General features: G+C 37.8%; 1 protein-coding gene across 6 annotated transcripts; it reads left to right on the top strand.

The window, feature by feature from the left end:
- The first annotated feature begins 22,691 nt into the window (after positions 1-22,691).
- Positions 22,692-126,213, top strand: HERC2 (HECT and RLD domain containing E3 ubiquitin protein ligase 2). Of its 6 annotated transcripts, XM_065741222.1 has the most exons (93): positions 22,692-22,695; positions 23,062-23,178; positions 31,957-32,071; positions 37,459-37,596; positions 48,312-48,531; positions 51,145-51,245; positions 51,936-52,092; positions 52,728-52,838; positions 53,145-53,316; positions 53,909-54,082; positions 54,671-54,859; positions 55,446-55,597; positions 56,826-56,983; positions 57,406-57,519; positions 58,854-59,105; positions 60,146-60,339; positions 60,882-61,082; positions 61,767-61,995; positions 62,074-62,198; positions 63,529-63,707; positions 64,430-64,614; positions 64,726-64,881; positions 65,137-65,322; positions 66,220-66,390; positions 66,497-66,600; positions 66,705-66,855; positions 67,449-67,663; positions 68,572-68,704; positions 68,816-68,943; positions 69,067-69,262; positions 69,829-69,965; positions 70,565-70,738; positions 70,816-70,952; positions 71,042-71,193; positions 71,588-71,779; positions 72,342-72,529; positions 73,008-73,200; positions 73,881-74,063; positions 75,023-75,207; positions 75,600-75,747; positions 75,840-76,036; positions 76,278-76,508; positions 77,049-77,184; positions 77,786-77,929; positions 79,683-79,825; positions 80,013-80,280; positions 80,425-80,567; positions 81,900-81,998; positions 82,093-82,261; positions 82,375-82,500; positions 83,290-83,398; positions 83,535-83,674; positions 83,886-84,076; positions 84,904-85,009; positions 85,174-85,265; positions 85,816-85,991; positions 86,480-86,591; positions 88,145-88,226; positions 88,336-88,479; positions 88,818-88,908; positions 89,950-90,127; positions 90,526-90,607; positions 90,690-90,861; positions 92,442-92,586; positions 93,204-93,429; positions 94,445-94,616; positions 95,159-95,345; positions 96,115-96,255; positions 96,638-96,829; positions 98,105-98,258; positions 98,988-99,095; positions 100,193-100,324; positions 100,983-101,141; positions 101,236-101,354; positions 101,764-101,889; positions 102,889-103,044; positions 103,193-103,308; positions 103,417-103,615; positions 105,468-105,682; positions 106,391-106,568; positions 107,742-107,903; positions 108,916-109,007; positions 109,835-109,974; positions 110,947-111,134; positions 111,615-111,812; positions 113,924-114,007; positions 119,152-119,293; positions 120,113-120,307; positions 120,414-120,526; positions 121,367-121,557; positions 123,160-123,265; positions 123,888-124,100; positions 125,201-126,213. In XM_065741222.1, exons 2-93 carry the CDS (start codon positions 23,107-23,109, stop codon positions 125,471-125,473), a joined length of 14,520 nt encoding a protein of 4,839 aa, XP_065597294.1. In that variant the 5' UTR covers positions 22,692-22,695; positions 23,062-23,106; the 3' UTR covers positions 125,474-126,213. The 6 variants fall into 6 exon arrangements, with proteins under 6 accessions (XP_065597294.1, XP_065597299.1, XP_065597296.1 ...); XM_065741224.1 differs by lacking the exon at positions 22,692-22,695 and having other exon boundaries at positions 22,959-23,178; positions 51,936-52,077; XM_065741223.1 differs by lacking the exon at positions 22,692-22,695 and having other exon boundaries at positions 22,959-23,178; positions 94,457-94,616.
- The last annotated feature ends 2,399 nt before the right edge of the window (positions 126,214-128,612 follow it).

Raw genomic sequence — 128,612 nt, 5'->3', positions numbered from 1 at the left:
CTAGTAGATGAGGGACCAGGGATACAGAGCAACTATTACAGCCACTCAATGAGGTTCTTATTTATTTCAGCTATTCCTCTTATGCACTGTACATGCAGCTGTCTTACAGACTTCTTTGATATTGTTTGCTCTTTAAATACTTGCTCCAAAGGGTTCAGTCCTTTTTACAGTTCTGCTACTTAGTTGGCTACTAGTTGTTGGCAGTGCTATGCTTATACTGGATATATGAGGATCTATAACAGCAACTGATCTGCACACAGAAGCTACTGCTGTTGCTGAACTGTCAGCATGAGGACTGAGAATGGGAATACATGTGTTTGGCTGTCACTAATTTGAAAGTACCTAAAAATGTTTTCTGGCTATGAGATACCCAGCAAATATTGTAGGTAACATCAACCTTCAAGACAAGTCTTCCTGTGTGTAGACTGTAGACCGATACAACAGTCTTTGATGTACATCATGCTATCTCTATCTTTAATGACAAAATCCATTTTAATTATGAATTTAGAGATAGCCACTGCTGAAATCATATTGTGTGGCTCAGTCATGGATGTCTGTAACAAATAATAGCGTCTCTGGTCTAATGAGCTAATCTCAAACTCAATGAAATGATGAGGTTTCTTTGTCAAATAATATGACTTAAAAAAGAAACAGAATGAAGCAACACTTTTAAAAAAGGATGCTGTGAACAGAAGAGTATTTTTAAATCTTTTGTCTCAGGACGTCTTTCCTTCAAATGAAGCTGACTGCATAATAGCACTTTGCAAGGCAGATAGATTGCTACTTCAGCATGTCTAGCAATAGAACAGCAAGAATGTCTGAAATCTCTTCCTCTCTTTGATTTGGCAAGCAGCTGAAACAGAATAATCCTCTGCCTTAATGTTTCTTTTGGACTCTGTTTGGCTGACTTCGATATTGCCAACCCCCAAAATTAATATTTGGGAGACTTCTCTCCTTTGTCCATTAAGTAAATCATTCTTTTATCTATTTGTTTCCTCTTAACTTCTTCTGCTTCACTCTTAGCTCAGTGACAATGACAGCTGTCTAACACCTGACAGGGCTAGTGCAGGAAAGGCTTTAAACCACTGTGATCAGTGTTCCCTTTCCCAAAATGAAAAAAGTCATCAGGGATCCCAAAAATAAAAGCCAACTGATTTGGAGATGTACCTTGTTCATGTGTGTATGGAGAAGATCATCTCTCTGTACTTGGAACTGGTGAGGCCACAATTCAGTACTGAGTTCAGTTTTTTGCCCCTTGCTGTAAGAAAGTCATGGAGGTCCTGGAGTGTGTTCAGAGAAGGGCAACAAAGCTGTGAGGGGTCTGGAGCACAAGTCTTAAGGGGAGTGGCTGCGTGAACCGGGGTTGTTCAGCCTGAAGAAGAGAAGGTTCAGGGAAGACCTTATCACTCTCTACAGTTACCTGAAAGGATGCTGTGGTGAGGTGAGGATCAGCCTCTTCTCCCACGTAACTAGCAACAGGATGATAGGGATTGACCTCAAGTTGCACCAGGTTCCAGTTGGTCGTTAGGAAAATTTCGTCTCTATAATATAAAATAAATCTCTTAAAATAAATAAAATAAAATAAATCTCTATAAAATAAATCTCTTCCAACCTCAATGATTCTATGATTCCATAAATATGCCAAATGTAGCATCATGTAGGAAGATAAACAGCTTAGGAACCAGAAGTAACATTGCACTGCACCCAGAACTACTGCTTGGTTTAGGAGGAAGGCACAGTGGGGCCATGCCAGCCTTTCTGCAGGTCCCTACACCCATGGCAATTCTTCCTGCAGTAGGAGTAGCTGAGGAGTATTGCGTATACATGCCCTGCACAACTGATGCAGGGGAACCAGGCATTAGTCGTTTTTCCCTCTGCCTTTGCAATGGGAGTGACTGAGTGGTTGTTGACAGTAGAGTGGGATATAAAAGTGCTCTTCTCTGCAGAGCCTGGGCACCTGCGTTGTAAAAACACAAACTTACCAAATGATCTAAGACTGAGTAGCAGAAGTACTACTAGCTGCTAGAAGGCAGGCCACAGCTGCGCAGGAGTGTGAGGAAATGGCTGCCGCGCTGTGCTTCAGGGATAAAATTGATGGGAAATATTTTTCTTCTGTCAAGAAAGAAAACAGCCTAGTATTTGCATTAGTTCTTAAATAGATGCAAACTCTTGCTCATCTGAATGGTGAGATGCATGTATTGATGCTTTTCTCAGTTTTTTGGTTGGGTAGGTGGATCTACTAACATCGGTGCATGCAACAGGGAGTGGAACGCCTACATGTGACCTGAGCGTCCAAGCTGCAATCCTTTCCCTCTGGCTCACTATTATTGGGATGCAGGACAACATGCTTTCGTTGGCCACACAACTGTTGGTCACACGAAAAACCAGCAGCCTTTGTTGCTCATGGGAGAAGGCTAATCCTCTGCCCTGCTGAGCTACTGCCTTCAAACTCCCTTTTTTATTTTTTAATTATTTTTTCAGCTTTAAAACTTTCACATTAGTGTTTTTCCCTCGAGTCCTTGAGTTAATAACTAGTATGAGTCAACAATTTTCACTTTTTTGTTTGTTTGTTTGTGTGTGATTATATGCACACTTTTTTTTTAATCTTACCTATCTCTCACACTGCTCTAAAACAATTTTCTTCAATAAAGTCACATATCTTAATTAATTAACTGGACCTTGGGCTTTGGGCTATAGTTTATGACCTTTGGAGAGGACATGGCATTTTAGTACAGATATTCTCAAAATGACAATGGTTGCTGCACTGGGGACCTGGGGACTGCATGTGCTGATGTGTGAAGGTGGCTTGTCTCCAGGGAGGTGGTTTGTCCCCAGGAGCTGCTAAGAGATGAAGAGGAGAGGGAGGAGGGAGAGACAGAAAAAAATGGCGTGGGAACGGAGCCAGGAGATGAAGACATACTTCTAAGAGTCCCACTGGATGGGAAAGCGTAGCCCCAAAAGTGTGGCTGAGGCCACGCTGGGCAGAGCTTGAAGCTACCTGTTTTTAATTTTGGGTGGTGCTGTGTGGAGCCAGGAGTTGAACTCAGTGGTCCTTGTGGGTCCCTTCTAACTCAGGGCATTCTATAACACACCAAAGCAATCTGTCCGTGGATTTTGATAACTATTGGAAAAAGTCATCTTCTTCTGTTACCTTAGGTTCTGGTGTCCTTGCTGAGGGGCACTGTTTTGGCCCCATGGCTTGTAGTAGTCACAGATTTCTGTTTCCTTTCCCAACATAGTGCAGAATGGGTACCCTTTGCTTCTCATCCTGGAGCAGTGTGAATATCTGTAAGAGACTTAAATGGTTCACAAAGCTGGAGCTGAGAGAAGCGTATAGTTTGCTCTAAATCTGGCAGGGGAGCAAGTAGAAAAAAGCACTCTCTGCACTACATGCAGCCATTGAAAACATCTTGTGATGCCATTTGATCTCTATAATGCTCCAACCGCCTTCCAGGATTTTGTAGAAGACACCTTGAATTATTTGATAACTGTGTTGAAGAATACATACAATGCATTTTTATAATCTCCACCTTTCAAGGCACATACAGGCCATTCCTGGGAGGTCTTCAATCACTAGCAGCAAGAACAGATATGCCAAAGTCAAGAGATAAATCTTTTCACAGGGTGGAAGCATGGAGTGAAGGTCCTGCAGTCTCTGGCAAGCTTTTGTAGGGACTCCAAGGGAGACTGAAACCATTGTGATGGTGGGGTGGAATGTTTTTCAGTATTTGCAAACATCATTGATGATTCATTAAAGGCTTTTCCTGGACTGTGGCTCCCATAATGGGTCTCACTTTCCACAGATAACTAAAGCACAAGCAGTTTCTCAGGAGCTGATATTGGCAGTCAGTGCAGCTCCTATCCTAGTCTACTCAAAACCCAGCCAGACTTTGATTACGGAAGCAAATGGCTCAGGTCAAGCCATAGGGCCTATACTCCAGCAGAAGAGTAACCCCTTCTATTTGTGTCTGAAAAAATTGGAATTGTAAGACAGATGTCTTACTGTGGAAGGACAACTCAAATTTGGACACACCCCTTGTGCATGGTCCCCTGTGCTCTTTTCCTCAGCACCTGATTCTCAAGCAAATGATGAACTTAACTGCAGAAGTTTGCCAGGCCACTGCCAATGACCATTCTTGGCATGGCATCACTCTGGCCCAACCTGTCCCAGCCTATGAGAACAGGATGATGAACATATGAGAACAGCACTGTGGCAAGCCGCTCTACATCCCATAAGGCCCACGGTGAGTGCAGGCCTTTCACCAGCATCATGAAGCACCTACAGCTGGACATGGAGCATCTGATTCCTGTGGTACAGGCATATGTTGCTGGCTATAACCACTCCTGTCAACTTTAAGAGAATGAAGGGATTGTGAGCAAGTAAGAGGTCACTAAATGGGCAACTGCAAAGAAGTGAAAGTCAAAACCCAAGAGATAATGTATAGCTTAGCACAATGTGATGAGAAGGGATGGTTATGCGACTAAATAGTGTGTGCCACTCGTGGCCAGCAGAATCTGTCCTTGAGACAAAAGTTGTCACAGAGAATAAGCTGACCGCTAACAGGGTAGAAGAAACTAGGTGGCTTTTTTTTTAATTATTATGTTATATTATTTTATTTTTGTCAAGTACTAAATTGCCACAATAAAATGCCACCCAAACACTGCACACAAACAAATACCATGATACTAAGCCATTTCATTTTTAAAGATTATGGCACCCTGATTCTCATATCCTGCATTCCAGTTACCTAATAGAGAGCGTCTTGTTTGTTACCTTTAATTAAAAATAATGCTGGTAAGCATGTCTCTTAGAATGCAGTAGTTGAGATCTTGATGTCTAAAATGGATAGAGGAACTACACTTATGAAAATGATGGCTCAGAAAATTCTAGTGCTAGCACTTTCTAAATAAAACATCACTTCAGTGAGATGCAAAATATTTTCTAGCTTCAGATTGGTTTCAATGTTGACCTGTACCTATCATTCAAAAGGTCTAACCTTACCACCAGCTTGTGCTAGGTATATATTGAAATACTTGGCTGAGCTGAGATCTCTGAATCATTCTTCCCTCACTTCTGTGCAGTGTCCTTCCTTACATACTGGCAGGAGCAGAGTAAAGCAGTGCTTTTGTTATAAGTCCATCCCCTTTGAATGAGAGAGGTTGGAGTTTTGTCAGACACTCACCACTGAAAAGTGATCAGTGAAATTATGAGAGTAAACTGGATGCACTAATTTCTCTTTTCAGCATCCCTTGTCTTGTTTCTCATGGTGCATGTTCCTCCCACAATGTGGAGCTCTCTCACCAGTGAAATGGAAGGACATGCTATCAAATCCTAAACTAGCACTGGAGAGCAGCGCTTTGCTAAAATCTTAGGCAACAGGCCATCAGTTTTAAAGGGGGGATGGTTAGTAACACGGAGAGCATCAGTGCTAAATCTAATGCCTTTTTCTAATGCTTTAAACGATTTTCAGGAAATCTGCTGTTTAAGGTAAGCAATCAGCTGCAAGTCACTGGGTGAATATGTACAGCTTTAAGTTATTTGCAGTCCTTTGTCCCTGCGGTCCCCTTCCCTTCCTACATAGCACCAAGTCCTGAGACTTCATCATTTACAGGACATTTGCAACACACAGAGTTTGCATGGAAGCTGTTTGGCATGTTTACTTTGGGAGAAAGGGAGGAAGGAGTGAAATCTGGGGCTGCTGTTGGCTGACTCATGGTCCCCTGAGCCATTCAGAAAGATGCAGACTCCAAATGGATGGGTGCTGCTCATGGTGTAGTCTGTGCTGAAAACAAATGGACTATACAATCATTCATACAATTGCTAAGATGTATGCTAGGTAAATAATTCTGTCATTCAGTAAGGAATTGGAAGGAATTCAGGAGGAACTGGAAACTGTGGTGTGCTTGGAAAGATATTATCTGGTTGCTATCACAGAAATGTGGTAGATTGCATCTCATGACTGGCACACTGCAATTGAGGGCTACAGGCTCTTCAGAAGGGACCGACAGGGTAGGAGGGGAAGGGGAGTTGCCCTCTAAGTTAGGAATTGGATAGAGTGTGAAGAGCTGCGTCTGATTAACAACCATGACCAGGTTGAGAGCTTATGAGTTGAAGTGGTGGAGTGACCACATGGGTGCCAGGGTTCAGTCAAGGAGTCAGAGAGATAGTTTTCTTATGAGCAAGATTCCTTCTTATACCCTTGTGCTCACATACAGTACTTTACAACTCATTAGTTAACTGTTCTGCTAAACAACAGCAACTGCACTATAACAAAACAATTCCTGACTGCGAGGCCCCAAGGATCTTTTCACTACATTACTTATTTTCACTTCTCCCGGGTCTTCACGATGTTTTCACCAGCTACAGAATTTCTGAGTCACAAGGCAATATTCCCACAGGTTAAAATCAGGGGTCGGTTCAGTAAAGGACATCTATTGGTTGGGGTCTACTACAGGCCACCTGAGCAGGGAGAGCCTGTTGATGAGGCCTTCCTGCTTCACCTGCAGGAGGTGTCATGATCACAGGATCTTGTCCTGATGGGGGATTTCAACCACCTGGATGTCTGCTGGGATAGTGGCATGGCGGGTGGCAGACAATCCAGGAGATTCCTGGAGTCTGTTGAGGAGAACTTCCTGGTCCAGGTACTAGATGGACTGACCTGAGGTGAAGCCCTACTGGACCTGGTGCTCACGAAAGCAGAGGGGAGCATTAGAGAGGTTAAGATTGGAGGCAGCCTGGGCTGTAGTGCCCTGGTAGGGTTTGTGATCTGGAGGAATGCAGGCCTGGCCAAAAGTAGAGTCAAGAACTTCAAGAGAGCAAAACTGAACTTCAAGAGAGCAAAATTCCAGCTGCTCAAGGAACTGCTGAGTGGGATCTCCTGGGAAACTGTCCTTATGGGTGTAGGAACAGAACAGAACTGGCAGCCCTTTAAGGACATCCTTCTGCAAGCACAAGAGCTCTCCATCCCCTGGAAGATGTTGAGAAGAGGAGGCAGACAAAGGGTGTGGCTGAGCAAGGACCTGCAACTTAAACTGAGGGAAAAGAGAGAAATGTACAGGAAGCAGAAGCAGGGTTGTGTAGCCTGGGAAGAATGCAAGGATGTCATCTGCATGTGCAGAGATAAGGCCAGGAAAGCCAAGGCACAGATGAAGCCGAATTTGGCAAGGGATATGAAAAATAACAAGAAGGAGTTCTACAGGTACATAGGCAAGAAGAGACAGACCAAGGAGAGTGTTCAATGGATTAGGAACTGGTTGACTGGTTGCAGCCAAAGCACTGTGATCAACGGTTCTGTGTCTGGGTGGAAGTGATCACATGTGGTGTCCCCAAGGGGCAGTCTTTGGGACAGTGCTCTTCAACATCTTCATCAATGACATGGTCCTACTTAACAGAAGATCTATAGCATTACAGAATTAAATCTCAAAATATTAATGCATCAGACAGATAGAAGAAAATACGTATGTTTTCTTATGGTACAAACCTATATGCAAACACATATACTACTCTTAAGCCTGACAGAAAGTATTAAGGAAAGGAAACTTCAGATCAGAATTCCCATTACTCCAGTCAAAATCCTTTCAAATCCTTCAAATCCTGTCAACTCCCTTCAAATCCTTTCCTGAAGCCTACGCTATCAGCAGCAAGGAGATTGCAGGCCAAAGGAACCCACATGTTATTAGATTATAATTAATTGTGCTTCTGCTGCTCAAGAATTCTTTGCTGCCACTAATTGTATGATCTGATTTATTTTCTGGAGCACTTACCTGCTTGTTGAGGAGAAAAGTTTGCAGGTTTACTTTTAGTAAGCCAGTGGATGTGGCTGAAGAAATTGTACATGCTTTTGGGAGGATGAGTCTATAGCTGCAGCTAAAGCCAGTGCCAGCAGGTGAGTCCCCAACAGCAATGCATCAGGCGTGCAGCCAGCTCCAGCCCTCGCCTTTGCTACAGGGAAGGAGCAGTCAGAAAGCACATGTCCCTAACAGCCCTGACTTCTTCAGCATCCTTGGGGAAACAAACAAATAATCAAACAAACAAAGCTTGAGGATTATCCCTGCTAGCAAAGGCCCTTTCCCTCACATGTGGTCTTTTCTCCCCAAAATGCAGTAGCTCTAGAATTACTGTGTGAGTAGAGGTATTGGAAATGAAACCCTGAAGTGAGAAGTAACAAGGGAGAATTTTAGTTAAGGCTTGATGATAGAGGCACTGAAACATTTGTTTTCCTGATCACAGTGGTGTATCCTGTGTATAAATCAATAACTGTAATTCTTGGCTTGGTCTCTGGTGTGATGAAGCAGGAATATCTGATGCTGATGAAAATGCGTTGCGTTAAAGCAGCAGCTGTAAAGTCAAAGAGCACCGACTGCGTATGGGAGGCGCCAGGGGACAGCCGGGGGAACAAATGCCATGTGCTGCCCTCTGCTGTGCCCCATCGAAAAAGAGGACGAGGCATCTTCCCCTTCGAGAAAAAAGGGTTGCAAAGTATCCCTGCAAAACAGCTGCAATTAAGAGAAAATTAAAAAAAAAAGAAAAGCAGAAGGACAAGATAAGATGGAATACGACTTAAGTTTACTTCCTTAGTGAGACAGCTAATGCTGGCATTGGTCCAGAAATGTAGTTTAAAGAGGTGGAAAGAAAATATTGAGAAATAAGTCAGACTGAAGTATAAATGCATTAGTGTCTTGAGAAAGTGTAAAGGATTCTGTAAGGATGATGGATAGGGGAATTAGACTGAGCTTTTAACATTACAAAGGAAAAATCAAACCCATTCTTCAGCTTTTGTGATTAAGAGAACAAATTTAAGCCATACTGGGAAACAGGTGCAGATAAATCCATTAGTCTCATTTCTGTCCACTAGGTGACTTTCCTGGTATGCTGTGGATGAGGGTCTACTGCAGCTGCTGCATTTCCATATTTTCTGACATGGAATAATAAAAGCTCTTACAAGTGACACTCAGATATCTTCACCACACTATATAAGCTGTTCATCCCTATTTAAGAAATAAGTTCATAACATATGCAGGAGAGAGGGTATTTTTTGGAGACTCCCATGTATAGTTGTTGGAGGCTGCTCAAACCATGTGGTATAAGTCCATCAGCGGCGTAGCCAAGGTGCTTAGTGAGTGTCTGAACTCACTGTCTTACAGGCTTCCTGTGTCCAGCACTTTGAGACTGACAACTCAATTTCTAACAGCTCTAGGCAGCACCAGTATGTTGTCAGCTCTCTCCAGTACTCCTCTGGCCTCATGGCATCATTAAAATATCCATTCTCCCATTTAAGGAGCAAAAGGATGTGGAATTGGGCCTTCTTCAACATCATCTTTCTGTGCCTGCTTTGGAATCAGCTACTCTAAATGATTTATTGTGCAGTTATTTGAGATTGCATTAATTAAGCTAATAAATATGGAAATTTGTGAAAATTAAAGGAAATAGGGGTTAGTGTTCATCCAGCCATAGAACACTTCACTGTCCTTTACTTGGATAATTAGATATGTTGGATTGACATTGATTCTGGGCAAAATAACAGGGGAAAAATTGCTGAAGCATTAAGTTTCAGAATTGTTCAAAGGGAAGGGATCAATGTAAGGAGATTCTGAAAGCTTCCTTGTTAAGCAAAACAGATCTTTGTCTTTGCTGAGCTGACAAATCTGCTAATATAAATTCTTTATTTTTAATAAACTTAGCTTTGTGAAGATGTTTGGTTTTTTTTTTGACCAGAGGATGTTTTTGAATAGCATTAGGTAAGTGCATACCAGATGAAATAACAAGGATCACTAATGCCAATTAAGGTGTCCATGTGGAGTATAGACATGTTGCTGATGGGGTTCTGCACTATTCCCACAGTGCAGATAGTGAAACTTGGAGAAGGAAGAACACTCTGCTCTCATCATTCAGAGAAACTTGCACTGTCAATTAGTTTGGGTTTTGTGAAATTCAGCCAAAGAGCAAGTATGGTGAATTACCACTTTTAGAATGGGAACAGAAGCAAAGTAAAAAGAGAAACGGGAACTAAAACCTCAGAAGCAGTTTGCTGTGAATCAGATTAGGTGCCTTAATTGACAAGCACATAAATATGTGATTTTGATAAACCAAAGCAAAAAGGGTTTATGGAAATAGGTAATGGGAGACAAAAGATCATCTCTGTATGAAGCATTGTATACAGTGTACTGAAATGGGATATGTAGTTCTGCTCATAATGTTTTTAAAAACACATTGAAAAGCTAGTGATGTATCTTGCAAATTATCTGAGAGATAAAAGAAAATGTCTGCTAGTGAACAACATCTCAGCAGGCAATCAGAGGGTGATCTGATTGTGAATCTGAGCTGCAGATCTCTCAGGGTGAACATCACCAGGTTCATCCAACGGACCACTGGACAAATCCATAGTGGTGAGTCAGTTCTGAGACCAAACCTGAAGTTAAGACAACAAGTTAGTGTCTCAACCACTGGGCTATCTGCCACGCATGAGGGTTAGGCAGCAACCCAGACCAGAAGTGTCATCCAAAAATCTGTTTCTCTGAGGTGCTTCTTATAGGCTGGACAGCTGCAGTACAGATTAGCCTGGAGCCCATGCAGCACAGTCCACAGGAGCTGCAGGAAGATACACTTTGACCCTCTTCACATCTAGAACAGGTGTGTATTTTATAACATTCATGTTTGATCTCAAAGGCATAAAATTTTACAGCCAATGCTATATTGGAAAACATACTGGATGACACAGTAATTTCAGAAATTAAGGCCTATAACCATGTGCGTATAAGCAACTTGCAGAAGTTACATTTGTTGAAGCTGTTGTAGGTGTATTTAAAATGCAGCTCTGTGGGAGATGCTCAGAAAACATTTATTGAAGAACCCTTATGCCTGGCCAGCTTTTCTTGCTTACCTGTGCACTATGAGGCTGTTTTGATTCAAGAACACAAAGTCTGTTTTTGTTCTTGGGGTCACAGGATTCCATTCTCCTCTACTGTTTTTAATAGTTTTGTTTTCATGGATTACAGCACCTGAATTTCTCCATCACACTTCCTTGTGTTCTGGCCACCAATCTGCTGCCCTGGGATGCTGGCAGGCATCCTTCAGTGACCCTTCCCAGTGTGTGAATGGATCCTTAGAGCCTGACAAAGTGTTTGTTCAGCTGCTGGTCCTGCTGCAGGCTGGTGGGCATTGCTCTAGGCAGGCTAAGCTGCATCATGCAATGTGGTCTCCAAGCCAGGGCTCGAGTTCATTCAGTATCCCTTAAATTGCATAAACAAACCTTGGGCAGAGAGGCAAATGTGAATTCCAGGAAACCTATGGCCATGGCCCTTTCTACTAAAAATATAGAAGGTATTTCAGCTGTTGTTTTTTTATTATTATTATTATTTTTATTTTTTGGCATAGAAAGGCAGAAGAACTCTTATATAAGAAGGACATTGAATCAACCACTGAAATAGGTCCCCAGACCTCTTACATACTTTGAAGTTAAGGAAGGCTTTTTGTGACTATAGTGGAAATATCCTACTTTCATCACCATGGGAAGCCTTCTTGTGTCCTAGAAATGAACAGATTTTTTTTTTTTTTTGCAATTTATATTTATCTAATGTATTTATTTATTTTTAACTGCTGCAGTGTAATTCCACTTCTAAATATGCAGTTAAAGTACTGGAAATATAAATCTAATTACCTGTAGGGCATCCAGCCAATACTGTGGCTTCTAAAATCTTTCTTCTGTCCAGTTGTAGTAGGGCTAGTCATAATCTCCTGCCCTTGATCTCTTGATTGAGAAAAGTGGACGAGTTCCAAAATACTCAAAGCTGTTAACCCTCACTGTTGATCAGTTTCAATCGCAGTGGTTGCATAAATCTCTGGCACCTCTCCCAGTCATCGATCCCTTTACACTGATAAGCCCATTTTAGAACTGAAGAGGATTTTTTCAAGTTTATTGGATCATCTGGGATTTTTCTTGTAATATTTTTGGACACTGAGATAACGCGGTTTGCTTAAAATTTCTGGCTGTCCAGATGTGGTCTCAGACTTGGCCATCTGGCTGCTGCAGCTCAGAAATCTTTAATTGATTCTCCTCAAAGTGTTCTGGAGGTCGTACATCTGCTTACATAGTACACTGTAAATGCCAGAGAATATTTTTAGGAATATAAGTAATTTATGAGAGTTTCTGTTCAGAAAAGTGCAGTGGTAAAAACTGTTCCAGATTTAGCCATGACACAGCGGTACCTGAAGGATGGAAAGTGAAAGATGTGATTTGTGCAGGTCAAGCCTAGAATCATTTCCTCCAAATGGGCAGTGGGCAGACAGATGGCTATCATCCTTCAGAAATTTGAGCTGTTCTGTTTAGTTCTAGTTTTCAGTTTTCCTTTAATGCCATTCCGGTGGTCATTGCACTGGAACTGCCGTACTTTTCTTAACCTTGCTGGTGTTCCCTAGTAATACATTGGCTTCTGAACATACTTCAGAAAAATGCTTACATTAATGTTCATAACACAAAATAGAGGAAATCATGTTTGCTTCTGATCTGCATCAAATTAAAAAAAAAACATACAGAAATCTACTGACAGATTACTGATTAAGTACATAGCAAAGTGCTATACATTACAGTGATGACAATAGTGAAGTTTGTGTGGTCAATGTGGCATTCTAAAAGACTTAAATGAAGAACAGAAGATCAGGACTGCTCAAAAGCTGTGACCTTTAACTTACAGGGAAATTCTGTCTTGAACTTAAGATGGCCATGCAAGGAGCTTTCACGTTCAACGATGCAGATTGGTAGAAAAATGGGCCATTTACTGCTTTGTTTACTGGCTGACTTGTTAGTCTACAGACTAACTGTAGATCATTTGTCATTTGTTTTCATGTGTGATGTGGATATGTCAAGGAAATACATGGGAGCTGACTCTGAACATAATATTTGCATAACATAGGCAAAAATGTCTTAGAATGCAAAATCGTATTTACTCTGTATCACCAGAATGGTTCTGAAAGGAGACTTTGAAAACTTAAACAGGAAAGCCAAATTAATATGTGCAAAATAATTTTCATTAGCAGAGCTATTTGTTTTGTACTCTTCCCATTATTATTCTTTATTTTGCTGGTGTAATTTTTTAGACACATTAAAACTAGTAAGTTTAGCCTTTATTTTAGATACAGGATGGACATTTAATGCTTAAAAGATGAACTGACTTAATTCAGCCTAGCAGCAATCCTTACTAGATAAACTAATCTAAAAAGACTCTCATTTAGATTTAATATCAGGAGCTATTTGCTAGCGAAGTGAGGCAAAACAACCCTTAGAGTCTGTCCAGATTTTCTGTCTTCATGATCACTGTAACCTAAAATACATCAAAAGAACTAGAGAATAGTTTAGTAGTACAAAAGCAGCTGTAGAAGAACTGAGAAAACATTCTTCTTTTGTTTGTTTTAGAACGGTGAAATTTTAAAGCTAAATCAACACCCTCTTTTCTACTAAAATACCATTTGAACAGGGTGTAACATCAACAAATCTTTCCTATATGCAAAGGCATCAGAGGTGTGTTAGCTGCTGGAACAGTAGTTGCTAGTATAAATGTAAGTCTGCGAAACTTCTGCCCTTATGCAGTTTTGACCACTTAAAGTATCTGTGAGGCTACTTAAGCCACTTACGCTAGTTGAAGGTCACTGAAAACTATTCTGATACTTCAGGGAATTTTTAGAAACCATTCTGAATTACCATTTTCTGACCAGAGAATTCTACAGTCAAAAAACGCACAAAACATGAACTACATCCATGTATGGCAACTGCTGAGTCACAGTCTGAACCTCTGATTGAGCACCTGGAGAAAAGACCTGGTCAGCCTTGGGAGAACAGGTGAAGGCAATTCACCTCTGTGACCAGAAAGGGTTGAAGCCAAGTTCAACCCCTCTTAGACCTCATTTAAGGGTTGACTGCTGCTGAGGGAAGTTCTTTTATTGGAGATCCCTCCTTTGTGGAGTTCCTTTGTTGAGCGCATAGCTTGTTAGAGATTGGCGAGCCTTCTGTTTTCTTCTTATTTGTAACATCTTGTTATACTGGTTCTGTTGGCATTATACCACTACAATCCAGCTTGTAATTTGTGGAGGGCCAGGTCTAGCACAACATAACAGGACTAATATAGGTGGAGTGAGTAGAATTAATTTATTATCAGAACTGACTGTAGCAATAAGACTTGAGTGACCTTTCTCTTAAAAAAAAAAAAGCATTGCATATTTTTCTTAACAATTACTGAGAGAACCAAGACGGTCCAAAGGGTTAGTAGAGAATCGCTATTAACCAAAATGAGTCCTCTCTGTGTTTTTCAAGGTATGAGTGGATAGCTGCAAGTCACTGGTTGTAATAAAAAAAAAAAGTTTGTTCTAGAATTTCTGATAGTTTTTTGTTTTAGCTGTTTAATTCTGGTGACTCCTCTGTAATTATATGTATTATGTACCACTGTAAATCAGTTATGTCTGATTTAACTGATATCAAATTTCAATTGTATTACCCAGATGAGAAATAAATGCAACCCTGGGTTTCACGTGGAAATGCAGCTGCCTGTCCTTAAAACAGGAAGAAGCTTCCATGACTAATTCATGAAATTTATAGGATCTTGTCACCTACAAAAAGGTATTTATTAATAACATATTAATAAATGACTTAATTAGTGCCAGCCTCAGAACTAGTTAGCTGTAAATGTGCTAGTCCGTAAACTAGATTTACTTCTTGACTATCATTTCAAATGTAGTGCATTAGATTTAGGGCCAACTCAAATTTTCTCCGGTCATCTTCAGGCTATATGAATAAATAATGTAATTGAAGAGAAAAGTGAATCTAGGAGAGGTGAAATGAGTGTACTGTCAGTTATTGAGAAGAGTTGATGTGGCAACAGCTTTATAAAACAGTGATGTCTCAGATGTATTATGTCAGAAGCCAGAGGCCATCTTGGATGGATGCAGGAACAGAGATCCCAGTCTTTGGATGGTGGTGGTGGGAACATATGTACATTCAGTGTTTCAAAATGTACGTATACACAGAGTCAAAACTATACACAAATACTAGGGGCTATTGTGAAAGGGGCAGAGATCCTGCAGAAGGTGCCTAAACTTCTTGGTGGTAAGGCTGGAGTCTTACTGTCACAACTTATCATAGCATCCAGTCAACCTTATAGAAAAGGCTTAGTAGATGTTTATTGAAATCTAATGTAATTTCTGTAAGTGGACTAGAAATTCATCATTAGTAGGGAAGACTTATAACAGCCTGCTTCCCAGTGTTGCAGGTTCCCAGGCTGTAATATTCTTCAAAACATCATGAATAAGAGAAGACAAAAGATACTTTCATGGTCTTTTTTTTTTTTTTCCAAACTGATCAGTGAAATGTTGAAATAATGCGACAGAGAAACAAATCAGTGATCTGGTGACAAAACTACCATGCTGAAGAATGCCTTAGGAGATAGGTACGAGAACTACCTAGGGCTTAGTGGTGTTAATGCTCTTGTCCTGAAGTGGAAGAACATCAGGTGTGAATGCTCATTTGGAATATTTGATTGTGCTTGCTTAGAACAGTCCACAAAGCCAACAGAGACTAGCATAGAAGCAAGCTGAACCACACAATGTCTGGGTGAGCTGTTTTCCTTCCTATCTGAATGAGTTACCTTATTTTAGATCACGCATCCTGTTGGCATCCCCTCTCTCGATTTTTAGGGTGCAAAACACATTAACATGGCTGAAATATCATGTGATTCTGCCTTCAGAATAAAATGCTTTCCACAATTGTAATAAATGCGGTGAGAGTTGGCAAAACAAAGGAGAAGGAGCAAAAATATCCCTTTATAAATTGGTACATTGGAGAAACACTCCAGAGATTGTCTACAACTGTTCTTACACATACGTGGAAGGGGAGCTGTGTTCAGATTCCTGATTCATAAGCCAAGAAGATAGAGGCTGTTTTGTGATTGTATACATTGTACATGTTAGGGACAGACCCAACAGATTGTCTTGATTCACTTTCCTTCTGTCACCCCATGTACATCCCTGGGCTTATGCTTTGACCAACCTGTCCTTGACCTTTCTATTTGGCTGCTAATACCTCTCCTAGCACCAGGCAGCAAGGACAAAATGTGGCATAAGTCCAAATATTCAAACATTTAAGTTTTTCCTTATGAAGCACTTTTGTATGGAAGGATACCATGTGGCGCTAGGTTAACGAACTCTTTATAGAAACACTGCTTCCTTTCCTGCTTAAACGAGTAAAGATTCCCATCAGTGTTTGTAAAGAGTTTCCCTGTATAAAAGCTATAATGTTTTTGGCCTTCTTCCAGGCATTAGAAGAAACTCAATACTTGGTAGCTTCTAAATGGAAAGAATTAAAATTAGCATCATACCTTCTTATATTGTTGGAGATTTTTCTCATGCTTTGGTTATTGGCTAAAGGATATTGTTCCTATCTCTGTTGAAATTCCATCCTGCATCCACCTACACTACCTAAAGGGCATAGATTCAAAGAAGTCTAGATCTTATAGTGATCTCATGCTTTTCTCATTTTACCAAACCATTTCAATTTTGTTCCTGAGCTTTCTGCAGTGCAAGTTGCAGGATGTTTCTTTTCATTCTAAATTGGGGGGAAATAAACATTTTTGTTCATCTGCTTAAACTCAAAGTTCAAAATGTACTCGCTGCCCTAACTGGATAATGATTGCGAAGCACATTGTGGTGTCTGTGATAGGTTACCTTCTAAACGTTAACCAGGCACCTAGCCTTCTGTCAGTCAAAACACATTCATGTACTGATAACCTATTTGCACAGTATTATGATAATAAGACTCATTCTGTCCTCACTATATAGGTCAATGTAATAGTGAAATATTTCAATTTCTAATGCAGAATGAAGTGAATTTTTATTAATTGTAGTATTGCCTTGATGTTTTGGTGGGTTTTCAATGTTATCTTGATGATTTTGGAACTCTAATGTTTGTAGATGAACAGCTATATGAAATTCTGCATGCCCTTTACTGTGTAACAAATTCTTTTTCATTTCCCTAGGTCTGTATTGGATCTCTGAATGTTTATGCGGCATTTACTTCCACAGTCTCTTGAAGATCTGCCTACTGAACATACTCAAGCTGGCATTTCCAAAGCTAATTCATGAGTCAGAGAGCAACATCCATCTCAAATACTTCATGAAATTATTATTTTGATTTGATAGTTTAAAGAACGTACACAGAAACAGAATTAATTCCTTATTCTTATTTTCAGAGTTGCAAATCAGATCGGACTGGCTTGGGCTGCAAAGCAAGAACGTTTCTGGAGAGAAAAACTGAGGCTGGCCTAGGGGAGGCAATAAACCTTTCTTTTCTATAATGGGGGATGTTGCTTGAAGAGTAAACTGTTGGGATAACATTCTTCTGGGGAAACAAAAACAAGTGTACATAAGACTGAATTTTGAGCTAAGAAAAGCTGATGAAAACTTTACTGCTTGTTTTAATGAGGACAGGATTCACCTTCATTTTAAAAATAATTAACTATTCACAATGTAATTAACAATGGAGTCCAATTAGCTACCTTTGGAAACTGTGGTTTTATTGTGGCAATTTTTAATTGCGCTAGCCTTTTTTTTTTTTTTAATACCACAAATTGCTTTCCCAACATCACCTTTACAATTGAGCCATGTGAACTGAACAGTGCTCTGCGATTTTTAGGAAGAAGACTTAACAAAGAAAAAATGTTACAAGAGGCAGGTGTGTTGAAGTTCTGTTTGTGAGTAGTATTTGTCATTAAGATACAGGTAAAGCAAAAAGGAAGGGCTGATTTACCCTAATTCTGTTACAGTGGAACAGCACATTTTCCAAACTCAAGTGGGCACGTGTCACTGTCCAGTAATGGTGGAGTGAGATCATCCTGGATGTGTGGATAAATGCGAAGCCTATGGCTTGGAACAGAGAAAAAGGTGAGAGGTAGCAGCACTGTGACCACTGCAGGTGAGAAAGGATCAGGAAGTCATGTGGAGGCAGACAATATGCTGTTGTCCTGAGGATGCAAAGAGGATGAGGGTACTGATGGTGAGGGGCTTTGGGTTTTGAACACGGAAGCTGCTTCCTTTGTTTGATTGTTCTGCTTCTGTAAATCTTGTTTTTTTCCAGTTGTAAAAGTGACTAGAAGTGTCATGATGACTACATGAAAATACTAGTGTGTGAGGGAAGGAGCAGAATCCTTTTATGTTCTTAACCAAATTCTATTTTCCCTCAGTAGGAAGCACTGGTGTGGAATAATATGCACTGACTGATTTGAACTGACAGCATTCTTTACAAAGAATAAAATAAAGAAATAATGGTCCCCATCGTGAGTTTTTAGTTGTGTAAAACTGGAATTCTGGCCAACAGTTCAGTTCAGGGTCTTAAAATAATAAAGGCTAATTTAGGAGTTTCTTACTTTCTTTGGGAAAACCATCACCGCGAATGAGTCAGGAAATTTTGTGACCTGTTTTAAGCTCAGAATGGACTGGATTTTGTATTTTTGTGGATAATAATACACAAAGACTTCCAAGCTCAGTGGGAGAGCTCAGCGCAAATAGCTCTTGAAAAAATTACAAACAAAAAAAGCATTGTCCTGCAGTGAACTGTTGAGCCCTGCTCTTACAGAGATGGTTTTGTGTCTCTTCCCCATGCATAAAAATTGTTGAGATCAAATGAGAAAAAAGGAATGCCCCATATTTTGTTGCTGTTAAAATGAAGGATTCCCTAGAGCTCACACGTTTGAAATATTTATTAGTAAAAATTTAGCAGTTATAATTACAGTGTCTGCAGGTAGGACAGGATACTGATTTTATATAAATGTATAAAATCTTTGCTTTTGTTGCTGATGATTAAAAAGATATCATTCTTATCATTGTTCATCAGTTCTTCTTTTGCAGAAGCTACTGTCTCCTCCACCACTCTGACAGTGAAAGAGAGGTCTATTGCACAAAGCCATTTTTAGAGCACACTGTATTGCTTGTGAGTGCTCTAAGAAGAGCACTGGATAATGAGGTCCTCTTAGAAAGCATTCTGATATATTTACTTTTTACTTTAATCTGTATTAACAGTGATTTGACAATATGCCTAGAAGCAGATACATGAAATGACTGACTGTATCTGTCCAAAGATATTAGAGTTTTCAACATTTGTCCATTTCTCTGGAGGAAGCAAGAAAATACTGCAAAGGTTTTGCCAGACTTTTGCAAGTGGAAGTTGAGAGCCTTCTTCAACATTGCTAGCTGCCTGCCTTGCAGCTTCTAAGGATGTTGGTATTTCTAAGGCTGGGATGTCAGATCTACTTAATGATTTTCTTGGGTGTGACATAGGTTACTTTAGCAAGCTAGAACACAGAATGATGCCTGCAGAAGTGCTTGAAAATATCAGATAATCCTGATTTAAGATGGAAATATGCATCAGAAGAGTGGACTGCTTGGGCGGAGTGGCCAACAGCGCTTCAGCTGTTTGCCTTCAGAAGTCTGTTAGACATGCATTACCACCTCCACTGCCTTGGTCATTCAGAAGCATTGTGAAGTTGTTTAAATAACAATACCATAGCTACTGGTGGAATTAAGAAAATACTGTGTATGCAGACAAATTGCAGGCATCAGAGCCTTTGCTTTTTCTGATTACTTGTTAAAATAAAATGATTTTAATAATATCAAAGTAATTATTGAAACTGTTTTACTGAACATACTTTTCTCTGTGGAAAAATTGGTGGGTACATAGTATTTCTGTAAATAAGAATTCTGTTTGAGATTGTACCATGCCATTACAGTGCGTTTCAAATGCAAATTAAAAATTACTCATCAAAAGTGAAATCTAAATCTGGAAATACAGAATGATCCACAAATTCTTCAGAAGTATTTCCATCTGTTGAATTTCCATAGTTACTACACCCAAATATGTTTTGTTATTTGTTGATCCCTGTGACTACCTGCTAATTAGGCTAGAGTTTCAAGTCTAACAAGTTACCTAGTTCTGTACTCTTCAAACTGTTTTCAGTAGGAGCACCAGAAGATTATTGCTGCTTGCTATTTAACAGAAGAAATATTTGAAACGTATGCAAATGACATTCTTGGAAAGCCAAACATACAAATAATGAAGTAGCTCATGTAAAGTACCTCCATGATATTTGACTTGCAAATCATTTAAACAAGCAGTAGGCACAATCAGTGGGCATTATTGTTTCAACAAAGTTGTATTAATTCCTTCTAGTTTGGCCTCTATGCATTGCAAAGTGTTTTTTAAACTTGTTTCAATATGAAAATATAACTATTTTGTTATATATCCAGTCTACTAGCGAAGAGGATACTAAAATGTTTCCCATCCTGGTGTGCTAGTCCATAGCTATGGACTAGCCAGAGTAAAAATGACATGAAATACATGACATGAACTACCTGACAGATCTTTCAGTCCCCTCATATCTAACGTAAAGCTTTTGCTGTGCTCAGATTTGGGCCAATTTTTCAAGGGAAACTACCTTTGTTTTTTAAGGTTCATATTTTAAAATTTCAGTGATTAATGTGAAATAAGAACTTTCTATATTCTATATAAAATTTCAGGCAGTTCAGAAATGTTGTACAGCGTTTCACTTAAGGAGAGGTCCATGGTGATAGATAAGCTGAGCAAATAGGTCATTGCAGCATCTTTACTGTTACTTTGAAAATGAACACCAGATAATCAAGTTCATTATGCTTTAATAGTAATAATTATTACAATGCTTCTTAGAATCACAGAATGGTTTAGGTTGGAAGGGACCTTAAAGCCCATCTAGTTCCAATCCCATGGATGTGTGTAGGATTGCCTTTCACTAGATCAGACTGCTCAGGGCCCCATGCGATCTGTCTTGAACACCTCTGAGAATGGAGCATCATCTTGGTTTCAACTCAAACAGCATTAATAGCTCATCAAAGTCTTGGTTGTTGCTGACAGCAACTGAGAGATGAGATGAAGTTTAAGAAGACCAAGTGCCAGGTCTTTCACTTTGGCCACAGCAATGCCAGGCAACACTACTGGCTTGGGGCAGAGTGGCTGAAAGACTGTGTGGAAGAAATGGACTTGGGGGTGTTGGTTGACGTTCAGCTGAACATGAGGAAGCAGTGTGCACAGGTAGTTGAAAAGGCCGTATGACAACATATGGAGAGCCACAAAGCTGTGGGTGGTTGACCACTGGCTGCTGCTCTGGGGTTGAGGGGTGTCAGTTGGGGAGGGGTGAGACCTTGCATTGCTAGCAGGGCAGTGGTTGGTAAGTCTGTTGCAACTATACATATATTTGTGCATGTGTATATATATATATATATATATTTATTTATTTATAATTGCACATTTCCATATACGTCTTCTGTCTTAGTCAATAGTTTTTATCTCAACACACAAGTTTTGTTTTGTTTCCAGTTCTCTCCCTCATGCCAAGTTGGGGCAGAAGGGGAGTAGCAACCAAATGGCTGCATAGTGCTGAGCTACTCCTGGGTTAAACCACAACAGACGTCCACAACTTCTCTGGATAGACTGTTCCAGTGTCTTACTGCCCTTGTTTTGAAGAATTTCTTCCTAATGTCTGATTTAAACCTGTTTAAACTTCCACAGTTTTATTTTAAAGCTGTTACCCCTTGTTCTGTTGCTACACTCCTGGACAAAGGACATCTTTTTTGTAGGCCCCTTTAGGTACTAGAAGGTCATATTGAGGTCTCCCTGGAACCTTCTCTGAGCTGGACAAGCCTAGCTCCCTCAGCCCATCTTCATAGGAGTGGTGTTCCAGCCTCTGATTATCTTTGCGGCCCTCCTCTGGACCCCCTCCAACAACTGCATGTCTTATTTATTAAATAGTAATAAAGATAGTAAAATATTATGCATCTTTGTCTAAATGCTACTTTGGGTCCCAGTTATGTCAGAACTCCATGGATATGCAGCCTGTGTTTTCACATGCTAGAGCTGTCCAAAGCCAGTTGTCATCCGACTTGCCAAGCCCGGCTCTCATCTTCGTACTCCTTGGCTGCTGGGCAAGTAGAAACCAAGCACCGTGAGAGACTTTCATTCTGATTAATCTCAACTTCATACTACTGATACATTTTGTCATGAGCCTGAGTGCTTGCTTCAGCATGGATTTTCACTCTGGCAAACGGCAAGCTGCATTTTGATTCGAATCCTTTTTCGCTCTGCAAATTCCTCCTCAGAAGGAATGGTGAGGCAGTGGCACAGGCTGCCCAGGGAGGGGGCGCAGTCACCATCCCTGGCGGTGTCCAAGAAGCGCATGGATGTGGCACTGAGGGACGTGGTCAGTGGGCATGGTGGGGTGGGCTGGGCTAGGTGATCTTAGTGGCCCCGAGGTTTGCCCTCATCCATCACCACGACCTGTGACAGGTCTACCGACGCCCAGATCCAGGAGGCCGAGGGTCGCCCCTCCCTCTCCGGGTGACCCGTCTATCTCCATTGCGCCGCTACTCTCTATGGTTAGGACCGGATGTCCTGCCTCCCTCCTTTCCTGATTTGTCCATAGCCTCTCTGACGCATGGGGGGCTGCGCTTCCCCAGTTTCCAGTGTCGAGGGAGGGAGGGTGTGAGAAGGGGAAGGATTGAGCGCCGCCGTCGGCGGAGGGGGGGTGGGGGGACGGGCGGGAGCGGGAAGGAGGGGCGAGGATAATCCGGGGCCGAGCGGGCGGTGACAGAGCGGGCCGGACTGCCGCCACCGCCACCGCGATCACGGGCGGTCGGTGAGTGCGGGTCGTGCCCTGAAGTCTCCGTCCGCTGCCGCGAGGTGGGGGTGAGCAGCGGGATGGAGCCCGCCTGTCCCCGCCAGGCTCAGCGCCGCGGACATGGCCGCAGTGTGGGGGTGGGGCGGCCGTGCGGGGGAGGGGCTGAGCCCCGGGGAGGGAGCGGCGGGGGGCGGCCCCGCTGTCCGCTGCCCCGTGCCTTGCGTAATCCGCCATCGATCCGCTGTGCTGGGGGTGCCGGGCAGCGGTACGCGGGGGGGGGGGAGGTGGCTCGGGCACGGGCGGAGGCCGTCGAAGCTCGGACAAAAATAACCTTGCGTGGCTTATTTCACGTGCTGCGTGGCTGTCTCTGTCGTTGTGTGGCAGGTGGGGCTGCTCGGCCTGCCTGGAGAGGAGGTCGGAGAAGGGAAGATGTCCTCGGAATCTTTCTGTCTGGCTGCTCAGGCCAGGTTTGACTCCAAATGGCTGAAGACAGACCTACAGGTAAGGCACCAGACTGCTGTATCGCACCTTTCAGTTGTGGGCTAGGGATGCACGGCATCCAGACCACTGACAGGCATCTGCAATAGTGCTCTGGAGCCAGATGCATATCCATCAGTCTTAGCTTGAAGGAGCACAAACTCATTTTGAGCTGTATTGTTGCTCCAGTCTCCCTTCAGAAAGGCAAGTTGGGTTACATGCGTGTTATTTTTGCAGAGAGCCAAAGCACACATCTGTTTGAACTCATAAGTCCTCCATTTAGGCTGTCACTAAACTTATCTGCCTAGAAGCTAGCAGCTCTAATGCACAAGAGAACTGCTGTGAAAGATAGTAAGAATCTAATTTATATTTGAAAGGGTTCAGATAAACTTTTAGTGTCACTTTTTGGGTTGCAGGTGTAGGCTTCCTTCAAATGCTCTCTTTTTTTCCAAGGGAGTAGGTTTTATGTTGAGTATCAAAGAGGTGTGGTCCAAATGGAGCTGGTCTTTGTTGAGAAGATGGTCTGTTTATTTATTTAGATTGTGTGATGTAAAAATGAGCATATCATCCTGTTTCCCAATACAAATGTCAAAGCTATGAGAAAAATTGAGTGATATAGCTCAGTTTTGGATGAAATGGTAGAGTGCTTGTGTTGTGTGCCACCTTCTTTCCTCCAGATGTTGCATATAGATGCCTTACTTTGAATAACCCTCCAACTTCCGTCTCAAATCTTTGAAGTTCCTGTTGGGATAGGCAAGCTGATGTTAATGTTCTGATACAGATAAAGAATTCTAAGAAATAATTTGCATCCTGAGTGACTTTACCCAAAATTATATCCTGGGCGGTCTGAATGGTAGACTTTGGCTGTTGTGTTTAGGCAAGGGTCTGTTACTGTGCAGCTGTGATCCAGAAGCAACCTTGCTAAATCAGATTCTGTAATAACAGAGCCTTGAAGGTTACATTGTACAATAAGTTTTGTATGTAAATGCTATAAAATGGCAGGGGTTGCTCTTGATTTGACTAGGTTAGTTTCAACTTTCCTCTTTTATTCTTTCCAGATTTAGAAGTTTCCGTCCATAGTTAAGTGTTTTGGCATAGGAGGTAAATAAACTTGAAACAAAACAATTTGAAGATGAATGTGTTAAGAAATATAAAAATACTATTCTGTGCCCTGAACGCTGAGTTGTAGTATTGCTTTGGCTAGTGCAGAGTAGAAGAAAATTGTAGCTGATAAATGACCATTATTATACAGGGTGAAAAATCTGACCGTTTGTGTGATTTGTCATAATTTTCCTTTTATTTATAATTCTGTTTTTCTATGTGCCCTCTTCTTTCTTTTTTTTTTTTTCTGCTTACATGCACTTTTGATATCAGAATTTCAATTGCCATCTATACCTTAAGGATTATTTTTGATTAAGTATATATAAATGTAGTGACATACTTGTCTTTTATGGAATTTTTGTGCAGTTGTAACTATTCCACTGAACAATAAGAAGTCTTAATTTATGACAAATTTCTAAGAATGAGTTCCTTGCAAGTAATGAGTTAAACTTGTTATTTACTTACGTTGTAATTGCCAGGGTGCTCCCTTTGCTTTCTTCCAATCATACTCCAGCAAAAATAATGAGATTAATGAACAGTAATCGTTTGTGATCTCTTGGACACAAACATCTCTTCTCTGGAATGTGAAGAGACCACCAAGGTATGATATGATTTTTCTTATGAGGTTAACAGATTTTTGGTATTACACAGGTCCAACCAAAATAAATAAACAAAGAAAACAGTAGTACATATAGGTCGTGTTTCACTCCTTTCAGTGTATTGAATGGCAGATATGTTCTGTCAAGTAAAGGGGTTTTAGGCTCTGGGGAATTTCTTTATTGCATGATTGACTATTTTAGCTACAGATTGACTAGCATGACCTAGCTACTTGTGAAATCTCTTTATAGGTGTAAATCCTATACCCCTCAATGTTCTGAACATGCAGATTTCCTGCTACATGTATTTTTACCTGCTGACTGCAGAAAGGCCTTGTCAGTTTTCAAGAGACGGTCAACAGAAATTGAAATTATGATTGTAATTCTTAGGAGAGATTTGAAGAAAGGCACACTGATTTAAGTGAACGAATCAAAATGACTGCAGATGATTTCTTAGAATTTGACTCTGAAACTCTGTAGCTGGCTTTATATTTTCTTTTGCTGTACAACAGTCAGAGTGTGTTGGTGGGATTCTTTGGAGAAAGTTATATTGGGGAGTCTTTACCCTAAGAAGGCATGCAGAAATTACTTGCTCTTTAAAATTAGCTTTTTTTTTTTTGTTTTTTGTTTTTTTTTTTGCTATTGAAGCTCTTATTGTTGCTGAACACAAGGAGTATAATTAGAATTGGAAGATAATATTTCTGTGAGTTGACTGGTGGTGGTTTCCAAAGACTCTTTTGCCCCTGCTACCACATGTCTGTAGAAGCTATTGTAGTTTAAAGGCACTGGAATCTTACAGAAGATTGTTAGATTCCTTTTCACTTGTATTAATACAACATAGTATTATTTATTACATTAGTTCAAGACAATAGCATTTTGTGCATCACTAACACTGGGTAATATAGTGGTATTAATGTAATAAGAATAGAATGATTCGTGGATTTGAATCTGTTCTTACTAATTTACTAACCAAAACTAGGCTCAGTGTTGTCTGGATGAACACAAACTGCTGTAATAGCTGAAAAATTCAGATAGTTCAGCTCACTATGAGATTACATCAGTTTTCTTAAATGCATATATCAATATAACTCTATAATCTTATAGCTTATGAAATAATTAAATATGACATTGCTAATAACGCAGGACCACCTGTTACATTCCTAATACTTTCTTAGGTTTGAATTAATGCATTTTAAAACACCTACCTGTATCTGTTTCTAGAGGGAACTATCTTATTCATAACAAAAGCTGCTTATAACGGGAGGTGGTGTTTTAATGGCTGCTCTAATAAAGGCATTCATTTCTGAAAGGGAAACATTAAAAAAGAAAAAAAGGAAGCTAGATTAGAATTGCTTACTTAATCGTAGATATCCACTTTGCCAAGTCAAATTGTGCTCAGAATAGTTCCAATTAGGTGAGTGTACTGTGCTACCCTTTTAGAACCTTATGCAGAGAACTTTAATTAGTGATGGTTGAATAATGAAAAAGTAGAATCAGTCGGCTAATGGGATGCTTGCATGTGTTTGATGTTTATTGGTCTGCTTATTCTGTATCCTGTGGAGGCCTATTGTGCTTAATAGCAGGGGACAGAGGAGAAAAGCTTTCATTTTGCTGTAGAATGGAAAAATACTTTAAGCAGCAAGTGAAGGTACAAGAGCCATCTACATAAAGAATAGGGTGCATTTTCATCGTTTCTCATTCAGCTCATGGCTGGGAGGCTCTTTGTCATTTTATTTTTGCCCAGATCTGAGAAGAAATCTTAAGATGAAACAGCCATATGTAAGAGTTGCATTTGTCCCAAACCTTTTCACCTTCTTTCTAAAGTTAAATTTGGCATCCTGATTTTTGTGGAAGGTTAACTGTTCTAACTTCTGGATTGGCTTTTCTCCTAGTGAGATGATGCAAATAAATGATGTCTTGACTGTTACAAGCAAGAAGTTAGTGAAAGTTGCTTTTTCTGTTTTGTGGATTTCCTGTTCATTTTCTCCTTAGATTCAGTATTCTGATTAAAAAAAAAAGTGTAAACTGCAAATGAAAAATACTACATTTTTAAAGGTAGCAAAGTTTGCAATATAGAATTTTTAGTTGTTTAAAAATTGAAGTAATACTGTCTCTTCAGAACAGCTGATTTCCAGAGGAGATGTGAGGACTATAATGTATGTGAAATGAAAGGCTGAGGAAATTAAATGCAATGTGCAAGTGTTTGGGCTTAGTCAGAGCTACTGCTCTGCACATGGGGGAAGTTAGAGAACTTCTCCAAGTTTAAGGGTAAGACTTGTTTTTTCTTGGCACATCACAGAATTGTGGGGGTTGGAAGGGAACTCTAGAGATCATTGAGTCCAACCCTCTGCCAAAGCAGGCCATCAGCTGTTAATAAACTTTTGTACTGGCAGCTTGGTAGCCTGTTGGCAGGGGGACATTTCTAGTTTAAACCCAAATCTGTTAAAGCCGTTACAGGGCTGCTGAACTTTATTGTCTTTGTTATCAGAGCTTTAGAGCAATATATTAAATTTAATAATGTTTCACTGTACTTTTTGTAAGTATGATAAGCAGTTGGGGTTTCAAGGCATGCTTTTAGCAGGAAAGGAAGGAAGCTAGATGGAATGTTGAAAAGGAGGACAACAGAATAAGGAAACAAATTTAAAAGAATTGAGAGTGAAAACAGTGGAGAGATTTGGGAAAGGATTTGCTGTTTCTCCTGTCCTTTTCTTTGCTGTTCTTGTGTTGAAAATATTTTTAATCTGTATCTAAAGAATGTTTTACCAATGGCTAATGCAGAAGTAGCTGAGTGGAGGAACAGATTCCTGTCCACCCCACCCCCTTAACTGCTGACAGTTCTGAGGTGAAGATTATTAAGTAGCTTATATTTTAAATCCGTAATGATGTCTATGATTATCTTCTGTTTCCAATGCAGTTACGTAAACAGCAATCCCACCTGGATAAGTCCTTCTGATGTGGTTTCTTTAATTTCTTCTTTCCTTATACTATTTTTTTTTTTTGAGCTCTGTTTAAGTTTTATGGAGGCTTCTATGCTTGTTGCAAGAAAGTTCATGAAACCACATCAAGAGCTTATCTGCGGACCACATGGAATAAACTTTGTCTGATTTAAAGCAGTTGACTTTAGAACCAAGTCACAGCTTCTGACTGATCTTAAAATAACCTATTGAAAGCAAATCTTGCTTTGAGAATTCTCAGAAGCTTATCCAGTTGCTGTTGTGATGCTTTCTGTTCTTGAAATTTAAGGAAACACAAACACTAGTGCCTTCTTCTGTAGAGCTGGTAGTGGGAAAGGGATGTGAAGAGGCAGAATTTCACTGCTAGGCTCTCTGGATGATAGCAGCAGTGCATGTCAGCAAACTAGATATGTTTTTGACTTTAATTAAATCTTGTACCAGACAGAGTAAATTACAGTTTAACTGTAGAGGCAAGATTAGCAAAAGATTAGAGAGGGGGCTGTTTAGTTTACAGTACAATAGAAGTTCACTTTGAAGTCTCTTGGGGCCCTTTTTTGACTTAGGGGAAGTGGTTAGGTCTGGGGTCTAGGTCTATGAGGAAAGCATGAATTTGTTGAGATCTGTACTTTGGAATGCAAAGATAAGAACACATGGTCTGGTTATGAGAATGTGTGATGGTAGCAGGTTGGGATTTGCAAAGATGAGGTGTGTAGGAGATGAGATTGCTATGATCTTTCCTGAAAGTAAGTCAGGAGGTGTCGTGGGAAAACTAAAGAAGATTTTGGGCATGGGGAATGACACTTAATGTGATGGAATGAGTAGGAGAGTTAAGAACATGTGCTGAGGCTGTAGGGTACTGTTTAGTGGGGTGGAGTATGGTATTGATGTTGACTCGGACTTGGGAAGAAAGTGCATGTGTGATAGGGCAAACAGACTTGGGGTCCTTGTGGTAAATTTACAGGATACATTTCTGGAAATGTTGCTAGTTGAAAACATTCAGCGAAAACTTACTGAGTTTGTCAAATTAATCTCTTCAAACATTCACAAGTGAAGTTACTAAATTATTAGAGGGAACTATGGGACAGAGGGACTATGTTGTAGAGCTGACTTACTGTTATCTTTAGTGGCTTGTTTTGCAGAATCACAGGTTAGCAGGAACCTCAGGGCCCACCTGCTCCCCCTCCTGCTCTAGCAGGGCCACCCAGAGCAGGGTGCCCAGGCCCACATCCAGGTGGCTGCTGGAGATCCCAAGGAGGAGACCCCGCAGCCTCTGGGCAGCCTGTGCCACTGCTCCATCACCTGCTCAGCACAGGAGTGCTTCTGGTGTTTAGACGGAACCTCTTTTGTTCTTGGTTATTTCATATTAACTTCTGGAGCATGTTTAGCTATGTTTCGGAAGGAAATGAAATGGTAGTGCTTGCATTTTTGTCTTTAACTTTTGACTAGACTGGGTTGTGGGTTCAGTTTGTGCCCACAGCATCTTGTCCTGACACTGGGCATCACAGAAGAAGAGCCTGGCTGAGTGGACATTCCCAGCCTTTTTCTTATAGGAGAGGTGCTCCAGTCCCTTCATCATCTCTGTGGCCCTATGCTGGATTCTCTCCAGTGTGTCCATATCTTTTGTACTGGGGCACCAGTATTGAGTATTGCCTCCTGGCTGGTGATAGTTTGCCTAATGCAGCCCACAGTGCCATTAGCCTGCAGTACTGTGCACGTTGCTGGCTCATGGTCAGCTTGGTGTCCAAGAGGACCAGTTCAGCTGAGCTGCTTCCCAGCTGTGTGCCCGCCCCATTCCTTGAAAACTGGAACTTTGCTTGAACTGTTGGCTACTGTAGCGGCAGTTCTCTGTTTAATGTGTCTGCTGGACATTGAATAGATTAATGGTGAACTTGTTACCGTTGGAGTTGAGTTGCCTTTGTTTGGCTATGACACAAGAATTAGTTGTTTGCTACAAGAGAAGTCCAATGTTTCTTTACCTTCAAACTTGTCTCCCTTCCTTCCCCTCCCCCCCCCCCCCCCCCTCCAGTGCTTGTACTGCTGAGGAAATGTTAACCACAGTGTGAATGAAAGCAAGGTTGTTTTTCTGGAGGGTGTTTAAAGTGTAAGCTTCCTTGCAGTGTATTTGGAGAAGGAGAGGTAGCTGTGTCTGTTCTATAATCTTGGTGGTTACTTTATCTATCTGAAGCACACCAATAAAATGACTTGGATAAGAGTTCAAACATGAAACCCAAGGCAGCAGAAATGTTGTTTACTTTTTCAGTTTTTAGTTGCTTAAAAACCTTGTGTGAGTTTTGTGCCATGTGAAAAGATTATTGGTTGAAATGGACAGAATTCTTTTAATTCTACTTTCCAGCAGTGCTTACAAAGGTAGTAAGTTTTATCACTGAAATACTTTTGCATTGTGAAGAACCTTGAATCCAAAGCTTTTAGGCCTTTGAGTATATGTAAGCTAAAGGGCAGTGACAATTATTTTCCATACCAGGGTGATTTGAGAATGTGAAGTAAAATGTATGAGAATACGGTTTGAAGTCTTTGTGTAAATCCTTCAGTGATATAGGAGCCAAAAAAAACTGAAATAGTTGTTAGGTATTTTTTCATCAAAACCTATCATTAAGAACTGGGAAAAATAAATTATTTTGGTACCCCACTAAAGAATATGCCCACGTCTTATGAAAGAGTGCATGTCTCTCTCTCTCTTTTTTATTGTTGAAATGTTTATGGATCTAGAACAATGCAAGAAACACAGCAATAGAAAAGGGTTCATCTTGTATCCTTGTATCTTATGCTGAAAAAAAAATGGAATTGGTAGTACTTGTTGAAGGGAATTTCTGGAGTATGCAGTAGGAAGTCAAAAAGAGAAAAGCTAATATGGGAAGATAGTTTGCTACAGTGGTGCACCTTACCTTTGTTTGATCTTGTCTTAACTTACTTAGATCAGCAAATGATTTCCCTGCTATTGGTTGTGACTCATATAAGCTGTAACCTTTAATAAAATGTCTTTAGGAAACTGGTTAGTTAATTGATCAATTAAAACATTTTGTGTTTGAATGTTAGTTACAGTTATGTTACAAAGAAGCTTCTAAATTAGCTTTTAGGATTTTCTTTGCATGCCTTCACTGCACCACTCCGGAGTACTTGACTGCATTTTGTTTTCTAGTTTCACTTACTCCTCCTCTTCCTTAGGCTGTGTGGTTGCAAATTGTAGCCTAGTTAATAAGAGTTTCACTTGATGAAGGCACCTGTTTTACAGCATTCTGGAAAGTAGAGAGAATTATCAGAAGAGTATTAGGTTATCTTGCTTGATAGGGTTCTTCAAGGGAGGTACGAATTGGTAAATCCTTGGGAGGCCAGTGTTATAGCTGGTAGTTTTGTGAGCAGTTCATGCTGGCAGGGTTCTGCCATGTGACTCATTGTGTTTGTCCCATTACACACTTAGTTTACTGGGAACTGACCTGTGCTGAGGCTCAGTCAGCCCCCTCTCCTGAGCACAGCTTGCTTTAGTCTTCATCAGTCTGATAATCTGGTTCAGCAGATGTTCACACAAATGCTTTAGTCTGCACATGAGAGGAAGCGTGTTAGCAGCAGGAAGGAAGAGGGAGGGTTGTGACCAGGGCTCTGCACAGCAGGGCTGTTTGAACTGTCTGAATGTGTCTATGAATGCATGGCCTGGTTGTCATATGTTCTGCTTCAGTGCCCTGCTCCTCAGTTGCTGGAGAGGAGGCTGTGCTGACTTCCTTCATGCTTCCCTGTTTTTTGTCTTTATGTGGCATGGCTTTTCCTGAAGGGAGAATAGGATCTCCCTCACATGTTTACCTGAATGACTGCATGTTGTCGTCTTGAATGTGTGTGTAGTTTTGAGGTGACCAAATCATGCTTTTGACATGAATTATTCAACAAAAGAAAAATAATCTTGCTGTTTTTGAGTCTACTTAAAGATGACTGCTTTGATCTTTTATTCTGAAAATAGCACAGCTAGAGAATCAGAAGATGATGCAAGTTTCTATTGAGCACACACAAAGAATTTACTAGTGAGATGGTACATGGTGGGTTTTTGGTTTTTTGGTTTTTTTTTTTTGCTTTTTAATTTGTTCTCAGTTGATTTTAGGGAAAAATGCAATTGCATGTAACCGTATATCATTTATTTTTATCAGCTTGCTTTTACACGAGACGGACTCTGCGGTTTGTGGAATGAAATGGTAAAAGATGGAGAGATCGTATATCCTGGAACAGAATTTACACAGAATGGTGAACTACCTCCAAGAAAAGGTATGACTTTTCTTAAATGTTTGTTTCTTTTTTTTCTTTTTTTGTGATGCTGAAGGTGGAATTCAGAGTTTGTTCTATACCAAAACTTTGGTTTCTTTTTACCTGCTTCTAAAATTTGCTAGCGTTTGTATTTTTGAATGAAATAGCCTTGAAAGTGGTTTCCTAAAAGTCTACAAGAAGTTAATTTCTAAGTCTTCAAATGAAGGCTTGAATCTGTTTCGGTCTTTGGAAACTGAAGATCATAACCAGGCATGTTATGATGAGCGAGGCTTGGCGGTGCCCTCTTGGTTACTTTGCTTGGTGTGTTTACGCCGCTGTATAAAGGAGGAAGGGGTAAAGGCAATAGTGCTATTTCTGATTTTCTTTACTGTCTTCATAAAGTGACTAAGAGATCATCTGAAAAATGTTCACAATCTGATTGAACACGTGGTGCTTTTTGTTTTTGTCTCCTAGTTTACTTTAGGGGAGGTCAAACACTGCTAACACTACAGATGTCAGAATAATATACATGTTTAGATGAACAATCACGTTCTTTTATGAGAGATTTTATGAGCTCAATATTTTACAGATGGAATAGTTTTATTAATAACTGCTGTTGGATATCCCATAATTTTAAGCTTTCCCAAATAGCTTGGTTTGGCATACCCTTTAGTTCTGCCTTTATCAGTAGTGTAGTTTGCAGGTTATTGCTAGTTGAAGTGTTCCTTCAGAACCCTTCATACACAGAACATATTCCACCATGTGGAAGTGATTCTCTGCCATTGTTTGGCCTGAGCTGAAGATGTGAAAAGATAGAAAAGATAATGCACAGAATCCTATGTATCTCTGATTTTGTTTTTCTGTTCTTAAATGTAAAACTGGCTTTAGGTAGACTGGTTTTCTGAGACATTCTGAAGCAAGCAAAGATTTTCTCTAAATCTTTAGCTAGGTTTAAATAGCACAAGTAGTCTGCTTTATTTGTTCCTTTGAAAGGGGTGAAGTGAAGCTACAGTAGTTTAGATATTTGAGTACTGCCTTCTCAGGCTCTTAGAATTATTGTGTGATCACTCTCCCAGTGAAGCTAACCTGCTTAAATGCCATTTTGCTGTGCAGCAAGATTTGTGAAATGTAACCATCTTATTTACTAGACTTGAACTTTACAGTTGTTAATTAAGGCTCTTTCTGGAAAGCGTTGGTCAGATTGCATGTTTGGTTCCAGTAGGTAGTAGTGAGTCATGAAACCAGAAAAATTGGTGGTCAGTTTGCCCCTCTGAATTTGCAGCTTCGTTAAGATGAAATTTGGAGTATTTCAGTCTGTTTAGTTGGTAGTTAGTTTTTTGCACAAATGATGTACAAATCTAAATCAAGTGCAAAGGTACAAGGTAGATATATGCAATGCAATCATTTTTATATTTAAAGCAGTATATTTTAATCTCAATATTGAGATTCTGCTGTTATATTGACTACTGTGGAGATAAGAGATGTTACTGTAAGTAGTCCATTTTGTTGGGTTTTGTTTGAGAAGGATTATATTCATGTGCTGCAACTCCTTTCTCTTTACTACTGCTACAGCTCTGTTATTGCAGGCTGGGCTGCTCCGAAAAGTCATTCTTCATTCTTGCAGTGGATAATCAGCAGAAGGAACAGACTGGAAGAATATGCTACTGACAGTGAAGCATTAATTTTCCCTCTAGGAAGAAAGTGCAATTATTGTGATGGCTTTTTTCCCCCCTATTAATGAAAACATTTGGTTAGGAATAGCCCTGTTGTTTTTTCTTCATGGTGCTTTCAGAAAAATGTGTGCTTCCAAGGAACGTGTTATGACACAGACGTGATAGCAGTGATGTCCAAATACAGGTGCACTTGTAACATGATGTGCTTAAAAGCCAGTGAGGCTGCCATTGGGAAACTGGAATTGAGTGAATGCCTTATACTGGAAGCTGTGTACTGAAAAGACTAAGAAGCATTAGATAAGTTAGGAAGCTATTACTGGACATTTTGATGATGTCAGTCAACAACATGAGTCTAATTTTTTGTTGTTGTTTCTGCAGACTTTTGAATAGATGGAAATCCTGTTTCTATTAACTGCTTTAAGTTCTAATACAGAAGTAGAAAATAATCAACTTCACGCCTCTGTCCTGTTATTGGGTTTCCTCTTCTATTTCCCTCCAAACTGTGAGGTGAACCTTTGTCAGCTTGATGCTGATTAAGCTGCTGGTCCTCTGAGGTTCTGGGAAAAGGAACTGTAAGAGGTGGTCTTGAGAGAACTTCATGCTGATGCTGTTATATCCCTGTCTGATCTTTGGCAGAGAGAAAAGTTTTGTTTTTTTGTTGTTGTTTTGGAGTTGAAATATTTCCAGGATCTTGGATTGCCAAATACTATTGTGGAGTAGTTGTAAAATACAGCCCTTGCTTAAAGCATGCTGTGTAACTATTGCCTCATGATTGTCATGAAGGTATTCATAGAGCTGTCTGCTGGGAAACGGTTGCAGGGTTTTTAGTTCTGCGTAGGATTTCTGACTGGATGGGTTTGCTGGAATTCAGGAGCAGCGCAAGATCTTCCTACAGTAGTTGCCTGAGGCAATTACAGAGCATCAGTTATTTTCTTCACTGAACATGAAGTGTAAGTTCCACCTTCAGTTGCTTCCTTTTTGTTACCTGCTCGTGGAAGGCAAGGCTATTATTGGCCGCACGTGGTGACTTCTTGTGCTTTGGTTTGGGAGCTGACTTAATTGAGGGAAGCTGGTTTCTTCAGTTCCTCAGCTTTTGCTGTCTGAGCGTGTAGGTTTAGGGTTATAACCCAAAGTGTAGTTCAGAGGAAGTTATTCCAGAGAACTGTAACACAGTTGCTTTCGCCCCCTTCAGCATTCACACTTCATTCTGAGAATAATGCCTTTAAAACAGGCTGTCAGCTGCTGCCTGTTTAGGTGTGCGTTGTTTTGCAGACTGCCTTGTTATTTATCATTTTGGCCTATGCCGGCTTTGCTCAAGATTTTCTCCTTCCAGCCTCCTTCCTTTCTTTCTAAAAAGTTCCCTTTTAATAAGGGAGTTTCCTCTTAAAGCTGTCTTTCTTTAACGTAACTGTGCTTCCATCACTGTGAGGTCTGTGCTGCTCCTTTCAATTTAGACTGACACCAGCTTTGTCCCTATAGAGAATGTGTTTATGTGCAAGAACAGTGACAAGTCTGTGTGGAACAATTTGTCATGGGCTCTGAATGAGATTTTTAGCTCAGCTCCTTCCCCTCTTATTCCCCCTCCCCCACCTTCCTTTTCTGCTCACACAGAAAACTAAAGAAACTCTTCCTTGTGGATTTGCTTGTGCTTAAAGTCACGGTTATTTTTATACAACACAGAGATGAAGTTCCAGCCTGGATTGGATCCTCTTCTGTTTGCAGCGAGGAGCTAAGTTCATAGCCCTTTGCTGTCAACCTTTGCCAAGGATCTGCTATAAAGCATAACAAGTTCTCTTAGAGCTCTTTGCAAAACATAGTGTCTTGGCACAGCACCCTTCTTCCCACTAACTGAGATCCCAGCTGCTGTAGAATGTGTCTGTAGATGTGTGGGTGAGTGGAGAAACACTGAGATTGTGGCGTTATTGTGGGAATATTCTAAACTACTCGGGCTCAACAGGTTGCTAGGTTTAACTGTATAGTGGATTTTGTGCCCTTTAATATTATTTGTTTGTGCTTTGAAATTAAACCAGCTCTATTCAGTCGTGTTTTGGGCATCTTTTATCATGTTAATGATTTCTGGACTATTGGCTGCTCCTTGGTATTTGAGAGAAAGGGTCATATTCAGTTTCTACTTGAAAGTGGAATATGCAGACGTTTTCTTGCTTTGAGGTGACCTTTACTATCCTTTCCTTATCACATAGCCTCAACCTCAGCATGCATTGTGCTGTTGTCTCTATTTTTTTAATCTTTTTTCCTGTTTGCCTTGTCTTTGTGTGCCACCTCCTGAGTGCTGCTATGCGTTAGAGATTATGAAGTCAAAATTTGTATAAATAAAACAGCTTTAAAAAGTTTATTGTGGTTGGTGCTATTGTCTCTAGCCAAAGAATTTTTAACAAATAGACAATCACAGATCTGGTTACAATCAGATGAGAAATTATTATTATTATTATTATTATTATTATTATTATTATTATTATTATTATTATTATTATTATTATTATTATTATTATTATTATTATTATTATTATTATTATTTTCTTCCAGGACAGATGGAAAGAATAGCTGAATGTTTTGGATATTATGTTAGGTTCTGTTTGTATGCTCTGAAGTAATGAGAGCCTTTGATATCCAAGTGGGATACAGGGAGAGTGTGGGGCATGTGCAGTGGATGTGCCCTGCAGCTGCAGGGGTCTTGCTTATTATCTTCATCTGAAATATGTTTCTGCAAGTGTGTGCATTTTGGTGGGTGAGGGAAGAGGTGAGGTAGGAAAAAAGTCCAAATTCTAATGCTTGTTTGGATTGTTGTGGCTTGGCCATCTGGGAAGGAGTCTGTGTAGTCCAGGCTGGCAGATAGGAGTGGAGCATCAGTGGTTTTTAAGAGCCTGGTAAAAATGACTGGGACTGATCTCTTCAGGGCTTGGCTCTGTATACTGGTCTTGAGAAATTCTGAGGGTTGTTTTTAGGAGTGAGGGTCGTAATCATATACAATTGCTTACGAGGCCCTGAATTGCAAAGCAATTGTGTTGAACTGATTGAAGGTGAGGGCATGGGAATCCATATCCTTGATACGAGTGAGGAGAGGCTTTCAGCTGTCTGCATCTACTGTATTTAGCTAATTGGGCCTTTCGTGCAGTCTTTGATTACAGAGATAAGTGACTAATGTCTGTTTTCTGTCTTCATGAAAGTAATCCTTAAAAAGGGTTGCAAATGCTTTTCTATTGCTTAGGGAAAAAGTGGTAGTATTATTTTCATTGCTTGCTGGTAATGACTAAGATGATAGATACACTACAGATGTTGAAATGCTGCTGCATAAAAGCAGTGTAAATGCCAATATATAGGCTTCTTCAGTTTTGAAATGAAGACAATTTATTGTATTTTCTGTGCTGAAATGTGAAAGCAAGTGCAGCAGAAAGGCAGGTAGTTGGGAGCCAAGTCTGACCTAGAGTGCACTCATTGCAATACTGACCTTATGTGTTGGTGTGGATTTAAATTAAGTTCCCTAGGAGGTTACAGCAGTGATTTCTGGATTTTAAGGTCACTGTCTTATGGAATGTAACATAAGACATACCACCTGTGGCAGTTAACATGGTACATACCACATCCCCCCCTTCTTTTTGCTCTTAATAATAGACAATTGTGTTGTAAAAATTGGGCTCAGTTTCACCTTTTACCATTCTAATCTAGAACTGATTTAAGGAGAAGGTAGCTTAACTGAACGTTTTTTCTCTCCTTTAGATGATAGCACTGAATGCCAAACTGCATCAAAGAAAGAAGAGCAAAATGACAAAGAAAAGAAAGATGAAGAAGAGGCTCCACCACCCACTTACAGAGCCAAAGCGATTGTTGAGAGTTGGGTATGGGGCAGACAACCAGGTACTGCAGTTGTTTTGGTGATTCTCTCTGAAGCAGTGTTCTGTATTGATCACTGCTTTTGTAGCATTGCAGAGGAATTGGATCAAATGTACTTGTTGACAGATGCACCTGTTAAGCTAGTGGAAGAAGTTTGGTAAGTGCTTAACTGTGAATCAGGCTAAACATTTACTGTAATTGCTTTCAGATTTAATTAGACTCATGACTTAGAGAGTCAGTTTACACCTCTCATGCTACTTGAAGCAGTGATAAACTGACTTGGAATGAATACAGTTATACAGATAAATGTTAAGATATCTTTAGAATATTTCTTTTCAGATACAAACACTAAAAAGAAATTGCTTAGGTTCTGAAGCCTGAATTTTCTGCAGGCTATAAAGATTTAATAGGTGATTTTTCATTTTGATTTCATGGTCTGGTGGAGGAGATTGAGTGAATCATGGGAGAAATGTTGGAAAAGTCTATTAAATTAACTGTCTGTTCTGACCTTTGCTGACACTGGTCTCACCTGTGATTGCAGAGGAAAAATGGCTTGAGTGTTCACATCTTTGTCTGTGACTGTACAAAACTGACTTTTATATTGAAGCCATTCGAAGTTCATAGCTTTTTATTACTGTAGAGCAAACCCATAGACTGAAATGGTCAAAGCTTGAAAACAGCAGTACAGAAGCTTCATTTTAGTGGTTTCTTTTATAGTTCTGGTTATTGATATTGCCCAATTCAGATGCTGGCATGTACAAACTTTGGAAATACCTGTTATGCTCTTGTTCTTTTCCCCTCACTCAGAAGCACTTGCGGGTCTCTGGCAAGAGGGTTCTCTCTTTAGTGCGAGAATCCTGATCTGCATAGCCCTGTTTTCTGGGGAAGCTATTTCACTTGTTTCTGTTGAGCCACAGGTCAGCTGTCAGTCTGATGCCCTCTGCTCTGTGCCAGCCAGCTTGTTCCCTTTTCTTAAGGACAGAGAGGCAGATGGAATTGCTGTCACTCTAGAAGTGGGACAGAATTTTGCAGTGCAGGAGGAATGAGAAGAATTGAAATTACAGTGGGAGAGGGAGGGAGTGCTGAAGAAGGGGGAATGTGTTGAATAGGTGTAATCTAAAAGTCACATTGTTTATATATTATATTTGTATTTGATATTTGTTGAAGGAGAGTAAAATTAAATGATTGTAAAAATTGGTAATCTAAATATGAAATACCTTACTAAATTTCTCCCAACAGACCAAGTTGATTGAGATGATCCTTTAAGCTCATCTTCCAATTATTTCTTAGGAAATATTTAAAAAATAAATGAGTAAAATGGGGAATATGTGTGTATGGAGCTTGCAGAAATAATTTAGTAGCTTTATATACTAAATTTGTATTCCTTGGTATCTGTTACTTTTTGTGTATTGCTCTGATCTGAGTTAATGTCTGTGACAGACAGATCCTTAAAAAAATACTGTAAACTTGTGTTTTATTAATGAGAAGTGCGACAGAGGACTTTGCTCATGATTGTAGGTAACTTTTTGTTTTTCATTTGTCAAAAAGAGAGCTAACAATTACCTTTTGCATCATCCAAGTTTCTGTGGCTTGGCAATAGATTTTTGGAAAAGAAAATACAGAAAATTATTTCAGTCTTGCTAGTTTTTTCTTGTTTTATAAAACACATACAACTTTTGTAAGCTTTTCTTCTGTCATCTTTCTGAAAAATAAAATGAACCCTTGAATATTTGTCTGTCAAAAGCATGTAGGAGCTTTTCAGAAGAATTTTTTTTAAATGCTGCTGGTCTTTTTTAATAATCCATGACAAATAGGGCATAATTTAGAGATGTGAGCTCGGAGTTCTTTTATTAAGGGAATCAAAGAGGCACTGGAAGTCTGTGTTTCATGTTCACACCCTGAGCTGTATCTATTGAGTCTAATGTTTTAAAGTCTTGTACTGTCTAGTTACGGCTTTTATAATGTACAGTGTATATCCATGTTTTAAAATTGGTGTAATACAATCTTATTTTGCAAATAAGTGTGGAGGATCATGGTATTGAACTTCAACAGGCAGATGCAAGTCACAAGGCCTTGTGACATCCCTCCTAGCTGAGGGATTTTGAGAAAGCCACTGAAAACTGCTAAAAAAAAAGTGTTGAGAAGCAGTGCTTTTTGTCTTCTCTTCTGCATTTTGTGATCCTGGCACAAGTTCAGAGAAGAAAAATATTTTCCACAGTTGTAATTTATGCTGACATGACTGTGCTGCCAGAACCAGGGCAAAGATGTCACAGTCGTGTTTTTCTTTTTCATTTTTTTTCCTCTGTGATCTTACTATGTTGAGTTCTTTTCAAATGCATAAGATAGCAATAAAAGATAGTAATAAAAGCATGGGGAAGTCATTTGACTTTGTTTTTTTCTTCTCTACATTCTTAGTGTCCATCCATTTCATATTTAGTTCAGTGTTGAACTATTCTGGCCTTGTTCTGCCATGAGTGCTCCTTTAGAACAAATTCCCTTTGTCCTGTTCCTTCAAGGTTGTGTGTTCATCATTTCCCAAGTACTTCTAATTCTTCTTAAGTCTTGTTTTACTGCTATCATCATTTTTTTCCAAAATAGACCTGATTTATTTCAGTAGTGAGTTAAACTGTTTTGCCAGTAAATCACTGTCATGACATCAAACTCGTGGGGATCTCCTTGTGTACAAGTGAGAGCTTGTTTTATAAACCATGTCTTGTTTCCTTGTACCAGCATAGCTAATGGCACTGAGAAATGCTTCAGAGGCATTACCTAAGAGAGAGGGGGGTAAAAACTAACTGTGATTTCAGTGAGCTGTTGTTGAGAAACATGTCACTAGCAACAGCAATGGGATATTTCTGCCTTTCTTATGTAAGAAAGGGGAAAATGTGCTGAAGTTTCATCCCATAAGGGATTTTAGCTAACTAAATAAGTCTAAATTTATACTGTGTTCAGAAATAATTAAAAGAATTCACAGCATTGAAATTTCTGTAGTTCTTTAATCTTTAAAATCAGTGATATCTTTTTTCTTTGATTTGAAAAAAAGAAGATAATTCTTGATCAAGTTCAGATTCAAAAATGCTGATGGGAGTGGAGTGGTTCAGTGAATGAAACCAGGGCCTAGCTCCTGTGTTGTTCTGTGTTTTTCTTCTCAAAACTCTTACCTTCCTTTTTTTTCTGTCACTTTTTTTTTATCACCTTAAACAGATTTAAGTCCCCCCTGCATCTAACTTGGAAGTTACTCTCTGTCTCCAAACATCCTTTTGTTTGCTGTTTATACTTTTTAGAGAATGTCCCTGAAAACATTCCCCTGAGGAGCATAAAAAAACACATGAAGGCATAGATGAGGCGCACTTCTTGCCATTCTCTTGTGTGTGCAAGTATTTGAACATCAATTTAAAGTTTGCTCACACTAAAACTTTGAAAATCAAGCATTCAGCCAGATAATGAGAAGCATTGTGATTGTGCTTGCAAATACTCACTGTTGTCTTTTCTGAATATGAATAAGATGACATGTGCCAATGGGCATCTTTTGCGTAGGGGTGCATAAAAAAGGGAAGGTAAAGGCTAACCACACATTAGAAACATAATTCTTTCTCAGGATGGCTGAGGTTAGCAGGAACCTGTGGACCCATCTGCTCCAGCCCCTCCTCCAGCAGATCCATACAGGAGATCCCCAAGGAGGAGAGCACACAGCCTCTGGGCAGCCTGTGTTAGTTACTGCTCTGTCACCTGCACAGCAGGAGTGGTTCCTGATATTTAAACAGAACCTCTTCTGTTCTTGGTTAATACAGCCTCCAGCACAAGAAAGATGCAGAGCTCTGGAAGGACCGCTAAAATAATCAGAGGACTGGAGCATTTCTTCTATGAGGAAAGGTTGAGGGAGCTAGGCTTGTTTAGCGTAGAGAAGGCCCTCGGGAGACCTCATTCTGGCCTTCTAATGCTTGGAGGGAATGTATCAGCAGGAGAGGGAGCAACTGTTCACGTGGATCGATAGTGACAGGACAAGGGGGAATTGTTTTGAACTAAGACAGGAGATTTAGGTTAGATGTGAGGAGGAAGTTGTGCTTTTTTTTTTCTTGAAGTGAGAAGGGTGGTGACGCCCTATAACAGGCTGTCCAGAGAGGTTGTGGATCCCCCATCCCTGGAGGCATTCAAGGCAAGGCTGGATGGCTCTGGGCAGCCTGCTCTAGTGATTGACAACCCTGCCCACAGCAGTGGGTTTGAAACTAGATGATCTTTGAGGTCCTTTTCAACGCAGGCCATTCTATGAAATAACTTCTGGAGCATGTTTACCCATATTTTTGAAGGAACTGAGGTGGTTGTGCTTTCATTTTTGTCTTTAACTTTTGACTAGGCTGGGTTCTGTGGCAATGACTATTGGCCCACTACATGTGCAATAAGTTGAGCTGGCTGTATCCTCTTTCTGCTCTTTATCCCTTGCTTTTGTAGTGGAAGGAGAAAGAGGAGATGAAATTTGAAAAGCTCTAGGAAATTAGAGCACATTAGTTCTGCTGCTGTCAGGAAATGTGAGCTCATTATAGCGGTGTATTCTTGCCAAACTGTTTGAATTTTTTAGGTCTGAAATCCCTCTGTGTCATACTGTCTGTATTTGCCTTTACTAAGATTTGTGGCCCAGTGGAAGTCTCTGAGACTTTTCAGTTTGATACAGGCACTTTTGCTGGTCATCAGTTTACCTTTTAGAAGCCTACAGGATTATCGGGAAGAACTACTGCCATAAATGTTAAGAAGCCATTTATTATGTTAACTCTGTTGAAGTGCTAGGAAAAGGAGCAGATATGACTTTCTAGGCAACCTGTCTTAGACTTATATCAGGTTAGTGTTCTGTCTGTGGCTGAGAAAGAGTGTGGCCAGCAGTTCAAAGGAGGTGATCCTCCCCATCTACTCTGCCCTGGTGAGGCCTCACCTGGAGTACTGTGTCCAGTTCTGGGCTCCCTGTTACAAAAAAAGACTGGGATCTCCTCGAAAAAGTCCAGCAGAGGGCTACAAAGATGATAAAGGATGTGAAGCACCTCCCTTATGAGGAGAGGCTGAGAGATCTGGGTTTGTTCAGCCTTGAAAAAAGAAGACTCAGAGGGGATCTGATCCACATCTATGAATATCTAAGGAGCAGGAGGCAATGGGATGAGGCTGAGCTCTTCTCAGCAGTGTGTGGTGATAGGATGAAGGGAAATGGTCACAGACTCGCATAATAAGGGTGATGGAGCACTGGCACAGGCTACCCAGAGAGATTGTGGAGTCTCCTTCTCTGGAGGTCTAGGGAGTTGCTTTGGCAGGGGGATTGGACTTGATGATCTCCAGGGGTCCCTTCCAGCCTCTACAGTTCTGTGATTCTGAGATGATTTAAGAAGTTACAGTCTTCAGCTGCCTGGTTTGCCCCCTTAAGTTTCCTCACATAACAGAATTATGTGTCACTCCTGAACTCTGTTCTGTCAAATGATCTAGGTTAAACACTGCTGGTATTTTTCCTTCTAATGCAGGGAAGTTCTGTCAGGGTGAATTAAGAAGTGACGACATGTAGTTATGTTAGCTGCTGTGGGAAGGGAGGGATGTGATGAATTTTAACAGGAGATGGTAAAACCCTTATCTCTCCAAGGCAGCTTGAAACGTATCTGATTGTAGTTATCACTTAACAAGTATTTTGCTAATGTTAACTTGAGAATTTAAACTTGTATGTTATGCCTTCAGCTCTTACATTATGCATATGGCTTAAGTAAATAATGTGTGTCCACCCTTCACAAAATATGGCTTAAGTAAATAATGTGTGTCCACCCTTCACAAAATAACTGACAGAGAAGAGTGTGGCAAGGGGTATTTAGCATCAGGGACTCACATAAACAGTTCTGGTTAAAGAGTTCCCCGTAACCTTCTTAGGTGAAATTTGAATCGTTACTATTAATAGGCTATTACCTCATTAGTCTGTTTAGTTCCTTGGTAATATATGTTGTTCAAATCAGTCCAACTTCACTTGATCCATTCCTTGATGTATTTAAATCTTTCTGAAGAGGAAATTATTTAAAAATATAAATTTGCTTATGTAATAAGGGAAGATTCAAAGAGAAAGTGTGTGGATATAGCTCTCTTAGAACAAAACTGAGGAACTTCCCCTAAAACTTACTGCTGCTAATAAAGTAAGGCAGTCCTTGGTTCAGCTTTGAGACAACTGAGATGTATGATTACTGTTGCAGACATTATGTCTGAAATAGCTGTTCCAGACTTTATTTACACTTATGTAATTTATTTTGAAATATCGAAATACCAAATAAATATATATATAATGTATAATGTTTAATGTTTAATGGAATTATTTAATTTTGGGAGAATGCCCTCACAGTCTGAAATGGCTACAGTTTTAGGGGCCAAGACAGAAAAGGAGAACAGTTTTGCACCTAATGTCAGTGAAGTTAATCACTCAGTTCTTTAATGATTTGGATGTTGGTGAGGCTGAATAATATTTTCCACGTAAATAAATTAATTTTGCATGTAGTCTTGAAGTATTTAAAGGTAGTATGTTGTAACTGATTGTTTAGAAGGCTAAATGCTTGAAAATTAGATTTCTTCCAGCTGTTCTTTTTGTGCATGAAAAATGATGAAATAATTGTGATTGGTTCCTTTTACTAACTGTTGTATTGTCTTAATTTGATTTCCTTTGTTGACTTTGTTGACAGGAAAACAGCTTGCTTCTGAAGCATTAGTAAGTGATATTGTGAAATTTTGCTTTCAAAACTTTTGTAGTCTATCTTAGTTGCAGTTATCTTGAAGTATTATGTAGATCTGTATTAAAACAGACTTGAACCTTTTGAAGTATTTAAAAAGCTACAGCAGTGTTCATTTTTTTTCTCAAGTAAATTGGTTGTCGGATTGCTGAGTGTGATGTTGGGTATCGTACAGGTTATCATCAGTATGTATTGCTGAACTGCCAGGAATGAGTTTTCTGAGCGCTACCATGAATATCATATAATCACAGAATCCCTTAGATTGGAACGGACCTTAAAGCTTATCCAGTTCCAACCTCCTGCTGTGGGCAGAGCTGCCACCTACCAGATCAGGCTGCCCAGGACCTCATCCAACCTGACCTTGAATGCCTCCGGGGATGGGCCATCCATAACCTCTCTGGGCAGCCTGTGCCAAGGACTCACTGCCCTCTGAGTAAAGAGTTTATTTCTAACATCTGACCTGAATCTCCCCTCTTTACGTTTAGAGATGTTCTTCCTTGTCCTGTCACTATCAGACCATGTAAAAAAATTGGTCTCCCTCCTGTTTGTAAACTTTCTTGAAGTACTAGAAGGCCACAATGAGGTCTCCATCGTTCCTAGTCTCTTTTGCAAGCTGAACAAGCCCAACTCCCTCAGTCTGTCTTCATAGGAGAGGTGCTCCAGTCCTCTGATCATCTTCATGGACCTCCTCTGAACCCTCTCTGACAGCTCCGTGCCCTTCTTGTGCTGGAAGTGGCAGGTCTGGGCATGATACTCCAAATGGAGACTCACATGGGCAGAGTAGAGGGACAATCCCCCGTCTCTCCCTGCTAGCCACCCCTCTGTTGATACAGCACAGGATGCGGTTGACCTTCTGGGCTGCAGGTGCACACTGTTGGCTCATGTCCATCAAGACCCCCAAGTCCTTCTCTGCAGGACTGCTCTTGGTGGGTTCTTCTCCCAGTCTGTACGCATATCTGGAGTTTTCCTGACCTAGGTGCAACAGCTTGCACTTGGCCTTGTTGAATGCCATGAGATTCATGTGGGCCCACTTCTCAAGCTTATCCAAATTTCTTTGGGTAGCATCCCTTCCTTCTGTTGTGTCAACTGCACCACAGAGCTTGGTGTTGTCAGCAAAATTGCCTAGGGTACACTTGATCCCTCTGTCTGTGTCGTTGATAAAGATGTTGAAGAGCACCGGTCTCAAGACAAACACCTTGAGGACATTGCTTGTCACCATCCTTCACATGGACATAGATCTGTTGACTGCAATCCTCTTGCTGTGACTATCCAAGCAGTTCCTTATTCACTGAATAATCTAGCCTTCAAACCTATATCTTAACAATTTAGAGAAGAACTTGATGTGGGGCCATATCAAAGGCCTTGTGTGTGTATAATATATATATGTATATTTGTAGGTGCACAGACACAGTATTGTGTGTATGCAACAGCCAGCATGAAAGCTGGTACTGCTCAATTTGCATACATGCTATATACTTTTGTAGGTTTCTGTTTTTTATGCATTCAGAGTTTGTATTGTAGTAGTTTGTGACACCTGTTGCAACAGAATGGCTGGGATCTTGGGAACAGAAGTGGTTGATTGGAACCAATTCTAGAATCAGGCAGTTGTAGTATTTCATGGAAACTTCCTTGTAAGGAATTGCGATTGGAATGTAGGTAGTCTCTGCCTGTTCTGTTTCTTTCCAGCTATGCCCGTGACATATGTTTAGTAAGCATGTTATTTTGAAATGAAGGGCTTTGTCACAGGAGAACATGCCATTCTTAACTCTTGGGAATAATTTCAGGCACTGTTCACCTTTAGATAACTTGTTTGCTAGGAGGGGGTTATGAATACTATAGCTCTGTTTATAGACTGCTGAATCAGGGGTCTACTTGATTTCTATAGCATCAAGCATAGGCTTTGTCTTTCCCAGGCATAATCAGTAATGGAAGTGCCATTTTTTTCATTGACTACTTCTTTAATGTTCCTGTGGATATTGACAAATAAAATATGGAGAATGAGCCTGCAGAATGAAACAGGTTGCCAAGAAGAATAATATGAAAAAGAAAAAAGTCTAGCTAAAGCAAAGCACTGGTTGTTTCCTATTTCACTGTTGTGTTCCAGAGGTATTAAGAGATTGCTAGGGTGTATTTAGGAAGGGGAGAAAGGCAATATTTGTCTTTTCTTTTGGTATATGTAGAGGGATCGTGATACTGGTATGTCAGCACTGCCCGTGTTCTGTTACAAGGTGAACGCTGAGGCACACATTAAGTAACAGCATTAGCCTCAGAGCACGTGGCAGAAATTTTTATTTTGCTGTTTTGAGTAGTACTAATGCTTCACAACTGAGACTTTTCCTTCAAAGTTATGGTTATTGACCCTGAAGTATGCTGGAGCTTCAGGCTGCAAACTAGTATGTTAATCCATTAAAGCTTGCCAATAGGCTTCTATTTGGTCATAGTGTTAAAAAGACGAAAGCTAAACCACACCAAATATGCTTCTAGCAGGCTTTTGCTTTATGTTTTATTTTACATAGGGATCTGAAGTAGTTGTGTGCAGTCTCTTGACAGTCAGCCATGACATAGCCTTCATCAGGAAATTTTGTCGGGTAAATTTTAAGGACAGTGTGGCTTTTTTGTCATATTCTTGTTTGCATCAAAGTATGGATGCGCATGATAGCTGCCATTGCTTGTCTAATTTTTTAAAGTCTAGATTACAAGGAACACTTTTTCATCTGTTCTTATATAAAAAAACTAAGTTGTTCCTCATAGATGGAAAAATGCAAATTGACTCAGGGAAAAGAATCTAACACATGGAATACTGAAATGTGAGTAGCTGTGTTGAAAGCAGGCTGGAGTGATGGCTGACAACAAGCTGTATGCAACTGTGCAATGTGATATGGTGGCAGAGGAGGCCACTTGAATTCTCTCCTGGGTATACAGAAGTGCATTACAGAGTGGGGACAAAATTTTGATGTACTTTGTAGAGTTATGTATGCAGAAAAAGCCTCATGCCTCACTAGATACTGTTTTCAACTCCAAAGGCTACTGTAAGTGAATTTCTGCAGCTTGGAGATTACTATTCCAAAAGGTGTATTTTCTTTCTCTTTGAGGATGTTGCCATCTTTTCACAAACACTGTTACATATGCGTATACATGCTTTTTTTTTTGGATGGCCCAGTGATCAGACTGTTATTAGAAGGAGAAAAAAAAAACCAAACCCACTCTTAAGAAGGAACTTAGTTGATCTTCATCCTAGGAATTAAATCTGTAAAGGCAGCTAACCAACCAAAACACAGCTAAGTAAGTCAACCAAACAACAACAAAACAAAATGCTATTCCCAAATTCTGATTTTCCAGTGTTTTGAGACTGTCCTTGTTATCGTCTGTCAATAGACTGTTAGGACTGTAGACTATTGAATGTTTTTTCTGGTTACCAAATTATCTGTTGTCAGTGCTTAGGCCACATATTCAATTTGCTGATGATACTTGTGTCTTTCAAATTTCTCACATAATTTGTTTCAGAATCTAACCAGCTCTTGGCAGTGACCCTAGAGCTTCTGAGAGTTGCTCTGTAATTTCTGAGAAACATAAGATAATGTATATCATTTCAAAATGAAAGTATGTCCTCCTGTGTACTTGCAGTGTTGTTGCTTGTACTTAGAAGTCTAGCTCTGAGGCCTGCTGCTGATAAGAGTTTGCTGTATAACTTGTTTGTTTGGAACACTTGCATAAATATTTTCTATGACATTTTAATTTCAGACATGAATACATCTGAATGTTTATATTTCACACAATACCAGTTTTGATGATAACATTAGTCTTTGTCTAAATACCTGTTAAATAAGACCTGTAAGTAAGTGTAATTAAGTAATACATACTGTTATTTAATGTGCATATGCTAATTACAGAAGCAGTGAATTTCACTGGGTTTTGCATTTCAGACTTCTGATCAATTAATGACTTTTAATTTGACTTGATAATTTACGTAACAAAGATGAATGCTGATCTTTCTCTGATTTCTAGATGTGAATGAATTGAAAGAATGCCTACATGTTCTAGTGAAGGAACAGCAAACTCTGGCCACACAAACTGCCACAACAGCTCTTTCAGCTATGCGGCTAAAGCAGAGGCTCGTTATTCTGGAACGGTATTTTATTGCATTGAACAGAACAGTTCTTCAGGAGAATGTCAAAGTCAAATGGAAAAGCAATAGTATCCCTCTGCCTCCCGTGGACAAGAAAAGGTAACAAGTTATACTGATGCATGGACAAGTTCATATTTATTAAGATACCAGGTGCTATCTACCATACAGTTTTCCTCCTTGGCAGTTGTTTACTTATGATGTCCCTTTTCAAGTTGATGGGCTTTTATTATAATTCATGCAATGGCTTGGATTGGAAGGGACCTTTAAGATCATCTAGTTCCAACTTCCCTACTAGAACACTTCCCACTAGACCAGCTCTAGGGTAGGGGCATCCACAACCTCTCTGGGCTGTTCCAGTGTCTTACCACTGTCACAGTAAAGAATTTCTTCCAAATGTCTGGTCTAAATCTACCCCCTTCCAGTTTAAAGCCATTTCCCCTTGGATTGACTCTACATGCCATTATAAAAAAAAAATTCCCTCCCCATTTTTCCTGTAGGCCCCTTCAGGTACTGGAAAGCCACTGTAAGGTCCCTTGGAGCCTCTTTCAGCCTGTCCTCATAGGGGAGGTGCTCCAGCCCTCTTTTTGGTCCTCTGGACCTGTTCTGACAGCTCTATGTCCTTCTAGTGTTTGGGGGCCCCAGAATTGGACACAGAATTCCAGGTGGGATCTCATGTGAGCAGAGTAGAGGGACAGAATCACCTCCCTTGAGCTGCTGGTCCCGCTTCTCTTAATGCAGCCCAGGATATGGTTGGCCTTCTGGGCTGCAGGTGTGCACTGCTGGCTCATGTTGAGTCTTTCATCAACTGACACTCCCAAATCCTTCTCCTCCGGGCTGCTATCAAGCCATTCTCCACCCAACCTGTATTTGTGCTTGAGATTGCCCTAGCCCAGGTGTGGGACTTTGCACTTGGCCTTGTTGAATTTCATGATGTTAGTGTGGGCCCACCTTTCAAACCTGTACAGGTTCCTCTGGATAGCATCCCTTCTCTCTAGTGTGTTACCTGCATCACTCAGCTGGTGTCATTTGTAAACTTGCTGAGGGCACACTTGATCCCACTGTCTATATCACCTCCAAAGATGTTAAACAGCACCAGGCCCAGCAGTGATCTGTGAGGGGTGCCACTTGTCACTGGTCTCTGCTTGAACATTGAGCTGTTGACTGCAACTCTCTGTGTGCGACCATCCAGCCAATTCTTTATTCAGCGAGTGCTCCATCCATCAAATCTATTTTTCTTCAGTTTTCTTATCGGGGTGTTGTGCAGTGTAAGTTCATACTGTAGGTGTTACTCTTTGAGCTATAATCATACTTTGATTGATGTACTCTTTTTCTTCTACTCAGCCAGAATGTGTGGAGAAGCTATTTCATGAATGATACTGTTGGAGGTTACATAGCTCCAGTCATATTATTTATTTGTCATTAACATACATTCCTCATTAATTTTTGCTCAGTTATGTGCATAAGAAATTTAAAAATGCAAATACATTAAAAATGAGCATAGTTTTAGTTATCTTGAATAAGAAATGTTATAATCGGACATTTTTACCTAAAAATGTTTTCAGAGAACAAACTGAATAATAAATTCTCTGGTTGCCTTCCATGTCAAGATAGTTTTTTGACCTAAAAATAGAAAAATTCTGTCAAGTGTGGTGTTAAAGAAGCTTGTCAATTGTTGAGTTAGTCTGCTGTCTGACTGAACAATCACTTCAACCAAGAAAATGTTTATTAGCTTATCTCTAGCTTCAAAAATTGAAGGAGACAGTAAGTAGGATTGTGGAGTAGTTATTATGGGATTGTTCTGACAGTGATGTCTTTCACTGAATAGTCTGTTCTCTGAAGAATTCTTTTTTCAGTTCTGATTCAAAAGAACACTGGTATATTTAAGTTACCAGACCGCTGAGAGTGCTAATCTAAAATTTCTCTCTCTTGGCGTAAGTCCTAAGCAGTTCACTGCCATTGTCATGCGAGATAAAAATGGAAGGGTTGTCTTCCTGGGAGAAAACAGTAGAGAACGAAAAGCTTACTTGATTAATGTGATAATTTGATTAAAAATGTGAGGTTGATAGAAATGTTTTCAAGTTCGTTGGGTATTAATAATAGTTGATGCTCTCTGTCTTCTGTACACAAACCAATACAGGGGCTTCAAAGTGAGATATGTGAGTTAAGTGAGATATAGGACACTTGAGTGGAAAGATGGACAATGACAAAATTGATGAAATTATCTATAATTGAAAGTTTGGGTAAAAAAAGTCTACAGGGGTGGTTTATACAGCTCAAATCGGCTAGCAATATAAACAGCCTGGATAAATAATGAGTATCTTACACCTGTGTATTTTTTAGTAAACTGTCATAAGTTCCGACCCCTACCATTCTGTGATTCTGTGATAAGCTCACTCTAAGTACCTTCAGAAACTTCTCTTATGGCAATTATGTCAGTCTGGTTTGTTTATTCTATATGAAGCTTTTTGTTGTCAGGGATTTAGTTAGTTGGGTTTTGGAACAGATGAGGTTAAATTTTGGTTGTTGACATTTTGATGTTGGTCACCTTAATTCTCAAGAGGCAGTTACAATTATTTATAAAAAAGGTGTGATCATATTTGCATGTATACGTATAAATTTGTCATGTGTGTACATTGTTTAATTATTATAAATATTTGTAGTTGTTATATAAACTGTATAGACACAATGTGTTATGTATTTTTTTCCCTTTAGCCCAAGACCTGTAGGCAAAGGTGTTGAAGGACTTGCACGAGTTGGATCCCGAGCAGCACTTTCATTTGCATTTGCGTTCCTCCGTAGAGCATGGAGGTCAGGTAGGTCTACCCTGTAGCATGTTGTATGTATTTTCAATTAGAAGACAGGTGATTCATTGAATCATGTGTCTGTGTTAAAGGTATAGCTCTGTACAAACGTTTATGTATGTTAACCCTTCCATAATTGTATTTTATGTTTATAAGGTATTGTAAAACAAGCAGCAGTGTTGATCAGAGACACCTGAGCCAGTCTTTGCCATCCAGGCCAATATGGCTGCTGTACTGGACTGGGATACTTTTAGACTTAGTAATACAAATTCGGTTTTTGTGTGTTTGTGTACTTGCCAACAACAGTCAAATTACAGGTTTGGCACTCAGAAGTTTGACATATTAGAATTGTCATCTGTGCCACATGAACTTATCTATCTGTCTCAGTCTGTGCTGCTTGTTCAGATTGGAAACTGGCTGTTTGACTAGGCTAGTTCTTTTCCTGAATTACCTCAGCAGGTACACAGTGGGACAAGCTGTTTTAAGACTTGTCACCTTTCTGAGTGCATTTTTTGTGAAGCAGGTTGTTTTTCAGAAATCTTGCAGTCAAAGTGAAAATTGAGAGCTTATATCAACATATTAAGAAATTTATCACTTGAGACCAAGAACCACCCCCTCCCCACACACACGCACCAAATTCTTTATTAAATTTTTTTTTTTTACCTTCTGTGAAGTTGTAGCTAGTATTCCTGTGATCCTTAGGTGAAGATGCAGACCTGTGCAGTGAATTGTTACAAGAATCACTTGATGCACTACGAGCTCTCCCAGAGGCATCCCTTTTTGATGAAGGGACAGTATCTTCTGTATGGTTGGAAGTTGTGGAAAGAGCCACTAAATTCCTAAGGTCTGTTGTGACTGGGTAAGTTTTTTTTTTTTTTCCTGAGTATTGTTGAAGTATCTGTTTAATGGCAAGCTTGCATCTCCTACCAAATGAAGATGGAAACAGAATATTTTATGGAAAAATTAAAAAGATAAGTTTTCTAATTTTACACCAAGCAAGTAAATGGTACGTAAACTGTTGAAATGATGCTCTTTAAACATGATTTAATTCTTTTAACATTTTAAGAAAAATTTAAATTTGAGTATTCTGTATCACTCTATGTAGACCCACCCTAAAAGTATTACATCGTTAATTTAAGCTGAATCCAGAGAAATAAAGCTTTTGGTAATACAGTATTTGTGTACACCTAATTGTGGCTTTCCAGTATAGTAATATAATGCAGACTTATGTGCGTAGAGGAGGAAATAAAGATACTCACTTTAGACTTGGAACACTCCCCTACTTTTACCTATCGTGTGATGTCTCTTAAATATACTCTTACAATTGTTAAAAAAATTGTCTTTTGAGTACTGCAACTGCATGTATTTTCATCACCAATTTTAAATTATTCTGTGTTTAGTGGTTTTTGATGCTTAGTAGATGCTTTTGTTTAAGAAATAGCTATTGTTTCTTGTTATTTCTTAGCTAATGTACATTGTTTGTTTTTTAAATAGAGATGTGCATGGAGCTCCCAGTACCAAAGGACCAGGGAACATTCCGTTGCAAGACCAGCACTTGGCACTTGCTATATTGCTAGAACTGGCAGTGCAGAGGGGCACGCTAAGGTGAGAAGCATGAGCACTCTGATTTTTTTTAACCATAAGTGTTTGTGGAATGCCTTGAACAGTGCCTGTCTTCAGTTTTCCTTGGTTTTATGTAATCATGACTCAAAGCACATGAACATTTTCTGTAATGCAGTAAAGTTAGCTAGATTGCAAAATCCTTTTTTGATATTTTCATCTCTCTTTCAAATGGAAAGATGTGGCTTCTGGTATTACTAAACTAAAAATGTAGGAAGTAACTTGTTAGCCTAAAATGTTTTCCTGAGAAATGTTTACTAATGGAAGTTGTATACTTACTTTCTCTTTCAGCCAAATGTTGTCTGCAGTTATGTTGTTGCTTCAGCTTTGGGATAATGGAACAAGGGAAACCGATAATGAGCGATCTGCGCAGGGAACAAGTGCACCCCTTCTACCTTTGTTACAAAGATTTCAGAGTATAGTGTGTAATAAAGACGTGCCCAATTCCGAGGAAGAGATTCAGGTAACTTACCCTAGGTTTATTTGTAAGGGATAAATTTTATTGACTGACTACATTAACTACAAACAAAACTATCCAAGCAAAATTTGGATTTGCTTTAGCAATAGTACTTCAGGTGACCTATGTGTGAGTGAATATGTGTATGCATATATATACGTATACGTATGCCAGTGTTTGGTTTTCTTTGTACTTCTGAGTTTCTTGAGATAGGTGGAGGAACTCCATAGTACAATTATAGGTAAATAGGTAAATGTGTTGCAGAGCTAATGCTTTTGTAATAAGTAATTACAGACATAGCCTGTTACCTTTTCAGTGTATTTGGATTGTTTTTATTTAGTTCTGTTTGAAGTTAGTTGAACTACATCTTTCAGTGGATTTTACTGAGATCGTAAGTGTAATAAAACTATTTACTACATTTTATCTACTTCCTGTTGGGTTCAGTCATCACTGTTTTCTCAACGTGTATACTTGAGATTTCAACAAAGTGTATGAGTTGAATCAGTTTATCTTGTGCAAATACTGAAGTATGTACTTTATGTGTAGTGTCATGGAAATACTCAAATGTTCTTCCAACTGCTCTTTTTTTCTTTTTTAGCTGCTTACTTATCCTCTGAGCCCAAATGAAAGTTTTCTTAGGTATCTGACTTTACCACAGGACAATGAACTAGCAATTGATCTGAGACAAACAGCTGTTGTGATCATGGCCCACTTGGATCGTCTTGCTACTCCATGTATGCCTCCACAGTGTAGCTCTCCTACATCTCATAAGGTAACTGTTTGCAGCATCAAATTTAATGTTTCCTGAAATTGTAACTAGTTTTCAGTTTTGAAGTTAGTGACTCTAAAGATCGCTCAATTTTACTTTTTATTTTTCACAAGGTAACTTTGAGTTGCCTAAGTTTGTCTTGCTGTCTGTAGTGAACTCTTTGAGTCAGCCCAAGAATGTAATTCTGTGGCTTGGGAACCATTCTTTCTTATCAAAACATTAGGGCTAATTCAGCTGTATTTTCAGCTGTTCCCATTGTTTATCAGAGAAAATTCTCAAGATTAGACTAATTGTATGTTGAGTGTTTGACAAAACCAGCAAGAAAAAGAACCAACAAATCTAACTACCCTGAACGCCATTTAATGTTAAGCTTCCCGTCTTGAAAATCTCTGTACACTTGCTTCAGATATTTATAGCATATTCTGTTACAGATTAAACTGAATAAGATGCATGCAAGTCTTTATTTTTGGTACTCTGTTAATCGTTAAGCTTCACTGTCTACTGGTAGTAAACGATAATAATAATCTACATGCTTTTTTAATTAAGTTGCATGTTTCAAAATGAATGCTTACAGAATTCCTTATTTTCTAGGGTTCTCTGCAGGAGGTCATTGCTTGGGGTTTAATAGGTTGGAAATACTATGCTAATGTGAGTGGCCCTATTCAGTGTGAAGGACTTGCCAATCTTGGCGTTGTGCAGATTGCCTGTGCAGAGAAACGTTTTCTAATACTATCCAGGAATGGGCGAGTTTACACACAAGCATACAACAGCGATACACTGGTGAGTTTTATCTGCCTGGTTTTCAAAATGCGTTCTCTTAGACATTATCACATACCATAGGTCTGCTCTTAAAATATCTTGGAAGAGTAGGTGAAGTCATGCTGATTTTTGTGAGCTTTCGTTGCTGTTTTTGGATTTGCAGAAGTAGTGGCTTTGGTCTCTTGCACTGGTTTAATTAAATGTATCCAATCTGTCAAGCTAGAGGATTAGAGTACAGTGATAATTGCTTTCAGTGATATACTGGGCTTGAAAACTGTAGAAGTTGGCAGATATTAAACGTATTTTAGTTCAGTAGTGTAACACCATGCCTAAACTGTGTAGTTTCTCAAACAAATATTTGTCACTAAGGCTGCCTCTAATATAAACGCGAATTCATATATGAATTCATACTTAAGACTTTGTAAGTATGGGAACAAAATAACAGAGCATAATTTTTATCATATTTGAATAGTAATTTGACCCATTTTTTTGGCTTAAGCTTACATTAATTTGTTAGATTTGACAAGTTTGATAAAGTCTTAGGAAAAATGTTCCTTGGAAAACAGAAGAAATAGTTAAAAGTTAATTACTTTTGTTTGGCTCACAGGGTCCACAGCTGGTACAGAGTCTAGCTTCCAGAAATATTGTGAAGATTGCAGCACATTCTGATGGGCATCACTATCTTGCTTTGTCAGCAAATGGTGAAGTTTTCTCTTGGGGTTGTGGAGATGGTGGAAGACTAGGCCATGGGGATACAGTGTATGTAATAAAAATCATAATTTGTTTTTGTCCGTGGTCTGAATTCACAGTATAAACTGTTTAGTTGTGGATACAAGTGTCCATAAGAAGTATTGCTGAAATATAGCACCCGTGTTTTGACCAACCATGTTTCAGATGCTCCTCCAGTTGTATAGTTGTGACCATTTCAACAAGAAAATTAGCTGTTAATTTTGGCATAGTAACTGACCATTCCTGTGTGTATGAGATCTTACATGTTTTGTCGCTTCTGGCAAGCAGTTATGGATAAACAAGTTTTCAGAGAGGTATTTGCTTTGGAATTCAATATATTTCTATAAAGTACTAGTGTATTATCTCCATACTTCAGACATTCCCATTAGATAAGCAAATGAAGATTCATAGCCTCTAAGACTTTGTTACTATACAAAACAAGATAAAAATATAACTGTTAATCGAATTTTGTTTTTATTATTTGGTTTGATAATCTACTATATATTTCACATTTACATTAAGCATTTTACTTACGGATGTGTTATTAAAGGAATTTTCTCTGTGTATTTTTAATTCTAATATTCCTAGTTCTGTATTTGTGCTACTTTCTGAAGTCCTTGCAGGTAGAGGGTGTAGTAGTGGATATACTATTCTCAGGCCTTTTATTCATGGTTTTATAAATCCACAGTGCGTTTTCTCTAGGAACATTTATTTATTCAGATGTCGGAGTATTGGCATCTTTACAAATGCAGTCATGTAACATGCACCATTCCTCTGCTTACCCCCCTCCTTCCCTCCCTATATTGAATAATAATGTTACTGTCCTCCTTTTGTGTAGGAGCTCTCTTTGAAAAGGAGTGTTCTGTAAGAGTGTACATTGATATATTGTAATGGTTGTGTCTTCCCCTAGTGTTGAATGGTCTGTAAAACAACACTAGGATTAGAAATATCATAAAATTATTTGTTTAGAAATAGCATTTAAAGGTAATATTCTTACAGTAGGCTAAATTTATTTTGAGAAACATGTCATTAACATAATTGGAAGTAAATATCTTAGTTGTCAAACATCCCTTCAGTGGTTTGGATTCTGTTGAGCAATCTGAACTTTATTTTTGGCTTATAACTCTATTTTGATACCTTAGACTGCTCATAAGACTTGTAGGTAGAATTACATCAGTTATTTTCTAACAAATATGGCCCACCTTTATCTACTCATCAGATTACTGTTTGTGAAATATGTTTCCTTCTCTTTCAATAGCCCTCTGGAAGAGCCAAAATTAATATCTGCTTTATCTGGAAAGCAAGCTGGAAAACATGTTGTTCACATAGCCTGTGGAAGCACTTACAGTGCAGCCATTACTGCTGAAGGAGAGCTGTATACATGGGGACGAGGAAACTATGGCAGGCTTGGTCATGGTATGTTAAGATCAGTTGTTTGTCAAATAATTGTTTGTTAGTTCTTCTCTCAAGAAGTCTTTTATCCAACCTACCTATGGCTGATTTTAGAAGCCTGTGTAGTTTCTTACCTTATGAGAAGGATTATGTCAAAACCACTAAATCTCTGAATTCTGGATGAAGAAGAAAAATATACCTTGTTCTCCATTCCCTTCCTTATGAAGGCAAAACTACCTTGTGGGTGAGATCTGTCTTGGATACCTGAGAAACCATACGGGAGCTCAGTTACGATACTCAAATCTGAAAAGAAAATATAACCCTTCACCCCCATCTCCTCATTGTCCCAAACAACTCAGCATTCAAAGCCGACCAAACAGAAGCAAGCAGAAGAGCCCACTGAACCTTTCTGGTTTTGCTGATCACTGAACTATTTTGTTCTGAAGGGTCCAGTGAAGACCAGACCATCCCAATGCTGGTCACAGGGCTGAAAGGACTCAAAGTTATTGATGTATCGTGTGGAAGCGGAGATGCTCAGACTCTTGCAGTTACTGAAAATGGTTAGTAGCGAAATAAAACACTTAAGCTTAATTTTTTCTTTCACTCTAAATATACTTTATTTCATTGTAAGCAGATAGTGTACTTATTTATAGTGGCTTAAATTTTTTGAAAATTTAAAGCTGAATTTTTTTGGGAGAAATACATGTATGTGCATTTATCTATTTTAAATATAATGTGTGCAAATTTATATGCAGATGTATATATTCATTTAGAATATGCAAAATTATATTTAAATTTACTTTATATACATTCTGGATAGCTATGTAAATATATAATGATAAACAAAATATTTAGTATATATAATCTACATTTTATGCATTGTCTACTTAAATAACACATGTTGTCACAACAACAAGGGTTTTTTGATTGCATTGTCCACATTAACCCACGGAAATGCCAGAGGGAGGTTCTATTGGAATCCAAATTCCCAGCATCCTGGAACTATGTGCATAATTTGAGACAGGTTCAGAATCTGAATTTCAGTGTGTGTGAGGTTAGGCAACCATGTCATCCTTTAGAAAGGAGATAACTCTTGGAGGCTGGTTGTTCTGTTAAAATATAACTGGTTATAGTGATGTGCACAATTTAAAAGCTGAGATTTGCTCATCCAGAATTGGAAACCCCAAATTTGTATTTTTTAATTGGTTCCTGTCTTGCATGCTTCCATTGCTTTTTAGAGTACCTTACAGGCTAACTTATGCAAGGAAGAAAGGTAAAAAAACAAACAAAAAAAGTGTAAAATGAAGCTTTCTTTTGGACATAAATGGGTTTACTGTTCTTGAAATGTGATTTTGTGCAAATGCAGAATGACTTAATGATTTCTAAATGTCCTACTTAAGGCTTGGATTTAGTAGTGCATTTCAAAAGATGATGATAATAGGCAGTGGCACTTTTCATTTCATTTTATGAAATGATTGAGTGACAAGAACTGAAAATTAAATCAACTTTGGAAGACAATTTGAGCCTTCACTGTGGAAAAAAAAATATTTTGCAAAGTTCTCTGTAGTGATTTGATTTGCAACAGATTCTCTACTGTGTATGCTTTTCAGAAGGACTTTTTTGCATATTGATGAACTTTAAGTGAGTTATGCTTTCATGCCTAGTTTTGTCTACACGAGAACTTCTCAGGTCAGGAATCACTGCAAATCTTTCTCATCGTTCTTATTTTCATGAACTATTAGAAATGAACTCATAACTGAAACTCCTAAGTATAATTTGAAAATTGTGCTAATCATAGAATCTTAGGTTTTTAAGGACTTGTTGTCAGAACAGATAATACTATTAAATGAAAAAGCAGTGCGGTATTTCTGATTTTTTTTCTATTGTTTTAAAGGCCAGGTGTGGTCTTGGGGTGATGGAGATTATGGAAAATTAGGAAGAGGTGGCAGTGATGGCTGCAAGACTCCCAAGTTGATAGAAAAACTCCAAGACCTGGACATAGTGAAAGTACGCTGTGGAAGTCAGTTTTCTATTGCTTTAACCAAAGATGGCCAGGTTTACACCTGGGGAAAAGGTGACAATCAGAGACTTGGGCATGGATCAGAAGAACATGTTCGATATCCCAAACTACTGGAAGGCTTGAAAGGTAATTATCAGAGGTGGAAAGTGTAGTGTTGTCCAGTTGAAGATTCCATCAACACTAATGATCTCAGCTGTAAGAGTGACAGTAACATATGTTATGCTGTCATACTTTATGCTGGGCTAGTGGCATTGAAAATGGTAATAATGCGTAATTCCCATCACTTCTGCCTTTTATACCGTTAAAATTTCAGCAGACTCAGGGCCACTATGTTAAGACTACTTTAAATTCTGCTTTATGTTGTACTTGTTTGTTTTTTTATTGTTTTTTTTTTTGTTTGTTTGTTTCTTGTTAGTTTCACAGAAAAAAATCTTGTATAAAACATGTATTTTTTGCATCGACATACAGGTATTTTTCACTGATTTGTAACAGGGAAAGTTATTTCTTAAATTTGGTAGAATCCTGTATGGGAAGATGTGAAGGAAACCTCTTTAATTGCACTATCTTTCCTAAAACTTCTGTTCATATGTAGCGTATGGTCTAAAACTAATGAGTACAATATAACTGCAGTGTCAGTTTATAGATGGGGGAGGTCTTTTAATAAACCTTTCCTGAAAAAGTATCCTTGTAGAAGGGGTACAAAATTGAAGCAGTTTCAGTTGTTTCTGAAGAAACTTTAACCTCAGTTTTCTTTTGCTGTACTTTTCCAATGCACTATTACTGGCATCCATAATATATTAGCAGGAATGGTTTCAAGCTGCACCAGGGGAGGTTCAGGCTGGATGTTAGGAAATAGTACTTCTCTGAAAGAGTGGTCAGGCACTGGAATGGGCTGCCCAGGGAGGTGGTGGAGTCACCGACACTGGAGGTGTTCAAAGAACGTTTTTGACGTTGTGTTGAGGGACATGGTTTAGTGAGGATTCTTGGTGATAGGTGGATGGTTGGACTGGGTGATCCTGTGGGTCTTTTCCAACCTTGTTGGTTGGATTCTATGATTCTATGTTGATATTCTAGTATAGCTATAATTAGCACAGTTCTCCTTAGCTCCGGTATTTTTCTGTTAATGATTGTAATCTAAATTAGGCTTTCATTATTTGACTTATCAGGAAAAAAAGTGATAGATGTGGCAGCTGGATCTACGCATTGTTTAGCACTGACTGAAGATTGTGAAGTGCACAGCTGGGGGAGCAATGATCAGTGTCAACACTTTGACACTTTACGGATCACTAAACCAGAGCCTGCAGCTCTCCCAGGATTAGACACAAAGCATATTGTTGGAATTGCTTGTGGGCCTGCTCAGGTAAGTTTTATTTTTGAACTGTTAAACGTGATTTGTCTTTGTCTGTCCCTGGGACTAGTCTTGTATGCTAGTCTCAATCCCTCTTTCAGTGCTTGCATGGCTTCTTTTATTCTTATTTTTTATTCTGAATAGATGAAAGCTTGGGTAAAAAATAAATCGTGTGCAATTGCTTTGCCAAAAAGAGCTGACTAGCTTTCCCTCTGGGTATTCTGAGAACTAGTGATATTCTTCCACCCCATCCCAATACAGCAGTTGAAAAACTGCATAGCTGAATGTTTCCTCCAGCAAAGGTAGTGAGATATTTGGATTGCTGTAACAGCACTTTGTGGGAAATGTGATAGTAATGGGATTAGTAAGGTTTTGTGTGTGTGTGTAGAGGTGCAAGCAGAGGGTTGTTCTTGTCATCAGACGTGCCAGTGTAATTTCTTTGTCTTCTGTTACTGTTCAAAAGCAGGAGTGTGAAACTAACGTCTGTCTTTAATCAGTGTCATATTGTATTTGAGAATGAACAGTTGAATATTGCATTTATTTTCAATTTATAGAGTTTTGCTTGGTCGTCGTGTTCAGAATGGTCAATAGGCTTGCGGGTTCCTTTTGTGGTGGATGTTTGCCCCATGACATTTGAGCAGTTAGATCTTTTACTGAGGCAAGTGACAGAGGGAATGGATGGCTCTTCTGACTGGCCTCCCCCTCAGGAAAAGGAGTGTATGGCTGTGGCGACATTAAACCTTCTAAGGCTTCAGGTACCTTCAGTTTCTTATGTGTTGAGCATTCAGTGTAATAAATATTACAGTAATTTTCATGGATAAATAATGTGCTTTAAAGTGTTTTTATTGAGAAATAAAATAAATACAGTATCATCTTCTACTCCCTGAAATTTTGCAACTAGTGGTTGTTTTTAACTGTGACTTTCATAACTTCCCAGAACAGAAATATCTCTATCACCTCCCTTTCTCCAAAAAGCTTTTCTTCTCTTCTCAGTGTTTGGGTCTCATTGAATATGAGCTATAGAAAATAAAATGTAAATGGCTTTGGCTTTGTATACTCTTTGGGATTTTGAGCATTTCTATTATTTTTAAATAGCATTTCCAAAAATTTGTATCCTTTTTAGAAGGTACCTGACACTTGCTGAAGATGTGCTACTTTTTCTTGCATAATGTAGTGATGTAGAAAATGGTTACGTTACTCTTTAGGTTATTAGAATTCAGAATGTTAGGGGTATAGTTCAGTCTCTAGGTATTTGTTCAAATGTAATACGTGTTTATGCAAACCAGCATTTCCCCATTAAATTTTACAGATTTGCAGATGAAAAGTATTCTATCTAGGTCACTGAGCTTACTCACTTGCTCTAGGACTAACTTGTTTTTTCTATTCCATGTCTTTTCTTTGTTAAAGTTTGCCCTTATTTTTCTTTCTTTTTTTTCCAGCTTCATGCTGCCATTAGTCACCAGGTGGATCCAGAATGTCTTGGCTTAGGTTTGGGCGGTATACTGCTCAATAGCCTTAAACAGACAGTGGTAACACTAGCGAGCAATGCTGGTGTTCTTAACACTGTGCAATCCGCCGCTCAGGCAGTGCTGCAGAGTGGATGGTCCGTGTTACTGCCAACAGCAGAAGAGAGAGCTCGGGCTCTCTCAGCACTTTTACCCAGTGCAGGTTGGTCTTAAGATGAAAAGCTCTCCGGTGCTTGCCTTTCTAGGTCATTAATAGGTTGTTTTTTTTTCCCGTTCTTAGTTTCAGGGAATGAAATGAATGTAAGTCCAGGCCGTAGATTTATGATTGACCTCTTGGTGGGCAGCTTGATGGCTGATGGAGGCTTAGAGTCTGCACTAAATGCTGCTATTACTGCAGAAATTCAGGTATGCTTTAACAGCTTGACAGTTATGTATAAATAGAGTAAGAAGATATATTGAGAGGAATTACCTCTCTTGACCTGAAACTTGAAATGTGAGCCAGTGTTTGTATGAAGGTATGAATCGTGTTCTCCTTTTTAGAAGAGTGTTTCTTATTGTTGCCTGGAGTGATGATTTTAGCAACTGTAACAAATGTTTTCATAAAGCTTTGTGAAGGAAGCATAATTTCACAAAGTGCTTTAGAACTTCCTGTGGATTTCTTGAATTCTGTGCTTTCTTGATTCCCACCATACTTTACCAGCAGAAACTTCATCGGCTTTACTTAAGAACTCAAGATGAGTGAATTCTTTGCAACATTTCAAATTTCTGTAGGCTCAGTTTGATTGGTTCTAGTGTTCAACACACCTTGACTAGTTGTACAGTGAATGAAAGAAATATTTTGCATATGTAGCTTTCTCCACTATGCTGTCAGAAGTGGGACATCCTTTCTACAGACTGCTTTAAATTGCTTTATTTATGTATGGCTGTGAAGGTGTGCTAATACATCTGGATGTATTTCCTTTTTGGTTCCTCTCCACTGTTGGTAAATGAAGAAGTTTTTGATACAGAATATGTGCGTTAAGTTTTGATTTGTGCATTAGTATATCTAATAAGTACTAGCATTATTATTTATTTATTTTACATTTAAAGATGTGAATGACCTTTTAATTCTTAACCACATTTACTAGAACATGTCTGCATTGTAGAGTAGGTCAGAGATACCTGAGCTAGCTTTAGATACTTGCTGAAATTGACCTAAGTGATAGCATATGGCACTGCACATGGTCATTTTGATTCTTTGAAACTTGGATAAATTTGTCTCCACAGAGTTCTGTATGTCTGTTTCAGTAGCAGATCTAACCCAGGTTCTGCAGTGGGCTGGATTTGTTACATTTATATGTAGAGAGTAAACATGCCTTCATGTTTAAACTGTGCAGCAGCTTCTGTCATGTCAAAACATTCATGGAATAGAAATAAATTGTTAACTTGGTTTGGTGTAAGCAGAATTCTGAGTTTGTCCAGCCTTGTTTCCCACTCTGCTTTTATTTTTTATTTTATTTTTTTAATATTATGCTCATTTTAACAACCAACGAAGCAAACAAAAACCCCATTCTGCCTCATCCTTACAGGAAACAAAGTACACATTTGTCTGGTAGGAATTGTTTTATTTCTGGCATAGGTAAAAGTAATTTTATCTTATTTTCATGAATACTAACTTTACTTTAGTAAAATGTTTCATAATCACAATTGCATTTTTTTCCTCTTGCGTTTTCTTACACTTGTTTTACATTTTTAGGATATAGAAGCAAAAAAAGAGGCACAAAAGGAAAAAGAAATTGATGAACAAGAAGCAAATGCATCTACACTTCATAGGAGTAGAACTCCATTGGACAAAGACCTTATTAATACTGGAATCTATGAATCTGCAGGAAAGCAAAGTTTACCATTAGTTCAGTTAATTCAGCAGTTACTAAGGTAATTGTTTTCAATTTCTTGTATTTCTATACAGGACATTTTTTTAGAGAGGCGTTTTATAAGCTCGTCGACTTAAGGACAAGTAGTGAGCAAATAAATGGAGTCTCCTAGAGTTTTAGCTCCACAGAATTGAAGATATTGAGCATTCTTCTAGCTTGTATGTACCTTTGCCATTGTATGTGAGAGAGAAGTACAGTACTACAGTTAATTACCTGATTTTTAGTAAGAAACTGCTTTGCTTGTAAGAGTAACAAGATCAGCATGAGTGTATTCAGAACTGAATGGTTTGCATCAGAGAGTCCAGCTGGGGCTTTAGGTGTGGAAGAAATGAGTTTTAAATTCTTGACAGTGAGAAAGAATTGTTGAATGCATGACATTTAGGATGCTGAGTTTTTAACACATAGTAGAATGTAATTCTTCATTAAGTGTGGTGGTAGCCATGTAATTTAATCAGTGCTGAGACTCTTCGAACTAGATACTGTCAAAGCAGACAGCTGTTTTTGTAGTGTGTAATGACAAAGACTGATGTAATTTAAATACATCCACAAAAAAAGCTTAAGTTCTGGTGTACTGTAGTGCAAGTAAAGGGACACCATCCTACTGAAAAAACTTCAAGTTTTTTGTATGTTGGTTAGAAATTCCAGCAAAAGCTTAGTGTGGATTTCTGTGACCTGTCTTGGCTATCAACTCTAAGTACTTTACAACACTTGTGTACCAATCAGGAACATCGCTTCACAGACGATAGCCAAATTGAAAGATGTTGCTCGTCGCATTTCTTCCTGTATGGACCATGAACATTTTAGCAAAGAGAGATCTGCTTCTCTGGACCTGTTGCTCCGTTTTCAGCGTCTACTTGTTAGTAAACTTTATCCAGGAGATTGTGTTGGGCAAGTCCCTAATACATACAGTAAGTTACCTTTAAAGTTACCTTTAAATTTCAGAATAGTCTCACAGCTTTTGAAATCTTTCTTAAACAAGACTATGATGGTTTTCTGTGCTTTTCCTGCTTTTTATACAGGTCCTGACCAATTAGGGGTTGGCTCTTTACTGAAGAAATACACCGCTCTTTTGTGCACGCACATCAGTGATATACTTCCTGTGGCAACCAGCATTGCTTCTACTAGTCATAGGCATTTTGCAGAAGTATCTTATGTTGTGGATGGAGATTTGACAGGTAGGTTGTTATTAGCTGTACCCCCTTCTCTCTCATAAGATAAGAAAATTATGTCGTAAATGTGTTAAAATAATTAAAAATTTAAAATGGAGTTAATTAATATTTAGATTGGTAAGAGAAAAGGAGAGCAAATTTGATGGGGGTGAAAAAATACCATTGTATTAAAGCAGTAATAGAAAGTAGTGTGTGTTGCCTGGTGATTTACTTCCATGCAAGTCTTTAATTTGAACATTGGCTGTGTTTTCCATGCTTTAGGCATCCTTCTTCCAGAACTGGTAGTGTCTATAGTGCTGCTTCTCAGTAAAAATGCTGGATTAATGCAGGAAGCTGGTGCTATCCCTCTGTTGGCTGGTTTGCTTGAACATCTAGACAGATTTAACCATTTAGCCCCTGGGAAGGAAAGAGATGACAATGAGGATTTAGCGTGGCCAGGAATAATGGGTATGTACAAGTACTACCTGGACTATTTATTTCTGATTTCATGAGGTATCTATTGGTGACTATTCACACACAACTCTTCGGAAGGGAATTTTACTTTACAGTACAGATTTTTATTAACCAATTCATTTGGCAGTATTTCTGCCAGTAAACTCTTAATGTATTTTTAGGTATAGGTTTAAGCAGGTTAAATGCAGCTTTTTAGAAAAGTAGTTCACAGAATTTAGCATCCTGCATAATTTACAACATCCCATTTCATTTTTGCATTTTGAGCATTAAAAGTTGAAATGACAACACAAGTAGTACTTCTGTGCATTTTGTTATTAATTCTGTCACTGTTTCAGACTGCCTAGGGTGAAAAGAGAAGCAGAAAACATGCATCTCTTACTGAGCTCTTTACTGGTGATATTTCTTGCCTGGATGAAGTTACCTGTAGTTTGAAATAGAGTTTACTGATACATAGATTGAAAGGATAATGTGTGTATGTAACTTTGCCTTTTTATTTAAAAAAAATGTGAATTTAGACTGAAACTAGAGGCATATACAGTGTCTTGCAGGCAAACATGTACTAAAGTGAAGTAATTCTCAGGAAAATCAATAAGGGCAGTAGTTTGTCCAAACAGTGGTTTACTGCTCTTTCTCCAAACAAAAACAGCTGTGTAGCTGTGCAACACCTGATCTGTCTTAGTTTGACATTGGTCATTACTGCATAAAATAAGGTATAGGCACAACTTAATCACATACTATACAGACAGGAACATGTTAATAGTTAGACTTTTGAGCGTGTCAAAAGACAAGCAACCTTTGAATAAAAGTAAAGAGTTTGGTATTAAGTGACTTTTTAAAAGTCCAGAAAAGCGTTTCTGTTGATAAATTCTCTGTTCTGTTTTGTACCCATAGGTTCATTTTTTACTGGCCAGAGTTGCAGAAATAATGAGGAGGTAACACTTATACGTAAAGCTGATCTAGAGAACCACAACAAAGATGGAGGATTTTGGACAGTAATTGATGGAAAAGTGTATGATATAAAGGACTTTCAAACCCAGTCTTTAACTGGCAATAGTATACTTGGTGAGAATCAGCATCTGAATTCGAGGCACAAATTGCTTCTGCTTCAAAACTAGATGGCATAAACAGACTTTTAGATACTATACTCACTACTTCATTCTCTCATTAGCTCAGTTTGCAGGTGAGGACCCAGTTGTTGCTTTGGAGGCTGCTTTGCAGTTTGAGGACACACGAGAGTCAATGCATGCCTTCTGTGTTGGCCAGTATATGGAGGTAAAAATATTATAATAGATGTACAGTTCCTAAAGTATTACGCTGCTTTCAATATCTTTGTAGGAACTCTGTACTAGCTTTCAACTTATCTTTCTTTCAACCAGCCTGACCAGGAAGTGATTTCAACACCAGATCTCAGTACCCTGTCATCACCTTTAATAGACACGGAAAGAAATTTGGGTCTCCTCCTTGGACTACATGCGTCTTACCTAGCAATGAGCACACCACTTTCTCCTCTGGAAGTTGAATGTGCTAGTAAGCGAAACTATATTTTGATTTGTCAAAGCATGCAAAAAAATAAAGCTAAATTAACATACTGTCTTGTGTTCTTCAGAGAACAGCAAAATTAAAGTTTTTATTCTTAGTATTAGTTACTGCTATGCTTATCAAGGTCCAAGCATTAAGCAAGCTCTAGATAAGAGTTACATGATAATTTTGAACAATTAAACATCAAGAATTTAGTAATATGCAAAAGACAGAGAATATTGAAAGAACAAGCTGTGTAACTGCTGGCCTTACAGTAATGTTCACTCTATACTATAGAGTGCCTGCAGCATCTGGTGTTGGACTATATTGTTTTGAATACCTTAATTTTAGTGACTAGAATGTATACTTCCATATTAATCACAGAAAAATAGCTAAGGCCATATTACCTCTAAACAGGTGATGGCAGCTTTTGTTACTTGGTTGTTTCTTAGTTAGAGAATCCTATTTTAGTCTGAAAAAGCTTCAGGGAGTAGAAAAATGCCTCCTGTATTGAGCTGTTTGTGCTTTCATTTTCAGGATTTGTTGAATCTTGAGAGTTAAGCTTTCATCAGAATTTACATTTTCATTTTTAAAATTTTTAGAATGGCTGAAGTCATCTATATTTTCTGGAGGCTTGCAGACTAGTCAAATTCATTACAGTTACAATGAGGAAAAGGATGAAGACCACTGCAGTTCACCTGGGAACACAACCCCAAACAAATCGAAACTATATTCACACCGATTAACTCTGAGCGATCATTCACAACCCTTTCTCCAAGCTATTGCAGATAACAATATTCAGGATCACACTGTGAAGGTAAGCCCTTGATTATAAAGTGGTGCTGAAAGCTGACAGCAGTGTCACAAAGCATTCTTGTTGATAAAAATTCTCTGAAATTTATAGCAGATGTTAGAAGTTGTTACTTCAGAATTACACTCTGTGAAAGGATTGACCAAATACAAGTAATAGATAAAACTTGCTTTAGTACACTATATTTCAGCAGTATTGTTTTTTCTTCTGATTTTTTTTTTTTTTTGTGTGGAAGAACTAAAAATCAGAAATGTATTCTTATGGGGAAAAAATAATATATTACTTGTATTGTCAGGCTTTAGTATTATCAACAGAGAATGCTCATCTCTTTTTGAACTAAGATGTGTTTCTCTTAGTCGAAGTGTGAATGCATTTTGGCTGTTAAGTGTATGTATACCATAAAGTTCCTCTACATCTGGGGGCTCAGGTCCTACCTAGTAGGAATCATGGATATTAAGACTTTAAGATTTTTAATAATAACTGTCTTCTCTAACAACTTCAGAATTTCTAACTCTTTGATTTCAGCTTCTTTACATAAAAAAAGAAACTAAAAAAAAGCAAACGTGACACAAAGTCCCTGGGGAGGACAGGATAGCAATAACAGTGCATCAGGAAAAGGCAACTAAAAATTGTGTTGAGTGTCCTGGCTATCTTAAGAAGAAATGAAATCAAAGATACGCCAGTGTTACTGTAGTCATGTTGGTCTTCATGCAAGAAGAAAGTTACTGGATATTTGTAATATTGGGCTGTAATGACTGTTTATTAAATAGTACAAATTGTGTGGTATCTCTTGACTTTTGTGTGTTAGTTCAGGCTGTGGATGTTATTTAAATGCTGGCTGGTGTATTTTGGGTCCTTTTATTGTGCTTAAAACGTAAGTTAAATAGTGGCTTTTGTGTGGGTTTTTTTTGCAGGACTTCTTATGTCAAATAGAGAGATACTGTAAACAGTGTCACTTAACAACACCAATCACTTTCCCTCCTGAGCACCCTGTGGAAGAAGTAGGACGTTTGTTACTGTGTTGCCTTTTGAAACATGAAGATCTGGGTAGGTAGACTCACGTCAAAGCTGTTCCAGACTTAAGATTTGGACCAGTTTAAATTCTGTACTTCATAATTTTTGGAAATGGATATTCAGAAGTTGTCTTTTCCCATGAAGGTCATGTGGCATTGTCTCTTGTGCATCCTGGTACCCTTGGAGTCGACCAGGTGAAACACAAAACCTTACCAAAATCTGTAGTGGATGTGTGTCGTGTTGTCTACCAAGCGAAATGCTCACTGATTAAGGTAAGCCACTTACCTACTGAAGTTTAGGTTATTTTTCATTAAGTGGTTTCATTTAAAAGGTTACTTACACTTTTTTATTGTTGTATATTAAAAAGTAATTAAATTTGTAATGATTTTTTACAGACTCATCAAGAACAAGGGCGTTCTTACAAGGAAGTTTGTGCTCCTGTCATTGAACGTTTACGATTCTTATTCAATGAGCTACGTCCTGCAGTGTGCAATGATCTCTCCATAATGTCTAAGTTTAAACTTCTGAGTTCTTTGCCCCGATGGCGGAGGGTAGTTCAGAAAATAATTAGAGAAAAGAGAAAAAAAAGAGGTAAGGCAATGTTAATACCATATTTTCTTTGAAATTGTAAAAATCAAGCTAATTCCAAAGTTTGCCGTTCTTTTTGACACATTCTTTCAATTGCATTTTCATGTTGTCAAAATCAGTGGTTACATGTCTGTTCTTAGAGGAAAATCAGGCAGAGGAGAGGAGGTTTACGTGAGGCAAGCTGCTTTGCATTCCAGCCTGTTAAAAGTGATCCATCACTATTGGTCCTTCTGTACTGGTTTTAGTGCAGTTTAACTAAAAGTAGTATCTTACTTTAAAATCATGTTGTATTAAAGCACTGTAGTCAGAGAACTATTCAACTGGTAGTCAGTGTGAAGAAACAACACTCAAGTGCTGTCAAATTGGCCTTTATATATATAAGCTTACTGCAGTTATTTCCAAATCTAATTTTATAATAGTTAGAACTAGAATTTAGGTAGAGTACCTTTCCAGTTTATCACAGGCGGATCTTACACATTCTGTATTCCCAGTTGATCACATAAACCTAGAAATACGATGCTGCAAATACTATCAAGATTGTAAAAAGGAGTATTTTTTTTTATTTTTAGTGCCAAAAAAATCTGAATCTGCTGATGTGGAAGAATCCAAAATTGGAAATGAAGAGAGCGACTTAGAGGAATCCTGTGTTGTTCCTCACAGTCCTGTACCTATAGATAAAAGGCCCATGCCAATCAAATCACCCAAGGTAGGATATCAGGTTTTAAGTCAACCTTATCAATGAGAATTACAAGATGAAAAAAATATTAGCTGAAGTGGTGATTGGTACAAATTGACATTTAATGTTTATGATGTTTGGGATATATAACTAAGTATGGCGCACAGTTTTAGTGAAGCTTAAAATAATTCTTAACAGTAAACTTAAGTACTGCATAGATATTTAGAATATGTAAATAGAAAATATTCAGGAGTGTTCAAATAAAGCTTCATGTCAGCATTACCTGGGAGGTGATGGAGTCACTGTCCCTGGAGATGTTTGAGAGGGACATGGTTTAGTGGGTGGTAGTGTTGGTAGGTGGATGGTTGGCCTAGATGATCTTAGAGGTCTTTTCCAACTTTAATGATAAAAGCAGCGATGAGTTGCTTCCTCTTTTCTGAATGATAATGAATTTAAAATCTTATGTAGTGCTTTTAAAGAAGTAGATAATGAGTTAGAATTTACTTATTTATTTATTTATTTATTTATTTTAATAGTATTGTATTTTAAATTCAGACATGATTTTATGTGAAATAGTTTGTTTTCAGTAATTTAAAATTTGTTTGATTTGTTACTTTCCTGTTTTTCAGGATAAGTGGCAGCCAATATTGAGTACAGTTACAGGTGTCCACAAGTACAAATGGCTGAAACAAAATGTCCAAGGCTTGTATCCACAGTCTGCACTCCTTAACACAATTGTTGAATTTGCACTTAAAGAAGAGCCAGTAGATGTAGAAAAAATGAGAAAGTGTTTATTAAAACAGGTAAAGTGAATGAAAATAGGCATTAATATGTCAGCAGTTTACAGAAGTACAATTTCTTTTCTTTTTCGGTTTTGCAGCTGGAAAGAGCAGAAGTTCGTCTGGAGGGAATAGATACTATTCTCAGATTGGCAGCAAAAAATTTTTTGCTTCCATCTGTACAATATGCTATGTTCTGTGGATGGCAGAGGCTTATTCCAGAAGGAGCCAATATAGGGTAAAACTTCTTGTTTGATTTTGCTTTCACAGTTTAATGAAGGGAAAAAAATACTTAACTTCTTTTGTTGTTTTTTTTCTAATGTGAAGGGAACCTCTTACTGACTGCTTGAAGGATGTTGATCTGATTCCACCATTTAACAGAATGCTCTTGGAAGTAACTTTTGGAAAATTGTATGCGTGGGCTGTTCAGAATGTCCGAAACATCTTGCTAGATGCCACTGCAAAATTTAAAGAGCTAGGTGAATCTCTTTTTGTTGTTGCTGTTGACTGGGGATAAAACTGTTTTAAACTAACACAGTTACGTTTTTTGAAGTTCTCAGTAATTAGAATTCTAAAATTAACTCCCTTGTTTTATGCTGAGAAATATTATGGCTTCCTGTCTGTGTTTTATCTGTCCTCCACCCACCCTCAATTTGCTTTTCCATATGTATGGGAATGTTGCTTATATCACTCATTAGTGATATCGTACCATTAAAATCTAAGTTGTTACAATGAGTTCCACGGAAGTTCAGTTTGCAAGTAAGTTCTTAAAGCCAAGTGTGAAATCAAGGCGTACTTTAAGCCACCAATGAAACAAATTTATCTGTTTTACTGTAGCTTCCAAATGTCAAATGATTTTTATTTGTGTATTAGGTGTGCAACCTGTTCCTCTGCAAACAATTACTAATGAGAATCCAGCAGGACCGAGTCTTGGAACTATTCCACAAGCACGTTTCCTGCTGGTCATGCTCAACATGTTGACATTGCAGCATGGTGCTAACACCTTGAGCCTTCTTCTTAACTCTGGCATGCTAGCACTGACGCAAACGACGCTACGGCTGATAGGTATGAGATCTTCTGTTTTCCTGTTGTAAACATGAGTTCTTCCAAACATGTTTGTCTACCCAAACTACAGAATTTACTATTTAAAGATAGTATTCACCTTTATCCCTGCTGTAAAAAAACCAAACAAACAAAACACAACCCAGTTATGTAAATGTGAATTAACAGGAATTTGAGAACGACAGTGTAATTTTTATGGAAACATTAAAAACTGCATACAGTCAGACTAGGAATAGGTAGAACAGATGAAACTGAATATTTAAGCAGGAAGCTTCCTTTATTAAATCTGTTGGCTCATGGTGTAGTTAACTGGTTTTTTTAGACAGAAGGAAAATGTTTCTGTACTTATCTGGATTTTTCATGTGAAAAACCACTTATCTACTGCCTATTAATGTTATCTGTTCATCATAATTAAGTATTTAGCACCCCTTGCATTCAAAATCAATATATCCCTATATTTCTAAAATTTATTACTACTTTCCTATCACAAACTTCATTCACTGCACAATTGAAGTGTGACAAATACCATTATAAAAATTCGGAACTTTTTTTGTTTGTTTTCTAGGCCCTAGTTCTGACAACATTGAAGAAGATATGATTGCTTCTTCTCATGGAGCTTCTGCCACAGTCCTAGAAGAATCAAGAAAGGAAACTACACCAGTTCAGCTCCCTGTTTCTGGACCAGAGCTGGCAGCCATGATGAAAATTGGTACCAGAGTGGTGAGAGGGGTGGACTGGAAATGGGGTGATCAGGTACAACCTCTTCCATACAGATTTGTGTGTATTAAAGTATAAAGTCCATATGTATTTTAAATTTTATGTTCTAATGTTTTTGCATTACAAAGCTTTGGAGGCTAAACATGAAATAGATTATTTGTTCAATTTCATTTTTGGGGAAGAAAATGTGGGGTTTTTTTGTTTTTTTTTAAGTGAGGAAGTTCTGAGTCATGGTTTGAAATGAAATAGAACCACGTGCTTACTGCATAATATCGAGTTTGAACTGTCTGGTACTTACGTTGTACATTGCAAAATAGATTAAGTAATAAATATTGCTGCGGTTCACTGGAATAATTTCCCTAAGAGATTCTGAAATGTTTTCCTACTATACGCCATATTTTAGAATGTTATTGAATGTTTACTACCTAATCTTTAGGTTAGCAGCAAAAAGAGCAGTAAAGCTTAGATAATGAAATATTATTGATGTGTAACCTGAAGTGTTCTGTTCTGTCAGGATGGGCCCCCTCCAGGTTTGGGTCGTGTAATTGGAGAACTGGGAGAAGATGGCTGGATTAGAGTGCAGTGGGACACTGGAAGCACAAATTCTTACAGAATGGGGAAGGAGGGAAAATATGATCTCAAACTAGCAGAGCCACCACCAGCAGCTCAGCCCACAACAGAGGATTCAGACACTGAGGATGACTCTGGTAAGGAAAAGCAAACAAACCAAAGAAACCAACCCAAAAGCCACTGAAAAACAACCAAACCAAGGTGGTTCTTTTTTGTTTGCTTTTTTTTTTTTTAATTTAATATAACTGGAGGCAAGGTTTCAGTTGATTTCCAAAACTGACATTTTACAATATGAAAAAAGCTTCTCTTAAAGGAGAAATTGATGCATCTAATAAGAGTAATTGAATAGGTGTAGATTTCTGACCAGAATCTTTCATAAAATATCTTTACCACGAGAAAAGAGGATGGAAAGGTTAGTGCTATGTTTGTTGCTAATTCATGGGGTCAAATTAAACATGATTATCCAATTGAATTAGTTGGTTACTGGTATGAGGAGATACCTGTTTGGTCATATATTAATGCCATTCTGAAGTGTGGATTTTACATGGCTTAACTATACGGCCTATACAGACTTCCTGCCTGTTCTTGACATTGCATTCTGAATTTCTTCTAAGTAGTTTACTGCTAAAGCAAAAATTGGAAATATTTGCCCAAAATGCCGCTTTATATTTTGCCCTTGTCATTGGAAATAAGTGCTTTTCTTCGTGTTAAAAAATATTTGTTCGGAGTTTCTCATATCTTATTTGTTTCAGAATGTTTTGGGAAATAGATTAACTTGATACTATTATATTTTTTTGCCTTTTGTGTCTTCCTTCAGAAGGAGAACAAGTTGAAAGGAATCTTCACCCTACATCCATGATGTTGACAAGTACTGTAAACCTCTTGCAGACATTGTGTCTCTCTGCTGGTGTCCATGCTGAAGTCATGCAAAGTGATGCTACTAGGACTTTGTGTGGTCTACTCCGTATGCTTGTGGAAAGTGGAACAGTAGATAAATCAGGTATATTATATAGACAGTCTGATTCAGCAATGTCTGCTTTGTTTCATTGCATTATAAACTTTGTAAATCTTTTGGTGCTAGTTTTTAATCTTTTAAGGCTAAAAAGTGTGGTTTTGGACCTTATGATCCTTACTTGTTAGCAAAACTGACAAATGAGCTAAGCAGTAGTTGCAGCAGAAATGTATGAGATAGTGAGAATTAGGATGTATGCAGTTTGCTGAGATGAATTTCATTCAGTCTCACATACAGTTAATATACCCCACCTCGACTACTGTGTTCAGTTCTGTGCACCTCAATAGAAAAAGTACATAGAGGTGCTGTAGCAGGTCCCAAGAAGGGCAACAAGGCTGGTGAATGGCTTGGAGAATGTACCCTATGAGGAGTGACTGAAGGAAGTGGGGCTATTTAGTCTGGGGAAGAGGAGGCTCAGGGGGAGACCTCGTTGCTCTCTTCAAATACCTGAAAATGATTGCAGTGACAGCGGGGTTGGTCTCTTCTCACTGGTGACAGGTGACAGGATGAGGGGAAATAGCCTCAAGTTGTGCCAGAGGTTCAGGTTGGGTATCAGTAAAAACTTCTTTACAGAAAGGGTTGTTAGGCACTGGAATAATCTCTTCAGGGAGGTGGTTGAGTCACCATCCCTGAATGTGTTTAAGAACCATCTGGATGTGGTGCCCAGGGACATGATTTAGCAGTGAGTTGTTAGAGTTAGGGTAGTAGGGTTAGGTTGAGATTGGACTTGATGATCTTTAAGGTCTTTTCCAACCTGAGTGATTCTGTGTTTAAATTAACTAGTTACAGGTTCTGAAATTGAAGTTAATAGTTAGGAGAACACTTTTATATATTCTATGTTATAATTTGAAAAAAAAAGTGAAGTCAAATTTAAACCCTGTAGTATATATAAAATTGCATAGCTGATGGAAAAATCAACTGTTACGTATTTATCTTTCTATTTTTAGCTTCCTTGCCAAATAAATTGGTTTATAAAGAACAGCACAGGAGCTGGTGCACATTGGGTTTCATTCGAAGTATAGCACTCATGCCTCAGATGTGCAGCACTCTTAGTACATCTCAGTGGATAACTTTGCTAATGAAAATTGTTGAGGGGCATGAATCTTTCACTGCTGCTTCACTACAAAGACAGGTAATGTGTGCATTTCGGAATTACTTTGAGTTGTCTTTGAAAAATGAAAACAGAAATCTAAAACCAGTGAGAGGGGAAATGTGCTTATGTGTTTTAGGCTAATATCACTTATGTTTTTCCCACTGTGTGCTTCTGTAATGTCCTAGATATTGTAGAGGTGTTCGGTTCACTTAAAATGTGGCAATAAAACATATTTTTAACTTATTACTTAGCAAACCAAACAGAAACCACAGAGTTACTGATTTTCTATAGCCAGAAAGAAATCAGCATAATAGAAAATACTACAGAGGAAGGTTAACTTGTTAAATATTTTTCTTCTGTACTTAATGTTTGAGAATTTCCATAATATTTGGTGACTGCCTGGAATAATGCTAATTTTCTTCTCTTCTTAGATTCTTGCTGTGCATTTATTGAAAGCAGTACTTCCATCCTGGGATAAAAATGAAAGGTCTAGAGACATGAAATTTCTTGTGGAAAAACTTTTTGGTTTTTTGGGAAGCCTGCTTAGTACTTGTTCTTCAGATATCCCACTCCTCAGAGGTAGAAGGATTTTTTCTCAACGGCTTATTGTTGTGTATGGAAAATGTGTATGTTCAACTGATAACTGTTGTCTGATTACTTTTTCTTTTCAGAATCTACTCTGAGAAGGAGAAAGGCTAGACCCCAAGCATCTCTAACTGCAACTCACAGTAGTACTTTAGCAGAAGAGATAGTGGCACTGCTGAGGACACTCCATTCGCTAAGCCAGTGGAATGGACTCATAAACAAGTACATCAACTCTCAGCTAACCTCCATCACCCACATCTTTGCAGGAAAACAGTCAGAAGGGGTAGTTTCCACGTTTTAAAATAAGCTCATTTTTATAGCAATATTTATATTGAAACGATAAATATTAAATGTAAACAATATTAAGCTTAATTTTGAAACCATTTTTTTTGTGTGTTTATAAATGTATATTTCTTTGTGTTGTAATTTTAAAATTGAAGTATGTCTAATTAACTTGCTTATTTTAAAGCAGATCGAAGTATATATGTTTTCTCCCTACAGTTAATTTTATTGTTCTTTGTTAGGCTGTTTTGGATGACTACTTCCCTGACACTGAGAATCCCGAGGTGGGAGGCCTAATGGCAGTGCTAGCTGTAATTGGTGGCATAGACAGTCGCTTGAGACTGGGTGGTCAGGTGGTTCATGATGAATTTGGAGAAGGCACAGTGACACGTATCACGCCAAAGGGGAAAATCACCGTACAGTTCTATGACATGCGAACATGTAGAGTGTGCCCTCTGAATCAACTAAAACCTGTGAGTTTGTTTTATTGAGACTTGATTATAGGGAAGAGTATGTTTTTGTGCGATTAAAAATGCTGTTATGGTGCAAAGAAAATATTAGTTCTTCATTGACTAAATACTTTGACATTCAAGACCTGAAGTGCTCTGAATGCTAATCTAAGATAGTTTGCTGGGGAGGTGAGGAAAAGGGATTTAATTTGAAGTTAGTGTGGTATGTAACACTTGTGTGAGAAAAGCTTATTTATTTGTCTTTATTTGCTAACTAGTGTAGAAACTTGAATCTTAATCTCAAATTCGTTAATGTGGATTTAGTGAGTGCATTACCAAAGTAATTGTGTAGTGTACTTCAGAGACTGCTGTTCTTCCTTGCCCTGTGAGTGCCTGTGAGTTTGGTAGGGAATATAAATCCTCTCCAGTTCTTCCTGGTGTAGAACAATAATACAGATGCTGCTACTTCTTTTTCCTTAGTTAATAACAATTCAAACTTGTGGATGATTTTGTAAAATACTTACTAGTTCTTTGTTTTTGCCTGGTTCTTCCCCTGTTGTCCAGCTTCCAGTTGTGGCTTTTAACGTAAACAACTTGCCTTTCACTGAACCCATGTTATCCATTTGGGCTCAACTAGTAAATCTGGCTGGGAGTAAAATAGAAAAACACAGAATGAAGTCTCCCAATCAAGGTCTTTCAGGTACAGTTATTTTTGTTGTTGATGTTTTAAAGGGCTAGATATTCTCTGGGAAAAATACTGTTAACAGCTAACATATGTAAGAAAAAGGATTTTCTGAAACTTTACCTTGTTTCCTAGTTAATGTTGAATAATATGCACTTAGGAGACAGATTTAGCTGGAAAAGAACTGTCCTTTAGCATGAGTGGAATACTGTTTTAACTTTGAGAAAATGTAAATGTGGTTTAGGGCTGAGCTTGTTGTGTGGAATTGTTATAAATACTATATATATATATAAATATAGTATTTATATAATATATATATATATATATATATAAATAAATATAAATACATAAATGTATGTATATGGCATCTTAACTACTGTACTGTACCATATATGAGCTGCATGGTTTTCTGAGGTGTGAAAAACAGGAATGGTATTTTTATGACAAGCCACAGAATGTATACAGATTTTTAGGTGCAGTTCAAACTAACATGTATTTGATAGCATTTTATAAGCTTTCACAAAAGGTGCAAACTTTGCATTCAGATTGTATGAATATTGCCTTGCATCTATAATATAAAAGATTCATAGTGCTAATGACTGCTTAATGTTTCGTGTAGGTCAAGTGGATTTGGATCTACTGAGATGCCAGCAATTAAAGCTGTACATACTGAAAGCAGGCCGTGCTTTACTCTCTCACCAGGATACATTAAGGCAGATCTTATCTCAGCCAGCTGTTCAAGAGAGTGCATTAAATCCTGGAGGTATTTTGAAATGCAACCTAAGTGTGTCACACTGTTTGTTTAGGAATTAGAACTTGCTAATTGCAGTTGGAGGCTAGAAATTAGGTTTGCCCTCTAAGATTAAAAATTAAAAGTTAAAATTCAGGAATGCTTTTATTTTGTTTTTTAAAAGCTGTTGCAGAAGATATTCAACACTTACATGGTTCTAGTGATATGAGAGTGATTTGATTTATTATCATTAATGGATTGATACCATTAATCCTTTATGATGATAAGAGTCACAGTGGTTAGTCTACCACTTAAGTTGCTTAATTCTAATGTAAATCAAGTTTTAATTCATGAGCAAACATAGTTGGAGAGGTTTTCTCAATCTTGAGAAGCAACATTTAGAGGCATCCCTGCCCACAGGGAGATCATTGCTGTGCAGCCTTCTGCTTCATCAAGGACAGCTCAAATTAAGCTTTCTTTGATATCTCTGAGATTACATCGTGACCTGCTGTAGTTCATAAGCCTGTATAAGACTTTCCAGTGCACGAATTGAGCATATCTGTCACAAAGCACTTTAAATTTTTAGCTTAACTTTTGAAGACTAAATGGGTCAAGTTTTTGAAACTGAAAGATTGGAGTTAGCAAGATTTGTAGGTCTTTTATAATTACAAAGCTTAAAGTATGAGACTCCATTTAGCTATTCCTTGGAATTCAGTTATTCTATAGTTTCCAGTGCAACAAGTACCATGATATAATATGTTCAGCAGAACCTCAGAAGAACATTAAGGAAATGTAGTTTTAATTTATATTCATTTTCTAAGTACATTAATTCTACACCTGAAAGTAAAGTGAGTGCTGCATGCTTTCGGTATTGCTGTTGATACCCTTGTAGCTTATATTAATTCTTTGGGCGTTTTTGAAACGTGTCATATCTTTAAATATATGAATATGTGTTAAGTTTAGTTATATATTTCTGATTTTATTTTCAATCGTCAAATTTTAAATCAGTAAGAATAGCCTTTTTTTGGGGGAGAAGGGGGAAGGGGGGAGGGGGAGAAAATATCACTTCTACCATCATTTTTCTAGGAAGGAGAAAAAACTTGCAACAGTATTAAGTGCATGAAGTCTATAACTGCTCTATTATTGTTCCAAATATTAAATCATCCTTTTATTGGAATTAAATGTCATTTTCTATGATATCTTCAGCAAAGATCTAGGAAACATGAATGTTTATGCCAAGAAGAAAATAATATCGAATATTAAAGTTGGAGAATTGTAGACTTGTGAGCCAGTTGATTAAAAAAAGATACATTCTTTTGGAGGAACAATGAATACTTATTGGGATTGTTTCACACTAGGTGTAATAGAGACTGAAATGACTCAGTCCCAAAAGTAGATACCGTGGTTTTTGGATCAGTTTGAGAAGGAGATTGTTAAGGAGATTGTTAGTTTTTGACAAAGTAGTTCATTGTGGACTTCTGTATAATAAACTTATTGTAACAAGGTCAGCTCTTAGATTACTTGTACACTTTTACTACCTAGTGAGCAGTTTCTGCTAGGCATGTTCTGGTGAATTTTTGTAAACTTATTCATTATCTATCAACAGATGTCTAATTTGCTTTTTGTATGAAAGCTGTGGTACATGTTTTAATCTTAAATACATCTTTCCTATGGAGAACTGTGGGAGAAGTAACAATATGTTTTATCAGTTGATAGGCCCCCAAGTTAGTCCCCTGGTTATCTTGTGTTGCATGCTTATTGGTTAAAATAATATTTTTATTTCAAGAGGATGGAGCAGTTGCCTCTCCTGACATAGGAGATATGTCTCCTGAAGGACCTCAGCCTCCCATGATTCTTTTACAACAACTTTTGACAGCTGCTACGCAACCGTCACCTGTGAAAGCAATATTTGACAAACAAGAGCTTGAGGTAGAGTCTCCATTTTCTGCTAAAAATTGATTTAATAACTTTATAATTCACATTCCATTTGAAACTTGCTAAGCTATGGGTTTTAAAAATCAAGAAGAGAAACCAAACCTTTAATTTCAGGTTTGCACACATATCCTGTACTGAATATGCTTGTTTAATTTGAACTGATTTATTTGTTCTTATTTAGGCTGCTGCTTTGGCAGTATGCCAGTATCTGGCAGTAGAGTCTACTCATCCCTCAACTCCGGTGTTTGAAGACTGTAGCTCTAGTGAGGCTACAACACCCGTCACTGTACAGCATATCCGACCCACAAAAGTGAAAAAACGCAAACAGTCTCCAATTCCACCTCTCCCCATTGTAGTTCAACTTATGGAAATGGGATTTCCTAGGAAGAACATTGAATTTGCACTAAAATCTCTGTCTGGAACCTCTGGAAGTGCTTCTGGGTTACCAGGTATTTTGTTTTGATGACATTGTAGAGAGAGGGAAATTTTGCAGATTAAAGCTGTGTAAAAGAGAGCAACTATTATGTATTTGGATGCTATTCTAAGAATACCAGAGAATCCCTCAGTAAGAAAGTGCTTGTTTTTTGTGTTAGGAGTGGAGGCTCTTGTTGGCTGGCTGTTGGATCACCCTGATGTTCAGATCACTGATCTCTCTGATGCTGATACTGTCTCTGATGAGTATTCAGATGAAGAAATAACAGAGGAAGTGGAAGAGGCTGAAGCTGCTTGTCCTGTGGTAAGTACAGTTTTCATAAATGCTAAGTCACACTAGCTGACTTTGCAAATTTTGTAATTCTTTTCTCTTGTGAACTTGGTCAGAGTTTGGGAATGTTGTGCTGCTCCAGGCTTACAAGATCATGTTGGCTGTATTTCTCTAGGAGATAGCATAAAATAATTCAAGAATAATCTGTAAATATTTATGTAAAAGAAGGGCACAGATGGGGAAGTGGAATGCAGATATTTCTTTCACTATGGGTAGCTGTACATGCCCCTGATAGTTCAGTCTCAGTTTTATGTAAACTGGTCAGTGCTATAGACTAATATTTGTAAAGGACTCCTTTTATTTATTTTTTTTAAATTTCCTTTGGCTGAAAAATAAAAAGTAAAACTTGTTAGCTTCAAAACTTGACTAAGGAATTAATGAAAGAATGGCAAAAAAATACCAGTAAAATTATCCACTTTTTTTTTCATAAAAACATTTTTGAGATATAAAATAGCCTTCATGATGGCTGTTGACCTTGAGATGGCTTTAATGTGAATTTACACTAATTTTCTGTTGACTTTCAGGAAGTGTTCCTGGACAGATTTAACAGTAAAATGAAATGAGGACATTTCTATTTTTCTTTGAGTGTTATGCTGAGATTTCTGGCACTTAGAGATTTTGATTGAAGGAAATACATTTTACATTTTAGGAAATGAACAGTACGTTAATTTCTGGCATCAGTATTGCAGTAAGAAACTTTGTGTTCAATGCTGCCTTTAATTAAAAAAAAAAACAAAAAAACCCACAACTGAATGCTTAAAACACAACTCAGTTTTCTAAAATTTCCTGCTACATCTGGAATCCAGTAATTCTTAATTTAAAAAAAAATATATATATATTGGATAACTTCTGGTAATTACAGTTCTCTTTTGATAGCTTACTTTCCTAAAGGAATGCTTGAAATTCTGTTCTATTATATAACAACAAAAAAATTAGTAGTGAAGTTGGAGATGTCTGTTCTTTTTTTTCTTATGCAAACACACAGCCTAAGAAATGGAATATGAGTGTATGTACACAAGGCTAAGTAGCTTACTCCCAAATCCTCTTTGCACTAGTTTCCTTCATCAAAAAGTTCTCACACAAGCAACGTATAGATTGATTCATGCATTTTGAAAGTTGTGGGGCTATGTAGAGCACAAATGCTAGCCCTATAGTGGGTTGACTTGAAGATCTTTCCTGTTCTGGCGTATCGCTTGGATATTATATTGTTTTTTTGTTGGTTTGACTTCATTTTCTGCTATTAATTTGAACTGAAAGCTGATTTTTTTTTACTGTTACATGTTTCTGTTGGATTTTTTTTTTCAGTCAAGTGGTGCTGTTGTAACAGAGAGCCAGACATATAAGAAACGAGCTGATTTCTTAAGTAATGATGATTATGCTGTGTATGTGAGAGAGAATATTCAGGTAAGCATGGAGATGAATGCTATATGGAAAATTTTTTTGCTCTTTTGCAAACATCTCTGCAGAGCTGAGGTATTTTGTTGTTCTTTTTCTGTAGGTGGGGATGATGGTTAGGTGCTGTAGAACCTATGAGGAAGTTTGTGAGGGAGATGTAGGCAAAGTTATTAAACTGGATCGAGATGGATTGCATGACCTCAATGTTCAGTGTGATTGGCAACAAAAGGGTGGTACTTACTGGGTCAGATATATCCACGTTGAGCTTTTAGGTAAGTTCACTGTTCACTTCTTTTTATCAAAAAACTGGCATGATTTACAAAGGAAAATTAGTTTTGGAGGGTGGAATGGACATTTACCATGTATTTATTCTTGCATCTGCTAGGTTTCCCACCACAGAGTTCTGCCACTCATATCAAGATAGGTGACAAAGTGCGAGTGAAAACCTCTGTTACTACACCCAAATACAAATGGGGATCAGTTACTCACCGAAGTGTGGGAGTTGTCAAAGGTAATATATGTGCAAAATGGGTCATGGGTAATAAAACTGGAAACCACGTGTGTTTTCTGCAGTGTGTAGGGAGATAACTTTTTAGACATGCACTATTCTGTGGGATGTTGCTTGATGATGAGAGAATAGAATGTTACTGACTAGTTCAGAGACACATACTCTGTGAATGCCTGTTTGGAGCACTATAAGAATCTGCAGCTTCCTGCATGTACCTAATACTCATTTATATTTTGTCTGGATGAACTACAAATGTAATTAGTCTCTAAGAAGTATATTGGACCTGAAGACTTGGTATGATAGTGCAGTACACTAATGGCAACCTGTAAGTGGTGCAGAAGTTATCCATGGGGCCTCAGTTATTTTTAAGAGATTTTGGTCATTCTATTTGTGCATAGAAATTCTTTGGAATTCAGTTAAGAAATTTAAATACATTTTTCTGTATTCTGTTTAAGAGTACGAATTCTATGTGTATATATAAAAATAATATATGTTATATAAAAATCATTAGATAAATATAACATATTATATGTATCCATTTTTATATAATATTATATATATTAAATTAAAGATTTTTCTTGTCTCTTTTCTTTCCCTTTGCCCATTTCCAGGGTGTCTGATTAGGTCAATATATAGCTCTTTTAAAATAAAATATTCCTTATGAAAGTTACTTTTTTTTTTTTTTTTTTGGGGGGGGGGGGAGTGGGTCTGTTGACAGTGGCAGTGGACAGTTTCTGTCTGATCTCATAGTGATCTGTAACACATAGTATTTTCCGTATGTTTTTGCAACAGCTTTTAGTGCCAATGGAAAAGATGTCATTGTAGACTTTCCTCAGCAATCTCATTGGACTGGCTTACTGTCAGAAATGGAACTGGTCCCCAGCATTCATCCTGGAGTCACGTGAGTGATAAATTGTTCTGTATAGGTTATCCTTACCTTACTATTTTGATTCCATTGTCTTGACTGATGGTACAGTTAACTTCTACAATGAAAACTGCTGAAAGTGTATATACTTTTTGTTCTTTTGTAAAATCAGGTGTGATGGCTGTCAGATGTTTCCTATCAATGGGCCTAGATTCAAATGCAGAAACTGTGATGATTTTGACTTCTGTGAAACCTGTTTTAAAACCAGGAAACATAACACCCGTCATACTTTTGGCAGAATAAATGAACCGGGTAAGATTCAGAATCTGTGTTTCTTAGATACATTCAAAATGCAATTAATATATTTTAAAATAGCAGTTTTGAATTACAGCTTTGCATCATAATGTAATTTTTTGGACTTATCCTCAAGACAACAGAATGTTTTTAAGTCTTTGTTTTCTTTATTTCCTTTCACGTTCTTATGGGTTTAATAAGAGCAATTTTCTTTCATTTAACAATGCAGGTCAGTCTCCAGTGTTTTGTGGACGTTCTGGAAAACAACTGAAAAGACGGCATAGTAGCCAGAGGGGAATGTTACTCGATGATTGGTCAAGAATAGTGAAGAATTTGAATGTCTCTTCCTCTGTGAATCAGGCTTCACGCCTTATTGATGGCAGTGAGCAGTGCTGGCAGTCTTCTGGCTCCCAAGGAAAGGTAACCTGAAGTTGTAACTCATTTATTTTGGCATACTTTCTCTTAGAGGGCGTAACTACTTACCTTACTTTATCAATGTGTTTGTTACTTCTTCTAAGATAGTAAGTAAAAAAACAGACATCTGAAGTACAACTCTGTATTATTTCGTAATAAATGTGCCTATTTTTAAAACTGTGCATCATTCTTATAAGTATTTCTTGTGAATTTGTGACTTTTTGAAACACAGGGTAATTATTTTATTCTGTGGTTGGTCATAGGCAATTACAACAACCTGTTCAGTGTAGTAACTAATGACAGTTCTTAACCATCATTGATTATGTTTTCTCAAGTGAGTTTGTTGTTCTTATTAAGTAAAGCTGTTTCTGACTACTTCTCACTTGCCCTCCTTTATTGTTCTTTGCCCTCCAGTCTGTTCTTATTGGCCCACAACACTGCTTTGTGGCCAGTGTAGGCACTGGAATATGCAGCTAGACTTCTCTCCAGTGTGCTTTGGTGCCGTCTTTGTGGCTGTCCCCAAGTATTCTTCTTTCAGGTTGTGGTTGCACACGAACCAGTCTAAGATTTACGTTGTGTTTCATTTTTTGACCACCAAGGGCAGTGTGCTTTCTCAGTCTTCTCAGTGGAGTTGCTCTTGAATGAAATCAATTACTGCTAATGTTTCTCTTGTACTGAGGATGGGACTGGCCAGATTATACCCTTGTAGGTGTTTTTTATACTTCCCAAGAATGTTTTTCACTCCTTATTTGAAAACCGTGTACATGTACTCTTCTTCATCATAAAATGGTCCGAAGAATACAATCTGAAAATGAATTTATTTCTTTCCCTAGCACTGGATTCGCTTGGAGATTTTTCCAGATGTTCTTGTTCACAGACTAAAGATGGTAGTGGATCCTGCAGACAGCAGTTACATGCCTTCTTTAGTAGTAGTTTCAGGTACGTGAATGTACTCTGAGAGGCTTGAAAAATACTTTCGTTTTAATGTCCAGCAGTATGTATTTACCTGCTTTTGTTTAGTATCTATTTAATATGTGTAGTGTCTGTTCATGACACAAACTCTGTATTTTACTGTGTCTTTATTTCATTGCTTTATTTTCTAGGGGGGAATTCCTTAAATAACCTTATAGAGCTGAAGACAATCAACATAAATCCTACAGACACCACAGTGCCTCTTCTCAGTGATTGTACAGAAGTAAGTGAAGTTTGTGTAAGGAGAATTATTCTTGCATGCAACTAAAAAATGCTTTGTTTCAAGAGATGAATCAAAAGCACTGTTGTTATTATTAAAGCATGGTATCTTGCTTTTCCTCTCAGAAGCATTTCTGGCAGTTGTAAAGTCAGTTAACCTGATAAGTTTTATTGTAATCACAGTGCAACTCTGTAATAGCTTTAGCAGTCAATATATTTTAATAGTTCAGGACACCTTTGAGCCAAGGTAGCATCCCAATGATCTTAAATCCAGGGTTCATTTTAGTAGGTGATAAAGCTTATTTCAGATAATAATTCGGAATGTTTTCAGTAACAGGAAGGAATGTGTACTGAATTTTCAGAAGATTTAGTGAAATCATTCTTACATGTATGAGGCCACATGTTTATCTTAGAGCATACAGTGCTGAAAAAACAAATGTTTAAAGTTAGATTTATTTTATCTTGACAAAGTCAAGCAAAAGTTCGAGATCTTTCCTTATATTGTGAGCATGTAGAGAACCCAAAAGATGGTAATCTATTTTTTTTCTTCTTAGTATCACAGATATATTGAGATTGCAATCAAGCAGTGCAGAAGCTCTGGCATTGATTGCAAAATACATGGCCTCAGCATACTGGGACGTATACGTGCAGAGGATGAGGATTTGGCAGCAGTCCCTTTCCTTGCCTCTGATAATGAGGAAGAGGATGATGACAAAGCTAATAGTGGGAGGTAGGCAACTGCATGTGGAAAAAAGTTGACAAAGAGACTTAGTTTCTATATATCCTATTCAAAAGATCAGTAATGGGAAGTGCAACTTAATTCGATTGAATGAAAGGAGAAATATATTTGTCAGAAGTGCAGGTAGGTCATTTGTTGATAAATTCTTTAAAATTATCACACTGATAAGTTGGTAGCATTTTGTACAGTTCTTTTTGCTTCCTGAGATTGAAAGCATAGCTGAAAGTTGGTTGTGTTCATACTTGATATGTAGCACATACTTATATTTACCACTGCTCAGGACAATAGAGATTCTTGTTTCTAGTTTTGTTATGTTTTACATTCTTAGTTTTCATAGGTACCACTCAACTGTGATCATTCAGTTTGGATATTGAAACCATTCAAAAGTGTAAAATAAGTAGATAAAACAAAAATACGGTTATGCTACCGTATAAAGGTTACTAAATTGACTTTTTTTTTTTCCCCCTAAATATACTCAGTCTTGTTAGAAAGAAGGCAGCTGGGCTGGAATCAGCAGCTACAATAAGAACCAAAGTTTTTGTCTGGGGACTGAATGACAAAGATCAGCTGGGAGGACTAAAAGGTTCCAAGGTATGTTTGTGGTTTTAAGATGGAAGCAGCTGAAAACAAAATGTACAAGCCTCACACAAATTTAATTGAAATTTAATTGAATTTTAAAGTTTATTTTGTCTTTTTGATCTTAGGATACATCTGCTGGATGGAAATCCTGGGACAAATTTACATTTTGGTTGTTTCCCTGAAATGTAGTGTTTTTTTTAACAGCCACTCATCATTTATTTCAGATGATAGCAAACTAATTATATTGAAAATCTGTATCTCTCTCTACATTTTGTTCCTTTTGAGTTTTTTGCATGTGCAAAATATAGATAGCAGTGATTGAGCTAGTTCAGTGATCAGAAAAAGAATTTAAATCAATATATTTTCCTTAGTATAACTTGATTACATTTCAGTGCAATTTGTGAGGAATTTCAGGCCAGTATGCAACTTGCCTATACATAATTTTTGGTATGATACAAGATGGGGAAGATGCTAAAAGCTTTTATTTATGCTGTAAATAATGTGGATTGTCAGTTGGAGTGCTTTTCAGGAGAAAAAAAGGTTAAGCTAGTGTATTGATGTATAAAGTAATGTATTGATGCATAAAGTGAGGCCTAAATTTCTGAAGTGCTCCAAACAAACTGAAGGCAGTTTGTCTTTCTTTGACTGGTGTGGTTGTCTCCCTATAGAGAAGGGGAGGACTATAAGGCAGTTAAATGGGAGATGTGAGAGAAGAAGAAAATAAATATACGTATAAATATGAGCTAATCTATTAAGATTATACTTCCTTATGTGGAAAAATCATGCTTTACATACTTTATCTTTGTGGTCTTTGCAAGTATTAATATTATAAATTGCATAAATTGATTAATTAGGATAGTTATTTCACTGCTAGTTGTCCTACAAACATTTTTCCTCCTATAATGCAGTGAAACAGTCTATTGTAAATGTTTTAGCTGCTTACAAATAACTGAATATTTACCTCTCATTAAAACCTGGCTTGTTCTTTTTTATGTGTTGATTTAAAATGCTTGTAAAGGATATATTGGTGTATTTTTTATATATATGTAAAATCAACTTGATCATTACTTTGTAGTAATGAGGAAAATAGATAGCATGTGTTTTTGTCTTTTTTCCCTTCTTGAATTGATCTTTAATCCAGATTGCTAAAGCATTTTGCTACTGAAAAGCGTACTTGTGTTTCTGTGTTCTTGTATGCTGATTTGGAGTTTGTTGGTTAACACTCAGTAAGGTTCATTTTGCTGTTATACTTCTCTTCAGTTTTTTGGTGGTTTTTGTTTTTGTTTTTTTCAAGAAAAAAGCTATACTAAAAATCACTGTATTTATCTAATTTCATTTTCTATCAGTTTTTATTTATCCTGGTCTCTGTATGCCGTTTCTTGGTTCCTGTCTTTTGTGTGATGTATATTAATGGGTATGTGTGAAATGCTCAAATAATATGAGGAATTTTCATATACAACAAGAGAAATAACTGTCAGATTAGGAGCTTTATCAGTTAGAATAGCTCTTTTCTGTAAAGTATAAAACTGCAAAATGTAATGATTTCTGTTTCCTGTCTACTCTAGATAAAGGTTCCTTCATTTTCTGAAACTCTGTCTGCATTGAATGTTGTACAAGTAGCCGGAGGATCCAAAAGCCTTTTTGCAGGTAATGCAAGTTTGAAGTATGTATCATTATTTAAGGGCAGAAATAAATTTTCATTTGCAAAACATTGATGGGATTACAAACTGGTTGCTTTTTTTCCCCCCATTTTTAGTGACCGTAGAGGGTAAGGTTTATGCTTGTGGAGAAGCCACAAACGGAAGGTTGGGTTTAGGAATATCCAGTGGAACTGTGCCTATTCCCCGCCAGATAACAGCTCTCAGTAACTACGTTGTAAAGAAGGTGGCTGTTCACTCAGGTACTGTCTATTGCTATTCTTACGTACATAAACAGAACATAAAGCCTAAAAACAGAAATTGTTTTGCAGTTTCTTTAGTGCTGTAATGCACCAGAATGTTTGATTTTTTTAAATTACTTTTTGAGTAAATATTGGTTGTTAAATTTGAATTTAGACCATACCTGGTTTCTTACCTGGCGGAGAATGTACTGTAGTCTGGTGGAAGTCTGGTGTAGTCTTACCTGGTGGAAAATGTACTGTAGTCACTGCTTTGACACAAAGCAGTGTCAAATCTCTGAAATTTTTGTCAGTCCTTCTCTGACTGCTTGAACACTTAAAATTTGTGTTTATACTTTCAGGTGGCCGGCATGCTATGGCTTTAACTGTAGATGGAAAGATATTTTCATGGGGTGAAGGAGATGATGGTAAACTTGGTCACTTCAGTAGAATGTAAGGATACTGGTTTTATATGGATTTCAGTACGAGAGAACATTTGTTTTTAGCTGTGCTATGACATGCAATTCCACTGCTAACAGTGGCAGAATTTTTAACTTAACAGAAATAAAATGTCTGTGTTCTGAAAAGATTTTCTTTCAGCAGTGTATGTCAGTAGTGCAGCATTAGTAGCAGTTTCAGTACAAGTCTTTATTAGTATTTTTGGATGTTACTGATGAAATAATAAACTTCTGGAGTTTGAGGTTTCTGTTAATGTCATGAAGTGAAGTTTACTGAGCTACCTTGACATGTAAAGCTGTACTGATTTTATGCTCTGGAGCACTAGCAGCTCCCACTGCAACTCAGCGAGTTTTTTTGTAGCCTCATTCTTTAACTTGAATTCACAAATTTGACAGCTAGAAATAAATTTAATGTTTCAGTCTTCCACTTAACAGTGGTGAGGAAAATTTAAGTTTGTCAGAATTTTTCTTTGCATGTGACATAGAACAAAGTTTTGAAAGAAAAAGGATAGACGTAGCCCATGGGGAAATTTTCATCATTCTGATATATATATGCACAGAATACACAGAAAATTACAGTACCCAGCTCAAATAAACATTCCTAGTTGTGAGTTTGTCAAGCCTATGAAAAGTCCAGTTTAGAGCAGCATTATTATTTTATTGTTCAAATGTCTTGTGTTTTCTGTAATGCATCAAAAGAGAGATTTGGAATTCCTGCTGTAGGCATTTCATGGGAGAATTTCACAGTGTGTCACAGAAGCCATATATATGTTTATATAACATTAGTAGTTAACTCTCATATGATCTTATACAACACTATTTGAAAAAGTACATTGAAATTGATATGTTTAAATTGTATAAATTTAAAACTCATGATGTTAATCAGAAATTAGTATTGGAATCACAAGTTGCATTGTATTTTATCTTTGGATCACTGTTAATTTTATGTTTAAAAAAAATGAATTGTAGAACTTAATGTACTGTGCAACTCTTCAAAAAATAATGCAATGATATATTGCTTATTTACTCTCTTTAGGAATTGTGATAAACCCAGATTGATTGAAGCACTGAAAACGAAACGTATCCGTGATATTGCTTGTGGCAGCTCCCACAGTGCTGCCATTACCTCTAGTGGTGAACTGTATACGTGGGGTCTTGGAGAATATGGAAGGTTAGGACACGGAGATAATACTACACAGCTGAAGCCGAAGATGGTAAAGCAAATGTTTCTCATCTCTGTTGAAATGTGAATGTGTTTTTTCAGTAAACTGTAAAATAGAGGTAAAGTAAATCCAAAGCCATGAATGCAATATAAATATATTGTTTGGGAATGATCTGATCAGGCTTTGGTACACCTACCTACCTCTGATGTGCTAGGTATTTCAGATGCAATTTGTCTTGCTTTTTCTTGGAATACGATTCAGAACAGCTAGTGTTGTTTTGAATATACATCATGCATCTGCTTTGACACATAATTGCTACTGGGCTGTGTTGGATCTCAAGTAAGCAGGATTTGATAAACCTGAGCCTCAAGCGTAACAGCTTGAAGATGTTTGTGAAATTTTTTAAACATAATTAATGTATTTGAAAGATCTTTTTTTCTCTTTGGTAGGTCAAAGTGCTCCTTGGCCACAGAGTAATTCAGGTTGCTTGTGGAAGCAGAGATGCTCAGACTCTTGCTTTGACAGATGAAGGTAGGAATATCTTGTTCCAGAGGCTTTCTGGCACATGGTAATACTGTGATCATTGTTCGACCTACAGTTTGGTGTTTTTTAGGTTTGGTGTTTTCTTGGGGTGATGGTGATTTTGGAAAACTGGGCCGAGGAGGAAGTGAAGGATGCAACATTCCTCAGAACATTGAAAGACTAAATGGCCAAGGCGTTTGTCAGATTGAGTGTGGTGCACAGTTCTCGTTGGCACTGACCAAGTCAGGAGTGGTATGGACATGGTATGTGACATTTGCCAGAAAATAGTAAAAAGCAATTGCTAAGTATGTGTTGTATTTACTGCTATTTGATTGCCTTAACCTCATCTGTACTTTATCTGTGTGCTGACTTTGTCTTATAGGTAGGAAGCAATTTGAGAAAAACTGATCTGTTCAATTACTTACTGTGTCTTGTAGCATGCTGAGTTTATTGTACTCTGCTAGAGTACTGGAGTCTCAATGAACGTTTTCTCTCTTGGGATCGATGAAGTACACAAAGAGTTAAATTAAGAATTTGGAGCAGAGTGGGAGGAAGAAAGCTTCTGCTTTTGTTTTGAACACAGCCTCACCTTTTAAGATCATAAATCTTTCTGTAAAACCTGTTCATTTCTGTAATACAGATCAATTTCAGATCTCTACAGCTGAAGGCCTTACCCCATTTTTGGGAGTAAGGTTGTCCTGTTTGACATATACCACAGCTAGGAAGATGTGAAATGTTGTGGAGTTTTTCTTTTTTTGTTATATCATTTGTCAGCAATTTATGAATAATATAGACTAATCCACAAAACTTCTGTTTTTATAAGTTAATTCTCTTACTAAGTGGGAGAAGAGCTTTTAGTTGAGTTCTCATTTGTTGTTGGCCACTAGAAACTGTATATGTCTCTTGCTTTTTCCCCTCTATTAAGTTCTTGTGCTGAAAAGTAAGAGGAAAGGGAATTTGGCAGTCTTTAAGAATTTTTTGTGAAATTCATGCATAATTTCATGACATTACAGGATTGCAAGGAGGTTTATTGTTCTGTTTCAGCTGCGCATATCTGCATTTTAGGATGGCTGAGATACTTCTTAAGTTTTAAATTCATGAATTTATAATGATTTGAGGGAAAAATTGTGACTTCTGTGCTACATGTTTGTGTAGGCAATAGTACTGTATATCACATTCGCCTCCAGCATGACCTACCTTTTCTTGAGAAATTGGTGATGATGATCTGCAGAAATGAGTGAATGGTTACTAAAAACACAATGGAAGAAATATCAGTCTTTTTCGTCTTTGTTAACATATAGAGAGGTGTTCTAAGGTGTCTACATGAGTTTTTATCTATGGTATATTTTTAGTGTGATTTGTTTTCCATATGACATTTTTAGAAGACTAGATTATAGAGGCTTGAGAACCCATACTGAGGTTTGCAATAGTATCAAGAATCTCAGTTCTGTATGTAAAGTAGTTCTCATTTTTTTTCTCGAGTGGACTTAGTAAAGAATCTGCTATCTTTAGGTTTATCCTTAATAGCATAAGTTGGTCCAAAAAGAATAAATACATTTTGTAGATATTTATAAAAGCAGTGTATTTGCAACAGATGAAGTGCAGCTGCAGTTCTACAGAATTATGTGCAAAAAGTCATAAATGATGCCTATTCTAGACTAAGGTGAAATGTATTGGGGTCATAGAATTGCAGTTTTCCTTTCATTATTCAATTTTGAAGAGTTTGCTGTTTTAATCCCAATGATAAATAAGGATATTTTTATTATGGAATCTAAGTTGAGAAAGGAATGTGTGAGCACTATAATTGTCCTGAATTTTGCTTTTATTTTTGTGTCTGTTTTAGGGGTAAAGGAGATTACTTCAGGCTAGGCCATGGCACTGATGTACATGTACGAAAGCCTCAAGTAGTGGAGGGTCTGAGGGGCAAAAAGATTGTGCATGTGGCAGTAGGTGCCCTCCACTGTCTAGCAGTTACTGACACTGGACAGGTACGTTATGTATCACCCTCCTTTCCCCTTTTTCCTCCGTCCACAAAGAAAGAAACTATTGAAGAAGACTGTAATATCATCAGTGGTGATTAAGAGGAATATATACATTATATTATATATATTTCATATTACTATTGGACATAAAATATTGTCTTAGTAGCTTTTGTAATATTTTTCTAGTTTGTGGATTATGTACATGATCTGTTTTCTGCTTCTCACTCCTAAAACACAGAAGTAGTCATAATGTTTGGATAGTTTCTTCTGCTGTGATCCAGCATTGTCATTATTGTGGCGCTGACTCAGATATCTGGTGTAATCACTACAAAATTGATTCTTTTAATTTAATTGTTCACTGTGAACATTGTATAACTGGTTAGTTGATGATTTATGACTCTTCAGTGATTTATGAATCACTTAATAAAGGGTTACTTTCTTTTTTTTTTTTTAAATGTATGACAATACCTGCATTACTTTAAAAAAAAAAAAAAAGCAATAGCTTCTCTAAACTATCCTGGGTTATTAGTACAAGTTACTAAAAATTTTATGTAAGAGTTTTAAGGAAAACAAATGAGACAACCAGGGAGGTTGATGTAATGAATTAAAATGTCTTTTGGCAGGTTTACGCTTGGGGTGACAATGACCATGGGCAACAAGGGAATGGAACTACTACAGTCAATAGAAAGCCCACTCTTGTACAGGGCTTGGAAGGCCAAAAAATCACTCGGGTTGCCTGTGGATCTTCCCACAGTGTAGCATGGACAACAGTGGATGTAGCTACACCATCTGTTCATGAACCAGTACTTTTCCAGACAGCAAGGGACCCTTTAGGTGCTTCTTATCTTGGTTGGTAGACACAATCTTATGTTTTTTTTCAATACCAGAGTAGAGTTAGGTATGCCTGTAGTTTGATGGTTGATAGAAGAGTGCAAAAAGAATGCTATGTAAAGAAAACTAAAAGACAGCAAAGAACAAAAGCACAAAAGACCAAAAAGCATCTGAGGAGCACCCCCATCCAAAAAAACAAAGCCTCTTCCTGAAAATTGAGATTATAAAGGGGCTTGTTCAAAAGTAAAGTGCAACATGCTTTATCAAACACCGCAAAATCTTTATCTTTAATATAGGGTAGAGCTTTATGGATGTGGTAGGTGGATGCTACTTTAATACTGGCCTGATTGCATGCTGTCTCTTACTGTAATTCTTACACTACTGCTAGCTTTTCGTTTCTGAAGTAAGTGACTAAGGATTACTGAGAAAAGACAGAAAAGTTTTATATATAAGGTCTGAGCATTTTGCTAATTGCATTATTTGACAAATACGTGTTTAAAAGAGTGTAAGAACTATATGCATACAATATTTATTTAGTATTTTAAGGATACCTAATCAATATTAATGTTGTTAGAGAAATTTCTGTTTAAGTAAAATTTGTTTTAAATGCCAATCACTAAAATATTTATATCTGTGTTATCCTGTTCTTCATGAATAAGTAAGAAGGTGGAACACTATGTTCTGAAGGCATTTACTAAGAAATCTCTGTACTGATTCCAGTATTTGTAACTGTAGGAACTGCAGTTTAAAAATCTCCAGTAGACTTAGATTTACTGTGATTCACTTTATTGTGTAAATGACCAAGCACCGGCACAGCATTCCCAGAGAGGCAACTCAGAGCTGCATGGGCACCCTGTTCTGGGAGGACCTGCTGGAGTAAGGTTTGAAGCAGATGGACCTAGAGGTGCTTTCCAACCTCAGTTATCTTAAGATTCTGTGATCTTTAATGGCCTACCAAGCAATTAGGTCATTAAGTTCCAATTTTGTAGTACACTTCTACTGAAATGGAGACACTTGCCTTTTCTTACTTCAGGTGTTCCTTCAGATGCAGATTCTTCTGCTGCCAGTAACAAGATCAGTGGTGCGAATAGTTCGAAGCCGAATCGCCCTTCCCTTGCTAAGATTCTGCTGTCGCTTGATGGGAACGTTGCCAAACAGCAGGCATTATCTCATATTCTGATGGCATTACAAATCATGTATGCCAGGTAGGCATGCAAGTATTCCTTTGTTTTAAAGAGCAAAACATAGTGCACTATCACTGCATCTTGAGTCAGCTGTAAATGGTTTTACCAGTTTGGGCTTCTCAGGAGAGGGTCAAGCTTCATTTACTTTTTCCTTTGATGTTCATATTACGTTGTTTTTTTTAGATTGAGAAGCTTTTAGTACCTGGGGAAAAATATTTATTCAGTGTTTATTCAGGGATGCTCAAATATGCTGTGTAATAAGGGTATAAATATGTCATGATAGATATAGTGGAAGAGGGAACAGGGTTGAAAGAACAATAAAACTTTACTATTCCTTCCTTGTTGATAGAGAACAGAGTATTGATGCTAAAATTTATCAAGAGGAGAACTCATGTAAGATAGTATGGGCTTAAGACACAGTATTTAAGCATTTAACTTAAGAATGGAGCTAAACTCTGTCTGTTGAAACCTTTGCTTACTAAGCCAGGCTGATACCATTCATTTTTCTAGTTCAACAAAGGATTATAATTAGGCTTATATAAATCTGTCCTAAATGATTACAGGGATGCAGTTGTTGGAGCACTGATGCCTGCAAGTATGATTGCACCAGTAGAGTGTCCCTCTTCATCGCCAGCTCCCCCATCAGATGCTACTTCTACAGGAAGCCCTGCAAGTGGAGATGAATGCATGCTTGTAGGAGACATAGAAGAGAGGCTGAGCCCAAACCCATGGCAGGACAGGAGAGGGGAGGTAGTGTCAAATGAATTTTTTTCAACGTAGTTTAACATTAAATCTGAAAAATACTATTCAGTATTTAGTTTGGTAGTATAGTAACAGATTAAATAGTTGTTTTCATGTTCATATATGGATTGGCTGCGTTACATATGTCAGATTTGGAAAATACTAAAATTTCTGGTGAAATCAATTTTGAACTTTCAGCATGCAGTATGTCATTAAAATGCCATTACGATTTATAGTAGCATTTTAAAGTTGTCTTTAAAATGTTTATTAGTTGGTTGGTTATCAAAGTAATTTTACAAGAATGATTAAAACTCTGCGTTAAGAGACTATTCAACAATTATTTATTGAAATATCATCGTAAACTTAGATTAAGTAATGTATACTGAAGAGCCTAACTGGATTTCTCCATTCTCTTGATTCTGAACTGCTAATAGAACCATGAAGAAGAAAGACTTGCTGCTGAATATCTTTTCCTTCCCTTACTACTAATCTGACATGTATTGTTTGGGGTTGTCTTCTGCATTGCAGACTCCACTGCAGACACTGATGTTTTATTGTGTGTGTTTTGTAGTATGTGGGGTAATGTGGCTGGCTTATTGTATTAGGAACATAAAATAGCAGCTAGAAAAACAGGGAGTAAATCTGTTGCATTTGAATTTATGACTGTTTTTGAATTGCTGCTGTCTGTGAACACAGACCCTCCTGAAAAATAATTTCACTCCTAAAGGATTTATAGTCTCTTATTGCAACCTTTGTTACTTTTGTTCATTTTGGCTAGGTTGTTTCTTCAGAAGATGCTGTGACACCATCTGCTGTAACTCCCTCAGCTGCTGCTGCCTCTTCCCGTCCTTTCATTCCAGTCACAGATGACCCTGGAGCTGCCAGCATCATTGCAGAAACCATGACAAAAACCAAAGAAGTAATGTCATCAATGCCTTCCTTAAAACTTGAGTCCTTATAAGGCTTCTATTGAATAGTTCTACTGTTTTAGTTCTTTAAAACACTCTATAAGTAATAAGTATAAGGAATCTCTATAAGTGATTACATTTTTAAAGCATATTCAAAGACTGGATGATTACTGTTAATTTTTTTTATTTTTTCTGAAGCTGAGGGAATTCAGTTTTAGGAAAACTTTTTCACTTGAGAAACAGATTTTAACAGGAGGTAAATTCTTGAGATCATGTAGTCTGAGAATTTCAAATTGTGTCTTTCAGACTTCTTCAGACAAGTTAACACCTTTGTATTCAGTGAGATTCCTCTTTCATCTATACTGTTACATTTTTCTGCAATTTGTTTTGTAGGATGTAGAAAGCCAAAGTAAAGTATCTGGTCCTGAACCTCAGTACTTGGATGAGTTTACTAGTCTGTTAGTCCCAGATGATACACGAGTCATGGTTGACCTGCTAAAGCTCGCTGTGTCCAACCGAGCAGGTGAAAAGGGAAGAGATGTTCTCTCAGCTGTTCTTTCTGGTATGGGCACAGCTTACCCACAGGTCAGATTTCATCTTCCATTTCAACAATGTCCTTTATATTTTTAGCTTACTAGAATACTTTCTTCTGTATGAAGTATAGTTTGATAGACTGGAAAGTCTAGTAAGCATGAAAATTAGAGTTGAATTTAATGCACGTAACCTTAATGAGTGTAATGGAAATATTACATGAATATATTTATTTGAAATAAATGCAAATATGTCTGGTTTTTATATCATAATATGCATAGATAATTTGATATATAAATCATATATATGATTTATCATACTAGCAAAGCATGAGGCTGAATTAACCAAGTTAAGAGTTGAGAAATATTTGCAAAGTGTCCATGACTGTGAGTTTTCCTTGGACAACTAAGAATGTGAATGAATGTTGTAATACTGGCTAACAAAAGCTGTACAACAGAATATGACAATCAATAACATAATCATATAATATCTGCTTATGGGAATGAACTGAATGTTGTTTAATGTTTCTTTAATATTTTTTCTAGTGTGTAATGGTGCTTTTGCTTTAAGATGCTCATATGACATATTTCATTTATGGCTCTGCACTGCTTACAGTGCTTTGAATTTCTCTGTATTTCTTTTTTCACTAATCAAAGAGATAAACAATAACTTTGCTATGAATTCTGAGGTTTTTTTAAAATTAATGATATAAATGACAAGACAACTGTACTTTAAAAAAAATGAAATCTTAGGGTATATCTGTTCTACTAAACCAGGTTTGCATGTCACCATTCTACCAGATGCTGTAAGAGTCACAAAATGCTATTTCAGAAACTTTTAAACTTTTTTTTTAATCTTTTAATTCCTTGTAATGATTTGAGATACAGTTGTATCCCTCCCATTGCAATTTAAATCCATGCATTTACATATCAATTTTTAAAATTGTTCAAACATTAAGCTAAAAACTTCATTTTCTCACTCAGCAAGAATTTTTGTTTGAAACTGCTCTTCAAAAATGAGTATAATTGGAGTTTTCTCCCTAAATAATACATTTTAATATTACTTATTGGTTATATATTTACATCTTTCACTATGCTTTACATATTCCACTTATGCTTTACAGTTCAGTTTTTCTGCAAGGGAAATCGTGAGTTGTTTTGGCATTTTTTTTCATATTCTGAATGAATGTGATAGTTTATGAATCAGAATACTTGTTTTTTTTTCCTTTTAAGTCAGGAAGAATAGTAGCTGGTTTAGAGTTCTTGGACTAATCATATGTTGTTTTCATAAGCTTGATTTTTAGGTGTGTATCTGTTTTTATTGAATTAGGTTGCTGATATGTTGTTGGAGCTGTGTGTTACTGAGTTAGAAGATGTAGCAACAGACTCACAAAGTGGCCGCCTCTCTTCGCAACCAGTTGTGGTAGAAAGCAGCCATCCATACACTGATGATACATCATCTAGTGGCACAGTTAAAATACCAGGTATAGGATTACTAGAGTTGCTAAAACTCAGGTACTTGTAAGCCTGGAAATGTAAAATCATTTTCTCAGCTTACAAAAATGTGTATTAACTTTTAAAGTCATATTGTGTATTCTATTGCTATAATAAAATGTGTCTTCAAATACTTGTATACTGCACGTACATCTCAGTCACGTGAAGTACACATTTACCCAGGTTTGAGTCCTGTGGCTGAATTCTGTGCACTGCTTCTCTGCAGCTATGTACTACTGCTGTTTTCTGTTCATTTATGAAGCTGAGAATGACCGCAGTCATTTTCAGAGTCAGTAATTGAACATTCATCACATAGCCTTGATCATTAGGAAGTACTTTTTTCCTTCTGTGCTGTATTTTCATCTTGTGCTTTCTCCAGTACTGATACTTAAACTCTCTGTTGCCTTTACCTTTTGATATTTGTCTTAACTGTAAATAGACATTTTTTGCTATGGCAACTTCTGTTGGGAATCTTCTGAACTTAGTCTTCTGTATGCTAGCCCCAGTTCATGTGAGCTGCCTGTGAGGTAGGCCTTTCACAGCATAAAAAGTAGAAACAGTGTCGGTAAACCAAAGCAAGTTCACATTTTTATTTTTATTAGTGAGCACTCTGGCTTCCAAACGATTGCATTTGATTTCATGTGGATTTTTAAACTACTGCATTTGCTTGTGGGATTGGTTGCTCTGTAGAAGTGTATAAATTCTTTGTTGCTGTTTAGGTGCTGAGGGACTGAGAGTAGAGTTTGATCGCCAGTGTTCTACAGAGCGGCGCCATGATCCACTCACCATCATGGATGGTGTCAACAGAATTGTTTCCGTCCGATCAGGTGCTTTTCAAAAGTGTCTTGTGTGATTTACTGTTAAACGTTGAATGAAATGTACCACTATCTGTGATGTAGCCCTTGTGAGTGATGAGGCATTAAAAAGGAGGAAAACACATACGTTGATACTCCGTTTTAAATAAAAAAGTATGATCTATATACAGACATATAAGAGTGAACTTGAATCTTTGAATATATAGACTCTAAGACATTGTTATATTTTTCCTAAGAGCAGTTAGAATGTAAAAAATCAGTTTCTAGCACTCACAGCCCACATATGATTTTCTGCATAATCAAAGTATATTTGAAAAAATTGAAAAGTAATTGGAAGAAGATACTACATTTGCTACCCTTGGAGTTTTTCAAGTAATAGTTGCAGAAAACTGAGCTTTTTTTTTACAGTCAAGACAAATGCTCTTCTTCTGTTGAATGCCCAAATAGAATCTAGGCTCTGTCTTTCTGTTTTCTGCTCTGGTCTGTGTACTTGACTCTACATGGAATCTCCACATCTTTTATCCCACTATCTATGATTTCGTTTTTAAGTGCTGTTGCCTTTCAGTAGATGATAGAGGAACATTTTAAATCTCTTCAAATCTTACACTGACTCTTCCTGTACATGACATCATGTACAAGAATCTTAAGTAGTACTACCTATACTTAATGTTTTTCAGCGCTTGTATTGTGAGCTTTTACTGTTAACCACTTTTTCCCCTACCTGTTTCAGATGTGTTTCTTCATTGGGCTGTTTTTGATTGAATGAAAACCTAAAGCTTAATGTTTTTTAACATATTTGTGATATGAAAAGACAATTTGAAAACAGGACAGTGGGGTTGTAGTAAGAGCTCATAATGTCTTTTGAAAGTGGTATTTAAAAGCACCGAGGACATGCAATATAAGTGGTAATGGAACTGTTTAAGACTTAAGTTTTGGTTATATAACATCTTTATAGGTGTGTACATGTCCTCCACAAACACTTCTCTTTTGGAAAATATTTATGTGATGTTTGTAATAATAAAATAACCCTAGAGAGGTTATTATTGCTGAGTAGATTACGTAGCCTTGGTCGGCATACATGAGCATGTTCGTATTACTTACTGTAACAGGTCGTGAGTGGTCAGATTGGTCTAGTGAGCTGCGAATTCCAGGGGATGAACTAAAGTGGAAGTTCATCAGTGATGGCTCTGTAAATGGATGGGGATGGCGATTCACTGTTTATCCTATCATGCCAGCTGCAGGTAAAGTTTATATCTCATTTATGGAAGGGTGAGAGTATTTTCATCAATGTAATCCAAATATTTACATGCCAAAGGTTAATTGTTCATTTATATTCGTACTAAGAAAATGTTTTCTTTCATACATAGCAAACATTTTCAACAAAGTCCCAAGAGGTCCATTTCCACGTAGGGGAGAGAGAAATGTTTTGTAGTTGCTCTAGTTTCTCTCCTAATGAATCCATGGAATTAGGTGAATTGTTTGGTGACTGGTGTGATTCAAGGGTATGGCTTTAAAGCAGGAGTCAGAGATAGTTCAGACTGAGTATTAGGGAATAGTTATTCACTGAGAGGAGAATAGTCAGGACTGGAACAGGCTTCTCAGGGAAGCGGTTGTGACCATAAATCTTTTGGTGTTCAAGAAGCATTTGGATAATACTCTTAGATTTAACTCTTAAGTTGCTTTGTGTGGAGTCAGGATTTGGTTTCAGTGATCCTTGTGGATCCATTATAACCCAGGATATTAAATGTCATGAAAATGCCTCTTTCTTCCAGTCCCTTCAAAGGGATGCAGACTGGCACTGTAGACAGCCGTGTTTGTTTAGCAGATCCTGCTGTTATTTCTGTTCTAATTTCAATACAAGTGCAAATCTTCTCCACCTTTTCTTTTTATTTCTTGCAGGCCCCAAAGATCTTCTCTCAGATCGGTGCATTCTTTCATGTCCCTCAATGGATTTAGTTACATGTTTGTTGGATTTTCGCTTGAATTTTGCTTCCAACAGGAGTATAGTTCCTCGCTTGGCAGCTTCTCTTGCAGCTTGTGCTCAACTGAGTGCCTTAGGTAGGTGTAAGTTCTAAATTTAAATGTACTTTTTTGAAGGTAATTTTTTTTTTGTATAGTAATTCTGGGTTTTGTGTGCTTTTTGTTTCCTTAGCTGCTGGCCATAGGATGTGGGCTTTGCAAAGACTACGGAAACTGCTCACAACAGAATTTGGCCAGTCTATTAACATCAACCGGATTCTTGGAGATAATGATGGAGAAGCACGAACTTTAGTAAGAGGATGCAAAAGCTATTCCCTAACTTCTTCCTTATTAAGATGTTTGTAAAGTGTTAAAAAGTTGGCACTTATTTACAAGGCTTTTATTTTTGAGCACAAAGGAAGAAATGTGTCAAATGAATAGCCTACTTGCAGAAGTCTGCAAGTCCCTATAAAAGGGCTTAGTTAAAAAAAAAAACAAAAAAAAAGAAATCTAATTCCAGTTTTATGTCCGTGTAATTTTGGAACTGTCAAAAATGATAGAAATACTTCTCTGTTAGGAAATGATGCTTCACATAGCAAACTGTGGTTTGGGGGAAGTTATTAATTTTTGTCATGGTCTTCTATTCATAGATTCATAGATTCATATCTAAATAACTTCCCATAACACACAGTCTAATTTTCAACTTCTGTGATTTCTCTAGAGTTTTACAGGAAGTGCTTTAGCTGCTTTGGTTAAAGGTCTTCCAGAAGCACTGCAGCGACAGTTTGACTATGAAGACCCTATTGTGAGAGGTGGCAAACAACTACTCCACAGCCCTTTCTTTAAGGTAATGAGATGCAATCATTAAAGAATTCATTTGTAAAATTCTTTGGGATTTTTTTTGTGTGTGTGACTAGCTCACCTCATCCTGATACAGAAACTTCATTTAATGGCTGCTTTTAATGGATTTTGAAAAATTAGTCTGAAGTCAGTGGGATTATATTGAGTAACAATAAAAACAGAAAACTATTTCTAAAATGAGAATAAAATATGCAAATACAGAATCAGGAATACCTAGCTTGGCTGAGGTAGGTAGTTCAGAACAATATCTTGGAAGTGTAGTACACTACAGCTGAAGCTATATTTTTATAAATCGATTTCTGAATTGTCCTAACAGGAGTACTGTGTATTTTTGTCCTTTTAAATATCTTGAAGGTGTTACTTACCTCCAGTAGGAACAAGTAAGAATATCTTGAAAGCTCCTCCATTTTGGGGCCGTGTATTTCAAAGCAAAATGTATAGGAAAATGGGATGAGTGAGTCTAAATGTATAGGAAAATGGGATGAGTGAGTCTAGAGAAGAGCATCAAGAATAAAAAAGGCTGAAAAAACCTTCCCCTGTAGTAAATGTAAGAGGATTTATCTGTCTTAAAGAAGTTCTTAAAGTAAGTAGAAGGTTTTTCAGGGTAGAAGTCATCTATTGTTCAGTATCTTTGCCAGTGATATGCTGAATTAATCAGTTTAGTTGGAGGAAGGATACTTAGTTTAGAAAGTAAAATGTTCGGCATGGTTTTTCATACAAAAAATAATTTGTCACAGGTGAACTGTAAAAATTCCTGTATTAGAGCAAGAAATTTAGATATCTAACTGTGTGAGATCAGCTGCATAAGATTGATGCTGCCCCATCAGTGAGGATAATGAAGGTGGATAGCTCTTAATATCTCTTGCACTTCACATTTTCTAAGTCTGTTGATGCCCTACTGGTCTATGAGCTGTTCTACTACATCAAATACATGTTGCTTTTTATTACACACTTGTTGCAACTCTAAAATCTGTTTTGTCTGCAGGTTCTTGTGGCTCTTGCTTGTGATCTAGAGTTGGACACTCTCCCTTGCTGTGCAGAGACACACAAATGGGCCTGGTTCAGAAGATACTGTATGGCATCCAGGGTTGCTGTGGCCCTTGATAAAAGGACACCATTACCTCGCCTTTTCCTTGATGAGGTATTTCTGGAATATTTTAAATAGCTCATGAAACATGCAAAAGCGTTACATTTAAATGGATGTGCTGAGATTTGAAGTATTTTATGCCAGCTGTGATCAGAGTATGTTATATTTGGAATAACTTTCTTTCATGCAAAATATATTACAGGTAGCAAAGAAAATTCGAGAATTAATGGCAGATAATGAAAATATGGATGTTCTTCATGAATGCCATGATGTCTTTAAGAGGGAACAGGATGAACAGCTTGTCCAATGGATGAATAGGTTACTCCTTTCAACTGTCATTTGTTTTGCCTTGTGTTGCTTTGTTGTTGTACAAATGAACTTCTGTTTTAAGCTCATTTATAATTTGTGATTTTGAATTTTACACAGACGACCTGATGATTGGACACTTTCAGCTGGAGGCAGTGGAACTATTTATGGTTGGGGTCATAATCACAGAGGACAACTTGGTGGAATTGAAGGGGCAAAAGTCAAAGTCCCAACTCCATGTGAAGCTCTTGCTACCCTTAGACCAGTGCAATTGATTGGTGGTGAACAGACTCTGTTTGCAGTGACTGCTGATGGAAAGGTAAGCATACCAAAAGTTGGTTAGACATCTTGTAAAAATTTTGTCCTGTCTGTCAGAATGGATTTGGCTAAATCAAAAGTAGTGCGTGTATCAACATAAATAATAATAATAATAATAATAATAAATAGCATTAGCAGTTAACGTTCATCTAGTGGTATTCTGTAACGACTCTGTCCTCAGCAGTCAGTATCATCCCTGTGAATTTTTCACTGAAGAGACAGATTAATGACATTGTGTTTGACATCATTGCGTTGAGATAAATTGCTTTTGAATAGTTAAAAAGAGTAAAAGGAAGTACTGTATTTAAAAATCTATGTGTTGGACAAAATTTGTGTGTGTATTCCATACAAGAAAGAAAATTAGAGTAATAATGCTTGAAAGACACCTGTAGGTGATAGATAATTTTGTTACTACACAAAACTATATTTTCTTGATACTGTTACAAAATCAGCAGTGGGATTTAAAATAAAATGTATTAAGATCATTGCATATTGACTTGATTGTATCCGTTTTTTTATACCTGACATGAGAGGTACTAACTTGTGTCTGTTGTACTTTCAGGTATAGGTAATTAAATGTTTATGGGGGAAGGAGAACTAAATGCCTAGAAGTCTAGGATGTCTGGCTTTTTGGGACTGGATTAGAAACTTTGAAAGTATAAAATGTTCTATATCAGGTTGAATTTTTATGAAGAATGTGTGCAAATAATCTTACCTTTTAATATAAAAAATTAGGTTTAGAAATCTAATGTAGAATTTTATTTGTATGTTTATACAATCATGTATTTCCTTAAACACTGATTGACAACACGGATTGAAGTTGGTGGCAAGAAATGTCTGTGTCTAATTTTTCCTTGATTAAGGTTAGAATGTATTGCTACAGAAGTGTGGAAAAAAAGTTTTTCTGGAATGTACTTATGTGTTCTTGACATGGAATGTTGAAGTAGGCTAGTGTTAAATTTTTCGTGTGAAACTGTATATTTACATTATACAGCTGCTAAGTCTTGTCTGTTTGGGCTTGAAAACTCACCTGAATTTCAATGGGAAATAGTTCCTTTGAGTGCAGAACAATTAATAAGCGAAATTGAGTCACAGTTATATTGATAGGTAGAATTTTTCTTCCAAGACCAGCTTGTGGAGTTGGATAAGTAGACAGTTCTTGGAGACACAGAATCTTCTTCAGGTCTTAAAAAGAAGTGGAAGGCTTTAAAGCTAAGCACAGACTGAAAGTCATTGCGAATCAGGTCATCAGATATCATGTCATCTCTGAAAATGAAAGAAATTCATGTCTACGCAGTAGAGATCATGTTAGTAGGAAAGGGGCCTTGGATGATAATTGTCCTCTCTAAGGGGAAAAGAGAGACGTCTACTGGAGGAGTTGTTCTTAGTTTGTATTAGTTTGCAGTATAAGCTGTTTCTGCTTCATATTTGATGAAGAATTTGTTGCGTAAAGGCTGTCTCCTTTTTCCATCTGTATTGATCTCTGCTTCTCCTTGTTTTGCCTTTGTCCTTAGACTATTGTTCTATAATACTGTGAGGGTCAAAATGAAAGTCTGAGTACTTCTTTTCCTTCCACATACTCAAGGGCTTCAATGTAGAACATGCTTTGGTGTTGCTTGCCTAAATTAAGTCTTAAAAACAGTGCTATTATTATTTTGAAAGGAAAATCCTCTTCTGTTTATACATATATTCTCAACATTTCAAGAAGAGGATATAGAGGCATAAGAAACTTTTCTGGAGGGCTTTGCATTAACTCTTTTCTAGCGTACGTTCATTAAGAATTCTTCTCTATAGCCAATATTGAATGCTCTTCAAAACACAAACAAAATTGAGGATTATTTTTTATTCTAAAGCTATATGCCACTGGATACGGAGCAGGTGGAAGGCTTGGAATTGGAGGAACAGAGTCAGTTTCTACTCCGACTTTACTGGAATCCATCCAACATGTGTTTATAAAGAAAGTTGCAGTGAACTCTGGAGGAAAACACTGTTTGGCACTGTCTTCTGAGGGAGAAGTTTACTCTTGGGGAGAAGCAGAAGATGGTAAACTTGGTCATGGAAACCGAAGGTAATGCTTTGTTATTTTTTAAAACTAGTTGCGATGTATTTGAAGTGTTTTATGAATACTGTATATATGTAGAAGTCAGTGTTAAGTTGTGATGTGGAAATGTATGTTTTTAAATTGCAGAACCACAAATTTTTTGTGAGATAAAATTACTTTTATTTCTGTGACTAGATATTATCTTCTAGCTTGTCTGTAGATGCAGTGGATTTCCTCTGGGGTCTGTGCTGTGGGTATGGAGCTCTTCAGCGCTGCTGCATAACTGGCATTCTGCTTCTGATGTTTACTTGCAGTTATCTGTGTTAAAGAATTTTTGCTGTTAGAGGCAACAATATTCAGATACAAAAAGAAAAAGGAGTGTTCAAGTCCATGGAGGAAAACAGTACAGGTTACACTAGAAATTTTGATAATGTATATTAAATTAGGCTGATTTTCCAGTGTAAGTGCTTTACTCAAGTTTCAGTGGAAGTGTTTCTGTAGTTTCATTTAACCTGTTATGCTTTAGTAGAACAAGTATTAAACTACTTTCAGATTTTATAGATGTCTAAAAACTTTTCTGAACGAATAAATGAACATAAATCATGAGGATGTTAATGTGGAACAAAAGTAAATAATGAGGTAGATGTCCTTGTACTCATTTTGTAAAACACTTAATACATGGTTAGTGTGAATGGTCTATTCCAAAAGGTCTGTCAAAAAGTATTTTCATTTCAGCCCTTGTGATCGTCCTCGTGTAATTGAATCTCTGAGGGGTATTGAAGTGGTTGACATTGCTGCTGGTGGAGCACACAGTGCATGCATCACAGCTGGAGGAGACCTTTTTACGTGGGGAAAGGGAAGATACGGGCGCCTTGGGCATGGAGATAGTGAAGACCAGCTGAAGCCTAAACTGGTAAGAAACCTTTGGAATTATTTATGGCCTATTACAGTTGTTAACCTCTGATCTGTGACTTTTTGTACTTCTGCATTATAAAGAATAAAAAACAACAACAATGGTGTGCATTTATAGGAAATGAAGCGTTGCTTTAGAGAACAGAATTGCTTTGTAAGAATGCAGTGAAAGTGGAGCTACGAAACTTTGCTAGAGATCACTAAGCAGCTTAAGGAATTTGTTTGGGAGAGGACTTAACCCTCCCTGCCAAACAGAACAAAACAATACCTCTAAAACCCAAACAACAACACTGTTAGTGTAAAGGGTATGACCTGTACCAATTGTAAATGGATTACAAGCTGTTGCCACTTCTAGTTGGGATGGGGGGGGGAAGGCATCGTAGAAAGAGATTAAGTTGACTGCATCTCTTCATAGGAGTACTTTGCACTGAAAATAATCAGATGTTTGCATTCCTTCACCCAAAAGCGAAGTCTACCTGCTTTTATTATTCAGTAGCCCTCTGTTTTCTTGGTTAGAATGAAGATAACTAATAACTCTGTATATTAGTTTGAAGTATGTAAAATTCCATGCTGATTTGAATGATGGATTGGGCTGCCTCAGATTCCTTATTTTGAGAAGGATATGGATTAGGAGGGTGCTGTTTGTATGTGTCAGAATCCTTTTGCTTTGTGAATCTTAATTCTGTACATCATCACTAGATGGCAGCATTTCAGAAGTCAAGATGTTCATTAAATTCAGATAGCAGTGAAAAGAAATTGTAAAATAGTAAGACTGTATTTGGAAATAAACTGTGTATTCAATAATTAGTTTATACAAGAGTGAAGCAGAGAACCTGAACACATAAACAGAACATAGGCTTTGGTAACCTTACATGTTTTGTATGAGTTATTTTCCCTAGCTTTTTTAGGTTAAAAAAAACAAAAAATCAAACAACAAAAAAAAACCCTTACATTGTTCACCATGTAAAAAGAATAAACCAGTATGTAAAATATGTAGTTATTTTATGAGTTTGAAAGGACCGAAGCCTTTTGACTTGAATTTATTTGCATGGTCATGTTGTGTTTCAGGCTTTTAGTTCCATTGATGCTTCTCTCCAAGTTAGGTTTGACTTCTTTTATGAAACTAAGTGACTGAGTCTTTATTGTAAACAAAAAACTGGTGATTGCTTTACAGGTGGAAGCTCTCCAGGGCTATCGCGTGATTGACATAGCCTGTGGCAGTGGAGATGCACAGACATTGTGCCTGACAGATGATGATACAGTCTGGTCCTGGGGTGATGGAGATTATGGAAAACTTGGGAGAGGAGGCAGTGATGGCTGTAAAGTGCCAATGAAGGTATTTGAATATGTACTTTTCATTGTTTTATAAACCATAAGGTTAATAGAAATCATTGAAGGCATAACGTTAAAATGTGCAAACGTCACACAGTGGGTGGACATCAGGATCCTTTTGATGTTAATAATCAGCTGTGTAGGATACAGTGACTGGTCTTCAGTTTTTGTGCTGAATAAAAGCTGGTTTTATTATTTTGTTTTTTGGTGAGGATTTCTGGTTCCAGAAATATTTGTTACTTTAATTTTGGTTCCTCTCAAAAGACTAGGTATTTCCCAACAAATCTTCATATTTCAGATAAAATCCATGTAGCATCCAATCTGAGTAATAGCATTTGTTATAGAGATAAGTACTGTTTGTGTTTGTGAATAGCGTGCAACTACATGAGTGTCATTGTGTGTACCTATGCACAATGGATTTTAGATTTTTAATCCTGAATTGCACCACTTTACATGGATACAGGTGGCCCTGTTCTCTTTCCTAAAGGACAAAGTCTACTGGCCTGTTCTTATTAGCACTTTATTTATTTATTGCATGATGTAATGCAATTTGAACATAGCTTATCAGTCTTGTTGATGATCAGTCCCATAAGATTGATGATAAAACGATATAAGGATGTATATAGAATGAGTAGGAACAGTCTCTTGCAGGTTTAAGTATCTGTACTATGTCAGCAGAATCACATCCATGTCAGATGATTAATGTTGAGTAGTTGAAGACAGAGCCTTACTATTTCTACTAAGAATATATTGCTGCAGGTAAAATATTAGTTAAGATCTTCAGTGGTTTTCCAAATCTGAGCTTCGATTTAATGTTTAATCGGTAAATAGTAGAAAGATGAAAGGAGTGGAATTCTGTTAAATAATCTATATATACATTTTAATTAGTAAGCATGCATATAGGCACTGTAATGCTTAGGCACATCTTCAGTGCAATACATTGTCTAAACACAGGGTGGTTGATGAAACTACAGTCTCCATGACTGATTTTTTTTTATTTGATATTATTTTCCTAGATTGATTCTCTCACAGGCCTTGGAGTGGTTAAAGTAGAATGTGGATCACAATTTTCTGTGGCTCTTACCAAATCTGGAGCAGTATATACCTGGTAAGTACTTTATATTAGTTATTTGGACAGCATTAGATGTAACCTTCTTTATAATGAGAATTACTGTTGTATCACCTTCACTGCTTGATTTTTCTTCAATATGGAAAACTCTTTTGAGTTTCTGTGTTTTGATTAGTAATAAAATCTACCGGTTTGAGGAGTCCTTCAGGATGCTGACCACTGTAAAATGCAGAATTTCAAAGGTGGTCACTAGAAGTTAAGTGTGAAGTGTCATGCGGTCTTGAAGATGACAGCAGAATATTTTTCATATATTACCAAAATGTATCTGACTGGTGTGAGACTTTTGTTATGTAGTTTATTGTTTTAATCTTCTTTTGCAATTCCAAATTGTGTGATTTTTAACAACTTGCAGACTGAAGTGTTTGGAAAGAGAAAACAAAATACCTTTCAAACACTACATCCGTGCGATAAACTCAAACTATACAAAGTCACAGTCTCTGAAGTCAGTACTGCTTTTGCAGCTGATAGATGTCTAATCCTTGACACTTACTCTTTTAAGAGAAATAACAAAAAAAAAAACAACAACAAAACAAATGTGAATGTGGTGAAAGGACCTATGAAGAGCAAGCTGGAACCATGTATTAAGTATTTTTTATTGTAACAGCAGAATCATATCCATCTCATATGAGCTAGAGATTATTAATTGTGAATAAGTGGAGTCGGAGCTGTGCTGTTTCTGCTAAATATAAAATATTTTTGCTGGACTATTTATAAATACTTCTACAGGCCAAATGTAAGACAGTCCATGTTTCCATTCTTTCTAATATTAAAACTCAGTTTTGAAATGTTCTGTCTTCTCTGTGCAGGGGCAAAGGAGATTATCATCGGCTAGGCCATGGATCTGATGACCATGTTAGAAGACCACGACAAGTGCAGGGACTGCAAGGAAAGAAAGTCATTGCAATCGCTACTGGGTCCTTACACTGTGTGTGCTGCACTGAAGATGGTATAAAAATCAGATACATTACTTAAATTACTTAGTTCTGAATTTGGAGAAGAAATAAAAAAAGGAAACTTTAAGTTGAATATTGGTGGACTGTCCTTGCTAAAAATGCTGATCCTCTGTGTGCATTTACATATTTTGTTTTCATATTTCCTGAGCAGCAAGTATGTCATAGATTTACAATAATAGTATAAAAACAACTGAAGGTTTTGAATTAATAAAAATTAAGAATTAAGTTTCATAAATGCCAATGGTCGAAGAAAAGCACAGAACTCAAAAAGTAACTATGAGCTGATCAAGAAGTAGAATGAATGGATTTAGCTTTTTTTTACAGGGTCATCTGAACCTCCTGAGTTGTTTTAACTTTGTGCAGTGCTTCATTTACCATATTGCTTCTTATAAAGTAGACTGAGATACTGAATATTTCCAAATTTAATTAGCAGGTCTGCATAATAACAGACTGTTTCATTGATGCTAGTGAAACAGGATATAGCTGCAGAAAATGAATGCTCTGAATCAAAGTTGATTTTTTAAGTATTTTCCAGTCTTACAACACTAAGCACCCATTTTAATGTCTGCCCTAATAGCATAAGCTACTACAGACTCTTTTATGCAAAATGAAGTCTTTTGTAATTCTTTTTTTAGCATCAGCTTTCTTTTTCTATGAAACTGTGAAGTACAGACTGTTTCCGTTGTATCTATTGTCGTTTGTCTGCACCATTTCCTTCTGTTCTGCAGTAGAACTTTGTTGTATAAACTGTGAAGAAATTGATGCATTTAACATTAGCTGCTATACAGACAGAACTGTGTCATTCAGTTTTACCTGCAGCAGATCCTGGATTTCAGGACAGCTGTCAGCTCTAGAAATCTTAATTACTATCCATGGTCTCAATCGGTTAAATGATTTCAAAATGCTTATTTAAAATAAACAGACAAATTTCTATTTTCAGAAGTAATTGTTTCTTCTTGGTTTAGGGGAGGTGTATACCTGGGGAGATAATGATGAAGGGCAGCTTGGAGATGGAACAACTAATGCCATCCAAAGACCACGTTTGGTTGCAGCACTCCAGGGTAAAAAGATCAACAGAGTTGCCTGTGGCTCAGCACATACTTTAGCTTGGTCAACCAGCAAACCTGCTAATGCTGGCAAGCTCCCTACACAGGTGATGTTTTTGGCTTACTGCATTCAGTTTTTAAATGTACTTAGTATGCTTGCTTGTTGATCTTTCAGCAGACATATTTCCTTTCTAAATCTCTGCATCAGTTTATTGTGCTTTGATTTGACTTCGAGCTTGTATTTTCCTTCTGTATTTCTAAAGAAAAATTCTGTTTCTTTTTCAAGTGAAAAGGATTCTTTATTCAGTTGTTAATCCAATACTGAAGAGTAAACTAGAAGGAATTTTAATTCTGTATTCTACCTGTGAAACTCTTCCACATGAGTGGCTTGCATTGCATTAAACTGAACATTCAGTTTTTCAGCTATAATAATGGTGCATAATGCCTAGGTAGAGTGGTGGCACGATGTGAAATGTTTCTGATACAAATTTGCCTACACATCTTAAGTTACTGTTCTGTTTAATAAAATAAAGGATAGAATAATCGTAATTTTTGTTGTTGTTGTTGTTGTTATTGCCTCATTGTAGGTTCCTATGGAGTACAATCATCTACAGGAAATACCCATCATTTCATTGAGAAACAGGCTTCTACTGCTACATCACATTTCAGAACTCTTTTGTCCTTGCATTCCAATGTTTGATCTTGAAGGAAGACTTGATGAAACTGGCCAAGGACCATCAGTTGGGTTTGACACCCTAAGGGGAATACTGATATCACAAGGAAAGGTATTTATCTGAATGTATTTTTAAGGGAGTCTTCTGTAACTATACTGTTTAAATGTATTGCTTAAACTGTTCCTGAGGAAAATGGAACTCTATCTTAATTTGTTCTGTAAGTTGTGTGTCAGAACGTATGCATTCAGGTTATGTTCATATCTTTAGTCAGGAATGTGTTCTCTTTGTTAGGCTTTCCTTTTCTTGCTTTTTTTTTTTTTTTGTCATGATTCTACTGTGTATTAGTCTTAAAAAATAACTGTATATTGTAGATCTGTTCATGGTGTAGCCAAATTCTTTTAGAATAGTAACTGCTATTCTAGGGGAAAACAACATAGGTTTCAAATGGTTATTGTCTGCTTTTTTTATCTCAGTTACATCGATCAGATGATTTAATACTTGATCTAAAGCTCTGTGCAAGTTTTATGGCTTTAGATTATGTAAATGGATAAAGAAGCATGGAATATCACAGCTGTATGGGACGTCAGTCATGAAGTCTAGATAATTAATAATCTTGAAGAATGCAGCATTAATTCAAAACTTCAGTTATGGAAAGCCTTAAAAAAGATGATTGGCCTTCAGTATGATCATTAGCTTTGCACCTGAATTTTCTCACTGTTCTAGTAACTTGTCTAATCTAGCAAACAGACAAAATCTGCTAGGGGATCTAATTGAAACTAGAAGCAGTTAATTTTTCCTCTGCAGTGCTGCTCTGTGTCCTTAAATAAGACACATGTCCTATCATTAGACTCTTTAGAATGCATCGCCTCACAGTCTCTTTCTCAAGACCCCAATAAAACTATGTAGAGAAATCTGGCTGAACACATGCTCCATGGGCCAAAAGGAGACCACAATTTCTCATCAAAACCTAGACTTTAAAAGAGAAGTCCATTCCATTCATGATACTTAGACATCTTAATGCTATTAATGGGAGTCTTTAGGTAATTTTAAGTACAGGAATTTGTGTGTAGGAGGAATATTCCATGTCAGAACAGTTGTACAAAGATTTCAGATATAAGATAAAATGTGGTAGCAGGCTTATTTTATGTCAAAAGTGTTCATCAGGGATGCCAGAAATTGTAAATGTATTTGCTTTCACAGAAACATGGTTGGATACATTATATGACTAGAATACTGCAACTGAGGGCTGTGTGCTTTTTAGATGAGATATATCAGGGCAAGAAGGGAGGGGAATTGACCTCAGTATTTAGAAGCAGATAGACTGTGATGAGCTCTGAGCCTCTGAGAAGCAGCCACGACCAGTTTGAGAGCTTGTGGGTTAAAATCACTGATCAATAAAGGGCGTCTGGTGCTTTGGATGAGCTACAGGCTGCCTGACCAGGGCAGGGGGTGCCTATGAATGAGGCCTCCTTGCTTCAGCTGTGAGAGGCATTTTGATCTCATCCTGATTAAAAAACAAAAAAGGAACAAACAACGTTTTTAAACCTTTCCTGAAACTTGTACTGTAAAATTGGATTCAAATATTTAGTGAGAGAAACTCGGATACTTAAATTTGCACCAAATTATTGTTATTTGTTTATTTTGTCCTTCCTTAGTAGGATGGTCTCCCCTTTGACTATTTGATTGTTTTTTTTCCAACTTCTAATTACATTTGTGTATTAGTGCAGCTGAAGTTAATTTACACTTGGTACCATGTTGGTTGCCTAGTAATAACTGAATCTGGATGCAATACAACTTTTCAAGCCATGATTTTATGTGATACAGGAGAGGCTTTCCTCTTTAATTTTTAGCTTTCCAGGATTTTCACATGTGAACTGTATTAGCCCAAATAACATGCTACTTAACTGATATCTCACAGCTTTATATTCTGTTCTCTTATTTGTTTATTTTTGAGCATTTAAGAAGTATTTGTTGCTTATTTCCACGTCTTCTAAAGAAAGACTTAAGGGCTTTATGCCTTTTCCAGTGTTTTGTGATGTACTCTGAAGAAAACTGTAGAAGAGTAGTACTATAACATTAGCTTCTCCGTTGTGCTGAAGAGTCTTTTTTTGTTTGTCTTTTCCTGAATTCAACTAAGGATATGTTTATCTGCGAAACACATGCAGTATTCTTATTTGATTACAGTCTTACCACTTAATTTTTTTTGTATTTTTCTCGATTAGGAAGCAGCTTTCCGAAAGGTTGTGCAAGCCACTATGGTGAGAGATCGGCAGCATGGGCCAGTTGTGGAGCTCAATAGAATACAGGTATCTTAAGCTGAAGATTTGATTTTAGTACATGTGTTTAACCGCCAGTGCTCAACATTTCTCAGATCCCTTCATGTTTCAGCTCTTTGGTGTCTGAGTGCTGAGGAGTTTGGTTTATGTTGGAGGATAAAGCAATGAAGCTTGTTTGCTTTCCAGTATGTTTTCATCCAGACTGTAGATGTATGGGGGGAGGGAACACTTGAAATAATGAGTGTATGATTTGGACTATAATGGGCAAAGTACATCCTGCTCGTCAAAGAATTGCTTTTTCAAAATTCAGTGTATTAGATGATTCAAGAAAGCAGCAATTCTGATGCCCTTCTTTCCTTCCCAGGTGGTCATGTGAATTATTCCACTGTTGCTTTTGGAACAGTGGACATTAAGGGTTATGAGGGGGAACAGGAAGAAGGCTTCTCAATATGATTCAGAATCAGGCTGATAAACTCTTGTCCTGGTTATTGCATGTGATCATATTGATTGCATAATTGTTTGATATAAAAGTGCTTTTTCTTTTCCTTATCATTGATGTTAGAAAATGTAATGTTGTGCCTTAGGCCAGATAAGGATTTTTTGTGTGCGTCTCCATAGATATTTCTGTAACATAGAATACTAAAACGTTTGTTTATGTTTGAATGGACTAATGTTTGGTATTACAGAATCCTCATGTGTTTCTTTCCTTTAGTGGTGTGTTTTTTTGGCATTTTTAAAATATATTGTAGGAATAACTTGCTCTTTGTAAGAAAACTTGCTCTTTGTAAAGTTAGAATCTGGAAGCTGCAAAAAATTCTTATATTTCGGTCCATTAATTTTCTCTGTCTTTACATTTAGAAACAAACTGGTAGCTTTGAGGCATCAATTTTCATAGCTTCTAGAGGAAATGAGATATTTCTGTAACACAGGTCTTTCCTAGATTTAGCCAAGACTCAAAAAGACCGCGCTCATAATCTGCCCTGGTTGTACAGTACCAAATGTGGGTTATAATCTCTTGAGTTAGTTTTTGCAGGGAGTGAAACTAATCAATGAAAGAACTGTTTGAATGAAACTATTTGATCCTTTAAGTAATGATTCAAAGCTGCTTTATGGAGTTTCAAAGAGCTACAGAGTTTTCATTTTAGTTGTAGTTGGGAGTTCAACTGCAGTTAGACTTGAAAATTCCTTTGCTATCAAAAGATAGGTACAGTTTGTAAATTATATGGTGAAGTCAATTCACTTCTTCATCTTCCTTCATTTAAAATAAATGGAAGAGATTTTAAAGTTATTATGCAGATACTGACTTGTTCTTTAAGATACATAGGTTGCTCCAAAAGCCTGTTTATTTACATGAAAACTACAACAGCTGTGAAAAACACAGTAACACTATTTGATAGAGAAAATTCTCAGCATAATACACTGGTTTGTAACAGTCACCACCATTAGCTATACGTCTTTGTCAGCAATGAACAGGAGCCTGCATGCCACACTCATAAAAATCTGCACCAGTGAAGGTGACAGCTGTGTTTGGCCATCTGGAACATTTGCCCTTCACATCTCTCATGCCACTGCTGCAACGTACCACCCACTGCCTCACTGTGCTCACATCCTCTGCTTGGTCTCCATAAATGTTCAGCAAAGCATCAGTGAATGTCAGTGGGTGCTGTTTTTTCCATGTGGAGAAGTTCACTGACACGCTTTTGCTTCATAAGCGCTTTCCATTTGGAGCCTGACATGCCCTTCTGCTGCCATCTGTCACATGGCAGCAAAATGTAACAGAATATTGATGGACTCTTAGGCAGGGATGTTTGTACTGCTGTTAAATCATGCCTTGCCATTGGATGAATGAGAGAGCATCACAACAGTTGAAAGGAATTTCCTTCTTTTAAAAGGCAAGCAAATTTTAGTTATTAAGGAGAATGTGTACTCTTGGAATTATCATGCTGATTCTTCCTTTCCGCTTTTGGAAATTGATTTCATGATATATCCTTGAATTTTGGTTCTTCGTAGATGTTTTCTGTGTTAACAATACCTTCTTTTTCTTACCTGATTCCAACTAACAAACTTTTTATCTTTTCTTAAGCATTTTTGTTAGTCCCTAAGTGTGTGGCTTGACATAATACATCTCTCCCAGGCTGAAACTGGAGATGGTCCCAAAGGGTGGCCAGTATTTCTTTTCAGTTCTCTGAGGATGTTTTGGGCAAATAGAGGTCTTGTTATTCACGTTTGGTGAAAGAACTTAAAATTTGATCTTCAACACTTTAAAATGCTGTAACCAGGTGTCAGATCAGTTTGAGTGTCTCTTCCCCCTCATTGCAGTGATTCTGCTCACAACTGATCATTCGCTGAGGCACATTTTTGAACTTGATTCCTCCACACATTGCTCTGTGCTGCTAGTGATCTGCTCCATTTCTGTCTGGTCCAGGAAAAGTCGAGTTCCCACAAGCTGCCATCTCCTGGTGGCAGAATGTTTTATGAAAGCTCTTTTTGGTCTCTAGTCAGTGTATTAACTTGTGTTTTATGCTAATAAGTTACCTCAAGAGTGCTAGACCTGTACTTATATTATAATCTGTGTTTAGTGAGACTACTAAAGAAGGATTATATCTGGACCTGTTTATCCTTTTCAGTAGAATAGATTCCACAGGTTACTTACTACATCTCTAAAGGACAAAATTTGGAAACAGGAGCAAAGCTTCACGTTCTAGACCTCTACAATGAAAAGTTAATACATCAGTGGTGAAATGTGGTCTAAAAAATTTGTTTGAATTTTGCCATTTTATAGTGAAGAGTTCTGCTCTTTGCTAATAACCTAATAAATTTTAGTATGGACGTCTGTCTTTGTTGCAAAATATCAGAGTGCTAGCAGAAGTATTGATAACCCTTTGTGACATTCTTACACTATTGTGCTGAAGTCAAGTTGTAACCATTCCACCAGTGATCAGATTAAATGCAAGCCCTGAGTTGCTAGTGAACAAGTACTAAATTAAATGTACAGTAGGGATAGCAAATATGTGTGCCTTCAATACTGACTCCAGTCTAGATTGTTTGCCGTATTATTTTTAGTTTGAGACTTGAAATAACAGTGAGTTAACTACTGCATTCACAGACCTACTCATACCTAATCTTTTCAAGAGAAGGCTCCCAGCTTCTCAACTTCAATTTTCTTATGCATCCAAATTCCTTTGAGATCCATTACATTAAAACAAGCTAATTCATGAGAATACTATTGCATTCCGGGAAAACAAAAAATGAACAAACGGCCCAACAAAAAACCCAAACTTATCAAGTCATTCTTCACCAATAAAGGAAGAAAACTAATTTTATTAACAAGGTTTGTTACTGGCGTCCCTCTGTCTTAACATTTGCTTCCAAGATGAACTGATAAAATGCTGAGTAGAGACATATGAACAACGAGCCATTTGAAATTAAAAATGGATAAGGTGGTGAGGGAACATAGAGTTCCTTATCTAAGAAAAAAAGGCCACAGAATTGTCAGTAGAGCTGGTAAGAATCATTCTGTGTTGCTGCAGTGAACACGCCCTAGCTGGTTCACATGTTTTCAGCTGTAAGTGTAAAATTACCAAGATCTAATAACCTATTCAGAACAGTCATTCAGCATTTTAGGTCAGAGCAGGATGTGGTGGAAGCACCTAGATAAATGGATACTTTTCATGTTTGTGCCATTTTCTTCTGTTACAGTGATAATTGTACTAAAGACAGTTAAACAGCTGTGTCACAGAAATAAGACCTAGCAGAAGTTGGCACACAGCTTAACCTGCAACCAGTATCTTTTTCTACTTGACATTTAGGTTTATGCTATTTTCAACTGTTGGGAACTACCTGATTAAAAGTATGAACTGAGAGCTTACTGAATGGCCAGGGTAAAAGGGTCAGGTGTTAGTGGCACAGTGTCCAGTTGGAGGCAAGTATGTAGAGGCATATCACAGGGGTCAATACTGGATCCAGTCCTGTTCTAACATATTCATTGATCTAGAATACAGGGCAGAGTGTGTCAGCAAGAAAACTTGCTGAGGATTATTATGGGAGGACTGGCTGATACACCAGAGGGTCATACTGCCATCCAAAGGGACCTCAGTGTGCTGGAGAAGTGGAACGATGGGATTCTTGTGAGGGTTCAACAAAGAGAAGTGTGATGTCCTGCACCTGAGGAGTGATGGGTCCATACACCATTGTAGGCTAGAGGCTGCCCAACTGGAAAGCTGCTTGGTGGGAAAGGCTCTGGGGGTCTTGATGAACATCAGGCTGAACATCAGCTAGTGATGTGACCTTGCTGCAATGCAGACTAATGGGAAACATGGTTGCATTAGGCGAGGCATTGCCACCAGGTTGAGGAAGGTGATGCTTTTACTCAGCATTGGTGGGACTACACTTGGAACAATGTGTCCAGTTCTGGGCTCCCCAGTGCAAGAGACATGGACATACTGAAGAGAGCCCAACAGGAAGGCCACAGAGATGATGAAAGGACTGGAGCATCTCTCTTATGAGGAAAGGCTGAGATCTGGGACTGTTCAGCCTGGAAAACAGAAGGCTCAGAGTATCTTGTCAGTGAATATAATACACCTAAATGGAGGCTGGAAGTGCTCAGGACAAGAGATAACGGGTAGAAACTGGAGCACAGGGAGGATCCCTCTGAACACCAGGAGCCACTTCTGTGTTGTGTGGATGACAGCAGTGGCACAGGCTGCCCAGAGGCTGTGGGGTCTCCTCCTTGTAGATCTCCAGAAGCTGCCTGAGCATGGTCATGGCTACTTTGCTCTGAGTTGCTCTGCTGAGGAAGGGGCTGGGCCAGGTGGCCTCCAGAGGTCCCTTCTAGCCTCAGCCATTCTTTAATAGTTCTGGCCTCCTAATAAGTACAAATTTTAAATTCTTTCATTTTCCTTTAAGGGGTGAAGGTATGTATTAAGAATCTACAATATCTATACCCAGGGATGATAAGATATGAAATAGCAATGAAAAATGCTGTAGGGCTGTACTTTGAAGCTTGGTTCTTATACTGTATGTAATACACATGTATACAAAATACAGGGTAAAGCTCTACAAATGTTTCACTAAACACGTTGATGTTATAAATATTAATCTCATGTCTGATCTGCACAGAGATGCTGGCTGAAATATGTTCTTGTAGTTATTTTTATCATGTGTTTAACTGACAGGTAAAACGTTCTAGGAGTAAAGGTGGACTGGCTGGGCCGGACGGTACAAAATCAGTGTTTGGACAGATGTGTGCTAAAATGAGCTCTTTCAGCCCTGATAGCCTTCTGCTTCCTCATCGTGTTTGGAAAGTCAAGTTTGTTGGTAAGAGGATTCTTCGTTTCATATCGTCTTTGCCTCAGCTGTTCTGTACCTATCTTTACTGGCTTATTCTCTTTATTTTTGAAGGGCTTGAGGAAAGGAAGGGATACAGTAGAACAGTGTGTAGGCAGTGGAATATGCTTAAAATGTTAGCAAATAATAAAGCCTTTTAAAATAAAACCCCTAAAACACCAACAAAAAATAACAAAAAATCTGCAAACATCCTTTAGGGTTAGTGGAAATGGGGCTGTAATTTTCCTCAAATTACAGAGGCATTCTTACTTACGATGGGTATTTGTAAAACTGAAACCTGTTTTTCAGTTGTCAGGATCCAAAAATGATTCAGACTGCCTGTTCCTACTTCCTTGTCCTTGTCACAATTTGCGTGTCTCTTTGAATTTTGTGATGAAATGCAATTTAGATGGAGGCCACACTGTATCTGTTGTATGTAAAATACACAAAATATATCTACTTTAACATGACAGAAAGGAGTCGCATTAGTTTGATTCTCTTTGCCATCTCTATTGTTTTATTCTGACAAGTGTTTAAAACAAAAGTGGTAGTTAAGCTCTGTCAGAAGAATATTTTTGACCTTCTGGTATGTTGTTGATAATCTTCTTAAATAATATTGTTTACAAGGAACTGGAGAAATCCAAACACAAAGGAAAACATTAGGTGTTTTCAGAAGAACAGATGTAGCTTTTAGTAAACTTTTGTTTATGCCGTTATCCATGTGGAAGGAAATCCAGTTCATTTCAAGACTTCATTTGTAAACGTATTTTTGAAAGAGTGTATATTTTTGAGCCTGTTTCCTTTCCCAAGGTGAATCTGTGGATGATTGTGGTGGAGGTTACAGTGAATCAATAGCAGAAATGTGCGAGGAGCTGCAGAACGGGCTGACCCCTCTGTTAATTGTGACACCAAATGGAAGAGATGAATCTGGAGCAAACAGAGATTGTTTCCTATTAAATCCTGCTGCCAAGACTCTCTTGCATATGAACATGTTCCGTTTCCTGGGTAATTAGCAACACTGTGACATTCTACTTGCATTACATGTTCAGAACATTAGGAATCTGTTAAAAAATAATAATAAAAATACCCCCAACCTTATTTAAACATACAGGTGTACTTCTGGGTATTGCTATCCGGACTGGCAGCCCTCTGAGCCTCAACCTGGCTGAACCAGTATGGAAGCAGCTTGCAGGAATGAACCTAACAATTGCTGATCTCAGTGAGGTAAATGTGTTTTTTCTTTGAAGGTTATAACTGAGAGAAGACAAGTAGACTCTAACATAAACAATTCTCTGATGATTGGCTTCCCTGCTGTGCTTATTTGTAGTGTTTTGTCTGACCTTTCACATTTCTGAGGAATAAGGATCACTTGTACTCACTGTTAAAACTGTAAATTTAAAGTCTTTTGAAAGTAGTTAAAGAACCTCTTTGAATTCGAGAGCATTCTCAAATCCACTCGTGGATTTGACTAGATAAATGTTTGTATTCAAATTCTTTCTTGCCAGTAAATGTTTCCATAGCTCTTACTGTCTGAAAATGAGTCCAAACTACTACTTATATTTGATTGAGCCAACGTACTGAGAATCATAAACTTTCTGTTTCCTGAACTCACAAAACGTGGAATTAAGAGTTAGATCTCTGTTACAAAGAGGAGTTCATTTTCAGCTGCTGTCATCTGGAAATGTACTTACTGTAAAAGCACAGAGTCTTTTATATGTCAGTAAGGAGATTTATTTTGTACCAAAACAACCTTTAGATTTTGTGGAGTTGATTGCGGTTTTAATCTTTAAATCCATTTTCTTATATAATATGGTTTCTTGGCAAATGCTCCCCTGAAAAGTTTGAAATCCAGAGCACATGTGGCTTTCAGCATTTCAGCATAATGAAATTTTGTGTACTATACTGAGCCATTTTGCTGTTTTGGAATTCACTTAGATGAGTTACGGTCAGACATTTGGCACAGTGCTTTTGGTAGAAGGTGTGCAGTGTCATGCTTTGGTAGGAAGGACACACAGTTGTAAGGTGCTAATGAGCTGACTCTAACTCAGGCATATTTTTTCAAAGGTTGATAAAGATTTCATTCCTGGGCTTATGTACATTCGGGACAATGAAGCTACATCAGAAGAGTTTGAAGCTATGAGCCTTCCATTCACTGTGCCTAATGCAAGCGGTCAAGATATTCAGCTGAGTTCCAAGTACACCCATATTACATTGGATAACAGAGCTGAATATGTGAGGCTGGCAATAAACTACAGGTTTGTTGAATAAGTCATTCAAATGGTTTAAATGAATAAGCATTTTCTTTTAAAAGTAGTAGGCTTGAAGCCTTATCTTGCATGCATTCTCTTACGTATTTTGTATTTAGCTCTTTGTGAACAGCACTTCCAGTACTACTGCTCTCATAGTTTTTTCTTTTTATACCATCAATTGAGTCTCTGAATCGTTAAAGTTTGAAAAGGCCACTAAGATAATCTAGCCAAGTAAAGAATGGTCACAGCTGAGTGGTTTTCCTGTTCTCATATAAGACAGAATATGCAAAGCAAAACATTCATACTCTGGACACCATAAAATAAGCCTGATGTCTATGTGCACACAGCTAAATTCATCCATATGTGCCAAATGCTGAACTTTGCACTAAACTCTGTGGGAAATACTCGTTCAGCATTTGTGAAAGTGGGCCTTTGGTTACTTAGATACCTAGATATCTACTCTAAACCAGTACACTGAACTTCAGGCATCTTGTTACGTGAAACAGTGAGCCTAGTAGCCATTGTGCCTATTACACTATGGAGATGAGGTAACTTTGGCATAAAACTGGTTCGTAGTTGTTTTATTTTATTCATCACAGTCATGGGTTTTAGAGGACACTTGTGCAAGACTATCTTATCACTATATACTTAGTAATTTGCAGTGCAGTTTCTGCTAACGACTGTGAATTATACTCCTTGTTTTTGTATTGTATTTTTTGCTGTAAGTGGTTGTGAGCCAATACCTAAAGCTACTTTTGACAGTATACAGGAATATCATTTGTGATGGATAAATTATAGGTCCCTATAAAATATCAAATGGGTCCTAAAGGATTACATTACCTTGAAGAAATGCTTTTATTCTTTTGAAAATTCTGACTTATTCTCAAAGGACGCCAGCAATTCTAAAGCATTTAACAGTTAGAAATCTTTTGGGAGAACTTTTGAACACCAAGTTTTTTAATGATGTGAGTCAGTTGAGAGCAAATCTGGCATCTGAATAGAATCCGTGGGGAAAACGTGGATGCATAAGTAAAAGTGTGTCCTGAGATCATTTATTTTATTATACAAACTTGAAGACAGGATGTGTCAGTGATGTGAAACTCTGTTTTGCAGAGCTCAATGTCTTAAAAATTAACTTGATGGGGGAAAAAGAGGGTAAAATACAAAGCATGGGTGGCAATATCTATCATTATCTGAAAATAAGGCGTATCCTTTCCTCCAGGCATCATGTTTTACTTGAGACCCATTTTTCTTTTACCATAATGTCTGTCTAGTATTAGGAATGTTTGAGGGCACAGATGTTCTTTTCCCAAGGGCACAGTGTTTCGATATGGGATATTGGTCTATTCTTGCCAGGCACAGTACATAAATAGTACTGGAAATAAAGTATGCAAAGAAGTGAGATATGTACAGTGGGATATATGTGCTGTGCAGTATGGATTGTTTGATTAACTGGTGCAGGTCGAGCATCTTGTGTGATAAGTATTCCTTGGAACATAGCTGGAGTCTTACCAAGAAATCTTAAAGCTTCCTAAGTATAACAATAGTTACTAGTTCAAGCAATTGCTAGAAATGGCACTCACATACATTCTGGAAATGTCTCTGCAGACTTCATGAATTTGATGAACAAGTGGCAGCAGTTCGTGAGGGGATGGCCCGTGTTGTTCCAGTTCCTCTGCTTTCACTCTTTACAGGATATGAACTGGAAACTATGGTATCAGTTTCTGTTTTGCTACCTCTGTCAAACTGAGCTGTGTTCTTCACTTCTGTCTTACAAATCCAAATTTGAATAATGAACTCCGCATGTAACGCTGCTTACAGTGCTTGCTTGTAATTTCAAACACTTTGCTCAAGGAAATACTGGAAAATGGTTAATTGTTCTTAGTGTTGTTTTTTATATAGCTGAGCAGTGATGTAATGATTGATTTGTGGAGATTCAACAACAAAAAAAAGGAAATAAACATTATCTCAGAACTACCCCATCTTCCCCTATAGAAACCTTACCAACTAACCAAGGAAAACCAACTCTAGGGCCTACTGAATTCTTAGTGCAATTTGATGAAAGATAACAAGACCTGTATTCTTGCCAGGAAAACTGTTTAATTCTTTGTGATTCAGGAAGATGACAGAAGGTTCATTACTGTCCCCTGAGGGGAAGAGGTCTGGTTAGCATCATTGTAATAGGAGTCTCTGCACAGCACTTCAAATATCTGAATGCTCATTTTGTCTGTGTAAAAGCTGATTAAATATTTCAAGTGAATGGCAGGGGAAACAAATCACCTGCAGTTGGTTTGATCAGACTTCTGTAGCTTATCTCATAGTATTTTATTTTTCAGGTATGTGGAAGCCCGGATATTCCACTTCATCTTCTGAAATCTGTAGCAACTTACAAAGGCATAGAACCAACTGCTTCACTGATACAGTGGTTCTGGGAAGTGATGGAGTCATTCTCCAATACAGAGCGATCTCTCTTTCTGCGTTTCGTGTGGGGCAGAACAAGGCTGCCCAGGACTATTGCGGATTTTAGAGGGAGGGACTTTGTTATTCAGGTAAGGTGTGTGGGGTGGGGTGTGGGGATTTTATTTTATATAGCTGGCTGTGGGGGAGAAGCAGCTGTGATCTAACCCTGGTGGGCAGCTGAGCGCCTCGCAGCCACTTGCTCACTCCAGCCCAGCTGGTGGAGTGGTGGGAGAGAATCAGAAAGGCAAAAATTTTTGATAGCTTCTGGGTTGAGATAGACGGTTTAATAAATTGTTGGTTGATGAAGGTGAGAAAGGGAAGAAGCTAAGGAAAAGCAAAACTTCTCACTGCCATCTGACTGATACCCAGACAGCCCCTGAGCAATAGCAGCCCCAGCAAACTTTACCCCTGAGCTTTTATTGCTGACCATGTCATATGATCTGGGATGTTCCTTTGGTCTGTTGAGGTCAGCTGTCCTGCTTGTGTTCCCTCCCAGCTTGAGCACCCCAGCCTCCTTGCTGGCAGGGCAGCATGAGAAGCAGGAAAGACTGACTCCATGTAAGCACTGCTCAGCAAGAAATAAAACACTGATGTGTTACCAACACTGTTTTCATCACAAATCTGGAGCACAGCACCGTACCGACCAATGTGAAGAAAATTATAGCAGCCCAAATCAGTGCAATGATACAGCAGGAGAGCAGGACAGTTCTATTACTGATGTGAAATTACATTGTAGGTCCTACAGTTCAGTGAAGATGTAAAAACATTTATAAACGTTTCTCTCTTTTTATTTTCTTGTTTTAATTTGGGCAACTGGCTGTTCTTTTTGATTCCCAGCTATTTGCTTCTTCAGATGTTAATTTTTTCCCTCTATCTGTCTTCAACTGTTTCTTCTGCTTCTGTTCAGTACTTCATTCAGCTCAGCACCCATTTCAGCTTATTCAAAAACCACAGTTTTCGATTCGTGTTTTGGTATTTTTTAGAACAACAGGATGCATCTTAGATCGTTCCCAAACACATATTCATAATCAGGAAAGATTGTGCATGTGTTTTTGTTTGCTTAGTGTAGGGAAGATGAATTTGTTCTTTTCACTGTTCTTCTAGGAAATGTCAATCACAGTATCAAGTCAATATTTATTTGTGGTTTTGACAGCAAATACAAAAATTTTGTGTTCTTTGTTTTTAACAGGTATTGGATAAATATAATCCTCCGGACCATTTCCTTCCTGAGTCATACACTTGCTTTTTTCTTCTGAAGCTACCCAGGTATTCCTGTAAGCAAGTACTAGAGGAAAAACTGAAATACGCCATTCATTTCTGCAAGTCCATAGACACTGATGATTATGCTCGGATAGCGCTGACAGGGGAGCCAGCTGCTGATGACAGTAGTGATGATTCTGATAATGAAGATGCAGATTCTTTTGCTTCAGATTCTACACAGGACTACTTAACAGGACATTAAAACAGAAATAATGTAAGGTATAGCTGTTTCAAGCACTGAGGCAGAATGCCAAGGTGATGGTGAAGCCGACAAGGACAGTGTAGGGCTCAGAGTATAGAGTGTGTAGTCAGAGGAATGGTAATCTTCTGAAAGTTGGGGAAGAGTGTTTGCTACACATGGTAGGAATTAAGGGTGACAGCTTAAACCATCAGCTTAGAATAAATGGCACAGTATACGGGCATTTAACATTTATTTCAAGAGCTGAAAGCAGCCCCCCATAATGCTGCACTACATTTAGAACCTTTGTGTTTACTGAAGTGTTGTAAATGTTTATATAAATAAGGTAGTGCAGCATCCAAAAGGCAGTGAAACCTTTAATTTGTGGGTGCAGTAGGGTTTCTTTTCATATTGTGTTGTGTTCTGTGCATCTTCTTGATTGTATATTGGAAATACTGTGCAACAACTGAATGGAATTATAAATATTTCAATTAACTTTACTAGAAGTTTGTTAAAATTTTTTGAACATTGAATTAACATTATTCCTTGAAATTCTTCTATAGATAATAAAAATGGACAATAGTTTCACCTCCACCCCTGGTTTGTATATTTTAGCTTATGCGTTATTTATCTCAAATTTGATACCTTTCTGTGAACAGCGTCATAATTCTTATCATGGAAAGTGTACTGTATATAATTTGTGCCATGTAAATGCAAAAGGTATAATTTCCCTCCAAATAAAAACTCTGCCACAGGAAAAGAAAGTAGTGTGTGTTTTTCATGGTCATCCAGCTGTTCAGTGGAATGAGCATTACTTCAACTCAACTAAGGATTGCTCCTGCCATTTACATTTGTTTGTCATGTGCTGCTGTTCAACCAATGTATGGCAGTAGTCATGAAGCAATAGAGTAAACTCAGAGTAAGTCTGCACAGCATGCTAACAGCAGTGATTATGGACACTTTGCTCATGGAGTTCCTAAGCAACAAGGCTGGTGAAGGGCCTGGAGAATATGCCCTACAAAGAGCGACTGAAGGAACTGGGGCTGTTTAGTCTGGGGAAGAGGAGGCTGAGGGGAGAACATATTGCTCTCTTCAAACACCTGAAAGGTGATTGCAGTGAGAGTGGGGTTGGTCTCTTCTTACTGACAACAGGTGAGGGGAAATGGCCTCAAGTTGCACCAGGGGAGATTTAGGTTGGGTATCAGTAAGTTATTTACAGAAAGGGTTGCTAAGCACTGGAATAGGCTCCACAGGGCAGTAGTTGGGTCACCATCTCTGGATGTGTTTTAAAGCTGTTTGGATGTGGTGCTCAGGGAGATGACTTAGTGGTGGGTTGTTAGGGTGATATGGTTAGGTTGAGGTTGGACGTGATCTTGAAGGTCTTTTCCAACCTGAGCAATTCTATGATTTTTACATCAGTAATGATGAAATTGCTTTTGTGCACCTGGGAAAAAATTGCTTCTCAGAAAGTGGAGGGAATGGATGTCTTCAAGTATCTTCAAGTAGAAGAGTATGAGAACACGTGTATAGCACTGTCCCTGAGAAATTCAGATTATTTTACAAGGCTTAATCATGAGATGTGAGTCCTGAGTCTGAATATTTTGAATAACTTATTGAAGTCAATTTAGGCAGTTGTAGGGTGGATAATTTGAAAGGATGGAATTCAGAGGAGATATCGCGGAAGACAGTATATTTCTGTAAGGCTTTATATAGCTGGTACACAGACTACTGGTAAGTAATGGAAGGCACTGGTAAGTAAAGGAAGGCTTTTACAATGGTTGAGGCTCACCAATGACTCCACATGGGAGGAATCTCCAACAAGAGATCCTTCCCAGGTGGTGGTCAGCCCTTAAGTGGGGTCTGGGAGAGGTGGAGCCAGACTCCACCCCTTCCCATCACACAGGTACACTGCCTTCACCTGTGCTCCCATGGCTGACTCGGTGCTTGCCTCAGGTGATCAATCAGTGGTTCAGGCCGTGATTCAACAGTTCCCATACAGCAGTATTGTGTGAGTGCACTAGATTTTCAGAGTAGGAAAAAAGGAGTTAGTTGTGCCAAATCACTGGTATTTTACTTTCAAAATGAGTAGAAGGTGACGTTAAGCTTCTTGTCACTCATTAATAGGATAACTATGCAAATATTTAACCTTCTACAACCAAGTTTTGATTCTTTAGTACCTGTATACAACTCCTATTCCAACTTGTGTGAATTTATATATAAGCTGTGATCATGAAATCACTTTTCCTGAGGCATACTTGATGTTTCAAAATGGCGGTGGAACAATTCGTTGTTTAAAATGCCTGGGTTTTGAAATTCGTCAGCTTTAAAGAACTCTTATTTAGTGCTGAAGTTCTCTTGTGGTGACTGCTCCTGTCCCCATCCTCTGTCTTGATGGTGATTCCAGAACCCAGGCCTTTGCTCTCTCCTCCACGTTTTCTCTGCGGATGGAAAAAGCCTTTTCTGAGCCTTAAAAAATAGGCAAAACCTTAAGCAGCCTCTTTGCTGCTGAATTGAATTTCTCCTGAATATCCTGAGGTAGAGTGGAATGAGAATCTAGTGCGGCAGTGCTCATGTGGTTGTCTGATGTCCTTTGCCATGGAAACACAGGAGCCCTTCAGGCATCCAGATCAATCAAAGAGATGTTGTAGCCCTCTTTTCAGGAGACGAGGATGGGTAATTTATGTCTAAATGCCACAAGCCCAAGGACTGCTATTCTTGAATTCAAGTTCCAGGAGCATATGAGCTACTACAGAATTCTGAAGTTCTGTAACTGATGTGGGGAGAAAAAGAAACCAAAAACCCATACCACAAATGTCAGTTTCTCTTTCTCAAAAAAAGGAAATACTTTTTGTGAGATGGTGGTCCATAATGGTAATTTGTGGAGTAATAAATGAAGATTTTTAAGCTTCTTTCTTTGCTTTTCCATCCTAACAAAAGAGTCCCAGATGATCTTTTACAATGCACGTCACCTGTGGCCTGATCTGAAGCATTTCTGAGCAGCCAGTTTTTGCTCTTCAAAGTCATTATTTCGATTAGTCAAAAAATGGAAATTGTTCTAACTCGACTTTTAGATGCAGATTTGTAGTCTGAGAAGTAAAAGAAACAGCAGAGGACTGAAGTGGTAGTGTTTCTTTCCCCACCTTTGTGTGTTGTTTCCCTGTAA

Source organism: Cyrtonyx montezumae, unplaced genomic scaffold (assembly GCF_038088225.1).
Source record: "Cyrtonyx montezumae isolate F1298 unplaced genomic scaffold, pur_monq_1.0 scaffold_3, whole genome shotgun sequence".
NCBI classification, from domain to species: Eukaryota; Metazoa; Chordata; class Aves; order Galliformes; family Odontophoridae; genus Cyrtonyx; species Cyrtonyx montezumae.
The sequence above is the reverse complement of the archived record's forward strand: the minus strand, read 5'-3'. Positions and strand labels throughout refer to the sequence as shown.

What these genes read in the sequence shown, in the direction of transcription:
- HERC2 (XM_065741222.1), top strand. Translation starts at nt 23,107, where the DNA reads ATGTCCTCGGAATCTTTCTGTCTGGCTGCTCAGGCCAGGTTTGACTCC. An exon ending in AATTGTTTCCGTCCGATCAG is followed by an intron (nt 99,096 to 100,192) that starts GTGCTTTTCAAA and finishes TTACTGTAACAG; the next exon opens with GTCGTGAGTGGTCAGATTGG. An exon ending in GCTGTAAAGTGCCAATGAAG is followed by an intron (nt 107,904 to 108,915) that starts GTATTTGAATAT and finishes TTATTTTCCTAG; the next exon opens with ATTGATTCTCTCACAGGCCT.